General features: G+C 45.4%; 1 protein-coding gene and 1 long non-coding RNA gene across 4 annotated transcripts; one reads left to right on the forward strand and one right to left on the reverse strand.

Moving 5' to 3' along the window:
- Nucleotides 1-2,117: 2,117 nt before the first annotated feature.
- Nucleotides 2,118-88,785, reverse strand: RCC1L (RCC1 like). 3 transcript variants are annotated; one of them, XM_077296453.1, is made up of 12 exons: nt 88,650-88,785; nt 71,353-71,643; nt 69,023-69,152; nt 63,581-63,709; nt 61,078-61,144; nt 52,280-52,331; nt 48,948-49,032; nt 23,290-23,471; nt 19,191-19,278; nt 17,431-17,604; nt 5,661-5,746; nt 2,118-4,127 (listed from the first exon to the last, which is right to left on the reverse strand). In XM_077296453.1, exons 1-12 carry the CDS (start codon nt 88,650-88,652, stop codon nt 4,050-4,052), a joined length of 1,365 nt encoding a protein of 454 aa, XP_077152568.1. In that variant the 5' UTR covers nt 88,653-88,785; the 3' UTR covers nt 2,118-4,049. The 3 variants fall into 3 exon arrangements, with proteins under 3 accessions (XP_077152568.1, XP_077152569.1, XP_077152570.1); XM_077296454.1 differs by lacking the exon at nt 88,650-88,785 and adding an exon at nt 73,184-73,407; XM_077296455.1 differs by lacking the exon at nt 88,650-88,785 and adding an exon at nt 73,184-73,315 and having other exon boundaries at nt 71,513-71,643.
- Nucleotides 88,786-118,769: 29,984 nt separating this feature from the next.
- On the forward strand, nt 118,770-130,956 carry LOC143818293 (uncharacterized). The gene is made up of 4 exons (XR_013224445.1): nt 118,770-118,903; nt 120,094-120,123; nt 129,014-129,062; nt 130,183-130,956. It is a non-coding gene; the product is annotated as an uncharacterized LOC143818293 (long non-coding RNA).
- Nucleotides 130,957-144,179: the final 13,223 nt, after the last annotated feature.

Below are 144,179 nucleotides of genomic sequence, written 5' to 3' on the forward strand. Positions count from 1 at the left end.
CACTACCTTTCCTGGTGTCTGTTATTGTCTGCAACGCCAATGCCTCGTTGACAGGGCTGCAGCTAATCAGTGAGCTCTGCCGCTCTGAGCGGATTGTGCTGTAATGCTCGGGCAGAACTGCTGAGCTCACCGATTGGCTGCGGCGCTGCAGACATGAACAGACATCGGGAGCAGCAGTGGAGACAGCACTGGACCTGGGGAAGGTAAGTATGGTCCAGTATGTATTTTTATGAAGTATTCTGAAAACAGAAAAACCCATTAAAAGGTAGAAAGATCAGAAGACCTTACTTCTCACCCATAGGAATACATTATGCCCAATTATATCTGTCATTGATATATTAAATGAACTAGCAAGCAGAATGCCATTATTCACTCATAATCAATGCTTAACATGTACAGGTGCTTCTCACAAAACTAGAATATCATCAAAAAGTTTATTTATTTCACTTTTTCTATATATAAAGTGAAAATCATATTATATAAAGTCATTACAAACAGAGTGATCGATTTCAGATCTATATTTCTGTTAATGTTGATGTTTATGGCTGTGGCACTGCTGAGGTGTTATGGAAGCCCAGGTTGCTTTGCTAGCAGGCTTCAGCTCGTCTGCATTGTTGGGTCTTGTGTCTCCCATCTTCATCTTGACAATACTCCATAGATTCTCTATGGAGTTAATGTCATGCGAGTTTGCTTGCCAATCAAGCACAGTGATACTGTTGTTCTTAAACCAGGTATTGGTACTTTTGGCAGTGTGGACAGGTGCCAAGTCCTGCTGGAGAATGAAATTTCCATCTCCAAAAAGCTTGTTGGCAGAGGGAAGCATGAAGAACTTTAAAATTTCCTGGTAGACGGCTGCAATGACTTTGGACTTAATAAACACAGTGGACCTACACCAGGAGATGACATGGCTCACCAAACCATCACTGATTTTGGAAACTTCACACAAGACCTCAAGCAGCTTGGATTGTGTGCCTCTCCACTCTTCCTCCAAATTTTTGAATGGCCTTTTCTTAACAATCCTTTCAAGGTTATTCCGGTTGCTTGTGCACTTTTTTTCTGCCACACCTTTCCTTCCACTCAACTTTCCATTAATATGCTTGAATACAGCCCTATGTGAACAGCCAGCTTCTTTAGCAATGAACTTTTGTGGCTTACCCTCCTTGTGGAGTGTGTGTGGAGGCAATGACTGCCTTCTGGACATCTGTCACATCAGCAGTCTTCCCCATGATTGTGGAGCCTATTAAAACAGACTAAGGGACCTTTTTAAATGCTTAGGAAGCCTTTGTAGCTGTTTTTGTTAATTATTCTACTTTACAGAGATAATAATAAATAATAATAATCTTTATTTTTATATTGTGCTAACATTCCGCAGCGCATTACAGTTTGCACACATTATCATCGCTGTCCCCGATGGGGCTCACAATCTAAATTCCCTATCAGTATGTCTTTGGAATGTGGGAGGAAACCAGAGAACCCGGAGGAAACCCACGCAAACACGGAGAGAACATACAAACTCCTTGCAGATGACTTGGGTTTTCATTGGCTGTAAGCCATAATCATCAACATTAACAGAAATAAACACTTGAAATAGATCACTGTTTGTAATGACTCTATATATGAGTTTTACTTTTTATATTGAAGAACTGAAATAAATTAACTTTTTGATGATATTTTAAATTTGTGAGAAGCACCTGTACTGGAGCTATTCCCTGCTCTATCTTCAAATATACATTGCATGGGCCCCTTTTTTGGGCATTGCAACTTGTCTATTTGGCTTTCCTCAGAGAGGCGTGAAAAAGTCAGGTGTAAGTCCTGCTCTGCCCCTGTCTATTCTGAGGCCTGCTAGCACATAACAAAGGTAAGAAACTAGAGTTAGGGACCATCCTGTTTGGCTACACCTTGTTGCAGTGGGATGGCTTTTAAACTCTTTTGATCAAAATAGCGTCAACTAAGTATCCTATTTTATTTACAGGCGCTATTACTATTCATCTACTTACTACAGAGTATTTGCACATTGATTTTATCCTAGGTCTTGTTTGTTAATGACCGCAGTGTGAATGTGAACTGTAAGGCAGCAGCTTTCACGACAGTGCAGTAATGAGGCAGTGACCCAAGAGTTCAACTAAAATGTCTTTATTTTGCCAACTTACGAAAATAAACTCTATTATCCTCTGGCTCGCAGTCAGATCGTCTGTAACAGTCCGTTGCCGTGGATGACTGTGCCACCGTGTAACTCGTGAGCGGGGCAATGACTTTGCACTCTCTCTGGCTTTGACCTGTGTTCAGTCTCACATAGACCTGTCCACACAAAGAGCCTCCTGCTCTGATGCTTGCAACCCAAATACTGACACCCCCAAGCCTTAACTGAAAGTTTAAATGGGAATCGTGGACATGGGCCACTCCCAAGACTTGGAGTATAGGGAGAGATCTGTCCCACTACCTTCCTACAGATCTCTCCAAAAACAAAAAATCCATTTCAGGTTTTCCTATTTTTGACTTGGTTAAATAGCTTGACCAGGTCCACGCTCTCTTTTATTTTGCATTGTTACCCCAGGCGTGGCTGTAATTACAATGCACTCCAGCGGGCTTAGTATGTTTCTATGCACATCCTGGGTGGCATGTAATGACCGTCGTATATAATCCCCCTCACTGCCTCAGAGCAACTGCACTTATACAGACCTGTTTGCTGCCCCATTTTTTTCTGTCCTGCTCTATAATCAGTAGATTAATGTAAAGGTATATGTATATAACTAAATAATGATTTTTTTTTTTTGCTACTATTGATCTATTTTCTGTTCGCAGTTGAATTTGCTGTTGTTGCTCTGAACATAATGGAGAAAAAATATATTTTCAGAATCTACAGCTATGTCGAAAGGGTATCACCCGTAGCAGTAACAGATGTGTGAAACCAACGTGTTTCTAAACACATCACATTTCACTATAGGCTACCACATGACACCAAATTAGGAGCAGAACACTCACACATCAGGACCCTCCTCAAGATTTATGTTTGGAGCTGTGTTAAAGAAGAGAATTGTGTAAAATGCGGTAGATTTTTCTTTCCTGTTTCATTCTGAAAGACTACATAATGACCCACAAAATGTGTGAATACAGCCTCTGCCCACTGCAGATTGACATAAAATGGTGACAGCACATAGGAATAATAAATGCCGAAACGAACGGTGGTCAGACTTTTGTTTTTCTTAACTAGAAATTTCTCAAACTTTGGGGAAAATCTCTTAAAAACTGAGATCTTGAAAATACCAGGAATTTCAAAGATGGTACAGTAATTGACTTATCAGCAATGTTTTACTAATTTTTTGCTTAGACTTATCCATAATAAAAAAATGTTTTCAAAAGCTTCATATTTACAGTCAATTGAAAGCTATATTTATGCCATAAGTACAGTTCATTTATCAAAACACATGGCATTGTTGATCAAGTTGCACCTTTACACTATTATACAAGAGTATTTAAAGGAAATCGGTCGATAAGATCAACCACCCAACCTCCAAACTGCACATATAGGCATGCAGGTCTTTAAAACGTAAATCCATCAACACCTTTATATCCTCTATCTGTTGCTGCATTCCAAAGAAATTATCATTAATATATTAGAAATTTTATTTTTCATATGAAAATTAGCCCTTCAGTGCTCTGGGCATGACAGAGTACTCCCCTCTAACAAGCACTAGCATCTTTGGCTTGATTCATAGCTCAGATTTGATTTCCTTGTGTGGTGCTTGAACACACACAAAGTAAAATCAATCAAGCTAAAGAGTCTGGTGCCTTCAGGGAAAAAACCTTGGGAGGCAAAAGGATCCTTAAGTGCTCTGTCACGCCTAGAGCCCTGAATACCTCATTGGCATATCAATGCCACTGAAATGAATGCAGCAACAGATAGAAAATATAAAGGTGTGAATGGATTTGCATTTCAAGACCAGCATGCCCATAAATGCAGTTTTAGAGGTTTATCTGACAGATTTGCTCTAATGCGTCCAACTGAAGAACAGCACATAACATGAAACATCGAATATTTTTCTTCTTCGTCAGTTAAGTGACTTCACAAGTGCTACCATATGGTCAACACCACAAGCGACTTCCACTACTTCTCCAGGTACAGTTACCTTCAAGGAAATAAAAAGAAAAAAAAAGTAATAGGTAACACACCATTATGTTCAAAACAATATAAAAAAGAGGACTGTTGGTACTCGCCATAAAATCTCTTTCTCGTAGCCTTCAATGGTGGACACAGGAAACCATGGGTGAAGTCTGCTGCCACCAGTCTTAGCTGACACTAAGAACACACCTCTAAATTTTTTTTAAAAAATGCCGGCCCCATCCCAGAAGGCTACACCTGCATATATTATGGTTTCTTGTGTCCCCCAATTAGGCATCTGAGAAATATTTTTTTAGGTCATGCTCCTGAAACAATACGTACAGCTATAAAGAAACTTGAGCCAGTAAGATCAAAATTCTTGACCATGAAAGGAAAGATCTAAGGTAAGAACATTGGTTTTGACAGAAAACTGGGGTAAAACATTTTAAAAAGTCAAAGATTCGTTGCGCAAGCTTGAATTGAACATAAATGTTGTGGCTTTTGGCGTTTACACACCTCTTTTTGCAGTTCTGACAAACTTAGCGGGGCTGGAGAGGAGTCAGAGCGAGGCTATACCCGTCTATCTAATTCAGCAATAGTGGTGGCGTTTCTTACACCAGAAATGTTACCCAAGTCTTTGAATGAATTTATTTGGCGCAACTAATTTCTGCATGAATCTGATTAAGCCTGGCATTCAAAACGCTGGTCTTAATGAATCGGGGCCATTGTCTTTATTCTCCCCAACTATTGTATTAAAGGGGTGTTCCACCAAATTAAAATAATTTAAATAATCTGTGTGTAGTAGATTAGACGTGTCTCCATCATCCTTGCTACACTCTGGGTCACAGCAGACCCTCTCCGATCCTATCCTTCATACAGGACACTGTGTTCTATGTCGGCATGTGATTGAAGGGGGCTGGCTGACTGCTTATTTCAATAGCTAAGCCAACCCCCTTCTCCGATATATAGATAAAGAAGGAACTAGCTTGACAATAGAAATTAGTAATCAGCTCAGTGACACAAATATGGCGGCCACTTGATAATAAAGGAAAAACTATCCCATATCAGTACCTGGAATGAAGTGACTAGAGGACAAAGGGAGAATCTGGCTAATGAGACTACATTAGTAAATTATTACATGCACAGATCATTTAGCAACTTTTTTCAAATTTTTTAGTCCCTTCAATAATAATTTTGAGCTGGATTCTTTAGTAGAGTTGAGAGAATATGAACGGATATAGTCGCCGAATCTGAATTTGCCATATCCGTGCCACATTTGTATCCTATTTGTGCCGAGTATATGTTTGAGGATCGGTTCTGAACATATCAGGTCATTTCTACTCCCATTGACGTTCGGTGAATATTGCAAATACAATATTCACCAACGATCGTAATCTGAACCGAATTTTGAAAAATGTGCTCAACTTTATTCTTTGGCATATGTGAATGTACCGTGGATATTTTAGGGTCCTTGCATCAGCCCTGATACACCCTCAAAACAAACAAAAAAGAAAGAGAAATTCAGAGTAAAAAATTGTCGATATGTAGGAAGGTATCTTACCCGCCATGGAAAATACTGATCATCCAATCTTCCTGTACCCAAGCAGCCTCTCATATTTTTACCCCAAACAAATAGTTCACCAATATCTGCAAAACAAAAGAAAGATTAAAAAAGGTACAAAGTAATGTGCAAAAGAAACACTCTGCTAAATTACAGCGCTTTACTAAACAAATGGTTTACACGTGACATGCAATCTAATGGTAGCTGTGCTACATGTGACGATGCTCTTGGTAAGTGCACAGGGAAAGTATTTGCTGCAGATATTTCTGCACCAAAAAAGTGTCTCTTGGCAGGAAAAACTCAGGATAAAATATGTATATTTCCCCAAGTACTGGAATGGGTGAAAAACACTGTAAAAACGCTGAAAGAAAAATGTGGAATAAGCAACTTGTGCATGGCAGTTCAGAAATCTCATTCACTTTGCTGGTACTAGGAAATGCTTGTTTTTGCAACAAAACTGAGAGACAAAAGAACAGCAAATACTTAACGTGTGCACATATAGAAATTTCTGCACCCATATTCCTGGGGGGATCGTCCGAGATAACCTGACCAGAGATGAGCGTGCTAGGTTGGACGTCCTGCGGGCTCTCCCTGAGGTGGTATTCAAACCCGCCGATGAAGGGGGTAACATTGTAATTTGGTCCACAGCCCTTTATGAAAGGGAAGCACTGAGGCAATTAAATAACAAAGCCTGTTATAAACGCCTTACATATAACCCCCTCTCATCATTCACTGGTCAATTGGTTAACATTTTGAATACCGCAGTGAGTGATGGAGTTATTACTAAAGAACTGGCATTGGCACTTCAAGTGCAAGAACCTATAATTTCTACCATGTATTTGTTACCAAAAATACATAAAAACTTGGAAAGTCCCCCAGGACGTCCAATCATTTCTGGGCGGGGAACTTCTTGGAGAATATCAATCATTGGATTGATTCAAAATTGAAACCGTTGGTTGAGAATCTTCCCTCCTTCATGCTTGATACTGGTGAGTTCTTGAAGAGGGTGGATGGCCTCCATTTGGACGATGACATGTTGATGGTTACTGGAGACATAGAATCTCTCTATACCAGTATCAAACATGGAGACGGTCTGGCAGCAACCAAGTATTATCTTGAAATGTCAAATTTACCAAGGGGGATCATCTGCCTTATTCTTGAGCTCCTTGAATTTTCTTTAACCCCTTCACGACCTTTGACGCATACGCTGCGTCATGAAAGTCGGTGCCAATGCGACCTATGACGCAGCGTATGCGTCATGGAATGATCGCGTCCCTGCAGATCGGGTGAAGGGGTTAACTCCCATTTTACCCGATCTGCAGAGACAGGGGGAGTGGTGCTTCAGCCCAGGGGGGGTGGCTTCACCCCCCCGTGGCTACGATCGCTCTGATTGGCTGTTGAAAGTGAAACTGCCAATCAGAGCGATTTGTAATATTTCACCTAAAAAACAGGTGAAATATTACAATCCAGCCATGGCCGATGCTGCAATATCATCGGCCATGGCTGGAAAACCTGAAGTGACACCCCCCCCCCACCCCACCGATCGCCCCCCCAGTGCTCCGTTATGGGGTCCGGTCCCCTCCGTCCGCCTGCCGGCTCCCCCGTCCTCCTGTCCGCTCCCCCCTGTGGTCCGATCACCCCCCCTGTGCTCCGATCCACCCCCCCACCACCCCTTCATACTTACCGATCCTCCCGGTGTCCGGACGTCTCCTCGCTGGGCGCCGCCATCTTGGAAAATGGCGGGCGCATGCTCAGTGCGCCCGCCAAATCTGCCAGCCGGCAGATTCCTTACAAGTGCATTTTGATCGCTGTGGTAGGTTCTATCACAGCGATCAAAATAAAAAAAATAATAAATACCCCCCCCCCTTTATCACCCCCATAGGTAGGGAGAATAATAAAATTAAGAAAATATATATATTTTTTTTTTTTTTCGTTTTCCACTAGGGTTAGGGTTAGAACTAGGGGTAGGGTTAGGGGTAGGGTTAGGGTTACGGGTTGGCCGCGGATCCGCAGCGGATTTGGCTGCGGATCCGCAGCGGATTTGGCTGCGGATCCGCAGCGGATTGGCCGCTGCGAATTCGTTGCAGTTTTCCATCAGGTTTACAGTACCATGTACACCTATGGAAAACCAAATCCGCTGTGCCCATGGTGCGGAAAATTCCGTGCAGAAACGCTGCGTTGCATTTTCTGCAGCATGTCAATTCTTTGTGCGGATTCCACAGCGTTTTACACCTGTTCCTCAATAGGAATCCGCAGGTGAAATCCGCACAAAAAAAACACTGGAAATCTGCTGTAAATCTGCAGGTAAAACGCAGTGCCTTTTACCTGCAGATTTTTCAAAAATCGTGCAGAAAAATCTCACACGAATCCGCAACGTGGGCACATACCCTTAGGGTTAGGGTTGGAATTAGAGTTAGGGTACCGTCTCACAGTGGCACTTTGATCGCTACGACGGTACGATCCGTGACGTTCCAGCGATATCCATACGATATCGCTGTGTCTGACACGCAGCAGCGATCAGGGACCCTGCTGAGAATCGTACGTCGTAGCAGATCATTTGGAACTTTCTTTCGTCGCTGGATCTCCCGCTGTCATCGCTGGATCGTTGTGACAGCGATCCAGCGATGCGTTCGCTTGTAACCAGGGTAAACATCGGGTTACTAAGCGCAGGGCCACGCTTAGTAACCCGATGTTTACCGTGGTTACCAGCGTAAAAGTAAAAAAAAAAAAAACCGTACATACTCACATTTCGGTGTCCTTCAGGTCCCTTGCCGTCTGCTTCCCGCTCTGACTGTCTGCCGGCCGGAAAGTGAGAGCACAGCACAGCAGTGACGTCACCGCTGCGCTCTGCTCTCACTGTACGGCGGCACTCAGTCAGAGCGGGAAGCAGACGGCAAGGGACCTGAAGGACACCGAAATGTGAGTATGTACGTTTTTTTTTTTAACTTTTACGCTGGTAACCACGATAAACATCGGGTTACTAAGCACGGCCCTGCGCTTAGTAACCCGATGTTTACCCTGGTTACCCAGGACCTTGGCATCGTTGGTCGCTGGAGAGCGGTCTGTGTGACAGCTCCCCAGCGACCACACAACGACTTTCCAACGATCACGGCCAGGTCGTATCGCTGGTCGTGATCGTTGGTAAATCGTTATGTGAGACGGTACCCTTAGGGTTGGAATTAGGGCTAGGGTTGGAAATAGGGTTAAGATTAGGCTTGTGGTTAGGGTTAAGGATAGGGTTAGGGTTGTGTTGGGGTTACAGTTGTGGGTAGGGTTGGGATTAGGGTTAGGATTAGGGTTGGATTTAGGGTTACGGGTGTGTTGGTGTTAGGGTTGTGGTTAGGGGTGTGTTTGGGTTAGGGTTGTGATTAGGGTTATGGCTACAGTTGGGATTAGGGTTAGGGGTGTGTTGGGGTTAGTGTTGAAGTTAGAATTGAGGGGTTTCCACTGTTTAGGCACATCAGGGGTCTCCAAACGCAACATGGCGCCACCATTGATTCCAGCTAATCTTGCGTTCAAAAAGTCAAATGGTGCGCCCTCCCTTCCAAGCCCCGACGTGCGCCCAAACAGTGGTTTACCCCCACATATGGGATACCAGCGTACTCAGGACAAACTGGGCAACAACTGTTGGGGTCCAATTTCTCCTGCTACCCTTGTGAAAAAAAAAATTGCTTGCTAAAACTTCGTTTTTGAGGACAGAAAAATGATTTTTAATTTTCACGGCTCTGCGTTGTAAACTTCTGTGAAGCACTTGGGGGTTGAACGTGCTCACCACACATCTAGATAAGTTCTTTGGGGGGTCTAGTTTCCAAAATGGGGTCACTTAGGGGGGCTTTCTACTGTTTAGGCACATCAGGGGCTCTGCAAATGCAACGTGACGCCCGCAGACCATTCCATCAAAGTCTGCATTTCAAATGTCACTACTTCCCTTCCGAGCCCTGATGTGCGCCCAAACAGTGGTTTACCCCCACATATGAGGTATCAGCGTACTCACAGCAAACTGGGCAACAAATATTGGTGTCCAATTTCTCCTGTTACCCTTGTGAAAATAAACAATTGCTTGCTAAAACATCTTTTTTGAGGAAAGAAAAATGATATTTTATTTTCACGGCTCTGCGTTGTAAACTTCTGTGAAGCACTTGGGGGTTGAACGTGCTCACCACACATCTAGATAAGTTCCTTGGGGGGTCTAGTTTCCAAAATGGGGTCACTTGTGGGGGGTTTCTACTGTTTAGGCACATCAGGGCCTCTGCAAACGTAACATGATTCTCGCAGACCATTCCATCAAAGTCTGCATTCCAAATCGTCACTACTTCCCTTCCGAGCCCCGGCATGTGCCCAAACAGTGGTTTACCCCCACATGTGGGGTATCATCGCACTCAGGACAAACTGGACAACAACATTTGGGGTCCAATTTCTCCTATTATCCTTGGGAAAATAAAAAACTCCGGGCTAAAAATCATTTTTGAGGAAAGAAAAATATTTTTTTTATTTTCATGGCTCTGCGTTATAAACTTCTGTGAAGCACCTGGGGGTTTAAAGTGCTCACTATCCATCTAGATTAGTTTCTTGGGGGGTCTAGTTTCCAAAATGGGGTCACTTGTAGGGGAGCTCCAATGTTTAGGCACACAGGGGCTCTCCAAACGCGACATGGTGTCCACTAACGATTGGAGCTAATTTTCCATTCAAAAAGTCAAATGGCGCGCCTTCCCTTCCGAGCCTTGCCGTGCACCCAAACAGTGGTTTACCCCCACATATGAGGTATCAGCGTACTCAGGAGAAATTGCCCAACAAATTTTAGGATCCATTTTATCCTGTTGCCCATGTGAAAATGAAAAAATTGAGGCTAAAAGAAATTTTGTGTGAAAAAAAAGTACTTTTTCATTTTTACGGATTAATTTGTGAAGCACCTGGGGGTTTAAAGTGCTCACTGTGCATCTAGATAAGTTCCTTGGGGGGTCTAGTTTCCAAAATGGGGTCACTTGTGGGGGAGCTCCAATGTTTAGGCACACAGGGCCTCTCCAAACCTGACATGGTGTCCGGTAACGATGGAGATAATTTTTCATTCAAAAAGTCAAATGGCGCTCCTTCCCTTCCGAGCCTTACCATGTGCCCAAACAGTAGTTTACCCCCACATATGAGGTATCAGCGTACTCAGGAGAAATTGCCCAACCAATTTTAGGATCCATTTTATCCTGTTGCCCATGTGAAAATGAAAAAATTGAGGCTAAAAGAAATTTTGTGTGAAAAAAAAGTACTTTTTCATTTTTACGGATTAATTTGTGAAGCACCTGGGGGTTTAAAGTGCTCACTATGCTTCTAGATAAGTTCCTTGGGGGGTCTAGTTTCCAAAATGGGGTCACTTGTGGGGGAGCTCCAATGTTTAGGCACACGGGGGCTCTCCAAACGCGACATGGTGTCCGCTAAAGATTGGAGCCAATTTTTCATTCAAAAAGTCAAATGGCGCTCCTTCCCTTCCGAGCCCTGCCGTGCGCCCAAACAGTGGTTTACCCCCACATTTGAGGTATCAGCGTACTCAGGACAAATTGGACAACAACATTCATGGTCCAGTTTCTCCTTTTACCCTTGGGAAAATAAAAAAATTGTTGCGAAAAGATCATTTTTGTGACTAAAAAGTTAAATGTTCATTTTTTACTTCCATGTTGCTTCTGCTGCTGTGAAACACCTGAAGGGTTAATAAACTTCTTGAATGTGGTTTTGAGCACCTTGAGGGGTGCAGTTTTTAGAATGGTGTCACTTTTGGGTATTTTCAGCCATATAGAACCCTCAAACTGACTTCAAATGTGAGGTGGTCCCTAAAAAAAATGGTTTTGTAAATTTTGTTGTAAAAATGAGAAATCACTGGTCAAATTTTAACCCTTATAACTTCCTAGCAAAAAAAAAAATTGTTTCCAAAATTGTGCTGATGTAAAGTAGACATGTGGGAAATGTTATTTATTAACTATTTTGTGTCACATAACTCTCTGGTTTAACAGAATAAAAATTCAAAATGTGAAAATTGCAAAATTTTCAAATTTTTCGCCAAATTTCCATTTTTTTCACAAATAAACTCAGAAATTATCGACCTAAATTTACCACTAACATGAAGCCCAATATGTCACGAAAAAACAATCTCAGAACCGCAAGGATCCGTTGAAGCGTTCCTGAGTTATTACCTCATAAAGGGACACTGGTCAGAATTGCAAAAAATGGCAAGGTCATTAAGGCCAAAATAGGCTGGGTCATGAAGGGGTTAACTCATAATTTTTTTGTGTTCAAGGGGTGCCTCTTCCTGCAGCTCCAGGGCACTGCAATGGGTGCTTCATTTGCACCAGCGTATGCAAATCTGTTCCTGGGGCTGTGGGAGAGGGACCATTTGGATGCGGTACATAGACGACATATTTTTGATCTGGCAGGGCACTTTGGATTCTTTGCAAGATTTCATCAAAGCAATAAATACTAATGATAAAAATATCTTTGTCACCTATCAAGGTGACAAAGACATGATTAATTTTTTGGATGTTACAGTATGGAAAGATGGGAACAATATGCTGCAAACTACCATATATAGGAAAGAGACCTCTACCAACAGCTTACTGCACGCCTCATCCTCGCACCCCAAATATATGATTGACTCTGTCACCATCAGACAGTTCCTTCAGGTACAGAGGATCTGTTCGAATAATGAGGACTTTGAAGTTAAGTCTAAAGACCTATGTAATAAATTCTTTGAGAGAGGTTATAGTAGACGTGCCATTAAACGGGCCTACCATAGGGCCAAATATTCGACACGACAATCTTTATTGTATACTCGTGATGGATTAAAAAACACTTCCAACAAGATACGGTTTGTTATTAACTATCACACCCAATTCTCTTGTATGAAACAATGCCTTGAGAAAGCATGGCCGTTACTACAAACAGACCCGATCCTTAAAAAGATTCTCCCCGAAACCCCAAGCGTGGCTATTTGGCGATCAAGAAAATCTGAAAGATTGTCTTGTGAGGAGCCACTATCAAGCAGACTCAAGGCTCAGATTTATTGATGGCATGGGTCCCAAGTGTGGATGTGTGCCTTGTGGCCGGTGTGTCGCCTGTTCTAATATAGATTGCACTGACACGTTTACTAACTCCTCTGGAGCAAGGGTATATGAGATCAGGAAACACATCACGTGTACTACTCGTAACGTGATTTATTTTGCTACGTGTCCGTGCAACCTTATTTATATAGGGCTCACGACACGGCAACTTAAAGTTCGTGTGCGTGAGCATGTACTTGGCATTCAGGCGGCCGCCGGCCATGACGACACGTCCACACTTCGTACCCTGCCCCGCCATTTCAAACTATATCACAACTGTGATAGTACCACGCTCAGAGTAAGAGGGATTGATGCCATTGATCTGGGGATTCGGGGTGGGAGAGTTAGCTCCAGACTGGCACAAAAAGAAACCAGATGGATCTGGACGTTGGATACGGTCCATCCCAAAGGATTAAATGAAAATATAAGCTTTGTACCATTCTTATAAGCTTCAGCTGATGTATTCAAGGCACATGTTCTTTGTTTTTAATATTTTGTGTTTTTATCTAGCCCTTCTAGTCATTGCCTATCTATGATGAACTATGCAGAACTTTGGATGTCATCTACTATATCCTTGATGTTTATCTTCTTACATTCGAGCTTTCAACATTTATGACAAGAGTTACTATCATTTGCCCAGTACGCCTATCTACGATGGACATGACACTATATGAAGATATATTTTTGTTGGCATACCATATATGTTAATATATGCCCTTTATGTATGTTGTTCTTATCATTATATGGTCATATTTTCCTTTTGCTGGATAGAATTTTATATATAATTATATAGATTCATTGTGCTATTTGGCCTACTGACCTTTTATTGTTGGCCCTTTACTCGAGATGTATACTTGTGATTTATCGCATAATATGGTATAAGGTTTCTTGAGGTAATAGTCAACTTTATATTTTGTCTCGGTTTGCTCTAATGTACTGTCCTGTTCTGTAGTTTTATCTATTGTTTTTTGTCCGCTGGTATATTTACCTCTGATCTGTGACCGCGGTACGCATGCGTGCCATGGCCCCGGCTCCCTTGTCGGCTTGCGGCATCTATCCGCACCATGACTATGGTCATGTGACAATGTGTCACGTGGTGCATGCCGCCGCCGAGGCGTCCCGCTGCCATGGTATTGCGTGCGTCACAGGAAGCGGCCATGGTATCGTGGGATGTTCTATGAGACTACCTATGTGCGGCATGTTGTACATCTGTTGCTAATTATTTATCAGCGTACTAGGCATTGATTGGTGCTATGGGCTTTTTAAACCTGCACTTTCCCATTGTTGTTACCCCTTGAGAAAGGCTACACCGCCGAAACGCGCGTCGGGGAGGACGCTCACAGATATATCTCCGGCTCTATTGGTAATTATAATAGCCTTCGGGCTACTTCTCAATGATCTGTATAATGTTTGCCGGATTTCTGTTGTTATAATAGGCCATATGGGCGAACGTGCAATAGATTTTTAAATCTGCTAAAACTATATTAAACCCATAGACCTTTGCTGTTATAATATATATTTCTGTGAGCATTCGACTCTGACATGTGTGAGTGGGTGTATTTCCCCCCCCCCCCCTCCTTTTTTCCTGTGTCTGGTCACTTAAATAAAAATTTCTTGTAAATTATGGTTATTATATTGGAAGTTTTTTGTCGTGGTTTTTCTTCGTTATGTTATTCAGGATAAAATATGTATATATCCCCAAGTACTGGAATGGGTGAAAAACACTGTAAAAAAGCTGAAAGAAAAATGTGCAATAAGCAACTTGTGCATGGCAGTTCAGAAATCTCATTCACGTTGCTGGTACTAGGAAATGCTTGTTTTTGTAACAAAACTGCGAGACAAAAGAACAGCAAATACTTAACGTGTGCACATATAGAAATTTCTGCACCCAAAACGCTGCAGCTCACCGCACCAGCAAAATGAACAAGATTTTGGAAATCTCTTGCACTTGTTGCTTATTCTTTCAAGGAGTTTGAAATCTGCAGCATGTAAAAACGCTGGAAGCATTGACGGTGTTTCTCAATCATTCAATTAAATGAGAAAAACTGCATAAGGCCGGTTTCACACGTCAGTGGCTCCGGTACGTGAGGTGACAGTTTCCTCACGTACCGGAGACACTGACACACGTAGACCCATAAAAATCAATGCATCTGTTCAGATGTCATTGATTTTTTGCGGACCGTGTCTCCGTGTGCAAAACACGGAGACATGTCAGTGTTCGTGGGAGCGCACGTATTACACGGACCCAATAGAGTCAATGGGTCCGTGTAAAACACGCACCTCACACGGACATTCTCCGTCTGGGGTCCGTGTGCGTGCAGGAGACAGCGCTACAGTAAGCGCTGTCCCCCCCACATGGTGCTGAAGCCGCCATTCATATGTTCCCTGCAACAGCGTTTGCTGCAGAGAAAATATGAATAATAGTGTTTAAAATAAAGATCTATGTGTCCGGCGCCCCCCCACCCCCTGTGCGCCCCCCGCTGTCCTGAAAATACTCACCCGCTCCCACGTTGGCTGTCACTCCTTCCTCTCTGCCCCGCGCCTCCTACTGTATGCGGTCACGTGGGGCCGATCATTTACAATCATGAATAGTCGGCTCCGCCCCTATGGGAGGTGGAGCCACATATTCATGACTGTAAATGATCGGCCCCACGTGACCGCATACACTAGAAGCCGCGGCCAGACCAGGAAGCAGCGAGGGAGGCGGGTAAGTATTTTCTGAAGAGCGGGGGGGGGGGGGGGGTCGCACAGGGGGTGGGGGGCCTGCGGACAGATAGATCTTTATTTTAAACACTATTATTCATATTTTCTCTGCCGCAAACGCTGCTGCAGGGAACATATGAATCGCGGCTTCAGCGCGATGCAGGGTACCACACCCGTGGGTACCACACGCTCCGTGTGGTACCCACTCGCCATACGGGCGGCACACGTGTGCCGCACGTATGGCCTACGTGAGTTCCCAGGCACACGGACACGGATAACTCCGGTACCGATTTATTCCGGTACCGGAATTATCTGGACGTGTGGGACAGCCCTAAAAGACACAGGTAAAAGACGCATGTATTTTACGCAGAGTTTTTCCTGCCAAGAGACATGTTTTGGTGAATTTTAGTCTTTTTTTTTTTCAGCACAGTTTTGTCACAAAAACCTGAAGGAATTCCTGATACCAGCATATTACCAGTCTACAGTGTGTCAATACTTTCAATGTTTTTGCAGCATTTTTCACGTAATCTAAAAAATTGGGAAAAAATACAAAAAAATGCATATTTTTTCCTGCTTACAATTTAGCACTTGCAGCAGAAATGTCTACTTAACATGTGCACATAACGTGTGCATGTACGTGTTCACATTAAGTATTTGATGCGGCAATTTCTCCTAAAATTGTGATGTGTTGGCAAGAAAAACGCAGCATAAAATACACGCATTGATGATGCATTTTTAACATTCATTTGAATGAGTGAAAAGCGATGCAAAAACAATCACTTTGCTGGTACTGTAAACTGCAGTACTTTCATGCAGATATTTCTGTATGTGCACATGTTACGTATTTCTTAAAGCATTTCCTAGCACCAGCAAGTGAACGAGAATCCCGACTTCTCATGCACACACTGCTTACTTTTTTCCTTGCAGGTTTGAAGCTGTTTCAGATCAGCAGCATGTCATTCTAATGACTGGAAAAAAAACCCTTAAAAACTCACATTTTAAATGCAGGATTTTTCCTGCCAAGAGACACGTTCTTGGTGGAGACATTTGTGATGGGTGTGCACATACCCTTGGGGACATCTGTGAAATGTAGTTTCTCTATGGATGTATGTGATGCACAGACCGGCAGTGGGTTCCCTGCCAAAGTGCGCAGGGGACCAGCGGCCGGCGTGAGATTAGGGGACCCGCGGCCGGCGTGCGATCAGGGGACCCGCGGCCGGCGTGCGATTAGGGGACTCGCGGCCGGCGTGCGATTAGGGGACCCGCGGCCGGCGTGAGATTAGGGGACCCTCGGCCGGCGTGCGGGTAAGGGACCCGCGGCTGGCGAGCGCGCAAGGGACCCGCGGCTGGCGAGCGCGCAAGGGACCCGCGGCTGGCGAGCGCGCAAGGGACCCGCGGCTGGCGAGCGCGCAAGGGACCCGCGGCTGGCGAGCGCGCAAGGGACCCGCGGCTGGCGAGCGCGCAAGGGACCCGCGGCTGGCGAGCGCGCAAGGGACCCGCGGCTGGCGAGCGCGCAAGGGACCCGTGGCTGGCGAGCGTGCAGGGGACCCGCGGCCGGCGTGTGCGCAAGAGACCCGCGGCTGGCGAGCACGCAAGGGACCCGCAGCCGGTGTGCGCGCAAGGAACCCGCGGCCGGCGTGCGCGCAAGGGACCCGCGGCTGGTGTACGCGCAAGGGACCCACGGCCAGCGTGCACGCAAGGCGCCCGCAGCCGACGTGTGCGCAAGGGACCCGCGGCCGGTGTACGAGCAAGGGACCCACGGCCAGCGTGCACGCAAGGCGCCCGCAGCCGACGTGTGCGCAAGGGACCCGCGGCCGGTGTGTGTGCAGGGGACCCGCGGCCAGTTTGTCGCATATTAACACACTGTTCCAGAACAAAGCAGCGCCATCAACTAACATATCTACTGCTTCCCTTATCTCAATGGAAGGAATATTTCTACATGATCAGTTTTTGGATGTAGATCTTTTTAAAATGTTGGCATAACTTACTTGTTACTGCAGCAAAGTGGCCAAGGCCCGAGGAGATCATGGACACCCTCACATTTGGGTTGAAGTCATTTAATCCAAACAGAGTAGGAGGAATTATTTCTGGGATGGAAGACTCTGTAAAGTTTGGTCCCTTTCCAAGAATACCATAACCCCATACAAAGACATTTCCATCCTCTACAATAACAGGGAAAATATAATTATTCCACAGCAAAGTGTAATATTCCTAAGAGAATATCTTTAACCTCTTCACTACCTGGCAATTTTCTGTTTTTTCCTTCCCTTGTTCCAAGAGTCATAGCTTTTATTTTTATGGCTATATAGACATATGAGGTCTTGTTTTTTGCAGCACAAGTTGGACTTTTGAATGACACCATTCATTTTACCATATAGTGTACTGGAAAAGGAAAAAAAAAAATCCAAGTGCATTGAAATTACAAAAAAAAAGTGAAATTCAACAATAGTATTTAGGGTATATTATTTACCATGTTCACTTTATGGTAAAACTGACCGGGCAAAATGATGCCCCAGGTCATACGAGCATGCAGATTCCAAAACACATATAGGCTTGCTTTTTTATTTATTTAAGTGGTTAAAAAAAAAATTTTTGTCGCCATTTCCGAGACCGTGACGTTTTCTTTTTTTGGATTTTGGTGCTGGGTGCTAGCTTATGTTTTGAACCCTGAGTTGCCGTTTATAATGATAGCATTTTGAGGTAGATATGATGTTTTGACTGCCCCTTACTGCAATGTTATGGCAACAAAAAAAAAGGAATTTTGCAGTTCTGATGGTTTTTTTCTCATTATGCTGTTTACAGATCAATTAATTTATTTTATATTTTAATAGATTGGACATTTCTGAACAAAGTGATACCAAATGTGTGTGTTTTTTTAGACAATTGTTTTGTTTTTAAATAGGGCGATTTGAACTTTTTAAAAAATATATATATATAGTTTTAATAACTTTTTTATTTTTTTTTTACGGAATTTACTAGTCCCCTTAGGAGACTTGAAGCTGTGATTGTCCGATCACCTGTCCCATACACAAAGCAGTGCTTCAGGACTTGGGACACCTGCTCTGTAACTTTACATGATCTTGACTTTGTGGCCGAATTGCTGTTGTGCCCAAAGGCTTCCACTTTTTAAAACTACCACTCACAGTGAGAGTGAACCTGATATTTGATGCAATGGGCGGAATGTATCAGACACTGGCTGTGTGATCTCAGCCACCTATGTTTGACTCTGAGATGATGCGTCATTTCAGATAAAAGCACACATTTCATAGCTGCTGAGGACCGAGACCATGCTATACACTAGTTGAACCGGCGGGTGCACGGAGGTTTTTCCCCACCTGCTGACACTGACTGACATGAATCTGCCTATATGCACATGTAGAAGAGACCTGTAAAACACAGTCAGCCTTTCAGAGTCAAACATACCTGGCTGAAATCACACAGTGTCTGACACATGCTGCCCATAGATTGGGCAGCATGTCAAACGTCAGGTTCTGTCAAATAGTGGAATATTTAGAAGGGAGGAAATTTCATGAACTGACTTTCCAATTACAGCACCATACTTGAATTAATAATGACCTGTTCTTTCACAAATATATGTAAAGGCAGACTGTGCTAGATTTTAGACACGTAACAATGGCAGAGAATGAAAACCCTGAATACGATAAACAAGAGGGGCATACCAACACTTTTGTCCTTATAGTATGCACAATTGGACCTTTAAATTCATACCATCATAAATTATACTGACCATTTAAAAGAGCACAACTCGTCCCACCACATGCCACGTCTTTCACCTTCCCAACATTTTTGAACGGTAAGAGCCGAGGAACATTGACCTAAAATAAATAAGTAAAATTCATCTGTTACTATTAGTACATGCGGCAATATATCATACAAGGAATATAGCACCTAGCAGAAAATAAATGGATATAGACATGTTCTGAGACATTTATATAGAGAAAAACTTTAAATATCTAAGGTTACGACAACAATAAAATATAATGGAAAATAAAGTCTGTGAAATCAAACCCATCAATGCTAGTGACAGACAGATCTGCATCTGGCATTAGTACAATTGAGGCTAAATAGATTTACAGGTAATGTTTTTAGAAGAAGACACTTTTAGGGTATGTTTCCACGGTCCGTATTAGGCAGCGCTTTGGACGCAGCACGTCCACTCCGTCCAAAGCGCTGCTGGCTTTTGTACACGCGGTGATTCCGTATGTGTTCATTGAACCATGTGGAATCATTGCATCCTTTACATTCGACTGTGATATTTAAGACAAATAGACATGCTGCAGTCTAGAAAGACGCGCCGCATGTGCGTGTATGCAGGGAAGGCGGAGGTGTCCGTGCACGCAAAATGGAGATGGGATTTCATAAAATCCCATCCACTATGCTGTAACATCTGGGCACTGCGGCTGTACGCAGCGTCCAATCCGCAGCGTTTACTGACCATGGAAACACACCCTTATATAAAAAAAAGGTTGAGAAGACAAAGTCTGATACATTTTTGTTTAGGATGTGTTGTGTGGTAAAGCTCATAATGTCCTCTCAAAAGAACATGGCAAGATCTAGCACAGAGGCTTAATGCCAGGTGAAAACTGTACTAAGCAAGGCATCTGTATACCCATGGTTCATTATACTTAGTATATATTGTTCATTATAGTCTGCTTTGAATCATCCAAGGGAAGCAACTAAGTGTACTGCAATTAACTGGACCAGAATTAAACTGAAGGTAACTGTAAAGTCACTTTAAACAATGTTTCTGATTGTTTCAACTCTCACCCAGATAGTCATTCTTTCCAACTAACTCCTCTAATATCTACACCTAGTAAGGAACTGGTTATCTTTGTCTCCAAACACAAACAGCCCTCTCATGCCCTCTCCTACTCGCACCTAACACTTTCTCTGCTCCTCCTCACTGCCAGCAAGGTTTCTCTAAATCCTGGCGCTCCTCACCACATCCGCAAAGTCACTTCCAGCTCCTATCCACGATCTCAAATTTCCACAAACTCTCTAACCTTATACCCATTCACCCTGCCTCCACTTTCCCAGTCCCTCTAACAGAAGCTCTATGGAATGCTCGCGGTGTCTGCAACAAACTGTCATACATCCATGATCTTTTCATTACTAACAAACTCTAATCTCCTGTCAGAAAACTGTTCCTTTACACAACTTCCACAGCCATCCTAATATACTCTCCCTTCTTTTGAGGTTCACTCTGTGCGCATCTACTCCCCATCCAACTGGCTGTCATTTACCACCCTCCAGGGCAAACCACCACCTTTTTTGACCACTTTCCTTTTGAACATCCCCATTGACAGTTCCCACTCAGCTGTCGCTAAGCTTCTAGCTCTCACTTCCTCCTTCAGTCTGGCTCAATGGTCCTTCACAGCCGCTCACTGGACCTCATCTTCACCCGCCTCTGTACCCTATCTAACTCACCTCTTCCCCTGTCTGACTACAACCTACTCACATTCTCTTCCCTCTCTCCAGGTGTACAACACCCACTTCACAAACTTGAAAACTCTCACAGAAAGGTCAAACACGTTACTTTGCTCTCACTTTCTCAGTCCCTTCTCTCTCTTGCAGACATAGGTTCCTTACACGATGCAGATGCTGACGTCACTTTATATAACACCACAACAGTTACAGCTGTCAAATCAGTCGTCCCTCTCACACATACCAAAGCTCGTACAATCAACAGGCAACCCTGGCACACCAGCCTGACTAAAGAACTGAGGAAGGCTTACAGGTTTGCTGAGAGGAAATGGAAAAGATCCCACTCTAATGATCACTTCATCACATTCAAACAGTCCCTTACCACTTTCAAGTCCACATTCAATGTAGAAAAACAAACCTACTTATCTCTCATAACCTCCCAGTCACACAACCCTGAATAGCTATTCAACACTTTCAATTCTCTCCACCATTCCCCAGCACCTCCTCCTTCTCCTCTCAACTGAAGACTTTGCCTCATTCTTCAAGCAGAAGATTGACACTATTAGAGAAAGTTTAACCTACAGTCCCCACAGCCCCTTCTCATAAGTACTGAGCCCTCCTCCACCAAAACCAGCTTCTCCACAATTACAGAAGACCAACATTCCTATATACTTTCCAGATCACATCTCACCACCTGTTCACTTCACCCGAGAATGTACCACCACATCCATCCCAAACCTCACCACAGTCTTCATCCCATCCCTAACCCATCTCTTCAATCTATCACTACCAATTGGTGTCTTCCCCTCATGCTTTCAACATGCCTTAATCACACCCATCCTCAAAAAGCCCTCCCTCGACCCATCCTCTGTGTCTAGCTATCGCCCCATATCACTTCTCCCCAACGCTTCAAAATTACTGGAACAACACGTCCAGCTTGAACTGTCCTCCCACCTCTCCTCTTGCTCCCTTTTTGATGGGTTACAATCTGGCTTCTGACAACATCATTTCACTGAAACTGTCCTGACTAAAGTCACCAATGACCTACTAACTGCCAAATCCAAGCGACACTATTCTGTCCTCCTCCTCCTGGACCTGTCATCTCTCTTCGACACAGTGGACCATTCTATCTTACTACAAATTCGCTTATCTATTGGCATCACAGACTTGGCCCTATCTTGGATCTCTTCATACCTTACAGACTGAACATTCAGTGTGTCCAACGTGCACACATCCTCATCTCGTCCCCCATCTGTTGGTGTTCCCCAAGGTTCAGTTCTAGGACCCCTGCTCTTCTCCATCTACACCTTTTGCCTGGGACAGCTCAAAGTCCCACAGCATTCAGTATCACCTCTCTGGACCCAATATTATCTCATTACTAACCAGAATCCCACAATGTCGGTCTGGTATTTCATCCTTCTTCTCTGCTCGATTTCTAAAACTTAACATGCACAAAACCAAATTTGTCATCTTTACCCCCTCTCACTTAACCCCCCAACAGACCTATCCATCAAAGACAACGGTTGCTCACTCTACCCAGTCACGCAAGTTCGCAGCCTTGGGGTAACCCTAGACTCTGATCTCTCCTTCAGACAACATATCCATGCCTTTTCCACTTCCTGACAACTACAACTCAAAAATATTTCTTGGATCCGTACATTCTTTAATCAAGAATCTGCAAAAACACTAGTGCACGCCCTCATCATCTCCCACCTTGACTACTGCAACCTTCTACTCTGTGGCCTCCCTCCTAACACTCTTGCACCCCCTCCAATCTATCCTAAACTCTGCTGCCCGTCTAATCCATCTGTCCCCCTGCTATTTCCCAGCCTCTCTCCTCTCCATCAATCCCTTCACTGGCTCCCCATTGCCCAGAGACTCCAGTTCAAAACCCTAATCATGGCATACAAAGCCATCCACAACCTGTCTCCTCTATACATCTATGACCTAGTTTCCTGGTACTTATCTGCACGAAACCTCCGATCCTCACAAGATCTGGGTTTCCACTCCCATCTTATCTTCTCTTTCCACCACACAAGATTTTTCCTGTGCATCCCCTACTCTGGAATTCTCTACCCCAACATATCAGACTCTCGCCTACCATAGAAACCTTCAAAAGGACCTACCTGAAGACCTACCTCTTCCGACAAGACTACTTGCAGTAACCCATGTTCCACTATACCGCTGCACGACCACTTCTACCCTCACTTACTGTATCCTCATCCCTCCCTTGTAGGCTCACAGGTAGGGTCCTCCCTCCTCCTGTACCATTCGGTGACTTGTATTGATCAAGAGTACTGTGCTTGTTTTTTTTTATTATGTATAACCCTTTCACATGTAGAGCGCCATGGAATAAATGGCGCTATAGTAATAAATAATACTTTTATCTGTGATTATCTTACCTGTGTGAGATCTGTTATAGACGCAAGCTGCAAGTATTCAGAATTTCCCCAGCCATAAACGTCTCCTTCACTTGATACTGCCAGGCAACAATCTCCAAAAGTGGCTACCTGTTTGACATTCACACCAGCCAAATCCCCAGAAACTTTGGTAGGTTTACTGCTGATGTTGTAATGCCCATGACCTGTAAAGAGACATAAAAGCAAAGAGCGTAATCTACAAAATGCACAGCTCAGTGAGCAAGAGAGTCTATCATTGCAGAGGATAATGAACGTTTGACTCACTATAACTATGGGATCAAATCCACTCACCCCAGTGAAGATAATTTCTTGATTCGTGGGTGTTCGATCAATAAGACCCCCAATTATTTTTATCCCCACTCAGAAAGAGGTGGCTGTGTGCATGCCTGACAGCTGTTCTATTAATTCCCTATGGAGGTAAAAGTTCCCTGTTCTGCCAATGCTTGGGGCTGAAAGTAGGGAACTCCGTGTACCTCCACCGATCTATAAGTTATCACCTATCTTGTGAAGTAGATGCCAGACAGGAGGAACAGGGAATGGCATTGTCTTTGCCACCGAATGAAATCAAGGTGCAGAAATTTCAGGTTGCTTGTAGGTAAAAATCTTATTAAAAAATGAAGAAACAAAACAAATAAAAACTATATATTCACAACGCGTTCGAGAGAAAGGAGGAGAAAAAAAAAAAAAAAAAATTACATATATATATATATATATATATATATATACATACATATATATATATACTCGTGTGTAAGCTGAGTTTTTCCAGCACATTTTGGCAGTGAATATTAATTTATCTTATAGTTAGCACAGTGTCAGCCGCCGGCTTCCAGCAGCTGCCAGGCTATCATAAGTGCACGCTACTTAAGAGTTATGAATATTCATCTCTCTCCACTCCGATAGGCGTGGAGTGGAGTGAATATTTATTACCTTAATGAGACATGTGATCGCTCGGCCACAGGAGCTGCTGGCACTGAGACAAGATGCTACGAGGGCACGCAGGGAAAGAAAGTAGGATTTTTTTTTTTATGCTTTTCTCATGGGAGCCATACATACAAGGATAGGGATGAGGAGCCATGCATATCAGGACAGGGATGAGGAGCCATGCAGACAAGGATGGGGATAAGGAGCCTTGCAGACAAGGATAGGGATGAGGAGCGATGCATACCAGGATATGGATGAGGGGACAATGCATACCCAAGCTTATACTCGAGTTAATACGTTTTCCCAGTTTTTGGTGGCAAAATTAGGTGCCTCGGATAATATTTGGGTTGGCTCATACACGAGTATATACGGTATATTTTTTCCCATAAGTTTCTTTTCAAAAGTTTTTTTTCCTCAAAGTTTTTTTCTTCTCCTTTTTAAAGAACATAAACGTATTTATGGAGATACATTTTAGTTTTCAAATGGGAATTCAATTAGATTGATATGTACCTTACAAATAGGTTCATTATTATTATTTTTTTTTTATACATTTTATATTTCACACACACACACACACACACACACACACCTTCAAAAAATAGAGGGAACACTTAAACAAGTATAACTCCAAGGAAATCAAACTTCTGTGAAATCAAACTGTCCACTTAGGAAGCAACACTGTTTGACAGTCAATTTCACATGCTGTTGTGCAAATGGAATAGACAACAGATGGAAATTATTGGCAATTATAAATACACACTCAATAAAGGAGTGGTTCTGCAGATGGGGACCACAGACTACATCTCAGTACCAATCTTTCTGGCTGATGTTTTGGTCACTTTTGAATGTTGGTATTGCTTTGACACTCGTGGTAGCATGAGATGGACTCTACAACCCACACAAGTGGCTCAGTTAGTGCAGCTCATCCAGGATGGCACATGAATGCGAGCTGTGGCAAGAAGGTTTGCTGTGTCTGTCAGCGTAGTGTCCAGAGGCTGGAGGGGCTATCAGGAGAAATGCCAGTACACCAAGAGATGTGGAGGGGGCCGTAGGAGGGCAACGACCCAGCAGCAGGACCGTTACCTCAGCCTTTGTGCAAGGAGGAACAGGAGGAGCACTGCCAGAGTCCTGCAAAATTACCTCCAGCAGGCCACAAATGTGTATGTGTCTGCACAAACGGTTAGAAACAGACTCCATGAGGATGATCTGAGTGCCCGACATCCACAGATGGGGGTTGTGCTCACAGCCCAACACCATGCAGGACGCTTGGCATTTGCCACAGAACACCAGGATTAGCAAAATCGCCACCGGCGCCCTGTGCTTTTCACAGATGAAAGCAGGTTCACACTGAGCACATGTGACAGACGTGACAGAGTCTGAAGACGCCGTGGAGAGCGATCTGTTGCCTGCAACATCCTTCAGCATGACCGGTTTGGCAGTGGGTCAGTTATGTTGTGAGGAGGCATTTCTTTGGAGGGCCGCACAGCCCTCCATGTGACTGCCATTAGGTACCGAGATGAGATCCTCAGACCCCTTGTGAGACCATAAGCTGGTGCGGTTGGCCCTGGATTCCTCCTAATGAAGGACAATGCCAGATCTCATGTGGCTGGAGTGTGTCAGCAGTTCCTGCAAGATGAAGGCATTGAAGTTATGGACTGGCCCGCCCGTTCTCCAGACCTGAATCCGATTGAACACATCTGAGACATCATCTCGCACCATCCACCAACGTCACGTTGCACCATAGACTGTCCAGGAGTTGGCAGATGCTTTAGTCCAGGTCTGGGAGGAGATCCCTCAGGAGACCATACGCTGCCTCATCAGGAGCATTCCCAGGCATTGTAGGGAGCTCATTCAGGCACATGGAGACAACACACACACAACTGAACATCATTTACTTGTCTTGAGGCATTTCCACTGAAGTTGTATCAGCCTGTAATTTGATTTTCTACTTTGATTTTGAGTATCATTCCAAATCCAGACCTCCATGGGATATTCATTTTGATTTACATTGATCATTTTTATGTTTTATCGTTCTCAACACATTCCACTATGCAATGAATAAAAATTTGCTACTGAAATATTTAATTCAGTGATATCTAGGATGTGGTATTTTAGTGTTCCCTTTATTTTTTTTGGAGCAGTATATATATATATATATATATATATATACATAGTACAGACCAAAAGTTTGGACACACCTTCTCATTTAAAGATTTTTCTGTATTTTCATGACTATGAAAATTGTACATTCACACTGAAGGCATCAAAACTATGAATTAACACGTGGAATTATATACTTAACAAAAAAGCGTGAAACAACTGAAAATATGGCTTATATTCTAGGTTCTTCAAAGTAGCCACCTTTTGCTTTGATGACTGCTTTGCACACTCTTGGCATTCTCTTGATGAGCTTCAAGAGGTAGTCACCGGAAATGGTCTTCCAACAATCTTGAAGGAGTTCCCAGAGATGCTTAGCACTTGTTGGCCCTTTTGCCTTCACTCTGCGGTCCAGCTCACCCCAAATCATCTCGATTGGGTTCAGGTCTGGTGACTGTGGAGGCCAGGTCATCTGGCGTAGCACCCCATCACTCTTCTTCTTGGTCAAATAGCCCTTACAAAGCCTGGAGGTGTGTTTGGGGTCATTGTCCTGTTGAAAAATAAATGATGGTCCAACTAAACGCAAACCGGATGGAATAGCATGCCGCTGCAAGATGCTCTGGTAGCCATGCTGGTTCAGTATGCCTTCAATTTTTAATAAATCCCCAACAGTGTCACCAGCAAAGCACCCCCACACATCACACCTCCTCCTTCATGCTTCACAGTGGGAACCAGGCATGTAGAGTCCATCCATTCACCTTTTCTGCGTCGCACAAAGACACGGTGGTTGGAAGCAAAGATCTCAAATTTTGACTCATCAGACCAAAGCACAGATTTCCACTGGTCTAATGTCCATTCCTTGTGTTATTTAGCCCAAACAAGTCTCTTCTGCTTGCTGCCTGTCCTTAGCAGTGGTTTCCTAGCAGCTATTTTACCATGAAGGCCTGCTGCACAAAGTCTCCTCTTAACAGTTGTTGTAGAGATGTGTCTGCTGCTAGAACTCTGTGTGGCATTGACCTGTGTTGTGAATTTGCTTTTTGCTCCCTCTAGTGGTTACTAGTTTTTTATACTCTGGTTTTTCTGTCATTCCTTTTATCCGCACCTGGGTCGTTAGTTAGGGGTGTTGCTATATAAGCTCCCTGGACCTTCAGTTCTATGCCTGGCAACGTAGTTATCAGAGCTAGTCTGCTGTGCTCTTGTCTACTGATCCTGGTTCCAGTTATATCAGCTAAGTCTGCCTTTTGCTTTTTGCTATTTGTTTTGGTTTTGTATTTTTGTCCAGCTTGTTCCAAATCTATATCCTGACCCTTGCTGGAAGCTCTAGGGGGGCTGGTGTTCTCCCCCCGGACCGTTAGACGGTTCGGGGGTTCTTGAATTTCCAGTGTGGATTTTGATAGGGTTTTTGTTGACCATATAAGTTACCTTTCTTTATTCTGCTATCAGTAAGCGGGCCTCTCTGTGCTAAACCTGGTTCATTTCTGTGTTTGTCTTTTCCTCTTACCTAACCGTCATTATTTGTGGGGGGCTTCTATCCAGCTTTGGGGTCCCCTTCTCTGGAGGCAAGAAAGGTCTTGTTTTCCTCTACTAGGGGTAGCTAGATTCTCCGGCTGGCGCGTGTCATCTAGAATCAACGTAGGAATGATCCCCGGCTACTTCTAGTGTTGGCGTTAGGAGTAGATATATGGTCAACCCAGTTACCACTGCCCTATGAGCTGGATTTTTGTACTCTGCAGACTTCCACGTTCCTCTGAGACCCTCGCCATTGGGGTCATAACAGTTTGCCAGGCCAGTATTAAATGTTTAATGCATTGCAGAAGAGGGATTATAAGAAAGAAGATTCTGAGTTTTTTTTTTTTTTCTTCTTCCCCTTTACCTCAGAGTGGCTATGCTTGCTGCAGACATGAATGTCCAGACCTTGATTACAAGTGTGGACCAGCTGGCTACTCGTGTGCAGGGCATACAAGACTATGTTATCAGAAATCCTAGGTCAGAACCTAAAATACCGATTCCTGAACTGTTTTCCGGAGACAGGTTTAAGTTTAGGAATTTCGTGAATAATTGTAAATTGTTTTTGTCCCTGAGACCCTGTTCATCTGGAGATTCTGCTCAGCAAGTAAAAATTGTTATTTCGTTCTTACGGGGCGACCCTCAGGATTGGGCTTTTTCGCTGGCGCCAGGAGATCCGGCATTGGCTGATCTTGATGCGTTTTTTCTGGCGCTCGGTTTACTTTATGAGGAACCCAATCTTGAGATTCAGGCAGAAAAGGCCTTGCTGGCTATGTCTCAGGGGCAGGACGAGGCTGAAGTGTATTGCCAAAAATTTCGGAAATGGTCCGTGCTGACACATTGGAACGAGTGTGCACTGGCCGCTAATTTTAGAAATGGCCTTTCTGAAGCCATTAAGAATGTTATGGTGGGTTTTCCCATTCCCACAGGTCTGAATGATACTATGGCACTGGCTATTCAAATTGACCGGCGGTTGCGGGAGCGCAAAACCGCAAATTCCCTCATGGTGTTGTCTGAACAGACACCTAATTCGGTGCAATGTGATAGAAAAACCGCAAATTCCCTCATGGTGTTGTCTGAACAGACACCTGATTTAATGCAATGTGATAGAATCCTGACTAGAAATGAGCGGAAAATTCATAGACGCCGGAATGGCTTGTGCTACTACTGTGGTGATTCTACACATGTTATCTCAGCATGCTCTAAACGTATAGCTAAGGTTGTTAGTCCTGTCACCGTTGGTAATTTGCAACCTAAATTTATTCTGTCTGTAACTTTGATTTGCTCACTGTCATCTTATCCTGTCATGGCGTTTGTAGATTCAGGTGCTGCCCTGAGTCTCATGGATCTCTCATTTGCTAAGCGCTGTGGTTTTACTCTTGAACCATTAGAAAATCCTATTCCTCTTAGGGGTATTGATGCTACACCATTGGCAGCAAATAAACCGCAGTATTGGACACAGGTTACCATGTGCATGACTCCTGAACACCGCGAGGTGATACGTTTCCTGGTTTTACATAAAATGCATGATTTGGTTGTTTTAGGGCTGCCATGGTTACAGACCCATAATCCAGTCCTGGACTGGAAGGCTATGTCAGTCTCAAGTTGGGGCTGTCGTGGTATTCATGGGGATTCCCTGCCTGTGTCTATTGCTTCTTCTACGCCTTCGGAAGTTCCGGAGTATTTGTCTGATTATCAGGATGTCTTCAGTGAGTCTGAGTCCAGTGCACTGCCTCCTCATAGGGACTGTGACTGTGCTATAGATTTGATCCCAGGCAGTAAATTTCCTAAGGGAAGACTGTTTAATCTGTCGGTACCTGAACATACCGCTATGCGTTCATATATCAAGGAGTCTCTGGAGAAAGGACATATTCGTCCGTCTTCTTCCCCTCTTGGTGCGGGATTCTTTTTTGTGGCAAAAAAGGACGGATCTTTGAGACCTTGTATTGATTATCGGCTTTTAAATAAGATCACTGTCAAATTTCAGTATCCTTTACCGCTGTTGTCTGACTTGTTTGCCCGGATTAAGGGTGCCAAGTGGTTCACCAAGATAGACCTTCGTGGTGCGTACAACCTTGTGCGCATTAAGCAAGGTGATGAATGGAAAACCGCATTCAATACGCCCGAAGGTCATTTTGAGTACTTGGTGATGCCTTTTGGGCTCTCCAATGCGCCTTCAGTTTTTCAGTCCTTTATGCATGACATTTTCCGGAAGTATCTGGATAAATTTTTGATTGTTTATCTGGATGATATTTTGGTTTTTTCTGATAATTGGGATTCGCATGTGGAGCAGGTCAGGTTGGTCTTTAAAATTTTGCGTGAAAATTCTTTGTTTGTCAAGGGCTCAAAGTGTCTCTTTGGTGTACAGAAGGTTCCCTTTTTGGGGTTCATTTTTTCCCCTTCTGCTGTGGAGATGGACCCAGTCAAGGTCCGAGCTATTCTTGATTGGACTCAGCCCTCGTCAGTTAAGAGTCTTCAGAAGTTCTTGGGCTTCGCTAACTTCTACCGTCGTTTTATCGCTAATTTTTCTAGCATTGTGAAACCTTTGACGGATATGACCAAGAAGGGCTCCGATGTAGCTAACTGGGCTCCTGCTGCCGTGGAGGCTTTCCAGGAGTTGAAACGCCGGTTTACTTCGGCGCCTGTTTTGTGCCAGCCTGACGTCTCACTTCCCTTTCAGGTTGAGGTGGATGCTTCGGAGATTGGGGCAGGGGCCGTTTTGTCGCAGAGAGGCCCTGGTTGCTCTGTTATGAAACCTTGTGCCTTTTTCTCTAGGAAGTTTTCGCCTGCCGAGCGAAATTATGATGTGGGCAATCGGGAGTTGTTGGCCATGAAATGGGCATTTGAGGAGTGGCGTCATTGGCTCGAGGGTGCTAAGCATCGTGTGGTGGTCTTGACTGATCACAAAAATCTGATGTATCTCGAGTCTGCTAAACGCCTTAATCCGAGACAGGCCCGCTGGTCATTGTTTTTCTCCCGCTTTGATTTTGTTGTCTCGTATTTACCAGGTTCAAAGAATGTGAAGGCCGATGCTCTTTCTAGGAGCTTTGTGCCTGATGCTCCTGGAGTCGCTGATCCTGTTGGTATTCTTAAAGATGGAGTTATCTTGTCAGCTATTTCTCCGGATCTGCGACGTGTGTTGCAGAGATTTCAGGCTGATAGGCCTGAGTCTTGTCCACCTGACAGACTGTTTGTCCCGGATAAGTGGACCAGCAGAGTCATTTCCGAGGTTCATTCCTCGGTGTTGGCAGGTCACCCGGGAATTTTTGGCACCAGAGATCTGGTGGCCAGGTCCTTTTGGTGGCCTTCCTTGTCAAGGGATGTGCGGTCATTTGTGCAGTCCTGTGGGACTTGTGCTCGAGCTAAGCCTTGCTGTTCTCGTGCCAGCGGTTTGCTCTTGCCCTTGCCTGTCCCGAAGAGACCTTGGACACATATCTCCATGGATTTCATTTCTGATCTTCCGCTATCTCAGGGCATGTCCGTTATCTGGGTGATATGTGATCGCTTCTCCAAGATGGTCCATTTAGTTCCTTTGCCTAAGCTGCCTTCCTCTTCCGATCTGGTTCCTGTGTTTTTCCAGAACGTGGTTCGTTTGCACGGCATCCCTGAGAATATTGTGTCAGACAGAGGATCCCAGTTCGTTTCCAGGTTCTGGCGATCCTTTTGTAGTAGGATGGGCATTGATTTGTCGTTTTCGTCTGCTTTCCATCCTCAGACTAATGGACAGACGGAGCGAACCAATCAGACTTTGGAGGCTTATTTGAGGTGTTTTGTCTCTGCTGATCAGGACGATTGGGTGACATTCTTGCCGTTGGCTGAGTTTGCCCTTAATAATCGGGCTAGTTCCGCCACCTTGGTTTCGCCTTTTTTCTGCAACTCTGGTTTCCATCCTCGCTTTTCTTCGGGTCATGTGGAGCCTTCTGACTGTCCTGGGGTGGATTCTGTGGTGGATAGGTTGCAGCAGATCTGGAATCATGTGGTGGACAACTTGAAGTTGTCACAGGAGAAGGCTCAGCGCTTTGCCAACCGCCGCCGCGGTGTGGGTCCCCGACTACGCGTTGGGGATTTGGTATGGCTTTCTTCCCGCTTTGTTCCTATGAAGGTCTCCTCTCCCAAATTTAAACCTCGTTTTATTGGGCCTTACAAGATATTGGAAATCCTTAATCCTGTATCTTTTCGTCTGGATCTTCCTGTGTCGTTTGCTATTCACAATGTATTTCATAGGTCCTTGTTGCGGCGGTACATTGTGCCTGTAGTTCCTTCTGCTGAGCCTCCTGCTCCGGTGTTGGTTGAGGGCGAGTTGGAGTACGTGGTGGAGAAGATCTTGGATTCTCGCCTCTCCAGGCGGAGGCTTCAGTACCTGGTCAAGTGGAAGGGCTATGGTCAGGAGGATAATTCCTGGGTGGTCGCCTCTGATGTTCATGCGGCCGATTTAGTTCGTGCCTTTCATGCCGCTCATCCTGATCGCCCTGGTGGTCGTGGTGAGGGTTCGGTGACCCCTCACTAAGGGGGGGGTACTGTTGTGAATTTGCTTTTTGCTCCCTCTAGTGGTTACTAGTTTTTTATACTCTGGTTTTTCTGTCATTCCTTTTATCCGCACCTGGGTCGTTAGTTAGGGGTGTTGCTATATAAGCTCCCTGGACCTTCAGTTCTATGCCTGGCAACGTAGTTATCAGAGCTAGTCTGCTGTGCTCTTGTCTACTGATCCTGGTTCCAGTTATATCAGCTAAGTCTGCCTTTTGCTTTTTGCTATTTGTTTTGGTTTTGTATTTTTGTCCAGCTTGTTCCAAATCTATATCCTGACCCTTGCTGGAAGCTCTAGGGGGGCTGGTGTTCTCCCCCCGGACCGTTAGACGGTTCGGGGGTTCTTGAATTTCCAGTGTGGATTTTGATAGGGTTTTTGTTGACCATATAAGTTACCTTTCTTTATTCTGCTATCAGTAAGCGGGCCTCTCTGTGCTAAACCTGGTTCATTTCTGTGTTTGTCTTTTCCTCTTACCTAACCGTCATTATTTGTGGGGGGCTTCTATCCAGCTTTGGGGTCCCCTTCTCTGGAGGCAAGAAAGGTCTTGTTTTCCTCTACTAGGGGTAGCTAGATTCTCCGGCTGGCGCGTGTCATCTAGAATCAACGTAGGAATGATCCCCGGCTACTTCTAGTGTTGGCGTTAGGAGTAGATATATGGTCAACCCAGTTACCACTGCCCTATGAGCTGGATTTTTGTACTCTGCAGACTTCCACGTTCCTCTGAGACCCTCGCCATTGGGGTCATAACAGACCTGGTCTCTAATCTGAGCTGCTGTTAACCTGCGATTTCTGAGGCTGGTGACTCGGATAAACTTATCCTCAGAAGCAGAGGTGACTCTTGGTCTTCCTTTCTTGGGACTGTCCTCATGTGAGCAAGTTTCTTTGTAGCACTTGATGGTTTTTGCAACTGCACTTGGGGACACTTTCAAAGTTTTCCAAAGTTTTCAGACTGACTGACCTTCATTTCTTGAAGTAATGATGGTGACTCGTTTTTCTTTACTTAGCTGCTTTTTTCTTGCCATAATACAAATTCTAAAAGTCTATTCAGTAGGACTATCAGCTGTGTATCCACCAGACTTCTGATCAACACAACTGATGGTCCCAACCCCAATTATAAGGCAAGAAATCCCACTTATTAAACCTGACAGGGCACACCTGTAAAGTGAAAACCATTTCCGGTGACTACCTCTTGAAGCTCATCAAGAGAATGCCAAGAGTGTGCAAAGCAGTCATCAAAGCAAAAGGTGGCTACTTTGAAGAACCCAGAATATAAACTATATTGTCAATTGTTTCACACTTTTTTGTTAAGTATATAATTCCAAATGTGTTAATTCATAGTTTTGATGCCTTCAGTGTGAATTTACAATTTTCATAGTCATGAAAATACATAAAAATCTTTAAATGAGGTGTGTCCAAACTTTTGGTCTGTACTGTATATATATATATATATATATATATATATATATATATATACATACATACATACATACACACACACACACACACACACACACACACACACACACATATATATATATACAAACACATATATACACACACACACACACACACACATGGCGCTGGCAAAAATTAAGAGACCACTACAAAATATTCAGTTTGTCTAATTTTTTTCTTTATAGGTATATTTTGAGTAAAATGTAAATTGTTCTTTTATTCTATAAACTACTGACAACATGTCTCCAAATTTCCATCCAATAAATTTAGTTTTTTTCTGACAAAGAAAAATGGTCAAAATAAAAAAAACAAAAAAAACCCAGTGCTTTCAGAACCCAAATAAGGCAAAGAAAACAAGTTCATAATAATTTAGAAACAACAATACTAATGTTCTAACTTAGGAAGAGTTCAGAATATTTTGTGGAATAACCATGATTTTTAATCACAACTTTCATGCGTCTTGGCATGCTTTCCACCAGTCTTTCACACTGCTCCTGGCCCAAAAATGTAAGCAGTTCTTCTTTGTCTGATGGCTTGTGACTATCCCTCATCCTCTTGATTACATTCCAGAGGTCTCCAATGGGGTTCAGGTCTGGCAATTGGGCTGCCCATGACAGGGTTTTAATGTGGTGGTCTCTTAATTTTTGCCAGAGCTGTGTGTATATATATTTATGTGTATATATATATGTTTATGTGTATATATATATATATATATATATATATATATATATATATATATATATATATATATATATATATATATATATATATATATATATATATATATATATATATATATATATATATTAATATATATATATTAATATATATATATTAATATATATATATCCCGAAGAAGGCTGCAAACAGTCGAAACGCATTGTGTATATAATTTTATAATTTTTATTTGTTTTTTTTATCAGTTTGAATAAAATTTTACCTACAAGCAACCTGAAATTTTTGCACCTTGATTTCTCTCGCTAGCAAAGACAGCGCCGATCAATGGTCCTCCTGTCTGGCATAATCCTGTTTCAGGGTCCAATCGGTTGTCACCAGGTCGGCAGCAGTCTTTTGCAAATACATCCGTAGTTCAAGTGGGAGTTGTGCCTCTGCCTGCACAACCGCATCAGGTAAGGCTACGTTCACATTTGCGTTGTGCGGCGCAGCGTCGGCGACGCAACGCATAACGCATGCAAAAACGCATGCAAAACGCAGCTTTTTGTGACGCATGCGTCCAATTTTGGCCTGATTTTCGGCGCAAAAAAAATGCAACATGCAGCGTCCTGTGCGCCCTGACGCTTGCGCCAAAAATGACGCATGCGTCACAAAACGCAAGACAACGCATGTCCATGCGCCCCCATGTTAAATATAGGGGCGCATGACGCATGCGCCACTATGCGTCGCCGAACCTGCGCCCGACGCAACGCAAATGTGAACGTAGCCTAAGCAATTTCCTATACTCACCTTCTCAATTGATGATATCTTACTACACTTAGGTAGCCACATTATTAACACTTTAACACTGTTCACCTATCCTGTCCTATCCTTTCACTGGACAACCCCTTTAAGTAGTACTAATCTATAAATACAGTGGATATAGGCTATTATGGGGCCATGAAGTTCCTTGGATTTTATGCAGTCACACAGAGGACAATAACAAAAAAAAAAATAATGGGTTGCAAGTAGCATTGCATCAAAAGGAAATTAAAGATTTTTGGTTCTTACCGTAAAATCTCTTTCTTGGAGCCTTCATTGGGGGACACAGGTAACGATGGGTGTATGCTGCTGTCGCTAGGAGGCTGACACTATGCAAATAAAGATAGATAACTCCTCCCCGGCAGTATACACCCTCCGACAGTCACCAGGCAACTCAGTTGGTGCAAAAGCAGTAGTAGGAGCCAGTATAAACAAACAACCTATGTACCAACCCAAAACAATGGCCCGTTGGCCAACACGGTACAAAATTAAGGGAGGGTGCTGTGTCTCCCAATGAAGGCTCCAAGAAAGATTTTACGGTAAGAACCAAAAATCCCTCTTTCTTTCTCGCTTCATTGGGGGACACAGGTAACCATGGGACGTCCAAAAGCAGTCCCAAGGGCGGATAATATGAAAAGAGAGTTAGGTCGGCCGGGGCCTGCAGCATCCTCCTACCCAGGCCTGAATCTGCAAAAGCCTGAGTGTGCACCTTATACTATATAACTTCAAGAGAGCATAATGCCCCAAAGCAAAAAATACACAGCATAATCAATTAGTTATGCAAATAATATAAATTTATTAACACAATACAAACAAGAGTAACACTAGTATTATAGAGGATAAGGTGTATGACACAAAAGTACACCAACATAGAACTATGCACATAAAATCATGTGACAGGGATGAAATTGGAACCACAAATTATGTGTAATACCAATACGGACCGGGCAATAAAGTGCATGTAAAGTGCATATTAAGGGGATGTAGAGTTATGGGTAAAAGGAAGGAGCCGAAGAATTTTGTTTCTAATGGTCCAGTGACCGATCCAACTCTGACAGAGGGGAAACCCCAACAACCCAATAACCGCCCCTATTGAGGCGGGAAGCCCCTTCCGACGCCCCTCCAAGACGACAAACAGAGGATCGGACTGACGAAAAGGAGCAGTTCTGGAAAGATAGACTCGGATAGCCCTGACCACATCCAAATTGTGGAGAGATTTCTCCAAAGGATGAACTGGAGAAGGGCACAACGAAGGAAGGACAATGTCTTCATTGATGTGAAAAGCCGAAACCACCTTCGGCAGAAAGGAAGGAACAGGCCGAAGGACAACTTTGTCCTGGTGTTGGATCAGGAAGGGAGAACAACAGGACAACGCCGCCAACTCAGAAACTCTCCTGATCGAGGTGATGGTGACCAAGAAAGCTACTTTCCAAGATAGAAGTGGGAAAGAAATGTCCCGAATCAGTTCAAAATGGCGCTGAGCACAAAGTTGAGGTCCCAGGGATCAACCGGAGGATGGTAAGGAGGTACTATATGAGCAACCCCCTGAAGGAAGGTTCTCACCTGGGGAAGAGAAGATAGGTCTCTTTGAAAAAGAATTGACAGAGCCGAGACTTGACCCTTTAACGTGCTCAGAGAGAGGCTCGAATCGAGACCTGATTGAAGAAAGCCAAGAAGTGAAGGCAGGGAAAAAAACCATAGGAGACAGACCGTTGTCGCACCATCGGAAAAAGGCCTTCCAACACCTATGGTAGATACGGGAAAATGTCGGTTTCCTAGCCCTTATCATGGTCTGTATGACACGTTGAGAAAAACCTGCATCCTTTAGGACAGCAGCCTCAACGGCCATACCATTAAATTCAAAGACCGAGAATTCGGGTGGAAGAGGGGACCTTGCGATAGAAGACGGACAGTCTGGAAGTCTCCAGGGGACGTCCGACAAAATGTTCACTAGCTCCGCATACCAGGCCCTGCGGGGCCAATCTGGAGCTACTAAGAGAACAGGAACTCCCTCTGACTTTATCTTTTTGGCGAGAGGAGGGAACACATAAGGCATCTGAAACTGGGCCCACGGAATCACGAGGGCGTTGCAGCCGACGGCCATCGGATCCCAAGATCTGGATACGTACTGGGGAACCTTGTGGTTTGTTCGGGAGGCCATGAGGTCGACGTCCGGCACACCCCACCTTTGACAAATCTGGTTGAAGACAGAGCGGAGAAGAGCCCACTCGCCTGACATGAGCCCCTGACGGCTGAGGAAGTCGGCTTCCCAATTGTCCACCCCTGGGATGTGGACAGCTGAAATGGAGGGGACGTGGTTCTCTGCCCACCGTAGAATTTTTGCCACTTCCCTCATGACCTGCGTGCTGCGAGTCCCTCCCTGGTGGTTTATGTAAGCCACAGCTGTGGAGTTGTCCGACTGGTTTTCCCATAAAGAGGGACTGCCAGTGGAGGAGAACTAGGAAGATAGCCCTGATCTCCAAGAGACTGATCGGGAGACGTGCCACTTGAGCAGTCCAGTGTCATGAATCCCAATGGCTAGGGATAGCACTGGATAAGCAAAGTAATAAAAAACAACGGACGAGCTCTAGGGTGATGGAACCTGGGCTGACCGCTGCCCTACTCCTGACAAACGCAACTAGAAATAGCCAGGGAGCGTGCCTACGTTGGTTCTAGACGCCACGCTCCAGCCTAAGAGCTAACTAGTACTGCAGAGGAAATAAAGACCTCACTTGCCTCCAGAGGAATGAACCCCAAATGGTATAGATGCCCCCCACATGTATTGACGGTGAAATGAGAGGAAGGCACGCACATAGAGATGAATATAGGTTTAGCAAAGATGAGGCCCGCTGAAACTAGAAAGCAGAATGACACAAAAGGGGTCTGAGCGGTCAGCAAAAAACCCTAATCAAAAACCATCCTGAGATTACAAGAACCCATGTGCCAACTCATGGCACATGGGGAGAACCTCAGTCCACTAGAGCTACCAGCTAGCATAGAGTCATAATAAGCAAGCTGGACAAAAAACCAAACAACTGAAAATCAGAACTTAGCTTATCTTGTATATCTGGGAGCAGGTAGGCAGGAACCAAACTGAGCACATCTGAATACATTGATAGCCGGCGAGGAAATGACAGAAAGGCCAGGTTAAATAGGAAACACCCAGTCACAGATGGACAGATGGAAACCCGAGACCGCAACCCACCAAAATCACCCAGTACCAGCAGTAACCACCAGAGGGAGCCCACGAGCAGAATCCACAACAGTACCCCCCCCTTGAGGAGGGGTCACCGAACCCTCACGAGAACCCCCAGGGCGATCAGGATGAGCACTATGGAAGGCGCGGACCAAATCAGTCGCATGAACATCGGAGGCGACCACCCAGGAATTGTCCTCCTGACCATAACCCTTCCACTTAACCAAATACTGGAGTTTACGTCTGGAAACACGAGAATCCAAGATCTTCTCAACAACATACTCCAATTCTCCCTCCACCAGCACCGGAGCAGGAGGCTCAACCGAAGGAACAACGGGCACCTCATACCTCCGCAACAACGACCGATGGAACACATTATGAATAGCAAACGATGCTGGGAGATCCAAACGAAAAGATACAGGGTTAAGAATCTCCGAGATCCTATAAGGACCGATGAACCGAGGCTTGAACTTAGGAGAAGAGACCTTCATAGGGACAAAACGAGAAGATAACCACACCAAGTCCCCAACAAGAAGTCGGGGACCCACGCGGCGACGGCGATTAGCAAACTGCTGAGTCTTCTCCTGAGTTAACTTCAAATTGTCCACCACCTGATTCCAAATCTGATGTAGCCTGTCCACCACCACGTCCACTCCTGGACAATCCGAAGGCTCCACCTGACCAGAGGAAAAACGAGGATGAAACCCCGAATTACAAAAGAAAGGAGAGACCAAAGTAGCAGAACTAGCCCGATTATTAAGGGCAAATTCGGCCAGTGGCAAAAAGGCAACCCAGTCATCTTGATCAGCAGAAACAAAACACCTCAAATAAGTTTCCAAGGTTTGATTAGTTCGCTCCGTCTGGCCATTCGTCTGAGGATGGAATGCAGACGAGAAAGACAAATCAATGCCCATCTTAGCACAAAACGTCCGCCAAAATCTAGACACAAACTGGGATCCCCTGTCAGAAACAATATTCTCCGGAATCCCATGCAAACGAACCACGTTCTGAAAAAATAAAGGGACCAACTCAGAGGAGGAAGGCAACTTAGGCAAGGGCACCAAATGAACCATCTTAGAAAAACGGTCACACACAACCCAGATAACGGACATTTTCTGTGAAACAGGGAGATCAGAAATAAAATCCATGGAAATGTGCGTCCAAGGCCTCTTCGGGATGGGCAAGGATAACAACAACCCACTGGCCCGAGAACAGCAAGGCTTAGCCCGAGCACACACTTCACAAGACTGCACAAAGGTGCGCACATCCCTAGACAAGGAAGGCCACCAAAAAGACCTGGCCACCAAGTCTCTAGTACCAAATATTCCAGGATGACCAGCCAGCACAGAAGAATGGACCTCGGAGATGACTCTACTGGTCCAATCATCCAGAACAAACAGTCTTTCTGGTGGACAACGATCAGGTTTATCCGCCTGAAACTCCTGCAATGCATGTCGCAAGTCTGGGGATACGGCGGACAATATAACCCCATCCCTAAGGATACCAGTAGGCCCAGAGTCTCCAGGAGAGTCAGGCACAAAACTCCTGGAAAGAGCATCTGCCTTCACATTCTTTGAACCTGGCAGGTATGAAACCACGAAATTGAAACGAGAAAAAAACAACGACCAACGAGCCTGTCTAGGATTCAGACGCCTGGCAGACTCAAGGTAAATGAGATTCTTGTGATCAGTCAAGACCACCACACGATGTCTAGCACCCTCAAGCCAATGACGCCACTCCTCAAATGCCCACTTCATGGCCAAAAGCTCCCGATTACCCACATCATAATTGCGCTCGGCGGGCGAGAATTTTCTAGAGAAGAATGCACATGGCTTCATCACCGAGCCATTAGAACTTCTCTGTGACAAAACCGCCCCCGCTCCAATCTCGGAAGCATCAACCTCAACCTGAAAAGGAAGTGAAACATCAGGTTGACATAACACAGGAGCAGAAGAAAACCGGCGCTTAAGCTCCTAAAAGGCCTCCACAGCCGTAGGAGACCAATTAGCAACATCAGCACCCTTTTTAGTCAAATCAGTCAAAGGTTTAACAATACTGGAAAAATTAGCAATGAACCGACGATAAAAATTAGCAAACCCCAAAAACTTCTGAAGACTCTTAACAGATGTAGGTTGTGTCCAGTCACAAATCGCCTGAACCTTGACGGGATCCATCTCAATAGTAGAAGGAGCAAAAATGTACCCCAAAAAAGAAATTTTCTGGACTCCAAAGAGACACTTTGAGCCCTTCACAAACAGAGAATTGGCCTGCAGAACCTGAAACACCTTCCTGACCTGTAGAACATGAGACTCCCAGTCATCAGAAAACACCAAAATATCATCCAAATACACAATCATAAACTTATCCAGATATTCACGGAAAATATTGTGCATAAAGGACTGAAAGACTGACGGAGCATTGGAGAGTCCAAAAGGCATTACCAAATACTCAAAATGGCCCTCAGGCGTATTAAATGCGGTTTTCCACTCATCACCCTGTTTTATCCGCACAAGATTATACGCACCGCGAAGATCTATCTTAGTGAACCACCTAGCCCCCTTAATGCGAGCAAACAAATCAGTAAATAATGGCAATGGATACTGATATTTGACTGTAATCTTATTCAGAAGGCGATAATCTATACAAGGCCTCAGGGAACCATCTTTTTTTGCCACGAAAAAAAAACCTGCTCCCAGAGGGGACGAAGATGGACGAATATGTCCCTTTTCCAAGGACTCCTTAATATAGTTCCGCATAGCAGTATGCTCTGGCACTGACAGATTAAATAAACGACCCTTAGGGAACTTACTGCCAGGAATTAACTCTATAGCACAGTCACAGTCCCTATGCGGATTGAGTGAACTGAGCTTAGGCTCCTCAAAGACATCCCGAAAATCAGACAAAAACGCAGGGATCTCAGAAGGAGTAGATGAAGCGATTGAAATCGGAGGTGCATTATCATGAACCCCCTGACATCCCCAGCTTAACACAGACATTGTTTTCCAATCCAGGACAGGATTATGAGTTTGTAACCATGGCAGACCAAGCACTAATACATCATGTAAATTATACAGTACAAGGAAGCGAATCACCTCCTGATGAACGGGAGTCATGCGCATGGTCACTTGTGTCCAATACTGCGGTTTATTCACAGCCAATGGCGTAGAGTCAATTCCCTTCAGAGGAATAGGAACTTCCAGAGGCTCCAGACTAAAACCGCAGCGTTTGGCAAATGACCAATCCATAAGACTCAGGGCAGCGCCCGAATCCACATAGGCATCGACGGAAATGGAAGACAGTGAACAAATCAGAGTCACAGACAAAATAAACTTAGGCTGCAGAGTACCAATGGCAAAAGATTTATCAACCTTGTTTGTGCGTTTAGAGCATGCTGATATAACATGAGCTGAATCACCACAATAAAAACACAATCCATTTTTCCGCCTATAATTTTGCCGTTCACTTCTGGACTGAATTCTATCACATTGCATAGTCTCAGGTGCCTGTTCAGAAGACACCGCCAACTGGTGCACCGGTTTGCGCTCCCGTAAACGCCGATCAATCTGAATGGCCATAGCCATAGACTCATTCAGACCTGTAGGCGCAGGGAACCCCACCATAACATCCTTAATGGCCTCAGAAAGACCGTTTCTGAAGTTAGCAGCCAGGGCGCACTCATTCCACTGAGTAAGCACCGACCATTTCCGAAATTTTTGACAATATATTTCCGCTTCATCATGCCCCTGAGAGAGGGCTAATAAAGCCTTTTCAGCCTGAATCTCCAGGTTAGGTTCCTCATAAAGCAATCCCAGTGCCAGAAAGAACGCATCCACACTGAGCAATGCAGGATCCCCTGGTGCTAATGCAAATGCCCAATTCTGAGGGTCGCCCCGCAGGAAAGATATTACAATCCTGACCTGTTGAGCAGGGTCTCCAGAGGAGTGCGATTTTAAAGACAGAAACCATTTACAATTGTTCCTGAAATTCAGGAAGGTAGATCTATCTCCAGAAAAGAACTCTGGAATAGGAATTCTAGGTTCAGACATGGGAGTGTGAACAACAAAATCCTGTATATTTTGAACCTTTGCAGCGAGATTACTCAGGCTGGAAGCCAAACTCTGGACATCCATGTTAAACAGCAAAAATCAGAGCAATTCAAGGGTTAAGAGGAGGTAAGAAGCAGCTAGACAGCAATTAAGGGCTAGGCAGCAAAACCTCTGAAGGGAAAAAAAAAAAAAAAATTTCCCCAACACTTATTTTTCTCCTGCTTCAGCCCAAACAATTAACACTTTGTGGGCCGGCTATACTGTCATGAATCCCAATGGCTAGGGATAGCACTGGATAAGCAAAGTAATAAAAAACAACGGACGAGCTCTAGGGTGATGGAACCTGGGCTGACCGCTGCCCTACTCCTGACAAACGCAACTAGAAATAGCCAGGGAGCGTGCCTACGTTGGTTCTAGACGCCACGCTCCAGCCTAAGAGCTAACTAGTACTGCAGAGGAAATAAAGACCTCACTTGCCTCCAGAGGAATGAACCCCAAATGGTATAGATGCCCCCCACATGTATTGACGGTGAAATGAGAGGAAGGCACGCACATAGAGATGAATATAGGTTTAGCAAAGATGAGGCCCGCTGAAACTAGAAAGCAGAATGACACAAAAGGGGTCTGAGCGGTCAGCAAAAAACCCTAATCAAAAACCATCCTGAGATTACAAGAACCCATGTGCCAACTCATGGCACATGGGGAGAACCTCAGTCCACTAGAGCTACCAGCTAGCATAGAGTCATAATAAGCAAGCTGGACAAAAAACCAAACAACTGAAAATCAGAACTTAGCTTATCTTGCATATCTGGGAGCAGGTAGGCAGGAACCAAACTGAGCACATCTGAATACATTGATAGCCGGCGAGGAAATGACAGAAAGGCCAGGTTAAATAGGAAACACCCAGTCACAGATGGACAGATGGAAACCCGAGACCGCAACCCACCAAAATCACCCAGTACCAGCAGTAACCACAAGAGGGAGCCCACGAGCAGAATCCACAACAGTCCAGAGACCGTGGGCTGTGAGGAGGAGAAAGACCGCCCCCCACCCCTGGAGACTGGCGTCAGTGGTGATGACCTGCCAGCGGAGAGGGAGAAACGACCTCCAGCGCAGAACGGAGGTGGATAGCGTCCACCAAGTGAGAGACTGTCTCACATTGAGAGGGAGGAGAACGGGGCGGTCTAGGGAAAGTGGACTCCTGTCCCAAAACAGACAGAAGGGCCCGTTTGGAGAGGTCGAGAATGGAACTGAGCAAAAGGGACCGCTTCCATGGAAGCAACCATCTTTCCCAGAACACTCATGCTGAGCCGTAGAGGTAGAGGAGTAGGATGCTTTAGGGCTTTGATGCCCATCCGAAGAGAAAGGAACTTCTCCCTTGGGAGGAAGACCTGGGCCTGAATGGTATCGAATTCCATGCCCAGGAATTCTAGACATTGGGTCGGAATCAAGGTGCACTTCTGTTCGTTGATTACCCAACCGAAGCGGGTCAACGTGTCCAGAGTGATCTGGAGGTTCTGACCGCAGTCCCGGCGAGACGGACCTTTCACAAGGAGGTCGTCGAGGTAGGGGATAACAAGAATCCCTTTCGATCGAAGGATGGCCATGACCACCACCATTACCTTCGTAAATGGAAGGGCCGTGAATTGGAATTGCTGGGCCTGGATTGCGAAACGAAGGAACCTTTGGTGCTGAACACAAATTGGGATGTGCAGGTACACATTTCGAATGTCCACAGAGCACAGAAATTCCCCTGGTTCCATGGAAGCAATCACCGAGCGCAGAGACTCCATCTTGAAATGCCGAATCCGGAGGTGGTGGTTCAACTGTTTGAGATCCAAAATCGGGCGAAGAGAGCCGTCTTTTTTCAGAACTATGAAAAGACTCGAATAAAAGCCGGAAAACCACTGGTTGGAAGGGACTGGGACGATTACCCCAGAGGCGAGGAAGGAATCGACAGCTTGGAGAAGCCCTGGTACATGGGAGGGCTGTTTGGGTGAACGAGAGAGGAAGAAACGTCTTCCTGGGGGCGAAGAAAATTCTATTTTGCAGCCTGATGTAACGATCTCCCTGACCCAGGCATTGTCGACCACCGATAACCAAGCCTCTGTGAAGCGAAGAAGCCTGCCTCCCACCCTGGAAAGAGTTCCAGGTGGGGGTGACCTGTCATTTAGAAGAATATCTGTGGTCACGAAGACCGGAAGACTTGGAGGAGCGGCTTTTAGCTCTCCAGTGAGGGGTAGGTTGGAAAGAAGGCTTCCTTCGTTCCCTTTGAGAGGAGGGCCGATGAAGCGAAGGAGCAAAAGGGGCGAAAGGATTTGGGACCCTTTCTATTGAAGGGACTTCTAGGCTTAAACTGCGGCAGAAGTGTGGCGGTAAGCCAGTGGCGTCTGAAATCATTTGGTCTAGCTGTGCGCCAAAAAGCCTGGATCCTTGGAAAGGCAGACCTGTGAGGGATTTTTTGGAAGCGGGATCTGTGTTCCACGCCTTCAGCCAAAGGACACGGCGAATGGCGACAATGTTGCAGTTTGCCATAGCAGAGCAAGCAGCCGCATCCAGAGAGGCATTCAAGAGGTATTTCCCAGCAAGTGAAATCTGACCTGCTAAATCCGCTAGCTCCTGTGCGGGAGCCAAAGCTACAATGCCTCTGCGTAGGGTCTTGGCCCATGCCGACACCGCTTTTGCCACCCAAGAAGAGGCAAAATTGGGACAGAGAGGTGCCAGAAGCTTCAAAGGCCGATTTGGTTAAAGCCTCGATTTGCCTGTCTGTGGGGTCCTTCAGAGACGCCGAGTCAGGAATGAACAGCACTGTCTGGGAGGATAATCTAGACACTGGCTGATCTACCTTAGGTGATTTGGACCATTTCTTAACACGGTATGAATCAAAAGGGTATAAAATGTCCAGATGTTTCCTTCCCGGAAAGCGTTTACCGGGATGTTCCCAGTGTCTAGACGTAGTGTTGTCAAATTCCTTGTGATTGGGAAAAACTCTAGAAGGACGCTCTAGAAGCTGCCTCTTCCTCCTTAAGCTCAAGCATTTGAATAATGGCCGAGATAAGGCTGTCAACCATATCCTGTGTCTCGGAAGTCTGATCTGCATCTGAGTCAGATTCCGACTGAGAAGATACATCTGACCCGACGTCCACCTGCGAGGGGAAACGGGCAGAGAGGGGTATTCCGGCTCACGCAGTGGGGTCCGGAGAAGTGGATGAAGAACTAGACAGAAATCGCTTTCTGGATCTTTTCTCAAGTCTGCCCCTGTGAGGGTCTTGGACAGGTGCGAGCAAATCACTGTGTGAAGCGTTCGTGGCACTGGTGGCAGTAGTCAGCAGTACCTGAACCATGGACTGAGATACTTTAGTCAAGTCCGAGACTGACTGAGACATCGCAACACTCTGGGGGAGGGGGAGTGCACTCCCGAGCATTAGGGGCCTCCTGAGAGACGGACATGATGGAAGGACTGCAGGACGTACAGAAAGGCGACGGCTGGCCTGAAGCCCACTTTTTCTTACAGCGGGCACAAGGGTAGTGAATCACCGTGGAAATATAGCCGGGGGCCCCTGTAGGGTTAGACATAGGTAGAGAGTGAAAAATACCAGAAGCAGAATGCCAGCAGGCAATGCTGCATAGGGAAGTAGCGGCAGGGAAAAGATAGCAAAGCGTACAGACCTGGCGATCAGCGCAGTGCAGGAAAGGCTGTGTCCCCCGCCTAGAAGAGGTCCTGGAGGGCACACGATGCGCCGGAGGTAATTAGCCGGGAAGACGTGGTAAGCTGTGCCATGCGTGTGCAGAGAGCGCGCCAGAGGAGGGGCGTGGTCGAGCAAATAGAAACCGGCGACCTGATAGGACGGCGGTATAGAGGGGCGTGGCCCGCCTGAGCATGACCAATAGCAGCGCTAGATTCCATGGAGAGACGTGCCCAGCGCTGAGAAGATCCGGAGAGGGAGCACCAAAAAGCAAGGGGGCGTGGAGCGAAGCCCGCCGGAAGCAGCGGCAGGAAAGCGCACGCTGCAGGGAAGAAAAGGGGCAGATTTCAAATAAAGGAGCGTCCGCTATGTCCCCCCAAACGTGTCCCCATAAAAGGAGCGCCCGGAACTGTGGAGAGCGCTGCACAAGGCAGCACTGCGGAGGCTGTGCTTAAAGAAGCTAAGTCCCTATGAAAAGGCAGGACGGACTGACCGAGGACAGACTGACAGGGGAGAGGGGAAGATTAGTTTTTCTGTACCTGATCTTGTCCCAGTCGAGGATCACGTCAGGAGCCCTTGGGGAGTAGAAAGGGTGCTGGAAGAGGGGATCCTCCTTCCCACGCCGTGCCCCAGCGCAGAAGACTGCGTCAACCCCTGAAAAGGGGGGAGGCCTCCGAAGGTGACCGCCGTCTTCCTCTCAGCCCTCTCCGAGGAGAGGAATGAGGAAGGGATAGGGCGAGGACTGGCCACCAAGATAGTCACCCTGAAACACCCATAAGGGTGACAGGGGACAGAGTCCTGCCCAGCGGGTCCGAGAGGGTGCGATGTGGATGATACCACACTGCTCTCTCGGTCGCATTATGAAGGGAAAACAGGGTGAGAAAAAACTGCACCCTGTTACCCAGAAGAGAAATCTGAAAAAGAAAGGGGAAATGATTAATAACACACAACAAAACCCTGTAAGGAAAAATAAAGCGGATCTGGTGTTAGATCCAGGTCCGCCTCCTACAGACACTAAGCAAAAGCTGAGTTGCCTGGTGCCTGTCGGAGGGTGTATACTGCCGGGGAGGAGTTATCTTTCTTTATTTGCATAGTGTCACCCTCCTAGCGACAGCAGCATACACCCATGGTTACCTGTGTCCCCCAATGAAGCGAGAAAGAAAGCAGATTTTTCCTACGTGGAGAAAAAAAATCACCTACCTGAAGAGATAACAGAATACAACATAAACTGTGTGTCCGGTGTGTTAATTTTTTGTGCAGTTTTGACAACTAGGAGTATAGCTGTAATAAGCTGTACTTACAAAGCGCATTATTACCCAAGGAATAATGCTGCGCGCATTTATAGCCAGCAGATCAGAGCGTTCCGTAATGGGGGTTCTTTTGTGGAACCTTTTTTATCCTGAAGAACATCTCTGAGTAAGGGGAAATGCGTAGAGATAGACAAATTTACCAATTATATCAATTAGTACATGTAGCACTGACATTTTCCTATACAGGTTTGTGTTAACCATTGTCTGGGGTCAATGTGAGGTGGATTTGTCTACAAACTAGTGATCACTTAGTCTTATCTGACATGGATTGATGTAATTTATGTGACTGACCATTTGACAATAAACTGACCAAGAGCTCACCTAGGAATTAGGACGGGGTTACACTTGCGAGTTCAATGCGAGAAACTCGCGCATCAAGTCCCGGCACTGCCACCGGCACTCGGGACTGGAGCATGTATTTCTATGCAGCTGAACGCTCCGGTCCCGAGTGCCGGCGGCAGTTCCGGGACTTGATGTGCAAGTTTCTCACATTGAACTCGCAAGTGTTACCCCGGCCTTACAAAGGTCAGTCGGCATCGAACGAGGGCACCATTGTCGCATTGATTTTAGGGTGCCAACCCCTACGTTCAGGGAGATTACAGAACTCGAGAATTTTGAAGTTCAGTAGTTTCTTCATGAATAATTTACCCTTTAATATCACAATTGATTGTCATTAGAGGAGTTTTTACCCTTTCTAATGTAGACTTCCATTCTTTTCCACTATTTCTACTATTATAAAATCATCCCCAATGTATTTTAAGGCACTTCTTTTGTCCTTCTCATGGGACCACTTCTTTCGGTCCTTTTTAATGCATATCTAATAAATGTTATTTTAGGTGGTTTTCTTACTTTGAGACATCCTACCTGGAGAGCTACAAAATACACCGGATATATAATTTATGTTCTACTCACAAGGTGACAGGGTCGCCTAGCCTACCTGGAGTGATTGACAGGTGCTGTGTATACGCGAGTACACGAGAGGGAAAGGCGGAGACTACCCATCATGATTTTACCTCATAAACTGTGTGTCTGATGTGTTCATTTTTTTGTGCAGTTTTGGCAACTGGGAGTATAAACCTGTAGCTGTAGTAAGCTGCCCTTACATAGAGCTGACAAATTTGCTTTGAGACAAAATTACACGTTTGTTAAGGATTTTTTTTACTGAAAGATTTTTGCTTGTCCCAAAAACACAAACAAAACAAACCCCCCACATCCAAAACAAAATACTCATTGTGCACCATCATGTTAGAAAACACATCATGGACGACATGTAGAAAACTGCATTATGTATACAATATGTCTCCTGCAGGATCATCCTTCCCTTCCTTATTTTGAATGATCTAGAATATTTGGTGGGCTACATAGGTATCAGAAAATATACATCAAACCTAACAAGATGTAAACCCATTTTGAAGTTACCCGTTTGTCCATCAGCTCCCCAACCACAGGAATAAACTTCTCCTCGCTCTGTCCTGAAGAGAGAATGATCTTGTCCGCAAGCAACCTGCAAACACAAACATGAAGCTTTTGACTTGCAGCAGATTTAGCTGTGGAGCGATCCCGAAGTATGTGAACTGATCCTTAGGCTTTGTTCACACATCGTGTTTTTGCAGCTTTTTTTTGCCTTTTTTTAATGCAAATTTTAAGCTGCGACTTCAGAAATCTCATGCACAGACATTTTTTTTTAAATAAAAGATTTTGAAAACTGCTGGGTTTTTGCAAACTGCAGCATGTCACTTCTTTCAGCGTTTTTTTCCGCGTATTTGCAGCATTTTTTCACCCAAAGGAGACAAAGGGTAAGTGCAAAAACTCAGCAAAAAAACGCAGGTATCAGTTTGTGCTGCACAAATCTAATGAAGTTAAATCAGGCTTTTTTTTCAGCCATTAAACTTTATCAACATGAACAAGAGCCAACAAAAGTAATGCAGCAAAAATGTAGGCAGCTTCTTTACTGCCAAAAAAAAGCAGGTTTTGCCTGCGGGAAAATACGCAGCAAGAAACGCAACGTGTGACCATAGCTTTACTGTCTAGCAGACAATACTACAAGATTATTGTTACAGGACATCCTTTTCTGTAGTTGTAATAATTATAAGCATACAATTTAAAATGACTATGGACACCTCTGAAATGGAAAATAAAAGGATTTTACATATGTTCGTAGTTACCTTTAGATAATAAAATTCCACTAAGTTTCAGTCTGCCAATTTTATGTTTTCATTTATTTTGAAACCCCCAGATATGCAGATTATTCTCATGCGAGAGTGTCCCTCCCAGTAATACAGGCTGGATGTCGTGTTTGTGTGCATCCAGGGTGCTGCAGTCTTCACTTGCTTTCATGTATTCCAAAGACATACTGATTGGGAACTTAGATTGTGAGCCCCATCGGGGACAGTGATGATAATGTGTGCAAACTGTAAAGCGCTGCTGAATATGTTGGCGCTATATAAAAATAAAGACTATTATTATTATGTATTAGCACATCTCTAATACCTCACTTATTTTCTCTCAATCTGCTTTCCTCCTTGTCTACAGAGATATAGGTGCTTCTCACAAAATTAGAATATCTTCAAAAAGGTAATTTATTTCCGTTCTTCAATACAAAAAGTGAAACTCATATATTATATAGAGTCATTACAGAGTGATCTTTTTCAGGTGTGTATTTCTGTTAATGCTGATGATTATGGCTTACAGCCAATGAAAAACCCAAAAGTCATTATCTCAGTAAATTAGAATAATTAACGAAAAACACCTGCAAAGGCTTCCTAAGGGTTTAAAAAGGTACCATAGTCAGTAGGCTCCATAATCATGGGGAAGACTGCTGAGTCTGACTTGACAGATATCCAGAAGGCAGTCAGTGACACACTCCATAAGGAAGGTAAGCCACAAAAGGTCATTGCTAAAGACACTGGCTGTTCACAGAGTGCTGTATCCAAGCATGTTAATGGAAAGTTGAGTGAAAGGAAAAAGTGTGGTAGAAAAAGGTGCACAAGCAACCAGGATACCGTAACTGCAGCCTTGAAAGGATTGTGAAAAAAAGGCCATTCAAAAATTTGGGGGAGATTCACAAGGAGTGGACTGCTACTGGAGTTATTGCTTCAAGAGCCACCACACACAGGCGTATCCAGGACATGGGCTACAAGTGTCGCATTCCTTGTGTCAAGCCACTTATGACCAATAGACAATGCCAGAAGCGTCTTACCTGGGCCATGGTGAAAAAGAACTGGACTGTTGCTCAGTGGTCCAAGGTGTTGTTTTCAGATGAAAGTAAGTTTTGCATTTCATTTGGAAATAAAGGTCCCAGAGTCTGAAGGAAGAGTGGAGAGGCCACAATCCAAGCTGCTTGAGGTCTAGTGTGAAGTGTCCACAATCACTGATGGTTTGGGAGCCATGTCATCTGCTGGTGTAGGTCCACTGTGTTTTATCAAGACCAAAGTCAGGGCATCCTTCTACCAGGAAATTTTAGAGCACTTCATGCTTCCCTCTGCCAACAAGCTTTTTGGAGATGGAAATTTCATTCTCCAGCAGGACTTGGCACCTGTCCACACTGCCGAAAGTACCAATACCTGGTTTACAAACAACAGTATCACTGTGCTTGATTGGCCAGCAAACTCCCCTGACCTTAACCCCATAGGGTATGTGTACACGTTGCGGATTTGGCCCTGCGGATCTGCAGCAGTTTACCATGCAGTGTCCAATACCATGAAAACCAAATCCGCTGTGCACATGCTGCAGAAAATTCCGTGCAGAAATGGAGCAGATTATTTTCCACAGCATGTCAATTCTTTGTGCGGAATCCGCAGCGTTTTTACACCTATTCAATTATAGGAATCCGCAGGTATAAAAACGCAGGCAAAATCTGCAGAAAACCTGCAGGTAAAACACAGGTCTTTTTACCTGCGGATTCTACAGAATCCGTGTGGAAAAATCCGCAATGGAATCCGCAATGTGTGCTCATACCCATAGAGAATCTATAGGGTATTGTAAAGAGGAAGATGCGAGACACCAGACCCAACAATGCAGACAAGCTGAAGGCAGTATACTATCAAAGCAACCTGGGCTTCCATAACACCTCAGCAGTGCCACAGGCTGATCGCCTCCATGCCACGCCGCATTGATGCAGTAATTGATGCAAAAGGAGCCCCGACCAAGTATTGAGTGCATTTACTGAACATACATTTCCGTAGACCAACATTTAGGATTTTAAAATCATTTTTCAAGCCAGTCTTATAAAGTATTCTAATTTACTGAGATAATGACTTTTGGGTTTTCATTGGCTGTAAGCCATAATTTTGAACATTAACAGAAATAAACACTTGAAATAGATCACTCTGTTTGTAATGACTCTATATAATATACGAGTTTCACTTTTTGTATTGAAGAACTGAAATAAATTAACTTTTTGATGATATTCTAATTTAGTGAGAAGCCCCTGTACTTTCCCCTCTCTTGACTGAAGAGCTATGTACCATCCCTCCCTCTTGTTATCTCTAACACAAAGAAAAAGGAGAGGGAGCAGAAAGAGCTGTCAGAACCAGGAGCAGAAGTTCTGATGGATTTGTAGAATTTTTGCAAAAGCAAAGCACAGAGTTCTATAAAGAACTTACAGAAACACCGCAGCAGAAAAATCATGGAAAACCTTTAGAGAAAACTAATTAGAAAAATGCTTAACTTTACATTTAGGAAATAATACAAATTCCGTGAATTCTGTGAAGCAGTATGTAGAATTTTAGCACATCAGTACTGTGCCTTACCTGAACAACTGCGCTGTCAAGCTGCATAACCCTGTGAACCAACTGGCTTTCACTAGCATGAAAAAAATAGAATATTTAGTGTTTTCTGCATTCATTTTACTTATATTTACTGAAAATGGGGCTGGTCATGACTTATATAATGAACTTTTCTAAGAACAAGTTCAGCTTTCTATTGTTCTTAAAAGAAAAATGCAACAACAATTTTCATATTAGCTATAAAAGACAACAAATCTGAAACAACATGGCCATAATACAATAGTCTATCAAGTAGACCAACTTCATTGCTGAAATCGCCTCCATTTTTTTTTTTTACCATGGACCAAACGCTACTAGTCTAATGGTGGAACTGATTATGTAAACTGAAGTCATTAGAGATGGAGGATTGTGGAGGGCTCCAGGTTTCAATGTGGCATTCTAGTGCATTTAAAGGATGTAGAAGAGTGAACTCATTATTACACTTATTATTACATTATTACACTCAACAATGAAAGTATTGATGTATATTTTAAAATGAATGGAACTTGAAAAATTATTTTTACTGTGTGATAGCAGCAAAACATAAAAAAAATATATATAAATCTGGTATCGCTGTAATGGCACCAACCTGAAGAACACAGACAGACGTCTAATAATACCGCACAAGGAGCGGCGTAAAAAAAAATAAAAATAAGGACTATTCTTATACTGCTATTTGTTCACTCAAGTTACTGGTAGAACAATGACTCTGGAAAAGCAACATGGCTCTCACCCCTTCAAATAAAATCCAGTGAATTCTGCGCTTCCAAATCCAAATGCCCCCCTCCTTCTGAGCCCCACTGTGCCTAAATTACAGTAAGTAGCCACATGTTTGGCATTATTGTAGTGGGGTGAGAGCACTCAATTTACGGGGTGTGTGTCACCAGAAGCACAAGCCGGGCATAATGTATGGGGGCTCTACCCTGTATGGGGACACAATGTATGGGTACTAAACTGGAAGATTTGCAATTCTCCAGAAAAAAGCCTCGCATGGATGTTACAAAATAGTCACTGCAGCCGAAAATTAATTCCTTGAGAGTTGCAATTTCTAGAATGGGCTCACTTTTGAGGTTTCTCTGCTGTCCTGGCACCTTCGGGGCTCCGCAAAGTATTCTAGCAAAATCTGTGCTCCAAAAGCCAAATAGCGCTCCTTCCGTTTCAGTACTGACGTGTGGCCAAACAGTCATTTCTGACAACAATTGGGGTATCACCTTTTCGGGAGAAATTGCGCAATAAATTGTGGGGTCCGTTTCACCTATTAACCCTTGTATAATTAACAAATTTGCAGCAAATACAAAAATGACATTTTTGTAACTAAAATGCTATATTTCTACAACCCAAAGTTATAAAATTGTGTGATGCCCCTGTGGGTTCAAAATACTCACTACACCCCTAGAAAGCCCACACTCTATTCAAACTCTGGGTTCTAAAAGCCAAATAGCGCTACTTCCCATCCGACCCCTGCAGTGTGCTCAAACAGTACAGTATAACCACATATGGGTACTGCCACATTCAGTAAAAATTGCATAACAAATTATGGGGTCCTATTCCTCCTATTATTCCTCATTGAAATTATAAAGTTAGTGCTAAAACAGTATTTTAGTGGAATTTTTTTGTTTTTGTTTTCACATCTAAATGTTATAAAGTTTTGTGAATCACTTGTATGTTAAAAATGCATACTATAACCCTAGATGAATTCCTTCAGTGGTCTGCTTTCCAAAATGCGGTCACTTGTGGTGGTGGTGGGGGGGGGGGGGGGGTTTCTGTTGTTTTGGCATGTCAGGGGCTCTTTCTCCCTAAAAAAAAAAAAAAAAAAAAAAAAACAGAAAAAAGGCAGAGATGCTTACCTGCTCAGGCCTCCAAACAAATGCACTATCAGGGTGCAATGGACCCCTCTGGTCACAAAAGCTTGCATTTTGGTTAGCACTGGGCAGCCCACCTGATCTAAGAGTATGGGCGTCACTAATAGGCTGTAAATAATAGGCTCTGCATTAGGCCTCTTTCACACTAGCGTCGTACGTCGCTATGCGTCATTTTGCAGAAAAAACGCATCCTGCAAAATTGCTTGCAGGATGCGTTTTTTCTCCATAGACTTTTATTTGCGACGCATTGCCACACGTCGCAACCGTCGTGCGACGGTTATGCGTCGTGTTGCGTCGGACCGTCGCCACCAAAAAACGTTGCATGTAATGTTTTTGGGGTCGTCGTCCGTGTGAAAGTAGCCTAACCTGATGTGAACAACGCCGCATACAGATTTTTATCATTTTTTGTGCACTAATATACCAAACAGCCACACACTAGATTGAAAGTGGTTGTTTCATCGGTATTGCTGCACCTGTGTTTCCGCCATCTTTAAAGGGAACCTGTCACCCCCAAAATCGATGGTGAAGTAAGCTCACCGGCATCAGGGGCTTCTCTACAGCATTCTGTAATGCTGTAGATTAGTCCCCGATGTTACCTGAAAGAGGAGAAAAAGAGGTTAGATTATACTCACCCAGGGGCAGTCCCGCTGCGGTCTGGTCCGATGGGTGTCTCAGGTCCGCTCCGGGCCTCCTATCTTCATTCCATGACGTCCTCTTTTGGTCTTCACGCCGCGGCTCCGGCTCAGTGCGCAGGCGCCGGGCCTCTCTGTCCTTTCCGGCGCCTGCGCACTGCAGTACTTTGCTCTGCCCTCAACAGGGCAGACAAAGTACGCCTGCGCCGGAGCCGCGGCGTGAAGACAAGAAGAGGACGTCATGGAATGAAGATGGGAGGCGCTGTACCGGACCTGATACGCCCATCGGAGCGGGACCGCCCCTGGGTGAGTATAATCTAATGTATTTTTCTCATCTTTCAGGTAACATCGTGGGCTTATCTACAGCATTACAGAATGCTGTAGATAAGCCCCTGATGCCGGTGAGCTTACCTCACCATCAATTTTGGGGGTGACAGGTTCCCTTTAATTGGGTCCACTGCATCCTGATAGTGTATTTGTTTAGAGGCCTGGGCAGGTGAGCCTTTTTTCTGGTGTTTTTTTTTTTTTTTGAGGAGAAAAAAATAGTTTGGAGGATTTCTAAGTCCTCTTAGGGTGGTTTCACACTTGCGTTTTTGTCTGCAGCGTTTTTTGCACAAAAAACGCATGCGTTTTTTTTCCTATATTTAACATTGAAAACGCATGCGTTTTTTTGCACATGCGTTTGTTCGCGTTTTCAAACGCATGCGTTTTTTGTCTGCATGCGTTCATTTTCAAAAATGCTACCTGTAGTATTTTCTTGCGCGTTTTTTTGCCGCGAAAAAACGCATGCGTTTTTTCGCGGCAAAAAAATGCATTGCTGTCTATGTAAACGCATGCGTTTTTAAGCACATGCGTTTGTTTGCGCTAAAAACGCATGCGTTTTTATAGAAAAAACACAGAAAACACACTAAAAAGCCACCCACCACCATCAAGGTGATAACGGGATCCAAACCCTAACCCTAACTCTACCCCTAACCTCACCCCTAGCCATTTAATAAACATTTTCTGACAGTCATATTGCCATGTATTTAAGTGCCACGTATCACGTATTTCAGTGCCACTTATGCCACGTGCCACGTATTTAAGTGCCACTTATGCCACGTGCCACGTATTTAAGTGCCACGTGCCACGTATTTCAGTGCCACTTATGCCACGTGCCACGTATTTAAGTGCCACTTATGCCACGTGCCACGTATTTAAGTGCCACTTATGCCACGTGCCACGTATTTAAGTGCCACGTGCCACGTATTTCAGTGCCACTTATGCCACGTGCCACGTATTTAAGTGCCACTTATGCCACGTGCCACGTATTTAAGTGCCACTTATGCCACGTGCCACGTATTTAAGTGCCACGTGCCACGTATTTAAGTGCCACGTGCCACGTATTTCAGTGCCACTTATGCCACGTGCCACGTATTTAAGTGCCACGTGCCACGTATTTAAGTGCCACGTGCCACGTATTTAAGTGCCACGTGCCACGTATTTCAGTGCCACTTATGCCACGTGCCACGTATTTAAGTGCCACGTGCCACGTATTTCAGTGCCACTTATGCCACGTGCCACGTATTTAAGTGCCACGTATTTCATTGCCACGTATTAAAATTACTATAACTACGTGGTTATACATGGCACTGAAATATCGTGGCACGTAAATACGTGGCACTTAAATGCGTGGCCACAGATTAGGGTTAGGGTTAGGGGTAGGGTTAGGGGTAGGGTTAGGGTTAGGGTTTTTTGTTTTTTTCTTGTTTTCTTGTGTTTTTCTATAAAAACGCATGCGTCTAAAAAACGCATGCGTTTTACCGCGTTTACATGCGTTTTTTCACACATGCGTTTTTTTACAAACGCATGCAGATAAAAACGCAAGTGTGAAAGTAGCCTTAGTGTGTCGGTGAGCTATGTCAGTGGCTCTGCAAACATGACATGGCATTCACAATCTATTCCAGACAAATTTATAGTCCATGTGACCAAACAGCCGTTTTTGACCACATATGGAGTATCTTGGTGTTCTGAAGAAATTTCGTAGCAAGTTATAGGGTCCACTTTTATCAATTGCGAAAATTACAAATTATAGTCTAAAACAACATTTTTCTGCCATTTTGGTACATTGGGTCTCTGCAAATAAGACATGGTGTCTGCAATCTATTCTACCCAGATATACGTTACAAATACCAAATGTCTCTTCTACCCTCCCGAGCCCTGCTGTTTATCCAAACAGAACTTTTCGACTACATGTGGAGGTATTGCCAAGCTCAGAAGAAAGTGGGTAACAAACATTGCGGTCCACTTTTCTCATGTTACAACTTGCAAAAGTGATACATTGGGGGCTAAAGCAAAATTTTTGTGAAAAAAAAGAATTTTCAATATGACTACCTAAAGTTATCAAATTCTGTGTAGTACAGGTAAGTTCAAAATTCTCAATATACACCTGGATAAAATCCTTTAGGGGTGTAGTTTGCTAAGTGAGGTCATTTGTCGGGGTTTAACCCCTTAGTGACAGAGCCAATTTGCAGCTTAATGACCAGGCCAATTTTTACAATTCTAACCACGGTCACTTTATGAGGTTATAACTCTGGAATGCTTTAATTTTAATTCCCTTAAATCAGAGAGATACAGTACAGACCAAAAGTTTGGACACACCTTCTCATTTGAAGATTTTTCTGTATTTTCATGACTATGAAAATTGTACATTCACACTGAAGGCATCAAAACTATGAATTAACACATGTGGATCACCATTTTGGAAACTAGACCCCTTATGTAACTTATCTAGATGTGTGGTGAGCACTTTGAACCCCCAAGTGCTTCACAGAAGTTTATAACGCAGAGCCAAGAAAATAAAAATCATTTTTTGTCCTCCAAAATTATTTTTTAGCCCGCAATTTTTCATTTTCACAAGGGTAACAGGAGAAATTGGACCCCAAACGTTGTCCAGTTTGTTCTGAGTACACTGATACCCCATATGCGTGAGAAAACTACTGTTTGGGCACACATCGGGGCTCGGAAGGGAAGTAGTGCCGTTTTGGAATGCAGAATTTGATGGAATGCTCTGCGGGTGTCATGTTGCATTTGCAGAGCCCTTGATGTGCCTAAACAGTAGAAACCCCCCATAATTGACCACATTTTGGAAACTAGACCAACCAAAGAGCTTATCTAGATATGTGGTGAGCACTTTGAACCCCCAAGTGCTTCACAGAAGTTTATAACGCAGAGCCGTGAAAATAAAAAATCATATTTTTTCCCCAAAAATGATTTTTCACCCCCAAATTTTTACTTTCACAAGGGTAACAGGAAAAATTGGACCAAAAAAGTTGTTGTGCAATTTGTCATGAGTACGCTGGTACCCCATATGTGGGAGAAAACTACTGTTTGGGCACACGTCAGGGCTCGGAAGGGAAGTAGTGCCTTTTTGGAATGCAGACTTTGACGGAATGGTCTGCAGGCGTCATGTCACGTTTGGAGAGCCCCTGATGTGCTTAAACAGTGGAAACACCCCTCCACAATGGTGGAAACACCCCCCCCCCACCATTTTGGAAACTAGACCCCCCAAGGAGCTTATGCAGATGTGTGGTGAGCACTTTGAGCACCCAAATGCTTAACAGAAGTTTATAACGCAGAGCCGTGAAAGTAAAAAAATCATTTTTTTCCCACAAAAATCAATTTTAGAGCCCAATTTTTTATTTTCCCAAGGGTAACAGGAGAAATTGAACCCCAAAAGTTGTTGTCCAATTTGTCCTGAGTACGCTGATGCCCCATATGTGGGGATAAACCACTGTTTGGGCGCACGGCAGAGGTCAGAAGGGCGGGAGAACTATTTGACTTGTGGCGCCATGTCGCGTTTGGACACCCCCTGATGTACCTAAACAGTGGAAAACCCCCCAATTCTAGCGCCAACCCTAACCCAAACGCTAACCATAACCCTAATCACAATCCTAACACCAACACACCCCTAACCCTAATCCCAACCCAAACCCTAATCCTAACCCCTACCCAAACCCCAACCACAACCCTAACCGTAACCGTAACCACAAACCTAACCATAATCCCAACTCTAACTCTAATCTCAACCCTAACTTTAGCCCAAACCCTAACTTTAGCCCAAGCCACTTTAGCCCAACTCTAACCCTAATTGGAAAATGGAAAGAAATATATTTTCTTTATTTTATTATTTTTCCCTATCTAAGGGGGTGATGGGGGGGGGGGTATTTACTATTTTTTTTTTATTTAGATCACTGTGATAGTGTCTATCACAGTGACCAAAATGAACCAATAGAAAAAACCTTCCTATTGTTGCCTGGTGCCAGCCGGCATATCTCGGCGGGCACAGTGTGCCCTCCATTTTCTCCCGGAAGATGATGCCGGAGGCACGGGGGACTTCAGGGGGCCATGGACGGACAACGGAGGTTCCAGGGGTGGATCGGGGACCCTACTTGTGCGATCACATCAAAGGAGAAATTAAATGGCATATCGCGCTTTTTTTTTTGTGGTAGTGGTTATACGGTTAATAAAGACAATTGCAACCTAGGGGTCAGTAAAACCCGACCCGAATCATGTTTTGTGGGGTCTCGGCTACCCCCGGCAGCTGAGACCCCGGAGAAAATCTGACTCTGGGGGCGCTATACACTTTTTCCATAGCGCCGTTAAAAGGCGTATCGGCGGTCATTAACCCCTTTCTGCCAGCTGACGGAACAGTACGTCAGCTGGCAGAACCCCCGCTTTGAGGTGGGCTCCGGCGGTGAGCCCACCTCAAAGCTGCGACATGTCAGCTGTTTTGTACAGCTGACATGTGCGCGCAATGAGCGCAAGCGGAATCGCGATCCGCCCGCGCCCATTAACTAGTTAAATGCAGCTGTTAAGCGCTGACAGCGGCATTTAACTAGCACTCCCGGCCGCGCAGCCGGAAGTGCTCGCACCGCTGACCCCTGTCACATGATCAGGTCTCATCGGTGCATTGCCATAACAACCAGAGGTCTCCTTGAGACCCTGTGGTCGGCGTTCAAAGCAACCCTGCATTTCTGCTACTTAGAGGTGATCTGTGCTTCACCTCTATGTAGCAGAGGCGATCGAGTTGTGCATGCTTCTAGCCTCCTATGGAGGCTATTGGAGCATGCCAAAATTAAAAAAAAGTGTTTAAAAATATAAAAAAAAATAAAAAATATATAAAAGTTCAAATCACCCCCCTTTCGCCCCAATCAAAATAAAACAATAAAAAAAAAAATCAAACCTACACATATTTGGTATCGCCGCATTCAGAATCGCCCGATCTATCAAAAAAAACAAAGGATTAACCTGGTCGCTAAATGGCGTAGCGAGAAAAAAAAATCAAATCGCCAAAATTACATTTTTTTGGTCGCCGCAACATTGCATTAAAATACAATAACGGGCGATCAAAAGAACGTATCTGCACCAAAATGGTATCATTAAAAACGCCAGCTCGGCTCGCAAAAAATAAGCCCTCACCCGACCCCAGATCACGAAAATTGGAGACGCTACGGGTATAAGAAAATGGCACAATTTATTTTTTTTTTAGCAAACTTTGGAATTTTTTTTTTACCACTTAGGTAAAAGAGAACCTAGTCATGTTTGATGTCTATAAACTCGTAATGACCTGGAGAATCATAATGGCAGATCAGTTTTAGCATTTGGTGAACCTAGCAATAAAGCCAAACTAAAAACAAGTGTGAGATTGCACTTTTTTTGAAATTTCATCGCACTTGGAATTTTTTTCCCGTTTTCTGTTACACGGCATGGTAAGACCAATGATATCGTTCAAAAGTACATCTCGTCCCGCAAAAAAATAAGCCGTCACATGGCCATATTGATGGAAAAATAAAAAAGTTATGGCTCTGGGAAGGAGGAGAGCGAAAAACGAAAAAACGGAAAAAGCTCCGGGGGTGAAGGGGTTAATGCTGTTTGGGTGCCTTAATGGTGCTCCTTCCCTTCTGAGCCCTGCCATAACTAACTGGTTCAAGGATAAAAAAAGATTGAAAGTTTTCCAAATTTTCTGCAAAATTCCGATATTTTCCCAAATAAACGTAAAACATATAGACCTTAATTTACCACTAACATAAAGCACAATGTGTCATGAACAAACTAACAATAATTGGGATTCGTTGAAGCGTTCCTGAGTTGTTACCACATGAAGCGACATTGGTCAGAATTCACATTTTAGATTATTCCATTGAAGCAGTGCAAACTATCATTTACTTATAATAAATTATACTTAACTGCACAATATATGCCGATAATTTAGGCTTTAGGGGGTTAGTGTGCTTTCAATATATCTTACCTGTAAATCTCACCTTCAACAATACGTCTTGCACACTGCCCATATGAATTATTCCCAATGCTGAAAACTGAAACAACAATTCCTATTAGTGCTGGCATGCCGACTTATAGCCCAGAGCAGTATAGTGCAGAGCCAACACAGATTCAGCCCTGCACTTTCATGTGGGCATACTCCAGTATAGAAGAGATCAGGTTTTATTTACACAATGGGTCAAGATGCCTTGTATTCATTGTTGTGATGTTGGAATTCTTCCACTGTAGATTTGATTCAGACACACTAAAGCTCACGCAGCCATAGTTATGTACCATAGAAGTAATTTCTTACAACAGTGTTATTAAACCTGATCACTTTTTTTATATAATTTATTAGAACAGTAGTGATAGTAGCGATCAGGTAAGAAGATCTATCATGACATGTTTATTTCCAATAAGATTTCATAGCGTATTTAACCCCTTAACGACCAGAGGTATTTTTGGTTTTGCATTTTAATTTTTTGCTCCCCTTCTTCCCAGAGCCATAACTTTTTTAGTTTTCTGTCAATATGGCCATGTGAGGGCTTATTTTTTGCGGGATGAGTTGTAATTTTGAACGACACCATTGGTTTTTCCATGTGATGTACTAGAAAATGGGAAAAAAAATTCCAAGTGCGGTGAAATTGCAAAAAAAGTGCAATCCCACACTTGTTTTATTTTGGCTTTTTTACTAGATTCGCTAAATGCTAAAAGTGATGAGCGAGTATGCTTGCTACTCGAGTTTTTCCGAGCATGCTCGGGTGGTCTCCGAGTATTTCAGCGTGCTCGGAGATTATGTTTGAGTTGCCGCAGCTGCACGATTTGCTGCTGTTAGACAGCTTGAATACATGTGGGGATGGCCTGTTTGTTAGGGGATCCCCCCCATGTATTCAAGCTGTCTAGCAGCCACAAATCATGCAGCTGCGTCGACATAAACTAAATCTCCGAGCACGCTAAAATACTCGGAGACCACTCGAGCATGCTGGGAGAAACTCGAGTAACAAGCATACTGGCTCATCACTACTGACCTGCCATTATGATTCTCCAGGTCAATACGAGTTCCTAGACACCTAACATGTCTAGGTTCTTTTTTATCTAAGTGGTGAAAAAAAATTCCAAACTTTGTTTAAAAAAAAAAAAATTGCGCCATTTTCCGATACCCGTAGCGTCTCCATTTTTCATGATCTGGGGTCGGGTGAGGGCTTATTCTCTGTGTGCAGAGCTGAAGTTTTTAATTATTCCATTTTGGCCCAGATACAATCTTTTGATCGCCCGTTACTGCACTTTAATGCAATGTCGCGGTGACCCAAAAAAAGTAATTCTGGCATTTTTACTTTTTTCTCACTACACCGTTTAGCAATAGCATTAATCCTTTTTTTTTTATTCATGGATCGGGCGATTTTGAATGCGGGAATACCAAATATGTGTATGTTTTTGTTTTTTTTTATTGTTTTATTTTGAATGGGGCGAAAGGGGGGCGATTTGAACTTTTATATTTTTTTATATTTTTAAAAACTTTTTTTTTTTTTTTTTAACTTTTGGCATGCTTCAATAGCCCCCATGGGAGACTAGAAGCTGCCACAACCCAATCGGCTCTGCTACCTAGAAGTGATGATCTAATCGTCTCTATGTAGTAGAATTACTCACTTGCTATGAGCGCCCACCACTGGGTGGCACTCACAGAAATCCGGGACACCTCTGGTTGTCATGCCAATGAACTGGTGACCCGCGATCACCTGATGGGGGTCACCGGTGGGTGGATTTCCGCGCATGTTATATGCCGCTGTCGGCATTTGACAGCGGCTTTTAATAGGTTAATAGCCGCGGGTGGATCGCGATTCCATCCGCGGCTGTTCCGGGCACATGTAACGGGAAAGATGTGGGCTCACTGCCGGAGCCCACATCAAAGAGAGGGAGTCCGACATCGGCGTACTATTACGCCCGATGTCGGAAAAGGGTTAAATGGGTTTTCCCATGAACAAAGTTAATCTTAAAGTTGATTTTAATCAATAGATATTTGAATAATAATAACTTACACAATTGGATGTGTTTAAAACTAATGTTCCTGTGCTGAGATAATCTTATAAATGTGCCCCTGCTGTGTACTGTGTAATGGAGGTGTCTTCTGATCGTACAGGAACATGGTCTGATCATACCACAGCTCCCGTAATGTCTGCAGGAATGCAGTGTGAAACCACCCCGATACATCTATATGCACTATATGGAAAATGCTAAAGTAGGCAACATTTTTAATGATAGGCTGGTTTCACATGACTGACATGCCCTCTCTGGGTACAGACTGCAATGTCTGAAATACCCGCAGGATCTCCTGGCATGAACAAAACAGGTTCATAACCATACAAGAGGCTGGTAAGTTCAGGACAAGAAACCTGCAGCGGTCAGGTCATCGCGATCTGTACTCAGACCGTGAATGTCATATGTGACACCAGGTTTACCCAAACAAAGCTTCTTGAGGTTCACACTTTATTTACCTCCTTCATTGTCTGTCAAAATAAGAGAGTGTGCTCTGCCACAAGACACTTGCAAAACCCGTGTAGACTGGGGTTTGTCCAGCGGTAAAGGGACAGGCGATGGCTCCAGGATGTATTCATAACCTTTAGCTTTAAGGAAAGAAACATCATTAGATAAACCTCCATCAGTGACATAATGGAGAAAAGGATGAGGCATAGAAATCCACAACTCTGCTTTCTTCACACAGGCAAGTGCAAAGAATCAATGAAATTATTGCGAAAAGAGGGAGTGCTCCTCTGGGAATTTAAATATACAAATGGCCTCTTCCGAGAAGAAGACTGGAACACTATTGTCACCTATTAGATGTAGCAATCGTAAAAGTCAATATCCACCCTTTAACGAGCATTGCCACATGACTAAGGACAAAAAGCCATGCCGGACACACCATTCGCACTACACAGCACTGTTCAATGAGTAGCAGCCGCTGCACAGTCCTGCAGAAGAGCTTTTTCTAGAAGACCCACACCAATTTAATATAGATGATCTATTACTAAGACAGGTCAAGAATATCAAATAACGGTAACTAAAGAGTCTCTTAAATACCAAATTATCTGCATAATGGAATAACCTGCTCATTCACTGTGAAGATCATACTGTGCAAAAAGAAGTAACAACATTTTGGCCCATTTTTTCCCAACAGTCTAAATGTAGTCATAGTTGCACAAACAATTTTGGACTTTGAGGGAACACAGGTCTACAAAAAAAGAAAAAAAATCAAGTGCTGAGGCTTATTGAATGGTTTTAGGGTAGTGAGGGTGCTCAATTCAAAAATCCCATTAGTTTTACTGAATTGGTTCTAGTTTTTTTAGATAAATCATCCATGAAAATAACACATTCTTCCATTGCGACTTGTGTGGGATAACATATGAAATAGCTTTTGGTCTTTTAACCCCAACCGTGTCTTAGATAATGAAATATCCCATAGAATTATTTTGCATTTTAATTTGAAGGCTTACAATGCTATAAAAGCCACTTTTTGAAGCCAGAATTCTACTCTAATTAAATATCTCAGAAACTAGAGCCTATCTGGCAAATCTGAAGTCTTATTCGTAATCAGCACCATAAACTTGATAAAAAAAAACGGTTCAGACATCTTTACAGTTTGGCTGCTGGGTTCGTCATAGTCAATAGACAAGTAATTTCATGTACATAATGCTGTGATCAGGGAGACAAAAATGTATTGCTACAGGTCTCCCCTACATACAGACCCCCAGTTGGACATTTAATACAAATAATTAGATTTGGGGGCTGCCTAAAACACAGAAGTGGGGGGGTCTGTAAAAATGGATTGTAAGCGGGCATCTTTTTGTAGTAAAGGTTGTCATTTCCGTGCAGCTCCCCTTAGCGCCTCCAGATTTGGATTGTAGGTGACCACTAGAGGCACCTGGTTATTTTCTTCTTTAGCTTTGTAATGTAGCAGGTGATTCCTTGATATTCTGGTGGCTCTTGTAATCTGGTTTTGAATTGTTCTTGGATGGTAGCCCTGATTCAAAAAGGTCTCTCTGAGGCGACCAAGGTGTTCATCTCTATCCATGGGGTTGGAACATATACGACTGTATCTGATGGCTTGGCTGTAGACAATAGAGTTTTTTATGTGTTTTGGATGGAAACCAAATCTAAGAAGCATCATTGTCAGAAGCTCCCTGTCCACTCAAACAGCAGCAGGAACCCTTCCTTGCAACCAGAAAAAAATGTAAAACCTGTCCATTTATAATGACCACGGACAAGATAAAGATCCCCAATTCACATCAGGACTACAAGATACCAGGTACTTTCAGCTGCGTCACTTCTAATGTGGTGTACCTAATTAATTGTACTAAATGTCCAACTGAGGGTCTGTATGTAGGGGAGACAGGGCAAAAACTGAGAACAAGGATGAACTCTTATAGCCACACAATAAGAGAAAAAAGAAAAGAATGGATCTACCTGTGGCAATACATTTTTGTCTCCTGATCACAGCATTAAAGACATGAAATTACTTGTATTAAAAGGTAACTTCAAATCTCAGAGAGACAGAAGAGTCTGGGAGTATAAGCTGATGATGACCTTTGACACTCTCAGTGCAGGAAAGAATGTGCCACATGGATTTATGTCTTTTTACATCAATTAAGGAATTTGCTCTTCAGACCGTGTGGGGGCATCATAACATAGAACCAGACCCCAATCAAAGGATAATAAAATATTCACACTCCTTAACTATGAACTGTTCCAATATTTATGGACATAACTGTTTATCACTCACATAATGGTAGTTCTGCTTCATGTCACCTGTCTTATCTATGGTATTTCTGTGCTGTGTTGTGCATAAATATGTGATTCTTCAGAATTTCTATTAGTCTATGCCTGATGAAGGGACCTGAGTAGTCTCGAAAGCTTGCAATTTGTTACCATCTTTTCAGTTAGCCATTAAAAAGGTATCAACCAGTGAGGATTCTCAATTCTAAATATTTTTCTTTAAACTATTAGACATATATTACCATTAACCTGAGACAAAGTATAAATGGGAAAAAAATCAGCTTGTATTAGATTTCTTCCTAGCAGAAACAGACACTAGATTACTAGGCCGTACAATGTGACTGAATGCTTATGCATCATGTCATAGCATCAGTGGAGTAACTACAGTCCGATGAGCTCCAGTGCCAGATTTGGACTGGGGCCCCCCTGCATCCTGGGAGATATATGTTATATATACACTGCTCAGAAAAATAAAGAGAAAACTCAAATCCCATATCCTAGATATCACTGAAAGATATATTCCAGTTGTAAATCTTTATTCACTACATAGTGAAATGTGTTGAGAACAATAAAACCAAAAAATGATCAACGTAAATCACAACTATTATCCCACGGAAGTCTGGAGTTGGAATGATGCTCAAAATTAAAGTGCAAAATGAAGTTACAGACTGATCCAACTTCAGTGGAAATGCCTCAAGACAAGGAAATGATGCTCAGTAGTGTGTGTGGCTTCCACGTGTGCCTGTATGACCTCCCTACAACACATGGGAATACTCGTGATGAGGCGGCGGATGGTCTCCTGAGAGATCTCCTGCCAGACCTGGACTAAAGCATTCGCCAACTCCTGGACAGTCTGTGGTGCAACGTGACATTGGTGGATGGTGCGAGACATCATGTCCCAGATGTGTTCAATCGGATTCAGGTCTGGGGAATGGGCGGGCCAGTCCATAGATTCAATGCCTTCATCTTGCAGGAACTGCTGACACATTCAAGCCACATGAGGTCTGGCATAGTCCTGCATTAGGAGGAACCTAGGGCCAATCGCACCAGCATATGGTCTCACAAGGGGTCTGAGGATCCCATCTCGGTACCTAATGGTAGTCAGGCTACCTCTGGCAAGCACATGGAGGGCTGTGCGGCCCTCCAAAGAAATGCCACCCCACACCATTACTGACCCACTGCCAAACTGGTCATGCTCAATGATGTTGCAGGCAGCAGATCGCTCTTCATGACGTCTCCAGACTCTGTCACGTCTGTCACATGTGCTCAGTGTGAACCTGCTTTCATCTGTGAAGAGCACAGGGTGCCAGTGGCGAATTTGCCAATCCTGGTGTTCTGTGGCAAATACCAGGCGTCCTGCACAGTGTTGGGCTGTGAGCACAACCCCCATCTGTGGATGTCGGTTAATCAGACGATCCTCATGGAGTCTGTTTCTAACCGTTTGTGCAGACACTTGCACATTTGTGGCCTGCTCGAGGTCATTTTGCAGGGCTCTGGCAGTGCTCCACCTGTTCCTCCTTGCACAAAGGCTGAGGGAGCGGTCCTGCTACTGGGTTGTTGCCCTCCTACGGCCCCCTCCACATCTCCTGGTGTACTGGCCTGTCTCCTGGTAGTGCCTCCAGCCTCTGGACACTACGCTGACACAGTAAACCTTCTTGCCACAGCTCTCATTGATGTGCCATCCTGGATGAGCTGCACTACCTGAGCCACTTGTGTGGGTTGTAGAGTCCGTCTCATGCTACCACGAGAGTGAAAGTACAACCAACATTCAAAAGTGACCAAAACATCAGCCAGAGAGCATTGGTACTGAGATGTGGTCTGTGGTCTCCACCTACAGAACCAACAAATATAGCCTGGAGGGGTCCCCAAATATTAAAACATAACCTTTAATAAATTATTAAAAGGACAAATATCACAAACCAAATAAAGTGCTCGTGCAAACCAGTGCTCATTAAAAAAAATGGTTTGGTCTCACCACTGTTGACGGACAAAAGATCCCAGCATCCTTCCGGAAGTACCTCGCCGAGAAATGGATCCACACAAGAAAAAGGGGAATATATATGGGGAGAGACATAAGCGGTATGTAATAATTTCCTAGACTCCCTGTCGTGCCCCAGTATTGCTCCTGTCCTAACAAGGACAGGTCCCAAGTGGACCCTATAGTGATACCTCCAATCATATGGGGCTAAATACTCCCCATCTGCAGAACCACTCCTTTATTGAGTGTGTCTTGATAATTGCCAATAATTTCCATCTGTTGTCTATTCCATTTGCCCAACAGCATGTGAAATTGATTGTCCTAAGTGGACAGTTTGATTTCACAGAAGTTTGATTTACTTGTAGTTATATTCTGCTGTTTAAGTGTTCCCTTTATTTTTTGAGCAGCGTATATACAGTATATCACACACACAGGTGCATCTCACAAAATTAGAATATCATCAAAAAGTTAATTTATTTCAGTTCTTCAATACAAAAACTCATATATTATATAGAGTCATTACAAACAGAGTGATCTATTTCAAGTGTTTATTCCTGTTGATGTTGATGATTATGGCTTACAGCCAATGAAAACCCAAAAGTCATTATGTCAGAAAATTAGACTTTTGGGTTTTCATTGTCTATAAGCCATAATGATCAATTATGGCTGTAAGCCATATATATATATATCCAATATCCTGGGTCCCATCCTGGTATATATATCCCCCATCCTGGTATATGTCCCTTATCCTTGGCAACATGTTGGTATATATATTCCCCATCCTTGTATATGTCGCCCAACCACTGCTTTTTAATGCATATAAAAACTATAAACCATTATTCTCACCTTCCCTCTGCTCCCCCGCTGTGCGGTGTCCTCTTCTGAAGCTGGCAGCGGACTTCAGCGCACAAGCGTCAGGAGCGCATGAAGTCATTGCCATGCACCCCCGGTCACGTGCACGCCGACGTCAGCTGCTGTACTCCGATTGGCCGGCAGTGTGTATTGCAGCGCACGGACCTAACGGGTCTGTGTGCCGCAATACACCAACTGACTGTGCGTCTGAGGACGCACATCCAGTTGAAGTTTCTGCTAGCGTCGGCGAACCGTTACATCACACAGGCCCGATCGCAACCTCTGACCGTGGTCATTACGCCCCTGCATGGCATAACACGTATGAGGAAATGCTTACTTCGATCACGCCGGCTTCTATGGAATCCTATTTGTGAATCCTTATTTAATCCCATTCCCCACACTTTTGTGACATCGCTCGTCTTGGATGATAGCAGTGTAAAGCCGTAACCACAGGCCGCAGATGAGATCTGAGGGACGATACAATGCAGAAAAAAATATATATATCTGTACATCTAAAGTGTAGAAAACCTTATATATCATGAGGATTAAAATAGTCATTTTTAGGCCAGGTTCATATTTGCGTTGGTGCAGTCCGTTCAATGCATGCGTTAAACGGACTGCACAACGCTAGAGCCTTTTAAAGATTGCGTTATGCGATCGCGATAGCACAGATGCTCCACCTACGCTAGCGGTGACGGACCCCGAAACGCTGCAGCCCGCGTCCAAGGGTCCATCACAGAATGACAGGACATCGCTAACGCATGCTGATTATGACATGTGACAGCGACGCGCTACATAATGGCAGTCAATCGGTGCGCTAACGCATCCGTTACATAGCATTAGTGCCACTGTGTAACGGATGCCATCAGCGTACTGCCATTAACGCAATATGAACCTGGCCTTATTTCACCTCGTAACACGATCATTCTTTTTTAGGGCTATGTGCCGATGATGAGATTTTGGTGTCACAGATTTTCTGCAGCATTTTCACATATATTATATAAATTAGGTTCCTTGCGTCTTTATGGTGTTTCTGATGCTGCAGTTTTTATCTCTTTTTGATGAGTCATATTTTAAATAAATCAGCTTTATTTTTGTATTTTGCTTTGACAAAACGTCATGTTCAGATTTAATGCGTTTTTGGTAAGTTTCCGATGTGGAAATGCACTAAAAACCCTTAGGTGTGTTTTATTTGTAGATTTTCTACGTTGAATGCAATTCTTATGGGGAAATCAAGCACATAAAACTTGGAATACTCACAAGAGAAATTGACAATAGGCGGATTTGAAACACGCACCGCAGGTCAGATTATGTAAAAAAAAATAACAGTGGGTACACGAGATTTCTATAAATCCCCGGAACTCTAAGATGCTGCGTTAATATGCAATGTCAAAAACGCACCAAAAGCTCATCATGGGCATACAGCTTAGAGATTCCTTAACAATTTCATCATATTACGGTAAACATTTTGTATTCCGCCTATAAGTGATAAACATCAGGTTGAGTACAGTGTCTGGCTGTTTCCATCTGTCCCATAGATATTAAAAGGAGTAGCAGCCACATACTCAAACTTCTAACATGGTTGTTTGGAAAGAAGGAAAGAAAAGACTTGGGACCCAAATGTATAGAGAATTACAAGGGTCATCTAAACCATTCACTTTTGTGTCGGAGGTGAACAGTGTTGATGACATTACATCCTGCTGAGACGAGCGCATAATCAAAAGGTATCATACAGGAAATCAAAAGAAATGAGCCGGAATATATGTACCGGTAGGTATAAATGCAATCAGGAGGTGCAAATACACACTGTGGCTATTTAACAGAGAAAACCAAAGATAAAAATAAAGCCATAAAGTAATAAATCCTCTGTAGTAAGTAAATAAGTAAATTGTAATAGTAAATTAAATAGGACACATAGTTAACACTATTTTGATTTAAATAAAAGTCATCCCACCGCGACAAGGTGTACCCAATCGGGATGGTACCTAACTTGTAGTTCACCTCACAATGTGTCAGCAAATGTCAAAATAGATGTGGGCAGATGTCTGAGTCTGAACAGTCGGGTCCGGGTCCCGCTCTGCCCCCATCTATTTAGAAATCTGCTGACACATAATAAGGGGAACTACAGGAGTTAGGTACTGTCCCGATTGGGTACACCATGTCGCGGTGGGATGACTTTTACGCTTTTTTTTTAAAATCAAAATAGCGTCAACTAAGTACCCCATGTTATTCACATTTACTTACGACAGGGTATTTGCTCATTTTGTTTCTATCGTAGGTATCTTCTGTGGGTGCAGACAGTTGGGTGGTGGTGTAACTTCCTTGGCACTGCTCACCTCTGCTGTAGAAGTCAGTGGTGCTGGACGACAGATTTAATAAGAAAAAAAATGTATTTTCTTCAAATACAGTGACCTGTAGATATAGTGTGCAACCACTCAGGAAATATTCACACAGCTTTCCTATGTGGTTGAGCCCCCACAGCAAGATAATTTATTTCTTTATATTTAAGCATTCATAACTTTTTTTTGTGAATTTTCTATGCACACTTTTATTTTGGACTGAAAGCATCAAAAATTGATTGTGGAAAATGTGAACTGATGAGAAATATAGTGCTGTCTTAAAGTATCACGTCTGTACGGTATTTCATGCTTTGAGGTAACAATTTACCTTTTCGTCCACATCAAGGCGATAGGGAGTTAGCTGATATTGTCTACGTTTTTTCTTGCCTTTATCAGGTACTACAAAGCTTGGGATCCCCAAGGCTCCTGTGTAAGAGAAGCCCCATACAAAAACCCGCTCCTTCCGTCTAAGTTTCTGCCCAACGTACTGGAAGGTCGGAAGATCGTCTCCTTGTTTGCTTCTCCCCACAGCCGTTGCCAAGTGGCGCACGGAGATTAACTTTGGCTTCAAGATGTTCAGGCAGAAAAGTAATGATGAAGGCCGCATTGTACCATAAAGCTGCAGAGGAAAACGGGGGAGACAGTCATGTACACCATTATCTATGGAGCACTCCTTTAGCATTTTGCAGGCACGTTTTGCATACTTACGTTCTAGAACCTCTCGCACTTTATTGTGCATATAGTGTTATCTCTTTATTATTCATTCAATGAATTTCCATGAATTCGTAATTTATGTACTAAGCACTTTTTCCCCGTATATATGCTTCTGTCACTGGTGACATTGCATTATTGTAGAAAAAAAATGTATATATTAGGAATGTCCAACATTTTAAGGGGATTTATCCCACATTAAACTATTTTTGTATGTCCCTTCAACACCATATATCAATTTGTTTCATTTTTGAGGCATTTTTAGATATATTTTAATGTATAGGATTAACGAGCCTGTCCACTACTTGAACAACCCCTTCTCGATCTCTATATTCCCCCATGTAAAATATCAGCCTATACTCGCCTGTGGTGCTGGCGCCGTTCCAGCCGTGACGGTACTGGCTCTCCCGTGGATTGCGTGATGATATGCCGGTAGCCCCGGAGCCAATCAGTGGCAGCATCATTTTCAGTTCCTTCAGACCAAACGAACACCCGGAAGGAGCGAGAGCCGTTGCTCTACTCTGAATTCCTTCAATGTCAGTTTTGTGTCAGGGAAGTGAGAGTGAAGCTGCCCCTGATTGGCTCCAGGGTCGGGAAAGCCAGTGCCATCGCTGCCGGAATGGCGCCAGCACCAGAGGGGCTGATCATTTTTATACAAGGGGCTACAGGAATTGAGAAGCGGTTGTCCGAGTAGTGAATAACCCCTTTAATGTTGTATGTTGGTTGATAATTGTACGATGGTGTCTCCACGCACGTTCTAAAATGCTTTTCTCTCTTTATAATAAAAATAATAAAGCTTTATGCTTCTAAACTATTTACAGTATGTGTAAACTTTGTTTATGGCTTTAATTAACAGCGGTATCTAAGAGGTTAAACAGATGCAATCAGATCTAGCTCTCGTAGCTGCTTGTTAGAGGCAGGTGACATCCGCACTGTAGGAGACCGCAGCTTCTGAGCCTGCCCCTTACATGCAGCGCGCACATCTACCAGAACATATAACGCAAACAGTCAGCCAAAACTATTCAAATAATAGCTGTATGTCTATCGAATGCACCGATACATAGATGGAAATATATATATATATATATATATCTACTATATAATTGTCTAAGGGCACTTCCGTCTTTCTGTCGCGGTTATTCGTTCGCTGATTGGTCTCGGCAGCTGCCTGTCATGGCTGCCGCGACCAATCAGCGACGCGCACAGTCTGGAAAAAAATGGCCGCTCCTTACTCCCCGCACTCACTGCCCGGCGCCCGCATACACCCCTCCGCTCACACAGGGTTAATGGCAGCGGTAACGGACCGAGTTATGCCGCGGGTAACACACTCCGTTACCGCCGCTATTAACCCTGTGTGACCAAGATTAACTATTGACGCAGCCTATGCAGCGTCAACAGTAAAAGGATCTAATGTTTAAAAAAAAACTAAAAAATCATTATATACTAACCTTCCGCTGCCTTTCCCGCTCCTCGCCACCCTCCGGTAACCGCTCTGTGCAAGCGGCAGATTCCGGTACCACTTAGCGCATGGCAGAAGGACCTGCCATAACGTCACGGTCATGTGACCGCGGCGTCATCACAGGCCCTGTGCGCCTGCGCGAACAGGACCTGCCATGACGTCACGGTCATGTGACCGCGGCGTCAGCACACACAGGGACCGCAAGCTGCAGGCGACAGAACTACAAGTATGTGTGAGTATGTTAGAACTACAAGGGGACTTCGGATCGGAAGGTGAGTATGTTTATTTTTTTATTTTTTAACCTGTCACTTACGTCACTGGGCAATATACTTCGTCACTGGGCAATATACTAAGTGGCTCTGTGCTGTATACTACGTCGCTGGGCAATATACTACGTCGCTGGGCACTATACTACGTCACTGGGCAATATACTACGTCGCTGGCAATATACTACGTGGCTGGGCAATATACTACGTCGCTGGGCAATATACTACGTGGCTGGGCAATATACTACGTGGCTGGGCAATATACTACGTCGCTGGCAATATACTACGTGGCTGGGCAATATACTACGTGACTGTGCAATATACTACGTGGCTGGGCAATATACTACGTCACTGGGCAATATACTACGTCGCTGGGCAATATACTACGTCGCTGGGCAATATACTACGTGGCTGGGCAATATACTACGTCGCTGGGCAATATACTACGTCACTGGGCAATATACTACATAGCTGGGCAATATACTACGTGGCTGGCCAATATACTACGTGGCTGGGCAATATACTACGTCGCTGGGCAATATACTACGTCGCTGGGCAATATACTACGTGGCTGGCCAATATACTACGTGGCTGGGCAATATACTACGTCGCTGGGCAATATACTACGTCGCTGGGCAATATACTACGTCGCTGGGCAATATACTACATGGCTGGGCAATATACTACGTGGCTGGGCAATATACTACGTCACTGGGCAATATACTACGTGGCTGGGCAATATACTACGTCACTGGGCAATATATTACATCACTGGGCAATATACTACATGGCTGGGCAATATACTACGTAACTGGGCAATATACTACGTCACTGGGCAATATACTACGTGGCTGGGCTATATACTACGTGGCTCTGGACAATATACTACGTCACTGGGCAATATATTACGTCACTGGGCAATATACTACATGGCTCTGGACAATATACTACGTCACTGGGCAATATACTACGTCACTGGGCAATATACTACGTCGCTGGGCAATATACTACGTCGCTGGGCAATATACTACATGGCTGGGCAATATACTACGTAACTGGGCAATATACTACGTGGCTCTGGACAATATACTACGTCACTGGGCAATATATTACGTCGCTGGGCAATATACTACGTCGCTGGGCAATATACTACGTCGCTGGGCAATATACTACATGGCTGGGCAATATACTACATCGCTGTGCTGTATACTACGTCGCTGGGCAATATACTACGTCGCTGGGCAATATACTACATGGCTGGGCAATATACTACGTGGCTGGGCAATATACTACGTGGCTCTGGACAATATACTACGTCACTGGGCAATATATTACATCACTGGGCAATATACTACGTGGCTGGGCAATATACTACGTCACTGGGCAATATACTACGTCACTGGGCAATATACTACGTGGCTGGGCTATATACTACGTGGCTCTGGACAATATACTACGTCACTGGGCAATATATTACGTCACTGGGCAATATACTACATGGCTCTGGACAATATACTACGTCACTGGGCAATATATTACGTCACTGGGCAATATACTACGTCGCTGGGCAATATACTACGTCGCTGGGCAATATACTACATGGCTGGGCAATATACTACGTAACTGGGCAATATACTACGTGGCTCTGGACAATATACTACGTCACTGGGCAATATATTACGTCACTGGGCAATATACTACGTCACTGGGCAATATACTACGTCGCTGGGCAATATACTACATCGCTGGGCAATATACTACATGGCTGGGCAATATACTACGTCGCTGGGCAATATACTACGTCGCTGGGCAATATACTACATGGCTGGGCAATATACTACGTGGCTGGGCAATATACTACGTCGCTGGGCAATATACTACGTCGCTGGGCAATATACTACGTCGCTGGGCAATATACTACGTCGCTGGGCAATACACCACGTCGCTGGGCAATACACTACGTCGCTGGGCAATATACTACGTGGCTGGGCAATATACTACGTCGCTGGGCAATATACTACGTCGCTGGGCAATATACTACGTCGCTGGGCAATATACTGCGTGGCTGGGCAATATACTGCGTGGCTGGGCAATATACTACGTCGCTGGGCAATATACTACGTCGCTGGGCAATATACTACGTGGCTGGGCAATATACTACGTCGCTGGGCAATATACTACGTGGCTGGGCAATATACTACGTCGCTGGGCAATATACTACGTCGCTGGCAATATACTACGTGGCTGGGCAATATACTACGTGACTGTGCAATATACTACGTGGCTGGGCAATATACTACGTCACTGGGCAATATACTACATAGCTGGGCAATATACTACGTGGCTGGGCAATATACTACGTCGCTGGGCAATATACTACGTGGCTGGGCAATATACTACGTCGCTGGGCAATATACTACGTCGCTGGGCAATATACTACGTCGCTGGGCAATATACTACATGGCTGGGCAATATACTACGTGGCTGGGCAATATACTACGTCACTGGGCAATATACTACGTGGCTGGGCAATATACTACGTCACTGGGCAATATATTACGTCACTGGGCAATATACTACATGGCTGGGCAATATACTACGTAACTGGGCAATATACTACGTCACTGGGCAATATACTACGTGGCTGGGCTATATACTACGTGGCTCTGGACAATATACTACGTCACTGGGCAATATATTACGTCACTGGGCAATATACTACATGGCTCTGGACAATATACTACGTCACTGGGCAATATATTACGTCACTGGGCAATATACTACGTCACTGGGCAATATACTACGTCACTGGGCAATATACTACGTCGCTGGGCAATATACTACGTCGCTGGGCAATATACTACATGGCTGGGCAATATACTACGTAACTGGGCAATATACTACGTGGCTCTGGACAATATACTACGTCACTGGGCAATATATTACGTCACTGGGCAATATACTACGTCGCTGGGCAATATACTACGTCGCTGGGCAATATACTACATGGCTGGGCAATATACTACATCGCTGTGCTGTATACTACGTCGCTGGGCAATATACGTCGCTGGGCAATATACTACATGGCTGGGCAATATACTACGTGGCTGGGCAATATACTACGTCACTGGGCAATATACTACATGGCTGGGCAATATACTACGTAACTGGGCAATATACTACTTGGCTGGGCAATATACTACGTAACTGGGCAATATACTACGTGGCTGGGCAATATACTACGTCACTGGGCAATATACTACGTGGCTGGGCTATATACTACGTGGCTCTGGACAATATACTACGTCACTGGGCAATATATTACGTCACTGGGCAATATACTACATGGCTCTGAACAATATACTACGTCACTGGGCAATATATTACGTCACTGGGCAATATACTACGTCACTGGGCAATATACTACGTCGCTGGGCAATATACTACGTCGCTGGGCAATATACTACATGGCTGGGCAATATACTACGTAACTGGGCAATATACTACGTGGCTCTGGACAATATACTACGTCACTGGGCAATATATTACGTCACTGGGCAATATACTACGTCGCTGGGCAATATACTACGTCGCTGGGCAATATACTACATGGCTGGGCAATATACTACATCGCTGTGCTGTATACTACGTCGCTGGGCAATATACTACGTCGCTGGGCAATATACTACATGGCTGGGCAATATACTACGTGGCTGGGCAATATACTACGTCACTGGGCAATATACTACGTCACTGGGCAATATACTACGTCGCTGGGCAATATACTACGTCGCTGGGCAATATACTACATGGCTGGGCAATATACTACGTGGCTGGGCAATATACTACGTGGCTGGGCAATATACTACGTCACTGGGCAATATACTACGTCACTGGGCAATATACTATGTCGCTGGGCAATATACTACATGGCTGGGCAATATACTACGTAACTGGGCAATATACTACGTGGCTGGGCAATATACTACGTCACTGGGCAATATACTACGTCACTGGGCAATATACTACGTGGCTGGGCTATATACTACGTGGCTCTGGACAATATACTACGTCACTGGGCAATATATTACGTCACTGGGCAATATACTACATGGCTCTGAACAATATACTACGTCACTGGGCAATATATTACGTCACTGGGCAATATACTACGTCACTGGGCAATATACTACGTCGCTGGGCAATATACTACGTCGCTGGGCAATATACTACATGGCTGGGCAATATACTACGTAACTGGGCAATATACTACGTGGCTCTGGACAATATACTACGTCACTGGGCAATATATTACGTCACTGGGCAATATACTACGTCGCTGGGCAATATACTACGTCGCTGGGCAATATACTACATGGCTGGGCAATATACTACATCGCTGTGCTGTATACTACGTCGCTGGGCAATATACTACGTCGCTGGGCAATATACTACATGGCTGGGCAATATACTACGTGGCTGGGCAATATACTACGTCACTGGGCAATATACTACGTCACTGGGCAATATACTACGTCGCTGGGCAATATACTACGTCGCTGGGCAATATACTACATGGCTGGGCAATATACTACGTGGCTGGGCAATATACTACGTGGCTGGGCAATATACTACGTCACTGGGCAATATACTACGTCACTGGGCAATATACTATGTCGCTGGGCAATATACTACATGGCTGGGCAATATACTACGTAACTGGGCAATATACTACGTGGCTGGGCAATATACTACGTCACTGGGCAATATACTACGTGTCATGATCTCTGCAGGCAGAGATCATAGCAAGCCTATAGAGGGACAAGCTCTCGGAAGATGGAACTATACTGACCATGAACTAAGCCTGCCGCGCAACTAGAAATAGCCAGGTAGCATTTCCTATTTAACGCTAGATGCCCAGCTCTGGCCTAAGACCTAAATAGCTAGCAGAGGGAAATATAAGACCTGGCTCACCTCTAGAGAAATATTCCAAAGAAGACAGTAGCCCCCCACATATAATGACGGTGAGTTCAGATGAAACAACAAACGCAGCAGGAAAATAGTCTTAGCAAATTTGAGGTCCGCTTACTAGATAGCAGAAGACAGATAGTATACTTTCATGGTCAGCAAAAAAACACTAACAAAACACCATCCAGAGATTACCTTAAACTCTGGCATTAACTCATAACGCCAGAGTAGCAATCCCTGATCAACGAGAGCTTTCCAGACACAGTAACAAAACTTCAGCTGTGAACTGGAACAAATAGGCAAAACAAAACATGGACAAAAGTCCAACTTATCTAGTAGTAGTCTAGAAGCAGGAACAAGCACTGAGAGGCATCAGATAACATTGTTGACCGGCAAGAAACCACCAGAGAAATGAGCTTAAATAGCGACACCCACTACTGATGGAATCAGGTGAAACAGGAAAGAGGATGACAAGTCCAATTCCACAAGCGGCCACCGGGGGAGCCCAGAATCCAAATTCACAACAGTACCCCCCCCTCAAGGAGGGGGCACCGAACCCTCACCAGATCCACCAGGGCGACCAGGATGAGCCCTATGGAAGGCACGAACAAGATCAGAAGCATGAACATCAGATGCATTGACCCAAGAATTATCCTCCTGGCCGTAACCCTTCCAGTTGACCAGATACTGGAGTTTCCGTCTGGAAACACGAGAGTCCAAAATTTTCTCCACAACGTACTCCAACTCACCCTCAACCAACACCGGAGCAGGAGGCTCAACTGAAGGTACAACAGGTACCTCATACCTGCGCAATAACGACCGATGAAAAACGTTATGAATGGAAAAGGACGCAGGGAGGTCCAAACGGAAAGAAACAGGATTAAGAATCTCCAATATTCTATAAGGGCCGATGAACCGAGGTTTAAACTTAGGAGAAGAGACCCTCATAGGGACAAAACGAGAAGACAACCACACTAAATCTCCAACACAAAGCCGAGAACCAACACGACGATGACGGTTGGCAAAACGCTGAGTCTTCTCCTGGGACAACTTCAAATTGTCCATAACCTGCCCCCAAATGTGATGCAATCTCTCTACCACCGCATCCACTCCAGGACAATCCGAGGATTCCACCTGACCGGAGGAAAATCGAGGGTGAAACCCCGAATTACAGAAAAACGGGGACACCAAGGTGGAAGAACTGGCCCGATTATTGAGGGCGAACTCTGCCAATGGCAAAAAAGCAACCCAATCATCCTGGTCAGCAGAGACAAAACACCTCAGATATGTCTCAAGGGTCTGATTAGTCCGCTCGGTCTGGCCATTAGTCTGAGGGTGAAAAGCAGACGAAAAAGACAAATCTATGCCCATCCTAGCACAGAATGCCCGCCAAAATCTAGACACAAATTGGGTACCTCTGTCAGAAACAATATTCTCAGGAATACCGTGCAATCGGACAACATTCTGAAAAAACAGAGGAACCAACTCAGAAGAAGAAGGCAACTTGGGCAGAGGAACCAAATGGACCATTTTAGAGAAACGGTCACAGACCACCCAGATGACAGACATCTTCTGGGAAACAGGCAGATCTGAAATAAAATCCATCGAGATGTGTGTCCAAGGCCTCTTAGGAATAGGCAAGGGCAACAGCAGTCCGCTAGCCCGAGAACTACAAGACTTGGCCCGAGCACAAACGTCACATGACTGCACAAAGACTCGCACATCTCGTGACAGAGAAGGCCACCAGAAGGATCTTGCCACCAAATCCCTGGTACCAAAAATTCCGGGATGACCTGCCAATGCAGAAGAATGTACCTCAGAGATGACTCTGCTGGTCCAATCATCCGGAACAAACAGTCTATCAGGCGGACAACGATCCGGTCTATCCGCCTGAAACTCTTGCAAGGACCGCCGCAGATCAGGAGAAACGGCCGACAAAATTACTCCCTCCCTAAGGATACCTGTGGGTTCAGAATTACCAGGAGAGTCCGGGTCAAAACTCCTAGAAAGAGCATCTGCCTTAACATTCTTAGAACCCGGTAGGTATGACACCACAAAATTAAAGCGAGAAAAAAATAAAGACCAGCGCGCCTGTCTAGGATTCAGGCGTCTGGCAGTCTCAAGATAAATCAAATTTTTGTGGTCAGTCAATACCACCACCTGATGTCTAGCCCCCTCGAGCCAATGGCGCCACTCCTCAAACGCCCACTTCATGGCCAAAAGCTCCCGATTCCCAACATCATAATTCCGCTCTGCGGGCGAAAATTTGCGAGAAAAGAAGGCACAAGGCCTAATGACGGAGCAGTCGGAACCTTTCTGCGACAACACTGCCCCAGCTCCGATCTCCGAAGCGTCAACCTCAACCTGAAAAGGCAGATTCACATCAGGCTGACGCAACACAGGGGCAGAGGCAAAACGGCGCTTAAGCTCCTGAAAGGCCTCTACAGCATGAGGGGACCAATTAGCAACATCAGCGCCTTGTCTGGTCAAATCAGTCAGTGGTTTAACGACATCCGAAAAACCAGCAATAAATCGGCGGTAAAAGTTGGCAAAGCCCAAAAATCTCTGAAGACCCTTAAGAGAGGAGGGCTGAGTCCAGTCACAAATAGCTTGCACCTTGACGGGATCCATCTCAATGGAAGAGGGAGAAAAAATATACCCCAAAAAGGAAATTTTCTGGACCCCAAAAACGCACTTAGACCCCTTCACACATAAAGAATTAGACCGCAGAACCTGAAAAACTCTCCTGACCTGCTGGACATGAGAGTCCCAGTCATCAGAAAAAATCAGAATATCATCCAGATATATTATCATAAATTTATCCAGAAAATCGCGGAAAATATCATGCATAAAAGACTGGAAAACTGAAGGGGCATTAGAAAGACCAAAAGGCATGACCAAATACTCAAAGTGGCCCTCGGGCGTATTAAATGCGGTCTTCCACTCATCCCCCTGCCTGATCCGCACCAAATTATACGCCCCACGAAGATCAATTTTAGAGAACCACTTAGCACCCTCTATACGAGCAAACAAATCAGTAAGCAATGGCAATGGGTATTGATACTTAACAGTGATCTTATTCAGAAGCCGATAATCAATACATGGTCTCAAAGAGCCGTCTTTTTTTGAGACAAAGAAAAACCCAGCTCCCAAGGGAGAAGAAGATGGACGAATATGTCCCTTTTCCAAAGACTCCTTTATATATTCCCGCATAGCAGCATGTTCCGGCACAGACAAATTAAACAAACGACCCTTTGGATATTTACAACCCGGTATCAAATCTATGGCACAATCGCACTCACGGTGCGGAGGTAACGACCCAAGCTTGGGTTCGTCAAAGACGTCTTGATAATCAGAGAGGAACTCAGGGACTTCAGAGGGAATGGACGACGAAATAGAAACCAAAGGTACGTCCCCATGAATACCCTTACATCCCCAGCTCAACACAGACATTGCTCTCCAGTCCAAGACTGGGTTGTGAGACTGCAACCATGGCAATCCCAGTACCAAATCGTCATGTAAATTATACAGCACCAGGAAACGAATAATCTCCTGGTGATCCGGATTGATACGCATGGTTACTTGTGTCCAGTATTGTGGTTTATTATTAGCCAATGGGGTGGAGTCAATCCCCTTCAGAGGAATAAGAGTCTCCAAAGGCTCTAAATCAAAACCACAACGATTGGCAAAGGACCAATCCATAAGACTCAGAGCGGCGCCAGAGTCAACATAGGCGTCCGTGGCAATGGATGACAAAGAGCAAATCAGGGTTACAGACAAAATAAACTTAGACTGAATGGTGCTAATGGAAACAGACTTATCAAGCTTCTTTGTACGCCTAGAGCATGCTGATATAACATGAGTAGAATCCCCACAATAGAAACACAATCCATTCTTCCGTCTAAAATTCTGTCGCTCGCTCCTGGACAGAATTCTATCACACTGCATACTTTCTGGCGTCTTTTCCATAGACACCGCCAGATGGTGCACCGGTTTGCGCTCCCGCAGACGCCTATCAATCTGAATAGCCATTGTCATGGACTCATTCAGACCTGCAGGCAAAGGGAACCCCACCATAACATCCTTAACGGCATCAGAGAGACCTTCTCTGAAAGTTGCCGCCAAGGCGCACTCATTCCACTGAGTAAGCACAGACCATTTACGGAATTTTTGGCAGAAAACTTCAGCTTCGTCTTGCCCCTGAGATAGTGCCATCAAAGTTTTTTCTGCCTGAAGTTCCAAATGAGGTTCCTCATAAAGCAAGCCCAAGGCCAGAAAAAACGCATCCACATCGCGTAACGCAGGATCCCCTGCTGGCAATGAGAAGGCCCAATCTTGAGGGTCACCCCTGAGCAAGGAAATCACAATCCTAACCTGCTGAGCAGGGTCTCCAGCTGAACGAGACTTCAGGGACAAATAAAGCTTACAATTATTTCGGAAATTCTGGAAGCTAGCTCTATTCCCTGTGAAAAACTCCGGCAAAGGAATTCTCGGCTCAGATACCGGAGCATGTACCACAAAATCTTGTAAATTTTGTACTTTCGTGATGAGATTATTCAAACCCGCAGTTACACTCTGGAGATCCATTATTGTCAGGTGCACACAGAGCATACAGAGATTAGGAGGAGAGAGAGAGAAAAGACTGCAGCAAGGCAGACTGGAGGAAAAAAAAAAAAAAAAAAAAAAAAAATTTCAGCAGACTTCTTATAACTCTCCTTTCTCAACCTGGGTCTTTAACACTTTAAGGGCCGGTCAAACTGTCATGATCTCTGCAGGCAGAGATCATAGCAAGCCTATAGAGGGACAAGCTCTCGGAAGATGGAACTATACTGACCATGAACTAAGCCTGCCGCGCAACTAGAAATAGCCAGGTAGCATTTCCTATTTAACGCTAGATGCCCAGCTCTGGCCTAAGACCTAAATAGCTAGCAGAGGGAAATATAAGACCTGGCTCACCTCTAGAGAAATATTCCAAAGAAGACAGTAGCCCCCCACATATAATGACGGTGAGTTCAGATGAAACAACAAACGCAGCAGGAAAATAGTCTTAGCAAATTTGAGGTCCGCTTACTAGATAGCAGAAGACAGATAGTATACTTTCATGGTCAGCAAAAAAACACTAACAAAACACCATCCAGAGATTACCTTAAACTCTGGCATTAACTCATAACGCCAGAGTAGCAATCCCTGATCAACGAGAGCTTTCCAGACACAGTAACAAAACTTCAGCTGTGAACTGGAACAAATAGGCAAAACAAAACATGGACAAAAGTCCAACTTATCTAGTAGTAGTCTAGAAGCAGGAACAAGCACTGAGAGGCATCAGATAACATTGTTGACCGGCAAGAAACCACCAGAGAAATGAGCTTAAATAGCGACACCCACTACTGATGGAATCAGGTGAAACAGGAAAGAGGATGACAAGTCCAATTCCACAAGCGGCCACCGGGGGAGCCCAGAATCCAAATTCACAACAACTACGTCACTGGGCAATATACTACGTGGCTGGGCTATATACTACGTGGCTCTGGACAATATACTACGTCACTGGGCAATATATTACGTCACTGGGCAATATACTACATGGCTCTGGACAATATACTACGTCACTGGGCAATATATTACGTCACTGGGCAATATACTACGTCGCTGGGCAATATACTACGTCGCTGGGCAATATACTACATGGCTGGGCAATATACTACGTGGCTCTGGACAATATACTACGTCACTGGGCAATATATTACGTCACTGGGCAATATACTACGTCACTGGGCAATATACTACGTCGCTGGGCAATATACTACATCGCTGGGCAATATACTACATGGCTGGGCAATATACTACGTCGCTGGGCAATATACTACGTCGCTGGGCAATATACTACATGGCTGGGCAATATACTACGTGGCTGGGCAATATACTACGTCGCTGGGCAATATACTACGTCGCTGGGCAATATACTACGTCGCTGGGCAATATACTACGTCGCTGGGCAATACACCACGTCGCTGGGCAATACACTACGTCGCTGGGCAATATACTACGTGGCTGGGCAATATACTACGTGGCTGGGCAATATACTACGTCGCTGGGCAATATACTACGTCGCTGGGCAATATACTACGTCGCTGGGCAATATACTGCGTGGCTGGGCAATATACTGCGTGGCTGGGCAATATACTACGTCGCTGGGCAATATACTACGTCGCTGGGCAATATACTACATGGCTGGGCAATATACTACGTCGCTGGGCAATATACTACGTCGCTGGGCAATATACTGCGTGGCTGGGCAATATACTACGTCGCTGGGCAATATACTACGTCGCTGGGCAATATACTACGTCGCTGGGCAATATACTACATGGCTGGGCAATATACTACGTGGCTGGGCAATATACTACGTGGCTGGGCAATATACTACGTCACTGGGCAATATACTACGTCGCTGGGCAATATACTACGTGGCTGGGCAATATACTACATGGCTGGGCAATATACTACGTGGCTGGGCAATATACTACGTCACTGGGCAATATACTACGTCGCTGGGCAATATACTACATGGCTGGGCAATATACTACGTAACTGGGCAATATACTACGTGGCTGGGCAATATACTACGTCACTGGGCAATATACTACGTCACTGGGCAATATACTACGTGGCTGGGCAATATACTACGTCACTGGGCAATATACTACGTCACTGGGCAATATATTACGTCACTGGGCAATATACTACATGGCTGGGCAATATACTACGTAACTGGGCAATATACTACGTGGCTGGGCAATATACTACGTCACTGGGCAATATACTACGTCACTGGGCAATATACTACGTGGCTGGGCAATATACTACATCGCTGTGCTGTATACTACGTCGCTGGGCAATATACTACGTCGCTGGGCAATATACTACATGGCTGGGCAATATACTACGTGGCTGGGCAATATACTACGTCACTGGGCAATATACTACATGGCTGGGCAATATACTACGTAACTGGGCAATATACTACGTGGCTGGGCAATATACTACGTCACTGGGCAATATACTATGTCACTGGGCAATATACTACGTGGCTGGGCTATATACTACGTGGCTCTGGACAATATACTACGTCACTGGGCAATATATTACGTCACTGGGCAATATACTACATGGCTCTGGACAATATACTTTGTCACTGGGCAATATACTACGTCACTGGGCAATATACTACGTCGCTGGGCAATATACTACGTCGCTGGGCAATATACTACATGGCTGGTCAATATACTACGTAACTGGGCAATATACTACGTGGCTCTGGACAATATACTACGTCACTGGGCAATATATTACGTCACTGGGCAATATACTACGTCGCTGGGCAATATACTACGTCGCTGGGCAATATACTACGTCACTGGGCAATATACTACGTCACTGGGCAATATGCTACGTGGCTGGGCAATATACTACGTCACTGGGCAATATACTACGTCACTGGGCAATATACTACGTGGCTCTGGACAATATACTACGTCACTGGGCAATGTATTACGTCACTGGGCAATATACTACGTAACTGGGCAATATACTACGTGGCTCTGGACAATATACTACGTCACTGGGCAATATATTACGTCACTGGGCAATATACTACGTCACTGGGCAATATACTACGTCACTGGGCAATATACTACGTGGCTCTGGACAATATACTACGTCACTGGGCAATATATTACGTCACCGGGCAATATACTACGTAACTGGGCAATATACTACGTGGCTCTGGACAATATACTACGTCACTGGGCAATATACTACGTCACTGGGCAATATACTACGTCACTGGGCAATATACTACGTAACTGGGCAATATACTACGTGGCTCTGGACAATATACTACGTCACTGGGCAATATATTACGTCACTGGGCAATATACTACGTGGCTCTGGACAATATACTACGTAACTGGGCAATATACTACGTCACTGGGCAATATATTACGTCACTGGGCAATATACTACGTAACTGGGCAATATACTACGTGGCTCTGGACAATATACTACGTAACTGGGCAATATACTACGTCACTGGGCAATATATTACGTCACTGGGCAATATACTACGTCACTGGGCAATATACTACGTGGCTCTGGACAATATACTACGTCACTGGGCAATATATTACGTCACTGGGCAATATACTACGTGGCTCTGGACAATATACTACGTAACTGGGCAATATACTACGTCACTGGGCAATATATTACGTCACTGGGCAATATACTACGTGGCTCTGGACAATATACTACGTAACTGGGCAATATACTACGTCACTGGGCAATATATTACGTCACTGGGCAATATACTACGTCACTGGGCAATATACAACGTGGCTCTGGACAATATACTACGTCACTGGGCAATATATTATGTCACTGGGCAATATACTACGTAACTGGGCAATATACTACGTGGCTCTGGACAATATACTACGTAACTGGGCAATATACTACGTCACTGGGCAATATACTACATAACTGGGCAATATACTACGTGGCTCTGGACAATATACTACGTCACTGGGCAATATACTACGTCGCTGGGCAATATACTACATGGCTCTGGACAATATACTATGTCACTGGGCAATATACTACGTGGCTGGGCAAATATACTATGTCACTCAGCAATATACTACGTCGCTAGGCAATATACTAAGTGGCTGGGCAATATACTACGTCGCTGGGCAATATACTACGTGGCTGGGCAATATACTACGTGGCTGGGCAATATACTACATGGCTGGGCAATATACTACATGGCTGGGCAATATACTACATGGCTGGGCAATATACTACGTGGCTGGGCAATATACTACGTGGCTGGCCAATATACTACGTGGCTGGGCAATATACTACGTGGCTGGGCAATATACTACGTGGCTGGGCAATATACTACGTGACTGGGCAATATACTACATGGCTGGCCAATATACTACGTGGCTGGCCAATATACTACGTGGCTGGCCAATATACTACGTGGCTGGCCAATATACTACGTGGCTCTGGACAATATACTACGTCACTGGGCAATATACTACGTAACTGGGCAATATACTACGTGGCTCTGGACAATATACTACGTAACTGGGCAATATACTACGTGGCTCTGGACAATATACTACGTCACTGGGCAATATACTACGTAACTGGGCAATATACTACGTCGCTAGGCAATATACTAAGTGGCTAGGCAATATACTAAGTGGCTAGGCAATATACTACGTGGCTGGGCAATATACTACGTGGCTGGCCAATATACTACGTGGCTGGCCAATATACTACGTGGCTGGGCAATATACTACGTGGCTGGGCAATATACTACGTGGCTGGGCAATATACTACGTGGCTGGGCAATATACTACGTGACTGGCCAATATACTACGTGGCTGGCCAATATACTACGTGGCTGGGCAATATACTACGTGACTGGCCAATATACTACGTGACTGGCCAATATACTACGTGGCTGGCCAATATACTACGTGGCTGGCCAATATACTACGTGGCTGGGCAATATACTACGTGACTGGGCAATATACTATGTGGCTGGGCAATATACTATGTGGCTGGGCAATATACTATGTGGCTGGCCAATATACTACGTGAGCATACATATACTAGAATACCCGATGCGTTAGAATCGGGCCACCATCTAGTATATATATATATAAATAGCAGCAGAGCTCATAGTCTGATTACATGCAGGCATGGAGAAGTTTGTACACCCCTGGTCAAGCGTCCTGTTATTGTGAACAGTTGCGCAGGCTGAAGACGCAATGATCTGTAACAGCCCTGTGTGTCTCGCTGCATTTGACCTCATATTAATAAAGATTTGGATTGATCTCTATGTTATCTACCAGCACATGTATGGCGGATGTCTGCCCCTGGTGCTATATACACTGGGGACATGGCTGGTCAGCCCCTCCTGGCAGACATTAGCACCGATCTATCATAGATCCTATAGATCCCACCACACCACTAGCACTGTGGATTCAGCTAGATTGCCACTATCAGGAAGATTTAACCGTGACTATCCTGGCCAGTGTAAGAAACCTCTGAGGCTCGTCATTAGGGACCTGCGCCAGTGTCATAGACTAGAGCCGTGTTCACACTTGTGCCTTGCGCTTCTCCCTTGCGCTTCTCCCTGTCACTCACCATTAGGTGCCGCTAGCTGTACTGCCACATGCCGTCACTCACTGCACACCAGACGCCGGCAGGGGCGCCGCCATATTGCTGACCTCTCCGAGAAAACTACAAATCCCGGCAGGCACCAGGCGCACGTCAGGAGGCGTGGCAACTAGGGGGGGACTGCTTCTCCGGACAAGAGTTGATTGGCTGCAGTGTACGGACCCGTCGGACCGTACCATTTCATAGTGGAGGGGGACATGTCGTTATTTGCAGGACTAAAACAAACATTTGGTGCTATTTCTGCTGCTGGAGGTCATTGAAATGTAAACGCTATGGGAAAGATTTATCAGGGCAACAAAGAATGGTGCCCATAGCAACCGGTCCAGTTACTGATTTAATTTCTCAGAGGGGTGCTGAAAAAGAACAAGAGGACCGTGGTTGCTACGGCTAACGAAGTAGTTCTTCAGACTGTAATGTAGGTGCACAGTGCCTGGGCACAGCCATTTAATTGTGTGGGGCTGTAATACGGCGCACATAGAAGTGTATGGGACCGTGGCTGAGTCTCGCTTTTCTGCTGCAAAGCTAGAAATGGCGCAATATTAGCCTGCAGGGAATTAGAGCAATTCTGTGTTCATTACGTGTAATAATGAGCAGTCATCATCATGATTCTCCTGGCCATTACACTTCCGGCGTACATGGAGATGTCATCTACTAAGCATCCACTAGGTGTCACTGGTAGTCGCTCTAGTTATATGAAGATGTCATCTACTAAGCATCCACTAGGTGTCACTGGTAGTCCCTCTAGTTACATGAAGATGTCATCTACTAAGCATCCACTAGGTGTCACTGGTAGTCCCTCTAGTTACATGAAGATGTCATCTACTAAGCATCCACTAGGTGTCACTGGTAGTCCCTCTAGTTACATGAAGATGTCATCTACTAAGCATCCACTAGGTGTCACTGGTAGTCGCTCTAGTGACACTTTGCAGCTTTAGACTCTGTTCACACATGCAATTCCATTTCTGATTTCCATTAGGCTAGGTGCAGCTGACGGGCCTCGGGAGCTATGTGCCCAATAGTGATCAATGGCCGAATGAATGCTGAGGCATTTGTCCACCATAGGGACTCATTGTAAAGGAATGTACACTGTATAATATACATTTATTTGCAGACAGCTGCTCTTTCCTGTGCAGCAAAACAAACGGTATGCAGATGCATATCTGACAGACTGAGAATGAATGAACGAACTTTTGGCCTCTAGTGAATGTTGACCTATGGCTATGTTTCAGTATAGGAATTTTATTTTATATTGCGCCAACATATTTCGCAGCACTTTATAGTTAAGCATTGACGTAAAAAGCAGTAAATAAATGCTACACAGAATTCTACATATGCAATGTAAGAACGACTTACAGCACATATGTTTAGTCTTTTGAGTTTCTTTTAGCCACTTCAGGTTTCCAAAGACGCAAAGCTGTTAAAAGAAGTAACCTAATTTATTTAATACAATTTAAATAAAAAGGAGGCCAAAAGATGTCAGAAAAGACAACTGAAAAGAACCCATGCAGATGACTACATCACTAAAATGATCCATCAGTACATAAATACAGAACCAGAACTACCATCAGTACATGACTACATCACCAGAACCACCATCAGTGCATTAATACAACGCTGCTATCTTTCAATAATGAAACCTCCACTCTACTCTTCTCTCTATAATGAGCCATTCATGCTGCCCCACTCTCAAAACTGAGCCCTCCAGTGTATAGTGATAGCCACCTATTACCACTAGTAGGCTCCATAACCCCCAGTCAATAGAACTAGCCCCCTTACCGCCTAACCCCAGTCTATAGAAATAACCCGCCTAATCCCAAGTCTATAGAAGTAGTCCACCTAATCCCCAGTCTAACACCACCCCTAAATCTTTGGCTCTGAGTGCTTACCTGCTCATAGCGCTGGCGTTTCCCCTCCCGTGCTGCGCTCTGCTGTGATGTCTGTTGCTTGGTAAGGTCACCTCATCTTGCTGCAGCTATATCTGCAGTGTTTGAATGCGATTGCACGAAAGAGCAGGAAGCTGAATGGCTCTCCTCTGATCCCGGAACTGCCCCCCCCCCCCGCATAGACAAAGGATTTATTATACAGTCTGGCAGAGGGCAGAATTTTTTTGCACCTCATCTTGGTGCTGCCCCCTCATCCCGTCGCCCTAAGTACCGGACCTCCAGTGCCTGGTGGCAAGTGCAGGACTCCTGTTGGACCCATCTAGACTTGTGCAAGATTGATCTTCGTACACAGTGTTCATCGCTCAAGACACCATGGCTAGAAACCGAGCCAAAGACCAGTAAATAATGAACTAAAAATTGGTCTCCTCTCCATTCTTCACCTGGATACCATGGCTAAGTAAAATGTACACATGTTCTTCCAATAGTCTAGAGTCTTTCTAATCAGTGCCATAATGAAGGGATTGTCCAGAGAACGAAAGTCATCACCTAACGGAATGGGCGAAAAATTATTGATTGATTGGGTATCCCACACCTATCGGCAAATTCAGGTATTATTATCCCAGGATTGGCTCTTTTAACCAATTTATAAGATGGAGCCAGAGGTCGGACAATCAACCAGTGCGCCTTGTATTTTCTATGGTGCTGAAAGAACTGATGGTCAAACATTCGCAATGACAATCAATTCTAAAAAGCATTACAAAAAAAAATCCCTATCCATAGCAGGCCCCACTGGTCAGACCTCCCTTGGATAAGTAGCTTATTTTTGCCGGACCACCCCTTTAAAGAAATTTGTACCAATAATCAAATACACCCTCATAATGCACCACAATGAGAAAACTATTTTATAGGACATGCACACCATCTTGGGCGCAGTGTTCCTCTGCACCAAGTAACTGATGTATTCGGCTCACCAGGTGATTCTAGAAATAGAGACAGTGTCACTAAAGTATATCTTATTGCTCTAATAGGCATGTAGTTATTCAACAGAGGCTATTAGCTATATACTCTACATGCAGGGTTTGTGAATTGTCCATTATTATAATAACAGTATATAAAGTGCAGTGCAGGAGGCGGCGGACTAATATCCCCAAATATTAATAACTAGATGGTGGCCCGATTCTAACGCATCGGGTATTCTAGTATATGTATGCTCACGTAGTATATTGGCCAGCCACGTAGTATATTGGCCAGTCACGTAGTATATTGCCCAGCCACGTAGTAAATTGCCCAGCCACGTAGTATATTAGCCAGCCACGTAGTATATTGGCCAGCCACGTAGTATATTGGCCAGTCACGTAGTATATTGCCCAGCCACGTAGTATATTGCCCAGCCACGTAGTATATTGCCCAGCCATGTAGTATATTGCCCAGCCATGTAGTATATTGCCCAGCCACGTAGTATATTGGCCAGCCACGTAGTATATTGCCCAGCCACGTAGTATATTGCCCAGCCACGTAGTATATTGCCCAGCCACGTAGTATATTGCCCAGCCACGCAGTATATTGCCCTGCGACGTAGTATATTGCCCAGTGATGTAGTATATTGTCCAGAGCCACGTAGTATATTGCCCAGCCACGTAGTATATTGCCCAGCCACGTAGTATATTGCCCAGCCACGTAGTATATTGCCCAGCCACGCAGTATATTGCCCTGCGACGTAGTATATTGCCCAGTGATGTAGTATATTGTCCAGAGCCACGTAGTATATTGCCCAGCGACGTAGTATATTGCTCAGTTATGTAGTATATTGCCCAGTTACGTAGTATATTGCCCAGTTACGTAGTATATTGCCCAGTGACGTAATATATTGCCCAGTGACGTAGTATATTGTCCAGAGCCACGTAGTATATTGGCCAGCCACGTAGTATATTGGCCAGCCACGTAGTATATTGCCCAGCCACGTAGTATATTGCCCAGCCACGTAGTATATTGCCCAGCCACGTAGTATATTGCCCAGCCACGTAGTATATTGCCCAGCCACGTAGTATATTGCCCAGCCACGTAGTATATTGCCCAGCCATGTAGTATATTGCCCAGCCACGTAGTATATTGCCCAGCCACGTAGTATATTGCCCAGCCACTTAGTATATTGCCCAGCCACGTAGTATATTGCCCAGCGACATAGTATATTGCCCAGCCACTTAGTATATTGCCTAGCGACGTAGTATATTGCCTAGTCACGTAGTATATTGCTGAGTGACATAGTATATTTGCCCAGCCACGTAGTATATTGCCCAGTGACATAGTATATTGTCCAGAGCCACGTAGTATATTGCCCAGTCACGTAGTATATTGCCCAGCCACGTAGTATATTGCCCAGCCACTTAGTATATTGCCTAGCGACGTAGTATATTGCCCAGTCACGTAGTATATTGCCCAGCGACGTAGTATATTGCCCAGTTACGTAGTATATTGCCCAGTGACGTAGTATATTGCCCAGAGCCACGTAGTATATTGCCCAGTTACGTAGTATATTGCCCAGTGACGTAGTATATTGTCCAGAGCCACGTAGTATATTGCCCAGTGACGTAGTATATTGCCCAGTGACGTAGTATATTGCCCAGCCACGTAGTATATTGCCCAGTGACGTAGTATATTGCCCAGTGACGTAGTATACAGCACAGAGCCACTTAGTATATTGCCCAGTGACGTAGTATACAGCACAGAGCCACTTAGTATATTGCCCAGTGATGTAGTATATTGCCCAGTGACGTGGCCCAGTGACGTAGTATATTGCCCAGCCACGTAAGTGACAGGTTAAAAAATAAAAAAATAAACATACTCACCTTCCGATCCGAAGCCCCCTTGTAGTTCTAACATACTCACCATACTTGTAGGGTAAATGCTAGAGTGTATCGGCTCCTTCCAGGTGTGACGTCATTTCCGGGGGCGTGTCCTATCGGGAGGGGGCGTGTTCTGAGTTCACATCATGGGCGTATTCTCTTTTTACTAAGGCGGCAAATGAAAGCAGCATGATAGCTTGTGGACGCCATGGAGGTTAGTGGTTTCAGGGTGAAAAAATGCTACTTGCTGATCGCTATTGGGGGGAGGCCCTGTGGTGGTCGACCTACTTGTCTGTGTGGGGGGCGACCTATTGCAGGTTATTGTGAGGGATTCCTGTGGTGGGATTTTGGGGGGCTCCGAGGCTGCTGGCTATTGAGGGGGACCCCTGCGGTGGGACCACTGCAGCTGGCTGTTGTGGGGGACCCCTGTGGTGGGATTTTGGGGGGCTCCGCTGCTGCTGGCTATTGTGGGGGACCCCTGCGGTGGGATTTTGGGGGCTCCACTGCTGCTGGCTATTGTGGGGGACCCCTGCGGTGGGATTTGGGGGGCTCCGCTGCTGCTGGCTATATTGTGGGGGACCCCTGCGGTGGGATTTTGGGGGGCTCCGCTGCTGCTGGCTATTGTGGGGGACCCCTGCGGTGGGATTTTGGGGGGCTCCGCTGCTGCTGGCTATTGTGGGGGACCCCTGCGGTGGGATTTTGGGGGCTCCACTGCTGCTGGCTATTGTGGGGGACCCCTGCGGTGGGATTTGGGGGGCTCCGCTGCTGCTGGCTATATTGTGGGGGACCCCTGCGGTGGGATTTTGGGGGGCTCCGCTGCTGCTGGCTATTGTGGGGGACCCCTGCGGTGGGATTTTGGGGGGCTCCGCTGCTGCTGGCTATTGTGGGGGACCGCTGCGGTTGGATTTTGGGGGGCTCCGCTGCTGCTGGCTATATTGTGGGGGACCCCTGCGGTGGGATTTTGGGGGGCTCCGCTGCTGCTGGCTATATTGTGGGGGACCCCTGCGGTGGGCTACACCACCAACTGGCACGAAGCTAATCCTTTTTAGCTTAATATCAGTAGGAGGCAGACATGGGTCTGGACCGCCCAGCCCAGTTTCTGACTTAGGTTTTGGGGGGTTTTTTATTAACGATTTTCCTTTTTCTTTTTAATTTTTTTTTTTTTCAGATACGGCTTTTGAGGGCGACAGTGCAATTGTCACTCTAATCTCCCACCTAGAATTGTCACTACCATATCATCTGTGGTCTACGAGGCAAGGCCCTAACACATCAAGATTGTTTGTGGTTCCCCAGAGGACGGACCATGCCACGAATCCCCCTACCCTCTCGCCCCCCCGAGAGCCAGATAGAGTAGGGAGGGAAGACGAATCCGTTATGTGCCAGCCGCCGAAAGGTCTGCGTCCAGGTTATTCCATGCCCATCTTCATCATCGGTCTGCGAAGAAGGATTTGTGATCTTCAGGGCAGGTATATCCTACCAGGCAGTGAGGGGGCTACTTTAAAAAAAAAATGGAAAGGACAGGACAAGTATGTCCTAGTTTGCCCCAGAGCAATATGGACATCTACTGGGGAAACCTTCCTATTCATGCAGCCTCCATGTTTTCCAGAGGCTCCTGTGACCCTGCTCTTAAAATATCCAGGCTTCGGTCTAGGCCTTCTCTGGTGGCCGGTCCACACCGCCCGTGCCCTGAACAATCATGCACGCCAACTTTCTAGTGCGTCCTACTCTGCGCCTATCAGTTTAAGAGTACTTCGCTTCTGCAACAGAGGACTATGTCACTGGGCAATATACTACGTGGCTGGGCAAATATACTATGTCACTCAGCAATATACTACGTGACTGGGCAATATACTACGTCGCTAGGCAATATACTAAGTGGCTGGGCAATATACTACGTCGCTGGGCAATATACTACGTGGCTGGGCAATATACTACGTGGCTGGGCAATATACTACGTGGCTGGGCAATATACTACGTGGCTGGGCAATATACTACATGGCTGGGCAATATACTACATGGCTGGGCAATATACTACGTGGCTGGGCAATATACTACGTGACTGGGCAATATACTACGTGGCTGGCCAATATACTACATGGCTGGGCAATATACTACGTGAGCATACATATACTAGAATACCCGATGCGTTAGAATCGGGCCACCATCTAGTATATATATATAAATAGCAGCAGAGCTCATAGTCTGATTACATGCAGGCATGGAGAAGTTTGTACACCCCTGGTCAAGCGTCCTGTTATTGTGAACAGTTGCGCAGGCTGAAGACGCAATGATCTGTAACAGCCCTGTGTGTCTCGCTGCATTTGACCTCATATTAATAAAGATTTGGATTGATCTCTATGTTATCTACCAGCACATGTATGGCGGATGTCTGCCCCTGGTGCTATATACACTGGGGACATGGCTGGTCAGCCCCTCCTGGCAGACATTAGCACCGATCTATCATAGATCCTATAGATCCCACCACACCACTAGCACTGTGGATTCAGCTAGATTGCCACTATCAGGAAGATTTAACCGTGACTATCCTGGCCAGTGTAAGAAACCTCTGAGGCTCGTCATTAGGGACCTGCGCCAGTGTCATAGACTAGAGCCGTGTTCACACTTGTGCCTTGCGCTTCTCCCTTGCGCTTCTCCCTGTCACTCACCATTAGGTGCCGCTAGCTGTACTGCCACATGCCGTCACTCACTGCACACCAGACGCCGGCAGGGGCGCCGCCATATTGCTGACCTCTCCGAGAAAACTACAAATCCCGGCAGGCACCAGGCGCACGTCAGGAGGCGTGGCAACTAGGGGGGGACTGCTTCTCCGGACAAGAGTTGATTGGCTGCAGTGTACGGACCCGTCGGACCGTACCATTTCATAGTGGAGGGGGGCATGTCGTTATTTGCAGGACTAAAACAAACATTTGGTGCTATTTCTGCTGCTGGAGGTCATTGAAATGTAAACGCTATGGGAAAGATTTATCAGGGCAACAAAGAATGGTGCCCATAGCAACCGGTCCAGTTACTGATTTAATTTCTCAGAGGGGTGCTGAAAAAGAACAAGAGGACCGTGGTTGCTACGGCTAACGAAGTAGTTCTTCAGACTGTAATGTAGGTGCACAGTGCCTGGGCACAGCCATTTAATTGTGTGGGGCTGTAATACGGCGCACATAGAAGTGTATGGGAGCGTGGCTGAGTCTCGCTTTTCTGCTGCAAAGCTAGAAATGGCGCAATATTAGCCTGCAGGGAATTAGAGCAATTCTGTGTTCATTACGTGTAATAATGAGCAGTCATCATCATGATTCTCCTGGCCATTACACTTCCGGCGTACATGGAGATGTCATCTACTAAGCATCCACTAGGTGTCACTGGTAGTCGCTCTAGTTATATGAAGATGTCATCTACTAAGCATCCACTAGGTGTCACTGGTAGTCCCTCTAGTTACATGAAGATGTCATCTACTAAGCATCCACTAGGTGTCACTGGTAGTCCCTCTAGTTACATGAAGATGTCATCTACTAAGCATCCACTAGGTGTCACTGGTAGTCGCTCTAGTGACACTTTGCAGCTTTAGACTCTGTTCACACATGCAATTCCATTTCTGATTTCCATTAGGCTAGGTGCAGCTGACGGGCCTCGGGAGCTATGTGCCCAATAGTGCTGTGATGTCTGTTGCTTGGTAAGGTCACCTCATCTTGCTGCAGCTATATCTGCAGTGTTTGAATGCGATTGCACGAAAGAGCAGGAAGCTGAATGGCTCTCCTCTGATCCCGCAACTGCCCCCCCCCCCCCGCATAGACAAAGGATTTATTATACAGTCTGGCAGAGGGCAGGAAAGGACTCAGAAAAAAAAAACATTTTTTTGCACCTCGTCTTGGTGCTGCCCCCTCATCCCGTCGCCCTAAGCACCGGACCTCCAGTGCCTGGTGGCAAGTACAGGACTCCTGTTGGACCCATCTAGACTTGTGCAAGATTGATCTTCGTACACAGTGTTCATCGCTCAAGACACCATGGCTAGAAACCGAGCCAAAGACCAGTAAATAATGAACTAAAAATTGGTCTCCTCTCCATTCTTCACCTGGATACCATGGCTAAGTAAAATGTACACATGTTCTTCCAATAGTCTAGAGTCTTTCTAATCAGTGCCATAATGAAGGGATTGTCCAGAGAACGAAAGTCATCACCTAACGGAATGGGCGAAAAATTATTGATTGATTGGGTATCCCACACCTATCGGCAAATTCAGGTATTATTATCCCAGGATTGGCTCTTTTAACCAATTTATAAGATGGAACCAGAGGTCGGACAATCAACCAGTGCGCCTTGTATTTTCTATGGTGCTGAAAGAACTGATGGTCAAACATTCGCAATGACGATCAATTCTAAAAAGCATTACAAAAAAAATCCCTATCCATAGCAGGCCCCACTGGTCAGACCTCCCTTGGATAAGTAGCTTAATTTTGCCGGACCACCCCTTTAAAGAAATTTGTACCAATAATCAAATACACCCTCATAATGCACCACAATGAGAAAACTATTTTATAGGACATGCACACCATCTTGGGCGCAGTGTTCCTCTGCACCAAGTAACTGATGTATTAGGCTCACCAGGTGATTCTAGAAATAGAGACAGTGTCACTAAAGTATATCTTATTGCTCTAATAGATCAAAAAAAGAAGCAGCACTCCATTTTCAAAAAGGTGCAGGATTTATTCAAATCCACATGTCTGTGCGACGTTTCAGCTCTACTGAGCTTTTCTCAAGCAGTGGATACAGGTTCCTTGTTACATATATATAGTGTCTTAACAATCCTAATTACAGCCATTTGTGCTCAATTACATGTAAATACATTAATTAAAGTGCATCTGTGCATTTAGATAAGTAGATACTGACAGCCATGTCGTTCTTACCGCTGCAGGAGACAGTTACTCATGGAGGACGCCATTGCTTCTGTCAGCGTTCATAAATCTCCATTGCGCATGTCTGCTACTTAACAAAGCTTGGTTGAACTGCAGGGCAAGTGAACAAACTTGGCGCATGCGCAGTAGCGCTAAATACCGCCATTTTATTGTAGTCATAATCGCTAGAGCTCCAAGTGTATAAGCACCAACTCGGCACATGCGCAGTAGCGCTAAATATCGCCATTTTCTTATAGTCATAATTTCTAGAGCTCCACGTATATAAGAACTAATCAAAGAAACATATAAATGTGCTTCCAAGTCTATTAGGAGTATGTAAGTGGGCATATTTGTGTACAGTAGCACCACTCATTATAATAACACATACCCATTAGATACTTTATTCATTTTATGGCACTATCTACGTCCAATACAGGACTGAGATACCTAATAATACCGAATGGGCACTATACACCACCCCGATATTGCGAGTGTAGCCTTGCACAGGCCACACCTCGCAGATCAGATAGCCCTCAGCATGGGCAAGTCGGACCTGAGCGGTCGGGCTGCCCATATCCCAAGTTGCTACACAGTGGTGGACTGTCCCGGCGTATAAATGAAATTCTCTCATAAAGAAACATAACAGGTACCATAGACTTATTCAAGCACACTTTATTAACCTGGCCTCAGTTCAACAAAATATATGTATATAAATTTGCAGAGAAATTCTTTAATATAATATATGTGTCCTCCATATTCACATTGTCCCCCACAGCGGCAATCTGGCACGGCTGGCTTGTCATCTACATAAAGGATAAAACAAATAAAGTGCATTAATGCCTATATTAAAAACAAACTGGCAATAAACAAGGGACTATATAACCATACAATAGATTCAAATAATCGTATGCATCTTAAAATCAACATTAAGACCCCCAGGTTTCAAGGTATTGAGCTCGTATATCCACATAAGTTCTCTCTTTTTAAGAATTGATTCTCTGTCACCCCCTCTTCTCTGTAAAGGGACAGTATCAATAATTTTAAATCGTAGATCCTTTTCTGAGTGTTTCTGTTCAGTGAAATGTTTGGGGACCGGGAGATCAGTTCTCTTTTTCCTTATAGTGTATCTGTGTTGGTTCATTCTAACCTTAAACTCACAGGTCGTTTCCCCAACATACCACAAATTGCAAGGACATATCAGCACATAGATGACAAACTCTGAACTGCAAGTCAAAAAATGCTTAATTTTGTAGCTTTTATCTATCACTGGGTGTTTAAATGTAGAACCTTTTAGCATATGATTACAATTTATACAATTTAAGCATGGGAAGCATCCACTTCTACCAGATCCAGTCAGGGACATTTGAGTACTCCTCCTCATAGGGCCAATATCCGACCTAATGAGCATGTCCTTGATGTTCCTGCTTCTTTTATATGAGTATAGCGGAGGCATCTTAAACTCATGGATATTAGGGAGACATTTTCCCAACATTGTCCAATGCTTTTTGATAATGCTAGCGATTTTGTCACTTTCCTCCGTATATGTAGAGACAAAAGGAACTCTTTTAGATATTTTTTTCACACTTGAATTTTTGTTAATAAGTTGCAATCTGTCATTTTTCATAACAGTGTTTTTTGTCTGCTCCAATAGCCTCTTAGGGTACCCCCTATCCAGAAATTTTTTAATCAATAAATCTATTGTTGAGTCGGCTTTTTCCTCCTCTCTGACTATTCGCCTGACCCGAGGTAGTTGGCTCAAGGGAATGGATTTCTTTATAGAGTTTGGGTGGTGGCTGTCATATAAAAGTAAATTATTTCTGTCCGTATTTTTTACAAATAAGGTTGTGTCAAGTTGGCCATTTTTTTGTTCTATCAACACATCTAAGAATTGAATTTAAGTTATAGATTTAACCAAAGTAAACTTGATAGTTTGGTCTATCGTATTAAGAAACGCATGAAACTCATCCAACTCTTTTTCTGTACCTGTCCAAAGGAGGAAGACGTCGTCTATGTATCGCCACCACACCAATGCATGCCGGAAGTGGTGGGACACATAGACAAGGTCCTCCTCCCAGGACCTCCATGACCAGGTTAGCATATGAAGGGGCCATATTGGCCCCCATGGCTGTACCTTGTTTTTGAGCGTAAAATGCGTCACCAAAAAGAAAATAATTATATTTTAAAATTATTTCCAACATCCTGAGGAGGAAAGCCCTACCCTCTATTGTATATTTCGTTGGGTCCAACATCTTACCCACAGCTCCTAAGCCTCGTATATGGTCAATAGAAGTATATAGTGACACTACATCGAAGGAGGCTAGAAGCACCTCCTCCCTCAATTGTAGCGTCTCCAACTTCTTCAGGAAGTCTGTAGTGTCTGTGATGTAAGAACCACTATTTTTTGTGATAGGGTTCAGTATTTTATCCAGGAAGATGCCCATTTTATTAAAAATGGACCCAACCCCGGACACAATAGGTCGCCCCGGAGGGTTGACCAAGCTTTTATGTATTTTTGGTGTCATGTACAGCACTGGGGTACGTGGGTTCTCCTCCCATAGAAAGTTATATAGATCTTGGTCTATTATGGATGCCTGCATGGCCTCTTTTAGACATTTTTTAATTACTTCCTGGATACTGAATTTTGGGTCCCTATCTAGTTTTTCATATACATTTCTGTCATTCAATTGTCTCATGACTTCTTTTATATAGGCTTGTTTGTCCATGACGACGACCGCTCCCCCCTTATCTGCAGGTTTTATTACAATGTCGTCGTCATGGGCAAGCTCCTGTAAGGCTTCAACTTCCTCCCCCCGGATGTTAGGGTGTCTATATTCATTGGCACATCCATTTTTAAACAATTCAATGTCTGTTTTTACAGCTTTTTCAAAAGCTTCAATAATGGCAGAATTAGTTGGTGGAATAAATTTACTTTTTTTCTTTAACTCGACCATTTTTAAATCAAATTCACTTATCTTACATGACCCGCCATCACTTTTATCATTAAACCATTCTCTCAGTTTGATTTGTCTGAAAAAACTTTCTAATTCAATTTGTAGCTCGAACCAATTAACATGGGTACATGGACTAAAACTTAACCCCTTACTTAGTACAGATATTTGTGCATTGGTTAATACCTTGTGAGAAATATTGACCACTAGTTCTGTTCTCTCTTTCTGAGGTTCAGAGTCCTTTGTGGTTTGGCTTTTTCTAATTTCTTTTTGCCGCCGATGTTGGCGCTTGCCTCCTCTTCTTTGCCTTCTTCTGGACCTTTGGCTGGATCTGGGGGATACCAGTTATACCAGTGTGCTGTTCCTTTTTTACTATTTTTATTGCTCTAATAGGCATGTAGTTATTCAACAGAGGCTATTAGCTATATACTCTACATGCAGGGTTTGTGAATTGTCCATTATTATAATAACAGTATATAAAGTGCAGTGCAGGAGGCGGCGGACTAATATCCCCAAATATTAATAACTAGATGGTGGCCTGATTCTAACGCATCGGGTATTCTAGTATATGTATGCTCACGTAGTATATTGGCCAGCCACGTAGTATATTGGCCAGCCACGTAGTATATTGGCCAGCCACGTAGTATGTTGGCCAGTCACGTAGTATATTGCCCAGCCACGTAGTATATTGCCCAGCCACGTAGTATATTAGCCAGCCACGTAGTATATTGCCCAGCCACGTAGTATATTGCCCAGCCACGTAGTATATTGCCCAGCCACGCAGTATATTGCCCTGCGACGTAGTATATTGCCCAGCCACTTAGTATATTGCCTAGCGACGTAGTATATTGCCCAGTCACGTAGTATATTGCTGAGTGACATAGTATATTTGCCCAGCCACGTAGTATATTGCCCAGTGACATAGTATATTGTCCAGAGCCACGTAGTGTATTGGCCAGTGACGTAGTATACAGCACAGAGCCACGTAGTATATTGCCCAGCGACGTAGTATATTGCCCAGCCATGTAGTATATTGCCCAGCCACGTAGTATATTGCCCAGCCACGTAGTATATTGCCCAGCCACGTAGTATATTGCCCAGCCACGTAGTATATTGCCCAGCCACTTAGTATATTGCCCAGCCACTTAGTATATTGCCCAGTTACGTAGTATATTGCCCAGTGACGTAGTATATTGTCCAGAGCCACGTAGTATATTGCCCAGTTACGTAGTATATTGCCCAGTGACGTAGTATATTGTCCAGAGCCACGTAGTATATTGCCCAGCGACGTAGTATATTGCCCAGTTACGTAGTATATGGCCCAGTGATGTAGTATATTGTCCAGAGCCACGTAGTATATTGCCCAGCGACGTAGTATATTGCTCAGTTATGTAGTATATTGCCCAGTGACGTAGTATATTGCCCAGTTACATAGTATATTGTCCAGAGCCACGTAGTATATTGCCCAGTTACGTAGTATATTGCCCAGTTACGTAGTATATTGCCCAGTGACGTAATATATTGCCCAGTGACGTAGTATATTGTCCAGAGCCACGTAGTATATTGGCCAGCCACGTAGTATATTGGCCAGCCACATAGTATATTGGCCAGCCACATAGTATATTGGCCAGCCACGTAGTATATTGCCCAGTCACGTAGTATATTGCCCAGCCACGTAGTATATTGGCCAGCCACGTAGTATATTGGCCAGCCACATAGTATATTGGCCAGCCACATAGTATATTGCCCAGTCACGTAGTATATTGCCCAGCCACGTAGTATATTGCCCAGCCACGTAGTATATTGCCCAGCCACGTAGTATATTGCCCAGCCACGTAGTATATTGCCCAGCCACGTAGTATATTGGCCAGCCACGTAGTATATTGGCCAGCCACATAGTATATTGGCCAGCCACATAGTATATTGCCCAGTCACGTAGTATATTGCCCAGCCACGTAGTATATTGCCCAGCCACGTAGTATATTGCCCAGCCACGTAGTATATTGCCTAGCCACGTAGTATATTGCCCAGCGACGTAGTATATTGCCCAGCCACTTAGTATATTGCCTAGCGACGTAGTATATTGCCCAGCCCACGTAGTATATTGCCCAGTCACGTAGTATATTGCCCAGCGACGTAGTATATTGCCCAGTGACGTAGTATACAGCACAGAGCCACGTAGTATATTGCCCAGCCACGTAGTATATTGCCCAGCGACGTAGTATATTGCCCAGCCACTTAGTATATTGCCCAGCCACGTAGTATATTGCCCAGCCACGTAGTATATTGCCCAGCGACGTAGTATATTGCCCAGCCACTTAGTATATTGCCCAGCCACGTAGTATATTGCCCAGCGACGTAGTATATTGCCCAGCCACGTAGTATATTGCCCAGCCACGTAGTATATTGCCCAGCGACGTAGTATATTGCCCAGCCACTTAGTATATTGCCCAGCCACGTAGTATATTGCCCAGCCACGTAGTATATTGCCCAGTGACGTAGTATATTGCCCAGTGACGTAGTATATTGCCCAGCCACGTAGTATATTGCCCAGCCACGTAGTATATTGCCCAGTGACGTAGTATATTGCCCAGTGACGTAGTATATTGCCCAGTGACGTAGTATACAGCACAGAGCCACTTAGTATATTGCCCAGTGATGTGGCCCAGTGACGTAGTATATTGCCCAGCCACGTAAGTGACAGGTTAAAAAATAAAAAAATAAACATACTCACCTTCCGATCCGAAGTCCCCTTGTAGTTCTAACATACTCACCATACTTGTAGGGTAAATGCTAGAGTGTATGGGCTCCTTCCAGGTGTGATGTCATTTCCGGGGGCGTGTCCTATCGGGAGGGGGCGTGTTCTGAGTTCACATCATGGGCGTATTCTCTTTTTACTAAGGCGGCAAATGAAAGCAGCATGATAGCTTGTGGACGCCATGGAGGTTAGTGGTTTCAGGGTGAAAAAATGCTACTTGCTGATCGCTATTGGGGGGAGGCCCTGTGGTGGTCGACCTACTTGTCTGTGTGGGGGGCGACCTATTGCAGGTTATTGTGAGGGATTCCTGTGGTGGGATTTTGGGGGGCTCCGAGGCTGCTGGCTATTGTGGGGGACCCCTGCGGTGGGATTTTGGGGGGCTCCGCTGCTGCTGGCTATATTGTGGGGGACCCCTGCGGTGGGATTTTGGGGGGCTCCGCTGCTGCTGGCTATTGTGGGGGACCCCTGCGGTGGGATTTTGGGGGGCTCCGCTGCTGCTGGCTATTGTGGGGGACCGCTGCGGTTGGATTTGGGGGGGCTCCGCTGCTGCTGGCTATATTGTGGGGGACCCCTGCGGTGGGATTTTGGGGGGCTCCGCTGCTGCTGGCTATTGTGGGGGACCCCTGTGGTGGGATTTTGGGGGGCTCCGCTGCTGCTGGCTATTGTGGGGGACCGCTGCGGTTGGATTTGGGGGGGCTCCGCTGCTGCTGGCTATTGTGGGGGACCCCTGCGGTGGGATTTTGGGGGGCTCCGCTGCTGCTGGCTATTGTGGGGGACCGCTGCGGTTGGATTTGGGGGGGCTCCGCTGCTGCTGGCTATATTGTGGGGGACCCCTGCGGTGGGATTTTGGGGAGCTCCGCTGCTGCTGGCTATATTGTGGGGGACCCCTGCGGTGGGATTTTGGGGGGCTCCGCTGCTGCTGGCTATATTGTGGGGGACCCCTGCGGTGGGATTTTGGGGGGCTCCGCTGCTGCTGGCTATATTGTGGGGGACCCCTGCGGTGGGATTTTGGGGGGCTCCGCTGCTGCTGGCTATTGTGGGGGACCCCTGTGGTGGGATTTGGGGGGGCTCCGCTGCTGCTGGCTATTGTGGGGGACCCCTGCGGTGGGATTTTGGGGGGCTCCGCTGCTGCTGGCTATTGTGGGGGACCGCTGCGGTTGGATTTGGGGGGGCTCCGCTGCTGCTGGCTATATTGTGGGGGACCCCTGCGGTGGGATTTTGGGGAGCTCCGCTGCTGCTGGCTATATTGTGGGGGACCCCTGCGGTGGGATTTTGGGGGGCTCCGCTGCTGCTGGCTATATTGTGGGGGACCCCTGCGGTGGGATTTTGGGGGGCTCCGCTGCTGCTGGCTATATTGTGGGGGACCCCTGCGGTGGGATTTTGGGGGGCTCCGCTGCTGCTGGCTATATTGTGGGGGACCCCTGCGGTGGGATTTTGGGGGGCTCCGCTGCTGCTGGCTATTGTGGGGGACCCCTGTGGTGGGATTTGGGGGGGGGCTCCGCTGCTGCTGGCTATTGTGGGGGACCCCTGCGGTGGGATTTTGGGGGCTCCGCTGCTGCTGGCTATTGTGGGGGACTCCTGCGGTGGGATTTTGGGGGGCTCTGCTGCTGCTGGCTATTGTGGGGGACCCCTGCGGTGGGATTTGGGGGGCTCCGCTGCCCCCTGCGGTGGGATTTTGGGGGGCTCCGCTGCTGCTGGCTATTGTGGGGGACCCCTGCGGTGGGATTTGGGGGGCTCCGCTGCTGCTGGCTATATTGTGGGGGACCCCTGCGGTGAGATTTTGGGGGGCTCCGCTGCTGCTGGCTATTGTGGGGGACCCCTGCGGTCGGATTTTGGGGGGCTCCGCTGCTGCTGGCTATTGTGGGGGACCGCTGCGGTGGGATTTTGGGGGGCTCCGCTGCTGCTGGCTATATTGTGGGGGACCCCTGCGGTGGGATTTTGGGGGGCTCCACTGCTGCTGGCTATATTGTGGGGGACCCCCGCCGTGGGATTTTGGGGGGGCTCCGCTGGTGCTGGCTATATTGTGGGGGACCCCTGCGGTGGGATTTTGGGGGGCTCCGCTGCTGCTGGCTATTTTGTGGGGGACCCCTGCGGTGGGATTTTGGGGGGCTCCGCTGCTGCTGGCTATTGTGGGGGACCCCTGCGGTGGGATTTTGGGGGGCTCTGCTGCTGGCTATTGTGGGGGACCCCTGCGGTGGGATTTTGGGGGGCTCCGCTGCTGCTGGCTATTGTGGGGGACCCCTGCGGTGGGATTTTGGGGGGCTCCGCTGCTTATGGGGTGACCTGTTTTGGGTGGGAGACCTGCTGCTGGCTATTAGGGGGGATCCCGTGGTGGGATTTGGGGACGACCTGCTGCTTACAGATGGAACCCTTTTATTGGGGGGTGACCTGCTGCTTACTGGGGGATCCCTTTTATTGGGGGGCGACCTGCTCATGGGTTGGGTTTGGGGGGGGCTGAAGAGGGTTTAAGCTGGGTGGGGGGTGGACATCGAAAGGGGTGTGTGCTTGGTGGGGGGGTTGGACGTCCGATGGGGGTTTGTGGGGGTTGGACGTCCGAAGGGGGTGTGTGCTGGGTGGGAGGGTCCACGTCCGATGGGGGGTTTGTGCTGGGTGGGGGGTCCACGTCTGATGGGGGTTTGTGCTGGGTGGTGGGTCTGCATCTGGGGGTTTGTGCTGGGTGGGGGGTTCCGCGTCCGGTGGGGATTGGACGTCCGATGGGGGCTTGTGGGGGTTGGACGTCCGATGGGGGTTTGTGGGGGTTGGACGTCCGATGGGGGTTTGATGTCCGATGAGAGTTTAAGCTGGGGTGGCGTTCGATTGGGGGGTGTCTGATGGGATTTATGGCTGGGGCAGGGGGCGTCATATTTGGATTTACGCTTGAGGGGAGGGAATGTCTGGTGGGCTTTGGATTTATCCTGTGGGGTCCGCTGGTTAATGTGAGGTGGAGGTTTCTGACTGGGGGAGCGAGGTTATGCTGTGTGGCCATCTGGTTGATGTGGGGGGGCTAATGCTTCATTTGGGTACACAAAAAAAATGAGTGTATGCTGCTTATGCTATGCAAAAAAAAAATTTAGGTATTTCCCTGTAGAGTAGGCTACACCACCAACTGGCACGAAGCTAATCCTTTTTAGCTTAATGTCAGTAGGAGGCAGACATGGGTCTGGACCGCCCAGCCCAGTTTCTGACATAGGTTTTGGGGGGGTTTTTATTAACGATTTTCCTTTTTCTTTTTAATTTTTTTTTTTTCAGATACGGCTTTTGAGGGCGACAGTGCAATTGTCACTCTAATCTCCCACCTAGAATTGTCACTACCATATCATCTGTGGTCTACGAGGCAAGGCCCTAACACAACAAGATTGTTTGTGGTTCCCCAGAGGACGGACCATGCCACGAATCCCCCTACCCTCTCGCCCCCCCCCCAGAGCCAGATAGAGTAGGGAGGGAAGACGAATCCGTTATGTGCCAGCCGCCTAAAGGTCTGCGTCCAGGTTATTCCATGCCCATCTTCATCATCGGTCTGCGAAGAAGGATTTGTGATCTTCAGGACAGGTATATCCTACCAGGCAGTGAGGGGGCTACTTTAAAAAAAAAATTTAAAAAAAATGGAAAGGACAGGACAAATATGTCCTAGTTTGCCCCAGAGCAATATGGGCATCTACTGGGGAAACCTTCCTATTCATGCAGCCTCCATGTTTTCCAGAGGCTCCTGTGACCCTGCTCTTAAAATATCCAGGCTTCGGTCTAGGCCTTCTCTGGTGGCCGGTCCACACCGCCAGTGCCCTGAACAATCATGCACGCCAACTTTCTAGTGCGTCCTACTCTGCGCCTATCAGTTTAAGAGTACTTCGCTTCTGCAACAGAGGACTAAAGTCTGCCTCCCAAGAGATCTGCTGTTCAATTTTGGTTGTTTTGGAAATGTTCTGTCCAAAAAACCGACGGGACAACTCTCCGACCCGCCAGGAAAAGACGACACCTTCCTTTAGGCCAGCCCCCTCCTGGCATCCATGAACCACCAGCACTGGTCTGCTAGGCCTGGATCTAGCAGACTCTCTTCGACATGATGGGGCTTTCCCACCTTGGATCTTTCTCAGGGTCGGCTGCCGTTTCCTTCACAATTCAAGGCCGGTATTATGATCTCTGGTCTGGGACACCGAAACCTCAGACACCGGAGGGAGGAACAGAGCCACATACCAAACCGACAGTCCAGCCCGCAGGCACCAACAGCATATTACAGTTTTACAATACTTTAGAAATGCATAAAATGAAACAAGCAAAGGCAGAAAGTTATTCAATGCAAAAAAATGCAGTTTTATAAAATTAGAAATGTTTCTATATCTAATGTATATCTAAAGTCTGAGATTTCTGTGGGAAATGTTAATTTGTTCCTCTTAACCCATTAACGACCGCCGATACGCCTTTTAACGGCGGCCGCTAAGGGTACTTAAACCACAGCGCCGTTAATTAACGGCGCTGTGGAAAAAGTGAATAGCGCCCCCCAGAGTCGGATTTTCTCCGGGGTCTCGGTTGCCGAGGGTAGCCGAGACCCCAGAGAACATGATTCGGGGGGTTTGTACCGACCCCCGAGTTGCGATCGCCGGTAATTAACCGTTTACCGGCGGTCGCAACAAAAAAAACCAAAACGCGATGTGCCGTTTAATTTCTCTGTCCTCCGATGTGATCGCACATCGGAGGACAGAGAAATAGGGTCCCCGATGGCCTCCGGTAGCCCCCCAATACTCACCTATCTCCCTCGGTGCTCCTCGTGGCTCCCCATGGGCGCCGCCATCTTTTTTCCGGGAAAAAATGGCGGGCGCACGCGCAGTACGCCCGCCGCCCGGCACCCGGAAGATCTTTGGGGTCTCGGCTGCCGGGGGTAGCCGAGACCCCAAAGAACATGATCGGGGTCGGTTTGCACCGACCCCTGTTTTGCGATCGCCGGTAATTAACAGTTTACCGGCGACCGCAAAAAAAAAAAAAAAAAAAAAGGCGATCTGTCATTCTCTGTCCTCTGATGTGATCGCACATCAGAGGACAGAGAAATAGGGGGATCCGGGGACCCTATCATACTCACCCGGTGTCCCTGGATCCTCTTCTGTCTTCTCCTGCCGGCCGGCTTTTTCCTCATGGCGGGCGCATGCGCAGTGCGCCCGCCATCTGCTGCCATCTGCCGGCCGGCAGGAGAAACGAGTTGGGGCTAAAATTAGGGTTAGGGTTAGAGTTAGGGTTAGAGTTAGGGTTGGGGCTAAATTTAGGGTTAGGCTACTTTTAACACTAGCGTTTTTTGGCTTCCGTCGCAATGCGTCGTTAGAGAAAAAACGCATCCTGCAAAAGTGCTTACAGGATGCGTTTTTTCTCCATTGGCTTGCATTAGCGACGCATTGCGACGGATTGCCACATGTCGCATCCGTCGTGCGACGGATGCGTCGTGCTTTGGCGGACCGTCGGCACAAAAAGAAGCTACATGTAACTTTTTTGTGCGACGTGTCCGCCATTTCCGACCGTGCATGCGCGGCCGGAACTCCGCCCCCGCTTCCCCGCACCTCACAATGGGGCAGCGGATGCGTTGAAAAAACAGCATCCGCTGCACCCGTTGTGTGGCGCTTACAACGCTAGCGTCGGTACGTCGGCCCGACACACTGCGATGGGCCGAGTACGACACTAGTGTGAAAGTAGCCTTAGGCTTCTTTCACACTTGCGTCGGTACGGGGCGGTCGCAATGCGTCGGCCCGACGTACCGACGCACATTGTGAAAATTGTGCACAACGTGGGCAGCGGATGCAGTTTTTCAACGCATCTGCTGCCCAGTCTATGTCCTGGGGAGGAGGGGGCAGAGTTACGGCCACGCATGCGCGGAAATGGCGGACGTGACGTACAAAAAAAAGGTTACATTGAACTTTTTTTGTGACGACGGGGCTAAAGTTATGGTTAGGGTTGGGGCTAAAGTTAGGGTTAGGGTTGGGATTAGGGTTTGGATTAGGGTTGGGATTAGGGTTACGTTTGGGATTAGGGTTGGGATTAGGGTTAGGGTTGGGATTAGGGTTAGGGGGTGTGTTGGATTTAGGGTTTTGATTAGGGTTATGGTTAGGGTTGAGATTAGGGCTGTTTTGGGGTTAGGGTTGTGATTATCGTTAGGGTTGTGATTAGGATTATGGATCGGGTTAAGATTAGGGTTAGGGGTGTGTTGGAGTTAGGGTTGGAGTTATAATTTGGGGGTTTCCACTGTTTAGGTACATCAGGGGGTCTCCAAACACGACAGCCAATTTTGCGCTAAAAAATCAAATGGTGCTCCCTCCCTTCTGAGCTCTGCCGTGCGCCCAAACAGTGGTTTACCCCCACATATGGGGCATCAGCGTACTCGGGATAAATTAGACAACAACTTTTGGGGTCCAATTTCTCCTGTTACCCTTGTGAAAATAAAAACTTGGGGGCTAAAAATCTTTTTTGTGGGAAAAAAAAATAATATTTTTTTATTTTCACTACTCTGCATTATAAACTTCTGTGAAGCACTTGAGCATTCAAAGTTCTCACCACATATCTAGATAAGTTCCTTAGGGGGTCTAGTTTCCAAAATTTAGTCACTTGTGGGGAGTTTCTACTGTTTAGGTACATCAGGGGCTCTGCAAACGCAACATAACACCCACAGACAATTCTATCAAAGTCTGAATTCCAAAATGGCGCTCCTTCTCTTCCGAGCTCTGCCGTGTGCCAAAACAGTGGTTTACCCCCACATATGGGGTACCAGCATACTCAGGACAAATTGGAGAACAAATATTGGCATCCAATTTCTCTTGTTACCCTTGTGAAAATAAAAACTTGGGGGCTAAAAAATCTTTTTTGTGGAAAAAAAAAATATTTTCTATTTTCACTACTCTGCATTATAAACTTCTGTGAAGCACTTGGGCATTCAAAGTTCTCACCACATATCTAGATAAGTTCCTTGGGGGGTCTAGTTTTCAAAATGGGGTCACTTGTGGGGGGTTTCTACTGTTTAGGTACATCAGTGGCTCTGCAAACGCAACATAACGCCCGCAGACCATTCTATCAAAGCCTGCATTTCAAAATGGCGCTCCTTCCCTTCCAAGCTTTGCCGTGCGCCTAAACAGTGGTTTACCCCCACATATTGGGGACCAGCATACTCAGGACAAATTGGACAACAACTTTTGGGGTCCAATTTCTCTTGTTACCCTTGTGAAAATAAAAATTTGGGGGCTAAAAAAATCTTTTTTGTGGGAAAAAAAATATTTTTTATTTTCACTACTCTGCATTATAAACTTCTGTGAAGCACTTGTGCATTCAAAGTTCTCACCACATATCTAGATAAGTTCCTTGGGGGGTCTATTTTCCAAAATGGGGTCACTTGTTGGGGGTTTCTACTGTTTAGGTACATTAGGGGTCTGCAAACGCAACATAACGCCCGCAGACAATTCTATCAAAGTCTGCATTCCAAAATGGCGCTTCTTCCCTTCCGAGCTCTGCCGTGCGCCCAAGCAGTGGTTTACCCCCACATATGGGGTACCAGCATACTCAGGACAAATTGGACAACAACTTTTGGGGTCCAATTTCTCCTGTTACCCTTGTGAAAATAAAAACCTGGGGGCTAAAAAATCTTTATTGTTAAAAAAAATATATTTTTTATTTTCATGACTCTGCATTATAAACTTCTGTGATGCACTTGGGCATTCAAAGTTCTCACTACACATCTAGATAAGTTCCATGGGGGGTCTAGTTTCCAAAATGGGGTCACTTTTGGGGGGTTTCTACTGTTTAGGCACATCAGGGGCTCTCCAAACGCGACATGGCGTCCGATCTCAATTCCAGTCAATTTTGCATTGAAAAGTCAAATGGCGCTCCTTTGCTTCCGAGCTCAGCCATGCGCCCAAACAGTGGTTTACCCCCACATATGGGGTGTCGGCGTACTCAAGACAAATTGTACAACAACTACTGGGGTCCATTTTCTCCTGTTACCCTTGATAAAATAAAAATTTGGAGGCAAAAAGATCATTTTTGTAGAAAAAATGCGATTTTTTTATTTTCACGGCTCTACGTTATAAACTTCTGTGAAGCACTTGGGGGTTCAAAGTGCCCACCACACATCTAGATAAGTTCCTTAAGGGGTCTAGTTTCCAAAATGGTGTCATTTGTGGGGGGTCTCCACTGTTTAGGCACATCAGCGGCTCTCCAAACGTGACATGGCGTCCGATCTCAATTCCAGCCAATTCTACATTGAAAAAGTAAAACGACACTCCTTCTCTTCCAAGCTCTGCGGTGCGCCCAAACAGTGGTTTACCCCCACATATGGGGTATCGACGTACTCAGGAGAAATTGCACAACAACTTTTGTGGTCTAATTTCTCCTGTTACCCTTGTGAAAATAAAATTTTGGGGCAAAAAGATCATTTTTGTAGAAAAAATGCGATTTTTTTATTTTCACGGCTCTACGTTATAAACTTCTGTGAAGCACTTGGGGGTTCAAAGTGCCCACCACACATCTAGATAAGTTCCTTAAGGGGTCTAGTTTCCAAAATGGTGTCACTTGTGGGGGGTTTCCACTGTTTAGGCACATTAGGGGCTCTCCAAACGCGACATGGCGTCTGATCTCAATTCCAGCCAATTCTGCATTGAAACAGTCAAACGGTGCTCCTTCACTTCCAAGCTCTGCGGTGCGCCCAAACAGTGGTTTACCTCCACATATGGGGTATCGGCGTACTCGGGAAACATTGCACAACAAAATTTGTGGTTAAATTTCTGTTTTTACACTTGTGAAAATTAAAAAAAATGGTTCTGAAGTAAAATGTTTGCAAAACAAAGTTAAATGTTCATTTTTTTCTTCCACATTGTTTCAGTTCCTGTGAAGTACGTAAAGGGTTAATAAACTTCTTGAATATGGTTTTGAGCAGCTTGAGGGGTGCAGTTTTTAGAATGGTGTCACACTTGGTTATTTTCTATCATATAGACCCCTCAAAATGACTTCAAAGGTGATGTGGTCCCTAAAAAAACATGGTGTTGTAAAAATGATTAATTGCTGGTCAACTTTTAACCCTTATAACTCCCTAACAAAAAAAAAAATTGTTTCCAAAATTGTGCTGATGTAAAGTAGACATGTGGGAAATGTTATTTATTAACTATTTTTTGTGACATATCTCTCTGATTTAAGGGCATAAAAATACAAAGTTTGAAAATTACAAAATTTTAAAAATTTTCGCCATATTTCCATTTTTTTCATAAATAATCGCAAGTAATATCGAAGAAATGTTACCACTGACTTGAAGTACAATATGTCACAAAAAAACATTCTCAGAATCAGCTGGATCCGATAAAGCGTTCCAGAGTTATAACCTCTTAAAGTGACAGTGGTCAGAATTGTAAAAATTGGCTCGGTCATTAAGTACCAAATTGGCTCTGTCACTAAGGGGTTAAACCAGTTCTGAATGTAAATAAAACATTGCTCTGCTTAAGTCTCCACATTGTATTTTAGCCTTTCATTTCATGCGTAGGGCAGGACAAGCCCATGATGTATCTGTGTAACACATGTAAGGTGCTATAATAACAGCCTTCGGCTGGTTTCACACCAGCGTTCGGCAGGGCTGCGGACGGCAGCCTTCTTCCTCCGTTAAGGCTACCTTCACATTAGCGTCGTGTGACGCACGTCTCAATGCGTCGTTTTGGAGAAAAAACGCATCCTGCAAAGTTGCCTGCATGATGCGTTTTTTCTCCATAGACTTTCATTAGCGACGGATTGCCACACGTCGCATCCGTCGTGCGACGGATGCGTCGTGTTTTGGCGGACCGTGGGCACAAAACAACGTTCCATGTAACGTTTTTTTGTGCGTCGAGTCCACCATTTTCGACCGCGCATGCGCGGCCGAAACTCCGCTCCCTCCTCCCTGGAACTCACAATGGGCCACGGATGCGTTGTAAAACTGCCTCCGCTGCCCACGTTGTTCTACATAAAACACACTGTCCGTCGAGCCGACGGTTTGCGACTGCCCGTACCGACGGACTAGTGTGAAAGTAGCCTAAGCCCCGCTCACTGCCACAACTCTTCATTCAGTTCTGCCTACGTCTGCATGCGTCCTGCATACCCTATCTTTAATATTGGGTACGCAGGCCAAGCGGATGCCTCCGCATGCGTTTTAACTTGTGTCTGTGTCTGCACAAATGGTTAGAAACCGACTCCATGAGGATGGTCTGAGTGCCCGATGACCACAGATGGGAGTTGTGCTCACAGCCCAACACCGTGCACGACGCTTCACATTTGCCACAGAGCACCAGGATTGGCAAATTCACTACCGACGCCCTGTGCTCTTCACAGATGAAAGCAGGTTCACACTGAGCACATGTGACAGACGTGACAGAGTCTGGAGACACCATGGAGAGAGATCTGCCTGCAACATCCTTCAGCATGACCGGTTTGGCAGTGGGTCAGTAATGGTGTGGGGTGGCATTTCTTTGGAGGGCCGCACAGTCCTCCATGTGCTCGCCAGAGGTAGCCTGACTGCCATTAAGTACCGAGATGAGATCCTCAGACCCCTTGTGAGACCACATGCTGGGGCATTGGGCCCTGGGTTCCTTCTGATACATGACAATGCCAGACCTCATGTGGCTGCAGTATGTCAGCAGTTCCTGCAAGATGAAGGCATTGATGCTAAGGACTGGCCTGCCTGTCCACTAGCCCTTAATCCTGTCGAGCACATCTTTGACATCATGTCTTGCTCCATCCACCAATGTCACGTTGCACCACAGACTGGCCAGGAGTTGGCAGATGCTTTATTCCAGGTCTGAGAGGACATCCCTCAGGATAACATCCACCGCCTCATTAGGAGAATGCCCAGGCATTGTAGGGAGATCATGCACGCACGCGGAGGCCACACACATTACTGAGCATCATTTCCTTGTCTTGAGATATTTCCGCTGAAGTTGGATCAGCCTATAACTTCATTTTCCACTTTGATTTTGAGCATCATTCCAACTCCAGACCTCCGTGCTATATTAGTTGTGATTTACGTTCTTTTTGAGCTTTTATTGTTCTCAACACATTCCACTATGTAATGAATAAAGATTTAGAACTGGAATATTTCATTCTGTGATATCTAGGATGCGGGATTTTAGTGTTCCCTTTATATTTTTGAGCAGTGTATATTAAGGTTTTTAATATTAGTTAGGACTGTCCCAATTAGGTTCACCATGAAGTGGTGCGATTGCTTTTGCAATTTTTTTTAATCAAAAAAACGTGTTAACTAAGTACCCTATATTTTCTTGCACTATAGCCGTTCACGTACTACAGGTTATTCAATCATTGTTTCTGTCGTCCCCCCCCCCATATAAAGTACAACCCCCATATCTATATGCACGTATATACAGCATTCTAGAATGCTGTGTATATATAGTAGGCCAACTGCCTGTATACCCTTATATACAGCATTTTATAAAGCACAACCACTATCTGTATGCCCTTAAGATAGTGGCATATTAGACTTGCCTAGCCCCATCCAATGGGCTTCGCTAGTCTTAATCCGGTGCCTTCTCTTCTATCACCATCCTTCTTTCTTTGAGTCGATGACGTGTCCTATGTCATCCACACGGTGTCTTCCATCGCGCTCCTTTGCAAGTGCACTTCTTTCTGCCCTTTGCAGTACTTTGCTTTGTGCTCGGCAGAGAAATGTTCCTGCACAGAAGCGTGATGAGGGAGGTTGTGTGGATGATGTAGAACACATCATCCACGGGAAGGACTGTGCCGGATGAAGACCAGCGCCAAACATAACACCGAACCGCCCCGTAGGTGAGTATAAGAAGTTATTTACATTATGCACATTGGCTTAGGGACATACCATATATACTCGAGTAGAAGCCGACCCCCCTAATTTTGCCACAAAAAACTGGGAAAACTTATTGACTCGAGTATAAGCCTAGGGTGGAAAATGCAGCAGCTACCGGTAAATGTCAAAAATAAAAATAGATACCAATAAAAGTACAATTAATTGAGACAGCAGTAGGTTGTATTTTTGAATATCCATATTGAATCAGGAGCCCCATATAATGCTCCATACAGTTCATGATGGCCCCATAAGATGCTCCATATTAAAATATGCCCCATATAATGCTGCACAAATGTTAATGGCCCCATGAGATGCTCCATAGAAACTTTTGCCCCGTACAATGCTGCATAAAGGTTGATGGCCCCATGAGATGCTCCACTGATTATGCCCTATGAGATGCTCCACACATTATGCCCCATAAGATGCTCCACACATTATGCCCCATACGATGCTCCACACATTATTCCCCATATGCTGTTGCTGCGATTAAAATAAAAAAATCACATACCTCTCTTCGCTCAGGCCCCCGGCACTTGCGATAGTCACCTTCCACATTCCACCGCTGCGCGCTGCTCTGTCTTCCATCCTCTGCACTGACTGTTCAGGCAGAGGGTGGCATGCACACTAACTATGTCATTGCGCCCTCAGACCTGAACAGCCATAGCCAGAGGACGGAAGACAGAGCGGCGCCCTGCGGTGGAACGGGGAGAGGTGAGTATTGCGCAATGCTCACCTCCCCCCGTCATACTCACCTGCTCCCGGCGCGGTCCCTGGCAGCTTCTCACTGTCAGATGGTCTCCGGGAGCCAGCAGCGTCTTCCTATGTTCAGCGGTCATGTTCCGCTCATTAAAGTAATGAATATGCGTCCATATTCATTACTTTAATGAGCGGAACCACGTGACCGCTGAACACAGGAAGAGCTGCCCGGAGACATGCAGGGACCGCACCAGGAGCAGGTGAGTATGTGACAGCCGCCGCTCCCCCGCCGACAATGACTCGAGTATAAGCCGAGAGGGTCACTTTCTGCCCAAAAAAGTGGGCTGAAAATGTTGGCTTATACTCGAGTATATACGGTATGTACAGCACTCTAGAAGGGTGTGTATAAGGGCATATAGGTGCTGGTGGTACTATATATGGGGAAAACCTGGTGACAGGTTCCCTTTAAGAAACCTATGGAACTAGGTTAAAATTAGCATTTTTTTGGATGGTGAAAAACTTGTAATTTAAATATTGATGGTGGCTGAACTGCAGGTGGTCTGTGTCGCTTCATAAGTTTAAGGCCGGGGTCACACTAGCGTAGAATATGGACGAGCGCTATGTGAGAAAGCATCGCATGGCACTCGGACCAGTGTTAATCTATGGGGCAGATCACATCTGTGATTATTTTTTCATGCCGAATCAGCATACGAGAACAATCGCAGCATATATACCTGACAGGGGCCCATGCATTCTGATATCATCACTAATATATACCTGACAGGGGCCCATACATTCTGATATCATCACTAATATATACCTGACAGAGGCCCATACATTCTGATATCATCACTAATATACACCTGACGGGAGCCCATACATTCTGATATCATCACTAATATATACCTGACAGGGGCCCTTACATTCTGATGTCATTACTAATATATACCTGACAGGGGCCCATACATTCTGATATCATCACTAATATATACCTGACGGGAGCCCATACATTCTGATGTCATTACTAATATATACCTGACAGGGGCCCATTCATTCTGATACATCACTAATATATACCTGACAGGAGCCCATACATTCTGATGTCATTACTAATATATACCTGACGGGAGCCCATACATTCTGATATCATCACTAATATATACCTGACAGGGGCCCATACATTCTGATATCATCACTAATATACACCTGACGGGAGCCCATACATTCTGATGTCATTACTAATATATACCTGACAGGGGCCCATTCATTCTGATACATCACTAATATATACCTGACAGGGGCCCATACATTCTGATATCACTAATATATACCTAACAGGGGCCCATACATTCTGATACATCACTAATATATACCTGACAGGGGCCATGCATTCTACAGTCTAGCATCTTCAGTAGTGAGCCAGCTAGAGTGTATGGGCTGCAGTCAGGGAACCAGGAAGGAGCCCATACACTCTAGCATCTTCACAGTGAGCCGGCTAGAGTGTATGGGCTGCAGTCAGGACCTGGAAGGAGCCCATACACTCTAGGCTCAACCATACTTGTAGTTCTGTCGCCTGTGCGCGGTACAGGCTGCAGCTTGCGGTCCCTGGGTGTGCTGACGCCGCGGTCACATGACCGTGACATCATGGCAGGTCCTGTTCGCGCAGGCGCACAGGGCCTGTGATGACGCCGCGGTCACATGACCGTGACGTCATGGCAGGTCCTTCTGCCATGCGCTAAGTGGTACCGGAATTTGCCGCTTGCACAGAGCGGTTACCGGAGGGTGGCGAGGAGCGGGAAAGGCAGCGGAAGGTGAGTATATAATGATTTTTTATTTTTTTTAACATTAGATCCTTTTACTGTTGACGCTGCATAGGCTGCGTCAATAGTAAATCTTGGTCACACAGGGTTAATAGCGGCGGTAACGGAGTGTGTTACCCGCGGCATAACTCGGTCCGTTACCGCTGCCATTAACCCTGTGTGAGCGGAGGGGTGTATGCGGGCGCCGGGCAGTGAGTGCGGGGAGTAAGGAGCGGCCATTTTTTTCCAGACTGTGCGCGTCGCTGATTGGTCGCGGCAGCCATGACAGGCAGCTGCCGAGACCAATCAGCGAACGAATAACCGCGACAGAAAGACGGAAGTGCCCTTAGACAATTATATAGTAGACAGTATGTAAAATAATTACAGGCTGCAATAACCCACCATGTTTTTTTAACAATTGAATCAACTTTTTCTTGCAGATGTAAATCTGAAATAACAGGGACAGCTATGATAACATCACAATGTGCATGACATCACAATTGGAGTAGAATGTATAAAGTTCTGCACTGGAGCCATCTTCTATCACTAGGACCTGACAGCTGGAAGGAGATGTCCAGGTAGGTTTTTACTTTTAAGCTTTAGTATACTTATAGAATACTAGATTGTGGCCCGATTCTAACACATATCGGGTATTCTAGAATATGCATGTCCCCGTAGTATATGGACAATGATGATTCCAGAATTCGCGGCAGACTGTGCCCGTCACTGATTGGTCGAGGCAACCTTTATGACATCATCATCGCCATGGCAACCATTATGACATCTACGTCGATACTGTGCCCGTCGCTGATTGGTCGAGGCCTGGTGGCCTCGACCAATCAGAGACGCGGGATTTCCATTATGACATCATCGTCGCCATGCTGTGCACGTCGCTGATTGGTCGAGGCCTGGCGGCCTCGACCAATCAGAGACGCGGGATTTCCAGGACAGACAGAAAGACAGACAGACAGACAGACAGACGGAAAAACCCTTAGACAATTATATATATAGATTCACTAGATTTATCATGGATTGCCAGGAGCACTCTATAATAGCACATTTTCAGGACAACCCTATCCCTAAATGAGGAGTCACTGATGATCAGTTGATATTAACGGGTATGGCAGCTAAAACCCCTAGCAATTTGCGGGGGAAGTAGTGACCCCCCACAGAGTTTTACATGCCCCCTATAGTCGGAGGATGACAATGTAATAATACATGTTTGTTGAGAGTCTTACAGCTCTTTGCATTGGCTCGCCCTTCATGTCATCCCTATGACGTGGTAAAGCATGTAGATAGAGGGTGATTAAGCTGGGACATCTTTATGTGGCTTCATTTTTGGGTAGTTTTCTGTTTTCGTGGACAAATTATAGCATTTTGTAACATAAATCTAGCTGCAAATGCTGTCATTCTCTGTTGTCAGAGAATATTGTTCCTGTTGAATTAGGGGGTGCCATTGGAGTTGTAGTTTACAGTGGTCAGGAATGGAGTCCTGTGTTTTCTGTTAGTACATAGAGCAGTAGGTAATATAGATAAAATAAAAGGGTCCCTTTAAATGTGTGTCTTATAATTAGAAAATGAGGTAGGGGTTTTGTCTTTTTATTAAATTAAATAAAAAAAATTTTGATGTTGTAAACTGGATCTATAAAAAAAAAGCAGTGACAGTTTTGATGACATCACAGAACATGTGACATCATCGACATTCTATGACATCACAATTGGAATAGAATGTACAAATTTCTAAACCTGAATCATTTTGTGTTTTTAGAAGCTGACAGCTTGAAGATGATCGGTCCAGGTAAGAACCTCTTCACATATTCTTGGGGGCCAGTTCACAGTAACTGGGGGTGTTTGTGGGAAAGTTCAGAACTGCATCGTTTAACCCCAAAAAAAATCTGAGCCAACACCTCTGTGTGATGTGTTCATTGCTGTGATTGCCTTTACAGAAAGACATTTCTAAGAAATGTCTCTTAGGCTTCAGTTTTCCAGGTTTGGGGGGTTTTTTGCATCTGAGGAACCAGATTTTCCACCAGTTTTGGTCCATCAATGTGGAAACGATTTTTCTCTCATGCAAAAATAAAAAGGCAGTTACTTACTGGTTATTTGAATTTCCCGAAACCCATGACAGCACCTGAGAGAGTGGGATCCACCCCTATTAATGGACCGGAAGCCAAGAGCACTAAAAAAAGGCAACTCCCACTTCCACCTTCAATGTGGTTTCCTATCCTTTGGATGTAGAAGCCTTGAGCACACGGCTGGCGCAGCCGTGAATCATAAAACACCATAGTGTGTTCTATATCTAGTAAGAATGGCAGTGAGTAAATGGGCCCAGTTGGGAGCTGAAATGTTAACATCAGTTTGGGAGAATTTAGATTTATAGATTTAATGCCTCAGTATCTGCTGCCTCATTCTTGACGATGTCTGGCCTGGGGTCTTGTGTTTTGGTGACCTTCAGCCTTGTGATTCTCACTTGTCCTGTCATCTGGTGTTTATCGTTTTGGGCCAGCTGCCTCATATCTGGGGAATATAGCCTGCAGCCTTGTGTGCCTTTTTTGGCCTAATGTGTCAAATTTGGCCTTGCGTGCCACGTTTGGCTTTGCATGTCTTGTTTTGCCTTGCAGCCTTGCATGCTTAGTTAGGCCTTACAACCATGCGTGCCTCATTTGGGATTCACTGTTGCTGTAGCTTGGTTAGTTGAGACGCCTGTCTTATGAGTGTGCTCCTTAGTTTCGGATCTCTTCAGGTTTTGGTGGTCACCTTCTCAGTATGAAGCTTAAACCTTGTGTCGTGATTGGCCTTAAGTCTTGTGTATTGGGCCACCCGCCACTGATCTGGTCATGTGTGTTCAGCTGCTCGCCCTTGATCTGGCCCCATGTCTGGTGTGTTGGGCTGCCTGCCTCGGGAATGGCCCATTGTCTGATGTGTTTGGCCTCCCGCCTCGGGTCTGATTTGTTTGTGTCACGGGGTTACCGTGACAGTGTGAAGCCAGAAGATTGCAGCATCTGATTGCTCATACTCCAGCACTGAGAAGAAGCACTTCTCCTTCATTTTAAATGTGTTTATTTCTTCTGGCAGAACAGGGGTTAATCGGCCATGTTGAAAATCCCTGTGCTCACATCTGAGCTTGGTTAGCCACTCCTTTCCTCTTTATAATTTGGGCTCTGTTACAAATCCTTGTCAGAGCAAGCATTTGCTGCATGCCTAACGGAGGGAGAGGAGTTCATATGAGAAGGAGATTTTGAGGAGTTATCTGTGGCTGTTGTTTGGTTTGTATGTGTGGTAATTCCCTATTCTTCTCTATTTTGGTTTATTCTCCTACCTCCATGCCCCGGTGCATTCCTCTGTTATATGTGAGTGAATGTTTTATATGCCTGGAGTTTTCTGTTAACCTTTGTTTGTGTTTCCTTGTTTATCGGGTTGGTGTACTAAGGTGCACAGTAGTTCCCCTCTTCCCTGGGTGGGAGAAGAGAACAGACGAAGGGCTGACTCAGGAGATAAGTCAAGGGTGGAGGCCCCAGCATTTTCACCTTGAGAAATATCCCGGAAGTAGGGCGAGCTAGGGCGCCCCATAGTGTTAAGGACAGTGAAGGAGCCCCTGGTCCCGGGTCACCTGACAGCCCGTGTCTGGTCTGTTAGGCCACCCACCTCGAGTCTTGCTCTGTATCTGTGTTGTTACACTACTCACCTCAGGTGTGGACGCTTATCTTGCGTGTTCGGCCTGCTGCTTCGGGTCTAGCCCTGTGTCTGGTGTGTTGGACGCCTGCCTCAGGCCTCTCCCTGTGTCTGGTGTGTTGGGCCACCCACCTCAAGTCTAGTGTGTAAGGCCGCCCTGCACAGTAGTTCCCCCTCTTCCCTGGGTGGGAGAAGAGAACAGACGGAGGGCTGATTCAGGAGATAAGATAAGGGTGGAGGCCCCAGCATTTTCTCCTTCAGAAATATCCCGGGAGTAGGGAGTAAAGGTACCTTCACACTAAGCGACTTTACAACGATAACGATAGCGATCCGTGACGTTGCAGCGTCCTGGATAGCGATATCGTTGTTTGACACGCAGCAGCGATCAGGATCCTGCTGTGATATCGCTGGTCGTTGCTGAAAGTTCAGAACTTTATTTGGTCGTCAGATCGGCGTGTATCGTCGTGTTTGACAGCAAAAGCAACGATGCCAGCGATGTTTTACAATGGTAACCAGGGTAAATATCGGGTTACTAAGCTACAATGGTTACCATTGTAAAAGTAAAAAAAAACAGTACATACTCACCCTCTGATGTCTGTCACGTCCCCTGGCGTCCGCGCTGCTTCTCAGAGCTTCCTGCACTGAGTGTGTCAGTGCCGGCCGGAAAGCAAAGCACAGCGGTGACGTCACCGCTCTGCTGTTAGGGTCGGCGCTCACACAGTGCAGAGAAGCGGACGCCGGGGGACGCGAATGTAAGTATGTAGTGTTTGTTTTTTTACATTTAACACTGGTAACCAGGGTAAACATCGGGTTACTAAGCGCGGCCCTGCGCTTAGCAACCCGATGTTTACCCTGGTTACCCGGGGACTTCGGCATCGTTGGTCTCTGGAGAGCTGTCTGTGTGACAGCTCTCCAGCGACCAAACAGCGACGCTGCAGCGATCGGCATCATTGTCGATATCGCTGCAGCGTCGCTTAGTGTGAAGGTACCTTAAGGCTAGCTAGGGCACCCCATAGTGTTAAGGACAGTGAAGGAGCCCCTGGTCCCAGGTCACCCGACAGCTGTGTCGTGAAATGAAAGTAGGGCTGCCCTGGTGTCTGGTGTAATGGGCCGCCCGCCTCGCGTCTGGCCTCGCGTCTGGTGTCTTGAGACGACCGGTATCTGATCTGTTTGGCCACCCACCTTGAGTCTTGCTCTGTCTCAGGTGTGTCCTCCTGCCTCGGGTCTAGCCCTGTGTCTTGTATGTTGGACACTCGCCTTGGGTCTAGCCCTGTGTCTAGTGTGTTGGGCTGGCCGTCTGCCTCAGGTCTAACCTTGTGTCTGGTATGTTGGACTGGCGGCCTTAGCTCTGATCCCATGTCTCGCGTGTTGGGTTCTCTGGCCCCGTGTCTGGTGTGCTGGGCCGCCCACCTCTGGTCTTGCCCTGGGTTTGGTGTGATGGGCGCCCGAACTCTGGTGTAATTTGCCACCCACCTTTGGTCTGACCACGTGTCAGGTGTGTTGAGACGCCCATTGTATGGTGTGTTGGGCCACCTGCTGTGGGTCTGGCCCCGGGTCTGATGTGTTGGGTTCCTGCCTTGGGTTTGGCCATATGTATGGCGTGTTGGGCTGCCCACCTCGGGTCTAGCCCTGTGTCTAGTGTGTTGGGCCGGCCGTCTGTCTCAGGTCTAAACTTGTGTCTGGTATGTTGGACTGGCAGCCTCAGCTCTGACCCCGTGTCTTGCGTGTTGGACCATCCGCCTTGGGTCTGGCCCTGTGTCTGGTGTGCTGGGCGACCGGTCTCTGATGTAGTTTGCCACTTGCTTTTGGTTTGACCCCATGTTTGGTGTGTTGAGACGCCCGTTGTCTGGTGTGTTGGGCCACTCGCCTTTGATCTGGCCCTGGTCTGGTGTGTTGGGCCACCCGCCTTGGGTTTGGCCCCGTGTGATGTGTTGAGCTGCCCACCTCTTGTCTAGCCCTGTTTCTAGTGTGTTGGGCCACCTGCCTCGGGTCTGGCCTCATGTCTGGTGTGTTGGGTGCCCACCTCGCATCTCGCCCTGTGTCTGTTGTGTTTGGCCGCCTACCTCAAATCAAATATGTAATGCCGCCCTGTCTCTGATGTGATGGTCCACCTTCCTCTGGTATGTTGAGCCATCTGCCTCGGGTCTGACGCAGTGTTTGGCCCTTTGTCTATTGTTTTGGGCCGCCTTCCTTGAGTTTGGGCCCATACTTAGCATGTTGGGCCGCCCACCTTGGGTCTAGCCGTGTGTTTGGCTGACGGCCTCGAGTCTGGCCACGTATCTGGTGAGTTGGGCTCTCGCCTCGGACCTCACCTCGTGTCTGTGGGTTGACCACACGCCTCTTGTTTAGCCCTTTGTCTGGTTTGTTAGGCCACCCACCTCAAGTCTTGCCCTGTGTCTGGTATGTTGGGCCAGCTGGTGTCAGGTGTGTTCAGTTGTTAGGTGTCTGGTGTGTTGCACAGCCTGCCTTGGGTCTGGCCCCATTTCTGGTATGTTGGGCCGGCTGGTGTCTAGTGTGTAGGGCTGTTAGGTATCTGGTGTGTTGCACAGCCTGCCTTGGGTATGGCCCTGTCTGATGGGTTGGGCTGCCTACCTTGGGTTTGGCCCCATGTTTGGTGGGTTGGGCCACCCTCATCGTGTCTAGCCTTGTGAGTGTTGGGCCGCCCACCTCTGGTCTGGCCCTGTGTCTGGTTTGTTGGTCGGCTGCCTCACGTCTGGCCCTGTATCCAGTATGTTGGGTTGCCTGCCTTGTGTCTGGCCCCTTGACTAGTATTTTGAGACACCCGCCTCGGATCTTGCCCCGTGTCTGGTGTGTTGGGCTACCTGCCTTATGTTTGGCCCTGTGTCTTTTGTTGAAGTGCCCGCCTTTGGTGTGGCCTCATGTCTGGTGTGTTGGGCCAGCTGTCTTCCTCAGATCTAGCCTTGTGTCTGGTGTGTTGGGCTGCCGGCCTCAGATCTTTCCCTGTGTCTGGTGTTTTGGTCTGCCCACCTTGGAATTTGCCCCATGTCTGGGGTGTTGGGCTGCTCGCCTCGGGTTTGGCTCCGTGTCTGGTGTGTTGGGCCACCCGCCTTGGGTCTGGCCTCATGTCTGGTCTGTTAGGCCGCCCACTTCGAGTCTTGCCCTGTGTCTGGGTTGTTAGACTACCCACCTCAGGTGTGGACGCTTATCTCGCATATTCGGCCTTCCGCCTTGGGTCTAGCCCTGTGTCTGGTGTGTTGTACGCCTGCCTCAGGCCTCTCTCTGTGTCTGGTGTGTTAGGCCACCCACCTCAAGTCTAGTGTGTAAGGCTTCCCTGCCTAAGGTTCCCCTCTGCCCTGGGTGGCAGAAGAGAACAGACGGAGGGTTGACTCAGGAGATAAGACAAGGGTGGAGGCCCCAGCATTTTCACCTTCAGAAATATCCCGGGAGTAGGGTGAGCTAGGGCGCCCTAGAGTGTTAAGGACAGTGAAGGAGCCCCTGGTCCCGGGTCACCCGACAGCTGTGTCGTGACACTATGGGCTGCCCCGGTGTCTGGTGTGTTGGGCGCCCGCCTCAGACCTCACCCCTCTGCTCTGGCCCGGCATCTGGTGTGTTGAGGTGCCCAGTGTCTAGTGTGTTTGGACGCCTGCCTCGGGTCTGGCCCTGTGTCTTGCCCCAGATCTGGTGTGTTGGGCTGCCCATCTCAGGTTTGTCCCCATGTCTGGTGTGTTGAAATGCCCGTTTTGGGTCTTGCTCCATGTCTGGTGTGTTGAACCACACGTCTCTTGTCTAGCCCTGTGTTTGGTGTGTTGGGCCACCCACCTCGAGTCTGGCTGATTATTTCCAGTTTTGTGTCGCCCGCCCCTGGTATGGTTCTATGTGTGGTGTGTTGGGCCGCCAGCCTCGGGTCTAGTATGTAAAGCTTCCCCATCTCTGGTGTGATTTGCCACCTGCCTATGGTTTTGCCCCGTTTCTGGTATGTTGGGCCGGCTGGTGTCTTGTGCGTTGGTCCGCCTGCATTGGGTCTGGCCCCGTTTCTGGTATGTTGGGCCGGCTGGTGTCTGGTGTGTTGAGACGCCCATTGTCTGCTGTGTTGGGCTGTCCATCTCGAGTCTGGCCATGTGTCTGGCCCCAGGTCTGGTATGTTGGTCTGCCTGCCTTGGTATTGGCCCGTCTCTGGTGTATTGAGATGCCCGCCTCAGGTCTGGCTCCTTGTCTGGTGGGTGTGTTGGGCTGCCCGCCTCTGGTCTGGCTTTGTGTCTGGTGTGTTGGGCCGCCTGCTTTGTGTCTGGCTCTTGTATTTGGTGGGCTTAACTGGCCGTCAGAGTCAGGTCTAGCCTTGTGTCTGGTATGTTTGGCCATCAGCCTTGGCTCTGGCCTGTATCTCACATATTGTGCTGCGCCCCTCGGGTGTGGCCGCTTGTCTCAGGTGTCGTGCTGCCCTGGCACTGTGTGTTATGTGTTGGGCCGCCCACCTCGGGTCTAGCACCATCTCCAATGAGTTGGGCCATCGTCCTCTGATATGGCTCCGTTTCTGTTGTGTTGGGCCACCCGCCTTGGGACTGGCCTAGTCTCTGGGATATTAGACTGCCCGCCTTGGGTCTTGCACTGTGTCTGGTGGGTGTGTTTGGATGCCCGCCTCGGGTCTAGCCCTATGTCTGGTGTGTTGGGCCGCCTTCTTCAGGTCTGGCCCTAATGTCTGGTGGGTTGGACTGGCCGTCAGCTTCAAGTCTTGCCTTGTGTTTCGTATGTTGTGACCGTGTCTCGTGTATGCCGCCCGCCTCTGGTCTGGCCTTATGTGAGGTGTGTCGGGCTGCCTACCTCGGGAGTAGTATGTAAAGTCGCCCCATCTCTGGTGTTATTTGCTGCCTGCCTGTAGTTTGGCCCCATGTCTGGTGTGTTGGGCGGCCAACCTTAGATCATGCCTCGTGTTTGGCCCTGTGTGTGGTTTGTTGGGTCGGCTGGTGTCTGTTGTGTAGGGCTGTTAGGTGTCTGGTGTGTTGTGCATATATAAATAAACACCGTGTGCACTGCTATGTATTGGTGCAGAGACTAGGTTCCCAAGCCGTATAGTAAATTGTAAAAAAGTCTCGCACTCAACTTAAATCTGATAGATTTATTGGTACTAGGGTAGCACTGGAAATGTTTCAGCTCTTATCGAGCTTTCATCAGTCACGTGCTGTGCCTTATAGTGTGTCAGACGTGTCCTTATTTAGAATGCAGATCATGCATGATGCAGTCAATGACTGCTACTAACGATTGCAGAGGTGATTCAATATATGAGGCAAGATGCTTCAGAGCTTATATGCGTCATAGGTATAGTAGACCCAGTGTTAGACAGTTTCTTACATAGGCACTGGGGAAGGGAAGCCGCCTGGATATATATATATTTATAGGGGCTGATAAAGGAGCCGCCAGGGTGCGTGTATCCACCTCTCTGACGCGGTATCCACCGAGACAAGCTGCAACATATATACAAAAAAATTCAAAAAGATTTTTTTAGGCAAAATTCATGATGCACAATGAGAATACGATGTATAATGTTCAAAATTATATAGCACAAAACAGACATCACTGGCAGAGTGACCAAACAACATTCGTGGCGGACTTGGTGAATCCGACTAGGTGCTACGTGAGTTGTGAGCCTCGTTACGGAGATACACAGAGCTGTGAGCGTGTTGACAAGGCGATTGTAATAAGGTGACCATGCTAAATCTTGATGACGGCCTGCCAGAGTGGGGGATTAATAGAGAGATTTCCCCAAGGTCGTGTAAGGTGAGCTGCCTAAAATATAAGAACACAGACACGTAAAACCATGTGACAACATATAATGACAAAAGAAGATATGACAAGACATCAGAATGCCATAAAACGAAGTCAGTGCTATGACATATAGCGTAAGGTCACCATGGATGTAGTGACCCTGATGTGTGACCACCAGAACTGCGTTAAGTAGTAGCATACGTAGGGTGGGAGTGAGCTATCCCCCCCAGATGGGTTATATATACCTGGAATACACAGTTTGTCTGTATGGGCCCACAAGTGGTGCCAGTGCCAGACAGAATCCAGGAGGTGTAATGCCGCCTAAAAAAAGGGGAGATCATGGAGCAAATATGGGTGACCATCACTAGGCACTATTGAAGACCCTCAGAGAAGATAAGATTGAGCGAGAGAAGGGATTACCTTGTAGAGTCAGTAAAATTGCGCTGCAGAGAGGCGAAGTAATCGCTGGTGCAAGGAGCGCTGCAAGGAACAAAAGCGGTGCCAGCTGAATGAATATCCCGGACATCAGGAGCAGGGGTAGGGGATTAATGAATGCGGTGCGCCGCTGTACCTGTTACTGCTGCGGTGAAAGGCGCCGTGCTGTAGGGAGCCCTCCCGGAGATGCTGGCACACCAGCGGTACTTCCGGGACTAGCCCTTCCTTTCATGCTTTAAGCGAGCTAGAAACCTTAGAGACAGGCTTGTAAAGGCAGATATTGGCCCAAGCACAATGGTCCCTAGACAGACTTTCCTTCAAACCCAGAAACAGGGCACATTTCCCTGCCTGAATTGCCTTCAGTGCAGCAACATACAGAAGGGCTCCTGTGTCTTTCACCCACAAACTGGTAAGGCAATTCCCGTAAAAGGGTTTTACACCTGTGAATCCACATTTGTGGTGTACCTCATAAAATGCCCATGTGGTTTGGCCTACGTGGGGGAGACTACTCAAGCAGTGAGGGATAGAGTGGCCCAACATAAGTCCACGATCCGATGTAAAAAGACGCATCTCCCCCTCCCATATCATTTCTCCGAAAAAAATCATAGCATCGCCCAGCTCCGTTTCCAGGTTCTGGAACAAATTGATATCCCTAGGAGAGGCCAGAATCGTATTAAAATGCTCCAGAGAAGGGAGGCTTATTGGATTTATACGTTGCAGACTTTAGAACCCAAGGGATTGAATAGGGACTACGACGTCTCAGCTTTTTTGTAAAAATACTGTGAACAATTTGTCTTGTGATTTTGTTAAGTTTTTTCATGCTGTATTGATTTTAATCTCCTCTTCTTGTATCCTTATAGAATCGTTAATCGCACCTTTATGCACCGAGCAACGACTATTCCTCACATGGTATAGTATTTCTACATCATGCCATTTCAATATAGAGCATTAACACTATCTCTATATTATAGTTGTGTGACCACTATTAGGGATTTCTCAGGGACCTACTGATTAACAATTTTTCATCCCTTAGGCGGATTTGTAGCCTCCAAATGCAGTCATGTTTTATGTCTTACTCTCCAGCTCCTTTTTTTGTTCTCCAGTGCCCACAAAAACTTCCCTATGCGGCATTCTCATTGACACATCAGCTCCGTTTTTTCACTTACACACTTTAGCTACAGTGCACAGGCGCCCTCTGGCCTGCATACCTGCCTAACGCTCCCCTGTGGCTGTGAACCGTCTTGCGCATGCACTCCTCGCACTACCATGTTACGCCGGTGACGTATACCTCCCTAATGCTCCCCTGTGGCCGTGAACCGTCTTGCGCATGCGCTCCCCGCGCTACCATGTGACGCCGATGACGCAATGGGTCAGGTGACCCCCTGCCGGCTAGCACATAAACCCGGAAGTACCGCTGGTGTGCCAGCATCTCCGGGAGGGCTCCCTACAGCACGGCGCCTTTCACCGCAGCAGTAACAGGTACAGCGGCGCACCGCATTCATTAATCCCCTACCCCTGCTCCTGATGTCCGGGATATTCATTCAGCTGGCACCGCTTTTGTTCCTTGCAGCGCTCCTTGCACCAGCGATTACTTCGCCTCTCTGCAGCGCAATTTTACTGACTCTACAAGGTAATCCCTTCTCTCGCTCAATCTTATCTTCTCTGAGGGTCTTCAATAGTGCCTAGTGATGGTCACCCATATTTGCTCCATGATCTCCCCTTTTTTTAGGCGACATTACACCTCCCGGATTCTGTCTGGCACTGGCACCACTTGTGGGCCCATACAGACAAACTGTGTATTCCAGGTATATATAACCCATCTGGGGGGGATAGCTCACTCCCACCCTACGTATGCTACTACTTAACGCAGTTCTGGTGGTCACACATCAGGGTCACTACATCCATGGTGACCTTACGCTATATGTCATAGCACTGACTTCGTTTTATGGCATTCTGATGTCTTGTCATATCTTCTTTTGTCATTATATGTTGTCACATGGTTTTACGTGTCTGTGTTCTTATATTTTAGGCAGCTCACCTTACACGACCTTGGGTAAATCTCTCTATTAATCCCCCACTCTGGCAGGCCGTCATCAAGATTTAGCATGATCACCTTATTACAATCTCCTTGTCAACACGCTCACAGCTCTGTGTATCTCCAAAACGAGGCTCACAACTCACGTAGCACCTAGTCGGATTCACCAAGTCCGCCACGAATGTTGTTTGGTCACTCTACCAGTGATGTCTGTTTTGTGCTATATAATTTTGAACATTATACATCGTATTCTCATTGTGCATCATGAATTTTGCCTAAAAAAATCTTTTTGAATTTTTTTGTATATATGTTGCAGTATTCAAAAACCCTGTCTGATGAAGGTCCTATGTTGGGACCGAAAACGTTCATGTTTGAACTGGATGCACTGAATAAATGATGTTTTTCTTCACTACAAAATTCTCCTGAGTGCCAAGTATATTATTGCTTATGTATTACGGGTTGGATACCTAACTTGAGCACCTCCAAGATACCCAGAGTGCCGTGTTTTACTATATTATATTATTGGTTATAGTTTATTAATAAAGTTTTAGTAATAAAACACTTGTTACATAAAAGACACACTGACATCTATGGGTTAAAAAAGAAATTACACCTATGACATAAAAATGTCCTATCACATGAAGAATATGGTTAATAATATATTATCATAATTATTATTATTTTATTTTTCCAAATATGAGTTCCATATTAATATTGCGATAATAATTATATGGATATTATTTATTGCTATGGTAAGCTATGATATTATAAGTTAGGAAAATTACCAGATTTGGTATAGAATAGGGAATGAAAACTTCAATCAAGACACCGAAAGTTACGTTAATAAAGACTTTGTATATTTTTATATTCAATTAAAAGTTACAAGAAGAAAAAGATGTTATCCAGAAGTTCCACAAGGTAACAATGCTATGATTTCTGAATAATAGACTGTGTCAAATACAATACATGTCACCACTCACAACTACAGCATCCATCACTGACAAGTATGAGTACAATATCCTACCTGCCAACCACGAAGGGGACGATGATCCTATGACGCTAAGATGAACTGTGTTATTATGTTCCAGTGGTTTCCTATCACCTATAAGACTTCCATGAAAGCTGGCGAACAATCAGGTAATTGTCAGGACGCTACAACCCTGACATGTGTCCTGTGCACTAAAGACTGGTTATGGTGCTATGTTTAGCAGGGAAGAGTCAATGTATCCCTTGCTGTGCCGACCACAGATGTCACACCTGTTCCAAGACCACTGCGGATGATATAGAAGGATTTCAGAAATTTCCAAGGCGAGCCAATGTAAGTCCAGGTTTTTAAAGGTGACACTGCACAGATATTAAAGCTACACCACATCTATGAACTTTGTTTTCTTATCAACATTTGAATTTATGGACTTTGATTGACACATGACACACAGTCTCTACAATATCTACATCCTATCATCTATTTCAAAAGAATTATAATAAAGATTGTTTAAAAAGAACCAAGAAGAAGACATCAAAATGAAGACCAGATGACATCAGACCTGAGATGCTTCAAGTAGATATAGGGAAGTATAATTATATATTTTATATAAATATTAGTCACGGCTTACCATAACATGAATTTACATATCATTATATTATTGAGTACGTAGAACAATATTATTATTATTATTATTATTTATATTACGAACATTAAATCAGTTTGTCAAAAAAGAAGAAAAGAAGAAAGAAGATTTTATTAATATATTTAATTTGAGGGTTCCAATCAATGAATGTCTGTCACCCTCAAAAGGGGGAATTGTTAAATATTAATTATTGAATCTCAATCCTGTACCGAGCATATTGCTTCTTGCTAACGTTACAAAAGCTATTTATGTATATAGGAGCTCAGAGCATAAGTCCACTCCATATACAGGGTAACACGTGGTCTGTAGACCCATATATAAACACCTCTTAGGAGGGTGGTGGGGGTCTTTTGTCACGTGGGACTGTCACCTCCCGTCTTCATCATCATTCTCCATGGATGTCCGAGAAGGAAGGAACAACAGCTGTTAGCTGCCATCATGACCTTCAAACTTCACACAGAGAGACGGCTTCCATTCAGAACTTGGGAAAGATGAGTAACCAATGCTGATCTCTACACATGGACAATCTGTTTGTAACTATTTTCATCTGTTTTATGTTTTTGCTGCAACCTGATTTTTCTGTGGACAATTCAATAAACCACTACCTTTTTTATGAGAACATGACAACATTTTCCTTTAAGAGTAACGCACCTGGTTAAGTCCTGATTTAAATGAATGTGCAAAATAAGCATATTTAACACACCCGCCTCGGGTCTGGCCTCTTATCTCGCTTGCTAAGCCTCCTGCCATGGGTTTAGCCCCATTTCTGGTGTGTTGGACGCCTGCCTCGGCCCTCGCTTTGTGTCTGGTGTGATGGGCCTCCTGTGTTATGATCCTTAGTGGCTGAGGATCACAGAACTGACGAGCTAAGTAACTGAACATAGAACGAGCTCTAGGGAGGTGGTAACTGGACTGACCGCAATCCTGATCCTAACCAAACACACTAAAGGTAGCCGGTGAACGTGCCTGAATTCCTAGACGTCCCGACACAGCCTGAGAAACTAGCTACCCCTAGAGATAGAAAGTAAGACCTCACTTGCCTCAGAGAAATAACCCCAAAGATATAGGAAGCCCCCAACAAATAACGGTGAGGTAAGGGGAAAATACAAATGTAGAAATGAAAACAGATTCAGCAAATGAGGCCCGCTAGTACTAGATAGCAGAAGACAGATAGGAAACTGCGGTCAGTAGAAAACCCTATACAAAATATCCACGCTGAGAATTCAAGAACCCCCACACCAACTAACGGTGTGAGGGGAGAAACTCAGCCCTCTAGAGCTACCAGCAAGCAAGGAAATCACATATTAGCAAGCTGGACAAGGACAGATAATAAACCAAGAAACATATTGAACACTGATGATCAAAAAATGAACAAACAGAAACTTAGCTTCTCTTGGAGAGACTGATAACGAAGGTAGTCAGGAGAGATCAAAATAGCACTGAATACATCGACAGCAGGCAACAACTGAAAGTCCAGATGAGCTAAATAGGAAACCAACTAGCAGATAACAAGACAGCTGATCCCAGCCACAGACCTGCAGAATGACAAAAAGAGCCACCAGAGGGAGCCCAAAGATAGCACTCACACAGTACCACTTGTGACCACAAGAGGGAGCCCAAAAACAGAGTTCACAACAGTACCCCCCCCCTTGAGGAGGGGTCACCGAACCCTCATCAAAACCCCCAGGGCGATCAGGATGAGCAACATGGAAGGCATGAACCAAATCGGCCGCATGAACATCAGAGGCGACAACCCAGGAATTATCCTCCTGACCATAGCCCTTCCACTTAACCAAATACTGAAGCCTCCGTCTAGAAATATGAGAATCCAAGATCTTCTCCACTACGTACTCCAATTCTCCCTCAACCAGCACCGGAGCAGGGGGCTCAACAGAAGGAACCACAGGCACCACATACCTGCGCAACAAAGACCTATGGAACACATTATGAATGGCAAACGACTCTGGGAGGTCCAAACAAAATGACACAGGGTTAAGGATTTCCAAAATCTTATAAGGACCGATGAAGCAAGGCTTGAACTTAGGAGAGGAGACCTTCATAGGAACATACCGAGAAGACAGCCATACCAAATCCCCAACACGAAGTCGGGGACCCACACCGCGACGGCGGTTGGCAAAGCGCTGAGCCTTCTCCTGTGACAACTTCAAATTGTCCACCACATGGTTCCAAATCTGCTGCAACCTATCCACCACAGAATCCACCCCAGGACAGTCAGACGGCTCCACCTGACCCGAGGAAAAACGAGGATGAAAGCCAGAATTACAAAAAAAAGGCGAAACCAAAGTAGCAGAACTAGCCCGATTATTAAGGGCAAACTCGGCCCAATGGCCAATGGCAAAAAAGTAACCCAATCATCCTGATCAGCAGAAACAAAACATCTTAAATAAGTTTCCAAGGTCTGATTAGTTCGCTCGGTTTGGCCATTCGTCTGAGGATGGAAGGCAGACGAAAAAGACAAATCAATGCCCATCTTAGCACAAAAGATCCGCCAAAATCTGGACACAAACTGGGATCCTCTGTCAGACACAATATTTTCAGGGATGCCGTGCAAGCGAACCACATTCTGAAAAAATTTAGGAACCAAATCGGAGGAGGAAGGCAACTTAGGCAAGGGCACCAAATGGACCATTTTAGAAAAACGATCACACACCACCCAGATGACAGACATTCTCTGAGAGACTGGAAGATCCGAAATAAAATCCATGGAAATGTGCGTCCAAGGCCTCTTCGGGACAGGCAAAAGCAAACCGCTGGCACGAGAACAGCAAGGCTTAGCCCGAGCACAAATCCCACAGGACTGCACAAAGGAACGCACATCCCGCAACAAGGAAGGCCACCAGAAGGATCTAGCCACCAAATCTCTGGTACCAAAATTCCCAGGATGACCTGCCAACACCGAAGAATGAACCTCGGAAATAACTCTGCTGGTCCATCTATCTGGGACAAACAGTCTCTCTGGTGGACAACGGTCAGGTCTATCCGCCTGAAATTCCTGCAGCACTCGTCGCAAATCTGGGGAAATGGCAGACAAAATCACTCCCTCTCTGAGGATACCAGCCGGCTCTGAAACTCCCGGAGAGTCAGGCACAAAACTCCTAGAAAGAGCATCAGCCTTCACGTTCTTCGAACCAGGCAGGTACGAGACCACGAAATCGAAACGGGAGAAAAACAACGACCAACGAGCCTGTCTAGGATTCAGCCGCTTGGCAGACTCGAGATAGATCAAATTTTTGTGATCAGTCAAGACCACCACACGATGCTTAGCTCCCTCGAGCCAATGTCGCCACTCCTCAAATGCCCACTTCATAGCCAACAACTCCCGATTACCAACATCATAATTCCGCTCGGCAGGCGAAAACTTTCTTGAAAAGAAAGCACAAGGCTTCATCACAGAGCAATCAGAACTTCTCTGCGACAAAACAGCCCCTGCTCCAATCTCAGAAGCATGAACCTCGACCTGAAAAGGAAGAGAGATATCAGGCTGACATAAAACTGGAGCCGAAGAAAACCGGCGCTTCAGCTCCTGAAAGGCTTCCACGGCCGCAGAAGACCAATTAGTCACATCAGAACCCTTCTTGGTCAAATCCGTCAAGGGTTTAACCACGCCAGAAAAATGAGCAATGAAGCGACGGTAAAAATTAGCAAAACCCAAGAACTTCTGAAGACTCTTAACAGATGTAGGCCGAGTCCAGTCATGAATAGCCTGGACCTTGACTGGGTCCATCTCAATAGTAGAAGGAGAAAAAATAAAACCCAAAAAGGAAACCTTCTGTACTCCGAAGAGACATTTTGAGCCCTTCACAAATAAGGCATTAGCACGCAGGACCTGAAATACCATCCTGACCTGCTTCACATGGGACTCCCAATCCTCAGAAAAGACCAAAATGTCATCCAGATACACAATCATAAATTTATCCAGATATTCTCGGAAGATGTCATGCATGAAGGACTGAAACACAGAAGGAGCATTAGAGAGTCCAAAAGGCATCACCAAGTACTCAAAATGGCCTTCGGGCGTATTAAATGCTGTTTTCCATTCATCCCCCTGCTTAATACGCACAAGGTTATATGCACCACGAAGATCTATCTTGGTGAACCAACTGGACCCCTTAATCCGAGCAAACAGATCAGACAATAATGGCAAAGGATACTGAAATTTGACCGTGATTTTATTTAGAAGACGATAATCTATACAAGGTCTCAGAGAACCATCCTTCTTGGCCACAAAAAAGAATCCTGCACCAAGAGGGGATGAGGATGGCCGAATATGTCCCTTCTCCAAAGACTCCTTTATATAACTCCGCATAGAGGCATGTTCTGGTACAGACAAATTAAAAAGTCGTCCCTTAGGGAACTTACTACCAGGAATCAAATTTATATCACATCAAGACCACATATGTATGTTACCGTGATCCAAGAAGTGCCATACAGATAATTTTAAAATACTTTTATTATTATAAATAATTTAAAAATACAAACCAAACTACTACATATATATACAAAGATGCCTCATATAACAACCTATAGCGGTCAGCAAGAGCAGGATATTATTTTACGTCCCACATCAGGAAGCACACTGGGAATAAAGCAAATTGCCGAAAATTCAAATCATATGCAGTCTCCTAAATGTCTGACTATGTGCCTCGTGAATTAAATATAAGGAGAGAAGGTGTTTATATGGACACTTGGACTATAAAACGAGGATACTGAAAGTGGGTGATATCTGGACAATAGTCTCCATTTTTGAGTTGAGATATGAATATTGAGGTCACACTTTATAGGTTTTTCCTATAGTGGGGGGTAAGTGGTTGATGCATGTCTGCAACCAGTTTCTGCAGGGATATTATTTCTAACCTTTTAGATATCCAAATAAGCCAGATGATAGGAATCCAAGTATATTAGAGAAGAATTTTGAAGTTCACTCTTCTTGTGTGGATATTATCTTTTAGATCTATGCTTTAATGTGCTCTTTTTACAACATTGGTGATGCATATGGCATCACTATGCCATTCATGGTGACTAGTCCCTGACATAAGTATATTTTAAAATATACTTTGAGTTTGAGATTACTAACAATAATTTGGACATAGACTTTTCAAATTGGTCTGATGTGTCGGACCGAAATTGCTTATAGATTTGGGCGCAGTTATAGCCATGTTATATGAAAATATTCTTGTGTCTACTACACTTATTATATTATATATAATAAATATACGGTTTTTTACTCATTAATCCGCAGGTGTGTTTCACTTTTAGTAGCAATGCACTATGCACTATATTTAAGTAGTATCTTTACCGACACATCTGGTGGGATCTGGGGGTGGATGTCTATGGCTGGCCTTGCCCCCTACTGCAGGGGGGGTAGGGATTGCCCTTGATTCCACCTCAGTCCCAACCTGTCATGTACGAGGTCCATAATATTTTAACTCACTTATACGGCTTTTTCACTTTATCAATCACTGGTGGCACTTCACTATTTGGTTTAATTGGCATAACCAGTATTATTATTGTCTTTAAATATAATCATCTATTTATTTAGTCACTCCGGGTCTATCCGGTAATTTTTAGAAGAATATATCTCTACGGTTATTTCACTGCTTGTTTATGGGTGCATATATGAATAACGTAAGAGGGTTTTTTTACCTCAGTTTGTTTCTCACACTCCGTATATTCAGATAAGTGTAGTTTGGTCTCCACCTTTGATATCATCTTTTGGTTGGGGGGCGTTATTTTAATGACGCATAAATGGCTCCGCCCCCTTTTTCGGCCGATTCAATAGACCTAGTTATAGATCTTACTGTCCACCAATATAGAACTTGTAAATTTCATGTTGATAGATATGACTATTATCATGTTATGGGGCAGTAGATAGTCACAATTTATGGCAGCGCACATGAGTTAGAAAGAGTGGGTGGACATCAGATGACGTCCACATACAAGTTCCCGCCCCAATAGCCGGGATTGGATGTTGACCACATAAGACCTCTGTGACTCATCGCCTTAGACACACCCCCAGGAAGAAGCTCAAACGCGAAACGCGCGTCGGGGTTCGCGGACACAGCACGCCATTTGGCTGGGCACGTGCAACGGGAAGCACGGAACAGGTAATATGTGCAGGGGATGGGGCGCACCGCTCACCATGTCTAGTTAGACGGTACGGAGAGGAGACTTTTGAGATGCGGTGTATATTGTAGCCTAACCCCTAATGTGCCGATAAATATTATGGTTCGGTAATAGTCCGGTATTAGCACAATTCAATTGGGCTTGTGTGCAATAATTATGCAGTATTAACATTTAGGAGACTGCATATGATTTGAATTTTCGGCAATTTGCTTTATTCCCAGTGTGCTTCCTGATGTGGGACGTAAAATAATATCCTGCTCTTGCTGACCGCTATAGGTTGTTATATGAGGCATCTTTGTATATATATGTAGTAGTTTGGTTTGTATTTTTAAATTATTTATAATAATAAAAGTACCGTACATACTCGAGTATAAGCCGACCCGAGTATAAGCCGACCCCCCTAATTTTGCCACAAAAAACTGGGAAAGCTTATTGACTCGAGTATAAGCCTAGGGTGGAAAATGCAACAGCTACCGGTGAATTTCAAAAATAAAAATAGATGCTCCATACTGTTCATTATGGCCCCATAGCTGTGCCATATAGTGCTCTGCACCATTATTGCCCCATAGCTGTGCCATATAGTGCTCTGCACCATTATTGCCCCATAGCTGTGCCATACAGTGCTCTGCACCATTACTGCCCCATAGCTGTGCCATATAGTGCTCTGCACCATTATTGCCCCATAGCTGTGCCATACAGTGCTCTGCACCATTACTGCCCCATAGCTGTGCCATATAGTGCTCTGCACCATTATTGCCCCATAGCTGTGCCATACAGTGCTCTGCACCATTACTGCCCCATAGCTGTGCCATATAGTGCTCTGCACCATTATTGCCCCATAGCTGTGCCATACAGTGCTCTGCACCATTACTGCCCCATAGCTGTGCCATATAGTGCTCTGCACCATTACTGCCCCATAGCTGTGCCATATAGTGCTCTGCACCATTATTGCCCCATAGCTGTGCCATACAGTGCTCTGCACCATTACTGCCCCATAGCTGTGCCATATAGTGCTCTGCACCATTATTGCCCCATAGCTGTGCCATACAGTGCTCTGCACCATTACTGCCCCATAGCTGTGCCATATAGTGCTCTGCACCATTACTGCCCCATAGCTGTGCCATACAGTGCTCTGCACCATTACTGCCCCATAGCTGTGCCATATAGTGCTCTGCACCATTACTGCCCCATAGCTGTGCCATATAGTGCTCTGCACCATTACTGCCCCATAGCTGTGCCATACAGTGCTCTGCACCATTACTGCCCCATAGCTGTGCCATATAGTGCTCTGCACCATTACTGCCCCATATCTGTGCCATATAGTGCTCTGCACCATTATTGCCCCATAGCTGTGCCATACAGTGCTCTGCACCATTACTGCCCCATAGCTGTGCCATATAGTGCTCTGCACCATTATTGCCCCATAGCTGTGCCATACAGTGCTCTGCACCATTACTGCCCCATAGCTGTGCCATATAGTGCTCTGCACCATTACTGCCCCATAGCTGTGCCATACAGTGCTCTGCACCATTACTGCCCCATAGCTGTGCCATATAGTGCTCTGCACCATTACTGCCCCATAGCTGTGCCATATAGTGCTCTGCACCATTACTGCCCCATAGCTGTGCCATACAGTGCTCTGCACCATTACTGCCCCATAGCTGTGCCATATAGTGCTCTGCACCATTGCCCCATAGCTCTGCCATATAGTGCTCTGCACCGTCCATTATTGCCCCATAGCTGTGCTGCTGCTGCTGCAATAAAAATAATAAAACACATACTCACCTGTCTTGCTTGCAGCTTCTCGGCGCCATCTTCCCGGCGTCTCCCTGCACTGACTGATCAGGCAGAGGGCGGCGCGCACACTATATGCGTCATCGCGCCCTCTGCCTGCAGTCAGTGAGGAGAGAGAGACGCCGGGAAGATGGAGACAGCGCCCGGCGTGTGGAACGCGGACAGGTGAATATGACATACTTACCTGCTCCCGGCGTCCCGCTCCTTCCCCCTGCCTGTGTTCGGTGCCGCAGCCTCTTCCTCTGTCAGCGGTCACCGGCACCGCTTCATTAGAGAAATGAATAGGCGGCTCCGCCCCTATGGGAGGTGGAGCAGCCTATTCATTTCTCTAATGAGCGGTCCCACGTGACCGCTCAGGGGAAGAGGCTGCTGCACCCGGAGACCGTGGGACGGGCAGGGGGAGTGACAGGATCGCCGGGACTAGGTAAGTATGCCTCAGCGCCCTCTCCCCCTCACCCGCCGACCCTGCCACAGACCGTGACTCGAGTATAAGCCGAGGGGGCACTTTCAGCCCAAAAATTTGGGCTGAAAATCTCGGCTTATACTCGAGTATATACGGTATTTTAAAATTATCTGTATGGCACTTCTTGGATCACGGTAACATACATATGTGGTCTTGATGTGATATAATAGATATATGGAGTGTTGCCCACTCCCCTGATGGGGTTATGGGTTTGGGCGTTATGCTTACTAGTTGTATTTCTGTCTCCAGACAGTTGGCCCGTTATATTCAAATGGATTTTTCCGCCAGAGAATCGTCATGGCGAATAAAAGCGTCAGATATGTTTCGCACAGGTGCCTCGCAACCTATGAGAGATGTTACAAGCACAGAGAAAGATCTTATGAAACAATATAAGAATTGTGTACATAAAAGAACTAAAATTTGGTGGACAAAAACCGCATTGGAAAATTATGTTAGCCAAAAGATCATTCCTAGAGGTCTCAGGATACAATTGTTCCCTACTTTTGATCTGGGGGAACAAGGACTAGTGGATCGGTGGATGGGAGCTGCTACTACATGCTCCCTTGAGTTTCTTCAAATAATAATTGATAGTAACAGTATATCTATCAAAAAAATTGAAGATGATATAAAAAAACTTGAAGAAACGTTTAAAAAGGATATGAAAAAAGAGAGTATGGATGTATTCCTTAAAGAGGTTGATCGGGAGCTAGAGAGATGGGAGAAAGACATATGCTCCATCAAGAGTAAAAAATATCAAAGGGATATCTCAGATTATGAAAATAATAGAGTATACAAGTGGCAAGGATCCAGGATCAGTGAAATGGATCAGAGGTCCAGAAGTGCCTCTATAAGTTCAGCATCCTCAATCTCAGATGCTGGGTCTTCAAGACAAATGACCCAAACTACTCCATGGTTTGGGCGCACTAGGCATGGTAAAAACACAAATACAAATGATTTTTTCAAATAAAGAACCTACAAGAAAGGGGATCAATTTAAGGTGATTAATTTGTCATCACATATATTAACAGAACAACAGATTAATATTCTTGAAAAGGGTCTTACTTTCTGTCCTTCATATTCCCCAGACATTTTTACACTAATTAAGGACTTGCATCTCTTTTCACGAAAAATAATCTTGAAAAAACTTCACCATAAAGACAATGCTAATGATGATTTTGTCACTGATGAAGAAAAGGAAACTCTAGCTGATCTGGAGGCATTGGCTCTTGAGAGCAGTTCTAATGAGGTAAGTGGTTTCCCTAGTCATCTGGTTGGCAAACCTAAAAAATTTCCGGCCTTCAGTACGTGCCCGGCTGTCGACATCTTTACCAAATTGGTGACAAAAGACTTTGAAGAACTTGCCAAGAAGGGTTTTGGGCATTCTAATATATCTCAATCAGACAGACAAGCCTTGGAGATACTCAAAGGGTGGGATGATGTGGTCTTCAAACCCGCCGACAAAGGTGGAAACCTTGTCGTGTGGCCACATCAACTCTATGAGAAGCAGGCATACAAATTATTGGACAACAAGGAGTGCTATAAAAAAATGTCTATTAATCCGATCCAAACCTTCCAAGATGAATTATGTATCATACTGGAAGAAGCCTTTAGGGATGGAATCATTCCCAAAAGATTGGTCGAACTGATTGAGAAAATGCACCCACGTATGCCAACGCTATATTTGATCCCAAAGATTCATAAAAATCCAACGGATCCACCCGGTAGGCCCATAGTGTCGGGCAATGGTGGCCTGTGTGAAGTAATAACCCAAATCCTTGACTACTACTTAAAACCACTAGTGAGTGAACTTCCATCTTATATCAAAGATACCACTGCAGCACTACGCAGACTGGATAATTTACATCTTGGTCCAGATAGTATCATGGTTACGGCTGATGTCGAGGCCCTGTATACATCTATCAGACATTCTGATGGTATCAGGGCTTCGGCATCATATCTGGAATCCAGTAATCTTGACAAAAATTTAATTCGTTTGCTTCTGAGACTTCTTGATTTTATTTTGACCCATAATGTATTTGTTTTTGGGCGGGGCACATATCTGCAGGTTCAGGGGACTGCCATGGGTGCCTGCTGCGCTCCCTCCTATGCGAACCTCTTTCTGGGGGCATGGGAAAGGGATATTTTTCTCTGCAATCCCATCCCCCAGATTTGTCACATCCAGGGTTGGATGAGGTATATAGATGATATTTGGTTCGTATGGGAGGGAAGCGCAGAAGATCTCGGCACTCTGATGAGAAATCTTAATCAGAACAATCTTAACATTAGTCTCACATATGTGTGTGGTAGAATGGTAGATTTCCTGGACTTGCGGATATGTGCCTTGCCCAATGGGGATATTACCACCAATGTGTTTCGAAAAACGACGGCAACTAATTCGGTTTTGCATGCACAATCGGCCCATTTGCAGTCCACTATACAGGGAATCCCCATAGGCCAGTTTTTGCGGGTAAAACGTATATGCTCGGACACAAAAGATTTTGAAAACCAATCCAGAGAGCTTACCGAAAGATTTAAAGAACGGGGTTATAGTAACAGAATGATACGTAAAGGATACACCAGAGCTAGAGATACGCCCAGGAATGCGCTACTTTATAACAACCAGATAAAAACCAAGAATAAAACTGATAACCAGATTCGGTACATTACAGGACATCATAATAAATGGTTTAAATTTAAACAGATAATTCAGAAGTATTGGTCAGTATTATATACAGATCCCACCCTCAAATTGCTGCTACCACCTACTCCATCCATAGTGGCTAAAAGATCCAGGAATCTTGGAGATATCTTGGTACACAGCCACTATGAGGTTAAAAGAAATTCAACTAAGGGTTGGGATGCCAAAAATGCAGGCTTTTTTCCATGCGGTCGCTGCAAGGCCTGTGCGAATTGTGTCAGGGCTAAGACTTTTTCTAACTATGATGGCTCGAGGAGCTATGACATTAGAAAACTAATTACCTGTTCAACAACAGGGGTAATTTACCAATCTGTATGCCCATGTGGTAAGGCCTATATAGGCCTTACCACTAGGGAATTGAGAATTCGTGTCCGGGAACATCATCGGGATATTGTTAAAGCCAAAACAACAGAAGACATTACAACTTTGAAAACTATCCCCCGACACTATAAGAAATTCCATGACTGTAATCCATACCTCATGAAAGTTAAAGGTATTGACGCAGTAACTTTAGGACCAAGAGGGGGCGACCTGGGCAAGGCTCTTGCTCAGGTTGAAAGTAGATGGATTTACAGATTAGGTACCCTGGCCCCGCAAGGTTTGAACGAAAATTTTGGCTTTAGTGCCTTCCTATAAATCATAGGCAGAGGGGGTGTACACAATTCTTGGTTAAAATGTATATTTCTTAGTTGCTTGTTTCATTAGGTTTTTAGTCTTAGACGGTGGGTTTTCCCATAGTTTGGTTTTAGTTTTATAGGTTTGATTTTAATCATGTTTTGTTTATTTAGATTCTATTCGTGGTCAAGTGTGGGGACGGCATTTACTCGGGGCTATGCATCCAGCGAAAGTATGAAAAATTCCCATTGGTGTGGCTGTATATGTGGACAACATCCACCACGGAGTATGGACCTCAAGTTACCATCCAGCTAAGATAGGATATATGCCGAGTCCATTATGGACATGCATGTGGATGGCATTTATCCCGGGCTATGGTTTTCAAACTATCATCCAGCAGAAACATGAAAAATCCCTATCAATTTGACTGTATATGTGGACAGCATCTACCACGGATTACGTATCTCAAATTACCATCCAGTTGTTACATGAGAAGTGTCGGTTAATTATAAGATCTGATTGGACGGACTTCTCTTTGAATGGAGACGGTGTATTATACATCCAGAATAAGCCTGACTATGTGCCTCGTGAATTAAATATAAGGAGAGAAGGTGTTTATATGGACACTTGGACTATAAAACGAGGATAC

The sequence above is a fragment of the Ranitomeya variabilis genome, chromosome 3 (genome assembly GCF_051348905.1).
Source record: "Ranitomeya variabilis isolate aRanVar5 chromosome 3, aRanVar5.hap1, whole genome shotgun sequence".
NCBI lineage: Eukaryota > Metazoa > Chordata > Amphibia > Anura > Dendrobatidae > Ranitomeya > Ranitomeya variabilis.

Coding starts and splice junctions, on each gene's coding strand:
- RCC1L (XM_077296453.1), bottom strand. Junction 49,033..52,279: donor TTGACAGCGCAGTTGTTCAG/GTAAGGCACAGT, acceptor TTGTGTTTGCAG/GTTGCTTGCGGACAAGATCA. Junction 23,472..48,947: donor GGGAGCTGATGGACAAACGG/GTAACTTCAAAA, acceptor GTCTCTTTACAG/GTCATGGGCATTACAACATC.